This window comes from Monodelphis domestica, chromosome 4 (genome assembly GCF_027887165.1).
Source record: "Monodelphis domestica isolate mMonDom1 chromosome 4, mMonDom1.pri, whole genome shotgun sequence".
In the NCBI taxonomy this organism is placed as follows: Eukaryota; Metazoa; Chordata; class Mammalia; order Didelphimorphia; family Didelphidae; genus Monodelphis; species Monodelphis domestica.
The window spans coordinates 247227655-247345339 of record NC_077230.1 but is presented as its reverse complement, the minus strand read 5'-3'; the positions used below and the strand labels follow the sequence as shown (position 1 = coordinate 247345339).

Sequence of the window (117685 nt, the reverse complement as noted above, 5' to 3'; positions counted from 1 at the left end):
TTGTTGTTGTTTTTAACCCTTACCTTCATTCTTGGCAACGCTGAAGAGCAACAAGAACTAGGCAATGGGAGCTAAGTGACTTGCCCAGGGTTATACAGCTAGGAAGGTTCTGTGGTCATATTTGAACCCTGGACATCCTGTCTCTACGTGTGACTCTCAATCCACTGAGTAGAAGATGGAGTTTTTTAATCCATGTTTTACAGATTGAAAGATCAGCACACTATTCCCTATGCTACACATTTTTAAAATGAGATAACTAGACTAAGTAGAATGAAATATATAATGCTAGGAAGAGATAACAGGAAAGATGTGGATTAAAGTTATCAAGATAGGTCAGACTTAAAAGGAGTTTTGAATAAATCAGCTTTAAATAAGTGATTTGTCCAAGGTCCCATGTCTAATTAGTAACAGAGCTGGGTCCCATACTGTCTAACTCTTGCTTTCTATCCCAACTCTATTGCTTTCTATCCCAATTGGCACTAGTGATGATGTTCTGCTATTCTTCCCAGTTTCAGTAAATTAAGTTTCTGGAAATAAAGTCACTTCCCCTCCCCCTGCCTCTCTCTTCTCTCAGAACTGGAATTCTCACTTGGGCAGCAGCATACTCTTCCCTTGCATTTTAGAGCAGACCCTCAGAAAATTTTTTATAATAAGAGAAGGCAAAAAAATTCCAGGTTTTTCGAGGTGAAGGCCAGTCAGCCCTCACCTTTCACTAACTCAGAAATACTCACTTCATTATTGAAAATTGTATCACATGGAATATTATTGTGCTGGAAGGAATAATGAACTGGAGGAATTCCATGTGAACTGGAATGACCTCCAGGAACTGATGCAGTGAGAGGAGCAGAAGCAGGAGAACAGAGACTGATACTCTGTGGTACAATCGAATGTAATGAACTTCTCTACTAGCAGCAATGCAATAATCCAGTACTATTTGGAGGGACTTAGGAGAAAGAATGCTATCCACATCCAGAGAAAGAACTGTGGGAGCAGAAACACAGAAGAAAAACATTTCCTTGATCACATGTGTTAATAGAGTTTTTCTTAATTTCTCCCTTTTTTCTATTTAAGAGGAAAGGGAGCAATAAGTGAGTAAGAGTGAGAGCCCCCCTGCTATGCAAACTGTCAGTTAGTGACAGTTGGAAGGGTGTGGCTGAGAGTTAGTTACAGCTGGCAGTTGGAAAGGGGCTTTTTGGCTCTGGGTCCTCTGGGGAGAGGAGTGTGTGGCTCTCTCTCTCTAACTATAAGGAGACTGAGAAACGGATTTAAGACCTTAATAGCCTTATTGATTATTTATATTCTTGGATAGATAGGTAGATAGATAGTGAGTATATTATTAGATAGTCAGAGTAGAAAAGTTAGGCCAGAGCCTGGCTCTGGCAGAAGACACTGCCCTTGAAGGCAGATAGATTTAGGGGTTTCTAGAAAATTTTTAGTTAGCATTGGGATCTTAGGTATAGTTATAAGCTCACAAGATTACTCTCACTTTCTTCCTTCCTATTTCCTATCTGTACATTCCTAATAATAAACTAAGCATTTTGTGTTTAAGAAATTGCTCTCCTGACTTTTGTTCAAACTCCTATCCCAAAAATGTAACCCTTCACACATGGTGCAATGGGGATATGACTGGGGATGTAGACTCTAAATGATCACTCTATTGCAAATATTAATAATATGGAAATAAGTCTTGATCAATGATACACGTAAAACCCAGTTGAATTGCTCATTGGCTATGGGAGGGGGGAGGGAAGAAGGGAGGGAAAAATACAAATCATGTAAGAATTTTTAAAAATTATATCACAATTCTTTCTGTCTTTTTTCCCCATTCATTTTTTGTTTTCTCCAGCAGCCCAGTCAAGATTCTGTATTAAGTCCATAAGTGCTTTATAATTTTACAAAGAACTCTGGTAACTGTCAATTAAGTAAAAAGACAACATATTTAAACTACTAGAAGGGTTTTACCCTTACTTTTAAAAATGCTTTTCATCAGGCCTAGAGATGGAAGGTCCTAGGTTCAAATCTGGCCTCAGAGACTTCCCAGCTGTGTGACCCTGGGCAAGTCACTTGACTCCCATTGCCTAGCCCTTACCACTCTTCTGCCTTGGAGCCAATACACAGTATCGACTCCAAGATGGAAGGTAAGGGTTTAAAAAAAAAATTATTTTCAGGACTTTGCTGATCACCTCAGTCATTAGTGTTTCTCCTCAACCCACCTCACCCTTGAGATTATTTTATTGATATTATTTTGTTAGTCAAGATTGTTTTAACAAGATTATTTACCTGTATGTGGATTGTTGAAGTAAGGTCATTGAGAACAAAGAATATTTTGTTTTTGTCTATCTCCAGGGCCTCACTCTGGAGCTTGCACATAACAGTCACCTAATAATACTTGATTAATTTAATTCTTTCATTATTATGACAACAAACATGTATATAGCTCTTTCTTCTGAATTTTGAAACAACTCTCACTTCAGTGAAAATATTTTGGATATCTTTCTTGCTAAGGGAAATTTTCAAGTCAAAAAGGAAATTTCAAAAAAAAAATTTTAACAGCTCTCTATTTTGTACCATTCCCTTCCAAAACCCTTCAAAATACTAAGAAGGCAAGTAAAATTGATGTTAATTAAATGCTTAATTGTTGTGTTAGTTTTGGAACAAATTTATGTTACAATACAATTCCATTTTTAGTCAATACATATATACTTTCTAGTGTTTGGGGGTCTCTAGGATAATGTAGGTATTTAGGTGGCATAGTATATCGAGTGCCAGACCTAAAAAAAGATTAATCTTTCTGAGTTCAAATCTGGCCTGTTTCCTCTTTGTAAAATTAGCTGGAGAAGGAAATGGTAAACTACTTCAGTATCTTTGCCAAGAAAACCCCAGATAGGGTCCAGAAAAGTCAGGCCAGACTGAACAAGAGTATATAGAGTGCATTTATGGTCCTTTTTAAGAATTGTTGCCTCATTTTGTTATTTTAAATAATTTACAAAGCTTTACAACTGTCTTATATTTCTCTGACATTGTAATCATTTCTATGATTATGTGATCCCCAGTCTTTGGTCATGGATTAAGAGACAAAATCTTTCAGTATAATATCTCTTATGGGAAAATGCAATCCATTTTATGACTGGCTGTGCTCATTGGCTGGAATGCTCTCTTTTTTTTCCATTATACCTAATGAATTCCAAAGTACAACTCAGTATTCAATATTTCCAGGAAAACGTCTTTTTCCCATCTCCATCCCCTCATCTCTCCCCTTAGTAACAATTGCCACCCCTCCATTATTAGATTTGGAGGTCCTTGAGAAAAGGAACTGTTTTTTGCCTTTCATTGCATCCCTAACACTTAGCCCAGTGCCCGACAATTCCTAATACCTTGGCAGAGGGTGGACTCTATGCCTGACTTTATGTTTATAACTGCCTCTAGTTAACCCCAGTTTCTGTGGGAAAGCATGAAATCTCATGCACTATTGGATTGATCCAATTGACTATGAATTGACTCAACCATTCTGAAAAGCAATTTAAATTATAGATAGACAGACAGACAGACAGACAGAAAGATAGATAGATAGATAGATGATAGATAGATAGATAGTGTTTACTATGTGGCAGACACAGGGAATATACATACAAACAAAAAAGAAAGACAATGCCTTTCAAAAATGAGACTTTCGAATGGAGGAAGATAATGTGTAAAAGGGAGTTGAGGGGATAAAGGAATCTAGAGAAGAAGAAAGAAAGGAAGGAAGGAAGGAAGGAAGGAAGGAAGGAAGGAAGGAAGGAAGGAAGGAAGGAAGGAAGGAAGGAAGGAAGGAAGGAAGGAAGGAAGGAAGGAAAGAAGGAAGGAAGGAAGGAAGGAAGGAAGGAAGGAAGGAAGGAAGGAAGGAAGGAAGGAAGGAAGGAAGGAAGGAAGGAAGGAAGGAAGGAAGGAAGGAAGGAAAGAAGGAAGGAAGGAAGGAAGGAAGGAAGGAAGGAAGGAAGGAAAAAAGGAAGGAAGGAAGAAAGGAAGGAAGGAAGGAAGGAAGGAAGGAAGGAAGGAAGGAAGGAAGGAAGGAAGGAAGGAAGGAAGGAAGGAAGGAAGGGGAAGGAAGGAAGGAAGGAAGGAAGGAAGGAAGGAAGGAAGGAAGGAAGGAAGGAACAAAGAAAGGAAGGAAGAAAGGAAGGAAGGAAGGAAGGAAGGAAGGAAGGAAGGAAGGAAGGAAGGAAGGAAGGAAGGAAGGAAGGAAGGAAGGAAGGAAGGAAGGAAGGAAAGAAGGAAGGAAGGAAGGAAGGAAGGAAGGAAGGAAGGAAGGAAGGAAGGAAGGAAGGAAGGAAGGAAGGAAGGAAGGAAGGAAGGAAGGAAGGAAGGAAGGAAGGAAGGAAGGAAGGAAGGAAGGAAGGAAGGAAGGAAGGAAGGAAGGAAGGAAGGAAAGAAGGAAAGAAGGAAGGAAGGAAAGAAGGAAGGAAGGAAGGAAGGAAGGAAGGAAGGAAGGAAGGAAGGAAGGAAGGAAGGAAGGAAAGAAAAAGGAAGGAAGGAAGGAAGGAAGGAAGGAAGGAAGGAAGGAAGGAAGGAAGGAAGGAAGGAAGGAAGGAAAGAAAAAGGAAGGAAGGAAGAATGGAAGGAAGGGAGAATGGAAGAATGGAAGGAAGAATGGAAGGAAGGGAGGAAGAAAAGAAAGAAGGAAGTTAACATATACCACTAATCTCATGGTTTTATGGTATCAGAAGATAATAGATTTAATACTGGAAGGGATTTTAAAGGTCATCTTCTATAATCCTTTCATTTTATAGATGAGGAAACTAAGGGTCCTTAGAAGTTAAGAGACTCCTCAAAACACAGAAGATTTTTCTAGCCCAAAATCCTATAAAATGCAGAGGGGAAAAGATGAGAAAAGAAAGGAACATCAATGAAACATATAAAAATTCTCAGAATAATGTAGGAAGAAGTTTAAGAAAGAACACATAAAAGGAGCTTTGTCTTACAACTACCATTTTAATATAATATATATTTAATTATACATACATTTAAAATAAGCTATAGGTAATGAAATTGCATTTTCTTATACAATCCTTTTTCTATTCTTTGTATTTAGAAATGTTTATGTTTATTGGTGTTAATCGACTTCATAGTTATAAAAAATTAACCTTGAAAGATAAAGGAAATAGGCTAAATGATCCCTAGGGTCCTCAGGTCTGTTGTTATCTTATGACATGGCTAAATAAATCATGGAAAGATTAACCTATATCCAGGAGTGCTAACATTTCCTGCCCACCAGAGGGTGTACATGGACAAGCTAACATATACCACTAACCACATGGATTTATTGTATCATAAGATAATGGGTTTAGGACTGGAAGGGACTTTAAAGGTCATTTTCTATAATCCCCTCATTTTCTGGATGAGGAAACTGAGGGTTCTTAGAAGGTAAGTGACTCATCAAAGCCACACAAGTAATCCTCTGGTGCATTTCATAGGATTTAGGCCCAAAGAGTCTTTAGAAATGATTTTTAAATGAGGTAACTGAAACTCCTTCAGAGGTGAAGAAACTTGCCCAAGGTCACACAGGTATTAAGTAACAGAACTGGAAATAGAACCCACATCCTCCAACTCCAAATCCTTAGTCTATTTGTGCCACCAGTTAATAAAAATTTATTAAGTGCCTATTTTTCTGCCAGGCACTATGCTAAGGGCTAGATCATTCAGGGCTTCGTCAATCTCCACTAGATTATTTCAATAGCCTCTAAATTGATCTACTTATATCAAGTCTCTGCCCTCTCCACTTCTTCCTCCACAAGGGACCAAAATCACAGAGGTGTTTAATACACTCCATTGTTGTTGTTGTTGAGTCATGTCCAACTTTTTGCAACCCGTTTCAGGTTTTCGTGGCAGATGCTGGAGCGAGGTCTGCCATTTCCTTCTCCAGTTCATTTAACACATGAAAAAAACTGAGACAAACAGGATTAAGTGGCTTGCCCCAGGTCATACACCTAGTAAATGTACAGGACCAGATTTGAACTCAGGAAATGAGTCTTCCTGACTTTAGGTCCAACACCCATCCATCGCTCTCCTTTTCAAATAGACATCTAAATTCACAACTACCTAGACTAGACCTAGGAATATAATTTGTGTAGCCATAACCAAGCTAAGTGTAAGGATGGGAACTAACTCCATGTTGAAGATGAGGGAAGAACAAATCATGGATTTATGATGGTTCTTTCAACACCTCCATGCAAAGCATTTTTAATTGCTCTTCTATCCTGGAGTGGAGAACTGGAAGGAGTTTCAATTACCTTCTAGAGACAAGCCTATAAGAAGAAAGAAGAGAAAAGTTCTCTTTGAGAAGGGAAAGGAAATTGGAAAGAGGAGAATTCTTGTCAAATAACCTAGCATCTGAAGAAGAAAAGTATTTTCATTTCTGCTTTGGAAATGTAGACACCAAGAATTCTCAGCCATGAAAGGTGAAAATGATGGAATCCTCCTTCCACTATCACCCTCGTGAAAAGTGTCATTCTAGGAATGTACTTCTCTCCCTTTCAAAATTTGATCCTTTAGTTGGTGAAACTCATTTCTGTTTGGGGTGGGGGAGAGGGAGGATGCAAATGGTTTTGGTATATTTTTTTTGCTCCTTACAAAATTTTCTGACATTTCCAATTCATTAGTTTCTAAACCTTTCTTCTTTTAATAAATTGCCCTGGAAAAAATTTACTGTTTTCTTTACTCATTCGCAGCAAAGCATTTCTTGAGCCCTCTTTTTTCCCTCCTTTTCATTTATCCTTCTTAGATGTGAATTTACACCTCCTGATTAAATCACAAAGTTAGACCAAGCTTCCCTTCCCAACTTATGCCTTAGCAGCTGCCTCTTCAGATTGCTGGCTTCTTGAAACTACAGTAATAATACATTATGTAAAAACCATTTGATGTTCAGTGGTGACATTTCAGGACTCGATGCATTATTCATATTCAGGTAATAAAATACAATGGAAATTTTGTAGTTTTATAAATCATATGATGTAAGTATTCCCACTGCAGTAATTACAGGAGAGAAGCAATAAAAAAAAATAGCAGAAGAAAAAGCAAAGAAGCTAGCTTTAAATCTGAAATGCAAGACAAACTCTGCCAGGAAAATTTGGGGGGTCACTTACAAAACAAGATTATATATGTAAAATATTCATGCAAAAATTGTTGCATAGTCTTTAAGAAAATGGAAATCTGCTCATATTACTGAGAAATTTTTACTACAATCATATTTTCCCAGAGATCTGGACTAGAATAGAATAAGAGAGGTTGGCTGCTATCTCAGAATGCAGAAATGTATATGATCTGTAGTGGTCTCAGAGCAGATTTGAGCAGAAACAATCAAGAAGTTAGAATGAGCACTCTACTATCCACTATCATCTTTTAATGATCAGTGAAAAACATTTTAAATATGTACCTTGTATCAATTTTCAGAGCCAATTTCCTAACACAATCATTGACTATAAGACTAGAAGGGACATTGGGATCAGTCTTCCTACCATACTCATAGTATCTAGTACTATGACATATACATAATAGGTACTTAACAATTCTAGTTGAATTCTGTCAATCCTCCTCATTTACACGTACTAAACCTTAGGCCCAGAGAAAGCTCAATGACCTGTCCAACATCACATGTCCAGTAGTTAACAGGCATAATCTGGACTCTTGAGTCTCAGACTCTAGAACCAGGTTCTTTCTACATAGATGCTTATTCTTCTGGACCAAGTTATTCAGGTTATAGAAAAAGGAATTAAGAAACAAGAAGTTGGATGAAATAGAACATAGACAGAAAGAAGCCATGAGAATGTAAGTTTCCCAAAAGTAATAAAAAACTTCATCTTGGTAGTCTTTGTTTTCCTTAATTATGTGCTTTGCTCTTAATAGGCACTTACATGCTTTTGGGGGGAAAGTGTAACTGAACACTATGTAAATCATAATAGACAAATTTCATCCCAAAGAAGAGCTGAGAAAATACAACCCCTCTCCCATTCTTTGCAGAGGTGAGGGACTATAGGTGTGGAACATCTCACATGTAGTAAGACTTGGCTGATATATTAGTTCATTTTGCTTTAATTATTTTTATTCTTCTTTGTTACAAGGGATAGATTTGTGAGGTGTGAGTAATGGAATTTACTCAGAAAAGAAGGTGGGGTAAGAAGTTATGGAAAAATATTTTAGACTTTATTTATTTGAATAGAAAAAATAACCAAGAACACATCAGCAAACTACCAAACTATATGCCTACTCTCCGATATATACTTTATTTTATTGTTAAGACTTAAAAATTTTTATTTTATTTAGAATATTTTTCCATGGTTACATACTGTATCCTTGTTGATTATTTCCTTCAATGTTATCTCTCTCACACACACACACACACACACACACACACAAATATATGCTTTTTCCTCCCCACTCCCCTGAAGCTGACAAGCAGTTCTCCTGGGTTATACATGTATTACTGTTCAAAACCTATTACCATGTTATTCATATCTGCAGTAGCGCAATCCTTTAATGTCAAAACCCCAATCATATCCCCCTCACATTACATGATCTATAACATAATGTTTTAATGCATTTCTGGTTCCAAGGTTCTTTTCTAGATGTGGACAGTGTTCTTCCTCACAAGTCCCTCAGAATTGTCCTGGGTCATTGCATTGCTGCTAGTAGAGAAGTCCATTACATTCAATTGTACCACAATGTATCAGTCTCTGTGTACAATGTTTTCCTGGTTCTGCTCCTTTCGCTCTGCATCACTTCCAGTCTCCATGGAATTCCTCCACTTTATTATTCCTTTTAGCACAATAGTATTCCGTCACCATCAGATACCACAATTTGTTCAGCCATTCCCCAATTGAAGGGCATCCCCTTGTTTTCCAATTTTTTGCCACCACAAAGAGCACAGCAATAAATATTTTTGTACAAGTGTGTTTCCTTATTATCTCTTTGGGGTACAAACCTTTTTAATTTGACATAATCAAAGTCATTCATTTTACATCTTGCAATATTCTCTATCTCTTGCTTGGTTCTCCTATATATACTTAAACTCCCTGTGCCTCAGTTTTCTCACCTGTAAAATGAGAACAATAGTACCTGTCTCACAAAGTTTCGAAGAGATAATGTATAAAGTACAAACCTTAAAGGATTATATAAATGCTAGCTATTATTATTTGAAAACTTTGTGGAGGACATCTAGATGCAAATTGAGGGAATTTTCAAGGGAAAAAAACAGGTTTTTGTAAATAATACTCAACAATGACCACCTCTTAACCATCTCACAATTTACTAAGAGATGCAGAGAATATGAAATCCCATGGTGCTTATTGTTTACATAAATAAGTATTCAACTTGGTAGAACAAAACTCTGCCTTATAGACCTTTTTACAAGTATTTCCCATCAGTTTATCAAAAATCATTCAATACTCGCCAGAATATTTAACAACAAATATAACCTATGGCCCTCTGATGATCAATATTGATGATTTATAAAAAGGAAAAAAGTGTTCTCCAAAAGTATTTACCACTGTGAAAGAGGAATCCAGGGCAACATCCAAGATGAGGAGGGATTCCCTGCATATGACAAAGTCTTTGGGATGTTCCTGTTTTCAAAGGTGGTACAGTGACTAGACTGTTGGACTTGAAGTCAAGAGGACCTGAATTTGAATCCTGCCTCAGATATCTTTTAATATTATGCTTCTGGGAAAGTCATTTAAACTCTCTCAGGAGAAATTTCATCATCTATGAAATGGAAGTTTTTAATTCATGGGGTTGCTTTGAGGGTTAACATATTGTATGTAAAGAGCTTTACAAACTTTAAAGTGCTCTATCAATGATAGCGATTATTACTGTATTAAATTGTCGCTATTTTCATCAAGCCCCAAGATTTGGTTGAGACTTCTAAGAAAGGTCCGTAATTAATTGAAGGAGTTTTGCTTGTCCATCCACACAGAAAAGACCAAATGAATGAACAATGTCTTATAGCCCCAGTTTCAGCACACATCTGAATAAACAGCCGAAAAAGCTTGTCCTGTATTGTAAATATATGGCACATACCAAAATAGATGGACACTGAGCCAAGCCTAGATTTGAAAAGGAGGAAAAGAGCAGGCCAGATAGGTTCAGTGACAAAGCAGATCACAGTAAAGGCTCGATTTCTAAGTTTCATAAAATTTAAGACCCATTAAATTTAAGGATTCAGAAACCAATCATGTGAAATATTAGAAATATATCCATAAGTCTGGTCCATGAGCACTTTGCTCATTAGTCAGCTTTTAAATACATCTTTAATAACTTCATGATTCATTATACCTGAAACTCTTCATCTAGATTGCAATTAGAGAGAACTAGGAGTTGTAGAGTGTAGGAGCTTTGTCTATGGAATTTCCACTTGACTTATTCTAGCTATGGACATTCTGTTAACTTTCAAGATATGACAAAACACCATTTTCAAAAGTAATTTTTATGATTGGATTTCATTTTTAAAATATTTATTGAACAGCTATAAAAAAGAGTAGGGAAAATGCAAACCCTTAAAAAAAAAAACTTCTCACCTTCTGTCTCAGAATCAATACTTTGTATTGGTTTCAAGGCAGAAGAGTGGTAAGGGCTAGTCAGTGGAGGTTAAGTGACTTGTCCAGGGTCACATAGCTAGGAAACATCTGAGGTCACATTTGAACCCAGAACCTCCCTCTCTATGTAAAAATTTAAATTATATCTCTAATAATAAAAATATTATATTTTATGAGGTTTATTAAGGATTATTAGAATCAAGGAATAAAGAAGATACAAAACAAAAACCACGTGCCCATGGCTGATTAGACCATTTAAAATTCCTGCATTTAGCTTACACTATACTTGCTACATCATTGCAAAGGAAGAGAGGAGAGTGTGGGAGGCATTACTGCCAGTTAAATACCAATTGTGATTTTGCCAATGTGGAGACTCAGGAGAAATTATAGGGAATTCTGGGAAATATCAAGGACTTCTGGGGAATGAAGTCTAGGGTTCAAAATCTCCATTTTTATATCAAGGCTTGACTTTCAATCCATTGAGCCACTTAACTATACCTGCAAACTCTTTTGATATGCTCTTTTAAATGTTCTAATTTTATATTTAGATAAGTTAAGGATTGCTTTAGTTTACATTTGTACTCTCAGGTGAAATAATGAAAAGTACACAATAATTGTAAAAACAGGGAGAAAAAGTTCAGATGTAAAATCTATCAATTCAGAGAGATTATGAAGCTTCCTTGTAACTGACCACAGAGAAGAGTTGTAGACATACTATACTGATCTAACACTATATTTCCCCTATTTCCTAATATTTTCTTCCTTCCTTCCTTCCTTCCTTCCTTCCTTCCTTCCTTCCTTCCTTCCTTCCTTCCTTCCTTCCTTCCTTCCTTCCTTCCTTCCTTCCTTCCTTCCTTCCTTTCTTCCTTTCTTCCTTCCTTCCCTCCTTCCTTCCCTTCTTCCCTCCTTCCCTCCTTCCCTCCTTCCCTCCTTCCTTCCTTCCTTCCTTCCTTCCTTCCTTCCTTCCTTCCTTCCTTCCTTCCTTCCTTCCTTCCTTCCTCCTTCCTTCCTTCCTTCCTTTCTTTGTTCCTTCCTTCCTTCCTTCCTTCCTTCCTTCCTTTCTTTCTTTCTTTCTTTCTTTCTTTCTTTCTTTCTTTCTTTCTTTCTTAGCCTCTACCTTCTGTCTTAGTATTGCTACTGGATAACAGTTCCAAGGCAGAAAAAGCAGCACGGACTAGGAAATTGGGGTTAAATGACTTGTCCAAGGTCACACAGCTTTTATGTGTTTGAGGGCAAATTTTAACTCAGGATCTTTTGTCTCCAGGGGTGGCTCTCTGTACTGAGCATCTCCTCCCCAGTATTTTTAAGTTTACAAAGGCAGTCTGATTCTCATTCAAGGTGTAGTAGCCAAAGTAAAGATTTTATAAATTTTGGGACAGTCAACAGACTTTGAGAAATAGAGATATGCTGTATGCAAGATGCCAAGTAGAAGACAGAGAAGTATAATAACTTTTGACCAATAAGTACAAGATTCCCTCTGTGCACAATTTAAAATTATTGGAAAAGTTAATATTTTATTCCACAAAGCAAGAACAGAATACACACATCTGCATTTTTTCCTTCACTTGTAGTCAGAAACTAAGCCAATCAGAATAATTTTTTCACATATATGCAAATGTGACTTCAGGGAATATGCAATCAATACGATGTTAACTAGCACCTAGCACTTCGTCCTACTTTTCATCATCTCTCAGAAGCCCGTTGACAAGTGAATAAATATCGTTAGGCCTAGGAATTAATAATTAATTCACATTGATCAGAGGGCTCTTCTTGAGGGAAAGTTAATGTGCCAAGTTGGAAACATGTAAAAAAAAATGCAGTGTTGAATTTTTTAATCCCTTGAAGTTAGGAGACAGAAGATGAATTGTTGATATGGTGAAAGAGGTAGACTATAATATAAAAGGATCATTTTCCTGAGCTGTCACCTAATTTTTTTTGAGAGACCATGGAAATGTACCCAATAATGTTGATTTGCATATCAACTGTCACATTATCAGCTCTTCTATAAACTTCCCTGCTGAAGTAGAAAAAACATTGAACTTGGAGTTTAGAAATTTAGGTCTGATCTCACTTCCCATATCTGACTAAAGGCAGGTCACTTAATACTGCTGAGCCTTGGGTTCCTTAACTCTAAAATAGAGAAATTAATAGCATCTAACTTGCAGAGTTGTTTTGAGGATTAAAAGAGAAATTGAATGTAAAATGATCTGTAAACCTTAAAAGATATAAAGATCAATGACAATTATCATAAACTTTAAAAAAATAAAATAATAGAATTCTAGTGATGGAAGGAACTTTAAAGATTATTCAATGTAACCACTTGATTTTTCACATGGAGAAACTGAAGGCTGGGAGACTGAAATGTGCTCAAGGTTTTAAACTAATTGATTCCTATCTGGTCCTTAGAAAATGGAATCAACTTAAACCTGCCCTTCCCAAGTATCTAGGATTCAATACAATTTAGGCAGAAATCATAAAGGGAGGGAAGGATCTCAAAGAAATTATTAAATTCTTTTCTGTGATCTTTATTTTAGATTATCAGGAATTTTGCCTTTCTGGGTATGTATGTCTATAGGTAAATGTTCATGTTTTGCCTAGAAATTGAAATGAGAAATATTGGTCACAATAATGAGCATGACAACTCTTCAACATAAACATATATCAAAAGATAATATTAACTCACATGTATATAGTATTTTGAAATTTATAGGGCACTTTCCTCTCAACAACTCTGGGAGGTAAGGAAAATGGAAGTATTATTATTCCCTTTTTACAAAAGAAAAATATAGTATTGGCAAATATAGACAACAGCCATCTGTTTTTTTTTTCAAATTAGATTTTTACAGACCTGTAGAATTCATGCATTCCATTTTCCCATGTGAATTTATTATATACTTACTTTGTACTTTGCTAGGTTCTGAGACACAGAGATAAAAATGGAATAGTCTCTGCTGCTAAGAATCTTAAATTATATTAAGAGAAAACACCCTGTGCATAGAAAATAAAAAACAAAATATATTAAAAGTAATTTCTGGGGAAAGGGCATTAACAATAGAGAGTCAAGGAGGGGGTGAGTATAGGGAATAGGGGACCCTGAATTTGAACTTTGAAAAAAGCTTGAGATTTTTGGAGACAGAAGTAAGGACAGAATGCATCCTAGGGAGGGAGACATCTGGTGAAAAGTACAGAAAATGTAATACCAAATATAGGAAAAAACAAGCAGGCCAGCTTGCATGGAGCATAGAGCCTAAGAAAGAATGTGATGTGAAGCACTAAGTCTAGAAAAGAAGGTTGGATTGTAAAGGACATTCAAAGCCAAACAGAGAAGTTGATAATTGATCCTAGAAGCAATAAGGAACCAATGAAAAGTGATATGGTTAGATCTGTGCTTTAGGATGATCATTTTGGCAGCTGTGTGGAGGATAGATTGGAGAGGGGAGAAATTTGATGCAGGGAGCTCAATTAGAAGTGTATTTAGTGTAATGATCTAGGTAAAATGTGATGAAGGCCCAAATTAGACTTTATGATGACTGTGTGAATTGAACAAAAATGACAGATATAAACTATATTGTAGGGGTAGAATTAAAATTTGTAAACTGATTGGGGTGGGGGAGAAGGAAGAGTTGAAGATGACTGTGTGGCAAACTTAGAAAACAGGAATGACACAGGTGCCTTCAATAGCAATAGAGAAGTTAGTGAGGAGTGAGAGTTGAGGGCAAAGATAGGGATTTCCGTTACTGAGTTTGAGGTCCTTATGAGGCAAGGAGATTGTTGGTAATGAGTGCCTGGCATTTAGGATAGAGACTGGGCAAAGGTATGTGTATCTGAATGCAGGAGCCTCCTTCTCTAAGTCTGGCTCTCAATCCACTGAGCTTCCCCAGCTATCTTTAAAAAAAAAAATAGCAGGTGTTATAGGTAATTTTGACTCGACACATTGGGGTGCTGAACATGTGATGTTCTTTTAGCATTGCTATTGCAATTCTGACTTGTCTCTTAGTTGTTTTGCCCTCTGTTTTCACCATTTTGTGGTGCACTTCCATCATCATATATATAATGGACCCTAGTCACTGACTGTTTTAATCTAAAGAGGAGAGGTGGCCAGAGTTCAGCAAAATTATAATTGAATTTGACTTTCTTAAACTGAAATGTCTTTCAATTTCATAAAAACCTAGAAACCTGAAATAGAAAAGACCTATTGGGTCACTTAATCTGTGTCCTTGACTATCCTAAATTCTCTTCAATGATATATTTTTCTACTTCTTTGTCCTTAATCATTACTTACATTCCTGTTGAATATTCTCTTTCACACTAATGAGAAACACAAAATTTTAGCAGAGGAAAGGGATACAGATGTCATAAAGGCCAATCCTCTCATTATACAGACAAGGCCCAGAGAAATTGATTTGTTCAAGATTACACATCAACAAAGGCATGTAGACAATAATGTAAAATTTTAAATTAAATCTTAATAGTAAGATATTATATTTTAGGAGGTTTATTAAATGATCATTAGAAATCAAGGAATAAAGAGGATACAAAATAAAGACCCCATGCCCCTGGCTGATTAGCCATTTCAAAACCCCCACCTTGCCATCACCATGCTTGCTGCAAACCAAAAAAAAAAAAAAAAGGGTGGGATCCTCCTCATCTCTGCCTTATATCCCATCTACAGGAAGTATATAATGACAGGAAGTCAGTGGGTTCCCAGGAAAATTCTTTTTTAGGGTAACAGATTTTTAATTATACAATAATAAGCAAGGCCTATAAAGGGATCGGTATGGGAATAATTAAAAATAAAACGATCCTATTAGTTAGGATAAGGTCAAATAATAGAGTTCCTTACAAGGCAGGTAGAAGCATTCCAATCTGATAATACAACAAAGAGACACTGATGGATTTCGAACAGTAATTAAATAATGAATTCAATACTTTTTTAAAAATTAGCCTGAAATCTGCAAAATGTAGTACAGATGGGTAGGAAAGTGGAATCAAAAGATCAGTCATTAATTATTATTACAGTAATCCAAGCAGAAGATTACTAGTAATAGAACTTCCTTCCACCTATGCTGTATCTAATAATAAATTACATAAATTATGTATATCTTGAATATACACAGCTGGTTCATGTTTCTCTCCCAAAAGAATGTGAGCTCCTCAAGGGCAGGGATGGTATTTTTGCTTTTCTTTGAAACCCTCAAACTTTAGCGCAAACCCTGGTACAGAGTAAGCACTTAGTAAATGCTTTTTGATTGCTTAGAAAGAAGCTTGTTTGGATTAACATGAAGACAAAAAGAGAAGAGGAAGGAAACAGGTTTAGCATACAGAAATTTGGTGGAGATGATGTAACACAGGGATCAGCAGATGGAAGAGGAGATGGTTTTGTGGGAATCTAGAACTAAAGAGGACCACTGTGGACTTGATGACTTTAGGAATTCAATATGAATTAATGGTTTATGAACCAAATAGTAAGTGGGAACACTCTAATGAAATCAACATATTAGGGATAGTGAATTAGAATGAAGATACCTTTTGGAGGCATGAAGAGTTGGGAAACTGTAGTAGTAGAGTCTTGTTTCTTGATCTGCAAGGGAAATTCAGTTTACATATCAAGTACATTGAAGAGAAAGGAGAAAAGGAAAAGTCATTCCAATTCAGGATCACTTAAACAAATACACCACACTAGACTGCTATTGGAAGTTGAGTTGGAAGATGTTGAGGGATCGAATTTTTTCTGTCCTGCATGGATGTTGATGTAAGATACATATATTGGAAAATTAAAAGTTAAAAAAAAAAACTATAAGGGGCAGCTAGGTAGATCCATGGATAGAGAGCAGACCTGGAGACAAGAAGTCCTGGGTTTAAATCTTCACTCAGATGGTTTCCTAGCTGTGTGACTCTGGACAGTTCAGTGACCTGACCTAGCCTTTATTGCTCTTCTGTCTCAGAAACAGCTTATTCAGCTTTCTACAATTCTCAGATTGTTTTGCCATAACAAATAAAATATATGTGCATATAATTATAATACTTATAAATGTACATATTGAATGTATATATTATATAAACATTATAATTGTTATATAATTAATTATAGGAATTATATCATTCCTATATTATAATTATATATAAATCTAATAAGTTACATAAATATTATATATTAAATGGATATACTATATAGATGTCTCTGAATAAATAGTTTTTTTAGTGTCACTCAAAGTATCCCTCTTGCTATACGTACATACTTACAGTATTTACTCAACTAGAGACATAACTACAAAGGCTGCACCTGGGAAAGGGGAGCAATGTAGTGAACAGAGCAAAGCAAGGCTAATTAGGAATTCATCTGAGGGGAGAAAGTCTCTCCTTGACCAGTACTGACTCTCAACAGCAGTGAATACTGGCCAGTATTAGGAATGGTGGAGCTAGGATTTGGATATGTAGCTTCACTCTAAAATTCTTATTTTTTCCAATGACTACAAGCCCTGCCCCCTCCAAGGGGGGGGGGTCTATGTCCAAATTATTTTTATATCATAAATATGTGAAACAATTGAGATTTTATATATATATATATTAAAAGCTTTGGAGAAACATCACAGGAAAATTGTTTTTTCCATGGTAACAGGAAGCAGATAAAGTCCTCTAAGCAAAGCTACAACTGTAGTGAAAGTCAGATTTTCAAAGAATTAGTCAATTGAGGTTATTCTATATTACCAACCCCTATAGAAGTTTGTTCTGTCATACTCCAACAGCTTTGCATTGTTAAGGGTAAAATTAGGGGTTATTGACTAAATATATACTAGTGATCACCAGGGATTAATTCAATCCCAATAAAAGGCTCAAGCCAGTTTGGGATTTTTATGGTGGTTTAATTACAATAGAGGGAAGGAATTAAGAAGAAGAGAGAGAGAAAAGGGTATAAGTTTTTCTCCAGCCTAGCCTAAGCCAAGGGAAGTTCAGAGAACTTAACCACAAGGCCTCTTCAGAAGATTAAAACTAGCTCAGCTTCCAGTCACAAGGTCTACTCCGAGATGAGGGGCCTCCTAAGAGGATAGTGCTTTAGGAGGTAAAGGAAAGGGAGGAATCAACCTAACCACTCACCCAGGTCACTCAGGGAAGACACCTCACCTAACTTATGCTACAGAGCTTCTCCCAGTTAACCTCACTGCCAAACCTCAATTGCCAAACCGCCAAGACACCCAGCACACTGCCACTAGCCACATGAGCCAGAGAAAGCCATGTCTCCACAAGAGAGCCTGAGAGAGGAAGTGATGCAAAATATATAGACCATTCTTTACATCACTTCCTACATCTCACATGTACCAATGGTAGCTTAAGCTTGACTTAGGATAGCCCAGGGGGTCTGTCAGTTGTTTCTTATTTGTCACTTGCTAGCATATGTCTCTCATAGGCCATTCTCCTCAGCACTTAATTCTTAAGTAGGGGTGTATATATTCCTGGTTGCTAGGATTTTAAAGACTAATCAGGGAGAAGAAAATCTAAAATTCATAGCACCATGATCTCTAAGTTTAATGTGATTCTGCTTTGCAAGCTCAGATTGCCTAATATAGAGATATCAATGTAGGAGACTTCAAGACCTACTTCTGGAGAGGACATTCTGTGTTCCCCATCATGTGGGTGAAATTAGTTTCTTTCCATTTGGCCTCATCTTTAAAACAACTAGACTGGAATAGTCTCCTTTTGGCATTGTCCAAAGGGTAAAGGTTCTATTCACCCCCACCATAAGCTCTAGGAACCAAATTGGGAGAAAGGAAAGATTTTCTTGGGGTCTTCCCTTTAGACCCTGTGGATCCAAGAAACAGGCTTGGTGCCTTCTCATCTGTTTCATTTGTCTTTTTTATTTCTAGGCGCAGAAGGAAGGGTTCTCAGATCCAGTCTCAAGCCATGGAGACCTTGGAAGCAGAAAGCCAGGCTGGACATTGTTGCCAAACCATGAAACAAACTCTGAAAATTCAGTGTTCTTCGAATACTGAGCCCAAAAGGAACTTTGAACTTGGAATTTGTTGTAATTGTGTTATATAGAAACAAAATTAAGCTCTGAGATTGATCCCATTCCCTTCTCCATAGTTTGAAGCTATACATAATGAGTGATTATGTTTTATGTTCCAAGACAAAAGAGCAGTAAGAGCTAGGTCACTGAGGTTAAGTGACTTGCCCAGGATCACACAACTAGGAATTGTCTAAGGCCAGACATAAACCCAGAACCTAGCTGCCCCAATTTAGATTATTCTTTAAATTAAAAAAAAAAAAACACCTTTCTTTCTGACTTAGAATCAATACCATTTATGGGTTCTAAGGAAGAAGAATAGTAAGGGCAAGGCAATGGGGGTTAGGTGACTTGCCCAGGGTCACACAGCTAGGATGTGTATGAAGTTAGATTTGAACCCAAGACCTCCTGTCTCTAGTCCTTTTTCTCAATCCACTGAGCCGCCTAATGGCCTCTTGGGTTATTCTTAATGTAAGTTTAATTAAGCACTGGGAAGTAAACATTACACAAAAACATAAGGGACAATTTTATGTGGATTGCATGTTGGACCAGCTTTTGGATTATCTAGGGTCTCTCAGAACTTTATAATTTGAGTATCTCCCACTATATGAGAATGTAGGAGATTTTTAGGCCCTTTGTTGGAAAAGCTCTCTCTGCCATCAAATTTCTAATATATATTGATCTTCACCACCTTCCTTATGTAATAGAAGGATTGAGAAGGGGAACAGGGGGAATGGAAGAAGAGAGAGGAATGGGGAGAGAGAAAGAGAGAGAAGATTCTTTTCCCTTTTCTTTTCTGGGAGAAAGGAAGCCAAGTCTTGTCCCCCTGACAGAGGGAATATGTCTCCTCTGAGACTAGCTCTGGGAGATGGAAGACAAGACCTGGAGAGATTACTTTTAGTAAGATGAACTACTGCCTCCCCTTTGGTCCCAGCTATTGTTGAGAGAGAGGCAGGATGGATTCTTCTGCCTTTGGTCTCCTTAGGGACACCCACTGTCACTTCCCTTCAGAAACCTGGGGTCACCCCACTATCAAGGAGAGATGTTGTTCCTTGGGTTAGGCAGTTTGGATCACTGGGATCCTGAGCTAATCTTCTCTTTTTGGGGAGAGATGTGATTCTCCCCAAATATTCTGCCCCCTTTCCTAGTATCAGAAACTGCCAGACGTAATTCTAAAGTAGTAAACAATTTCACACAGGGAAGGAGAGGTAAGGGTATCAGGCAAGGAAAATGGGCAGCAGGAAACCCCAACACTTGTCCTCTCTGACAGACTTCCTCCCAGCAAGTTCTTGGGGTTCCCTCTTCTGGCTATCTCCTGGTTGATCCCTATTCCTCAGCTAACTAGCTTTTAATTCAGGAGTCTAGGAACAGGTCAGGGAGAAATATAGAAGGAGATCTTTGACAGCAGATTTCTCTGTAGATGGCTTCCTTTCAAAGTCCCTGTCCACAGTATTCACAGATGACTCTGTGCTGTTGTTGAGAATGAGGAAGAGGCGTCCAGGGGTTCACAGGGAAAGCTGTTGATCACCAGAGAGATCTGACTTCTTCCCAGCTTGAGAGGTTTGCCTCCTTCCTATGGCTCTCAAATGAAGTAGTGACCGAATGACAGTTGGAGTTCACCCATCCCCCCTCTGTTCTCTGACTGGAATCCTGAGGTTCTGCTTTTTTTCCCTCTTCTTTGCACCTCTCCCATGCTTTGGAGTACTTCCTCCCTTACACTTACTTAATTAAATTTGACATTTAAGTTTCAACTATATGAAAGGATCTGTTCTATGCAGAAGAGGATACAAAAATCAGAAACAAATTAATATCTACCCCTAATTAAGAAACATACTCTACTAGATAGATATAACCTGCACAAAAATAAAGTTTTATAAAGACTATGGAAATAATACAGGATAATTCCAATAAAAAGAAAACACCAATGATGGAACTAGGGGATCATGAAAGATCTTCTGGAGGAGGCCTCTGATTTGAAGAATCTAGAAATGCTATTTCATAAGGTGAGGAGGGAATATGTTGCAGACATAGGGAGCACCTGTATAAAAGTTTGGACACTATAGAAAGAATGTCATGAACAGAGCAGGTAGGTTTTGCCATAATGAAGGATATATAAGGGAAAAATATTAAATAAGTCCAGAAAAGGAGGTGAGACTTATATTGTAAAAAGCTATACGAGCCGGAATACATCAAATTTAAAAGGTTTTGTACAAAGAAAACCAATGTTACTAAAATCAGTAGGGAAGCAACAAATTGGTAAACAATCTTCACAAAACCCTCTGACAAAGGTTTAATTACTCAAATTTGCAAAGAGCTAAATCAATTGTACAAAAAATCAAGCCATTCTCCAATTGATAAATGGGCAAGGGATATGAACAGGCAGTTCTCAGATAAAGAAATCAAAACTATTAATAAGCACATGAAAAAGTGCTCTACATCTCTTCTAATCAGAGAGATGCAAATCAAAACAACTCTGAGGTATCACCTCACACCTAGCAGAATGGCTAACATGACAGCAAAGGAAAGTAATGAATGCTGGAGGGGATGTGGCAAAGTAGGGACATTAATTCATTGCTGGTAGAGTTGTGAATTGATCCAACCATTCTGGAGAGCAATTTGGAACTATGCCCAAAGGGCATAAAAGACTGTCTGCCCTTTGATCCAGCCATAGCACTGCTGGGTTTGTACCCCAAAGAGACAATAAGTAAAAAGACTTGTACAAGAATATTCATAGCTGCACTCTTTGTGGTGGCCAAAAATTGGAAAATGAGGGGATGCCCTTCAATTGGGGAATGGCTGAACAAATTGTGGTATATGTTGGTGATGGAATACTATTGTGCTAAAAGGAATAATAAAGTAGAGGAATTCCATGGAGACTGGAACAACCTCCAGGAAGTGATGCAGAGCAAAAGGAGCAGAACCAGGAAAACATTGTACACAGAGACTGACACATTGTGGTACAAGAGAACGTAATGGACTTCTCCATTAGTGGCAATGCAGTGTCCCTGAACAATCTGCAGGGATCTAAAAAACACTATCCACAAGCAGAGGATAAACTATGGGAGTAAAAACACCGAGGAAAAGCAACTGCTTGACTACAGGGGTGGAGGGGATAGGACTGAGGAGAGACTCTAAACAAACACTCTAATGCAAATACCAACAACATTGAAATGGGTTCGAACCAAGAATACATGTGATACCCAGTGGAATCGTGCGTCAGCTATGGGAGAGGTGGTGGGAAGGGAGTGGGGGGGGAGGAAAAGAAAATGATCTTTGTTTCCAATGAATAATGTTTGGAAATGACCAAATAAAATAATGTTTAAAGTGAAAAAAAAAAAAGCTATACAAGCCAAGGTGGGCAAGATTGTAAACCTGGCTGACTAGAAGGATACTGATGTCTCAATGAAAATGGGAAAGTTTAGGGAAGGGTCAAAATGGAGGGTAGGAAAAAGAAAGGTTTATTATGAATTCTGTTTTGGGTGTATTGAATTTGAGATGAACAAGGGACATATTTGCAAACCTCAGCTACCAATTCAATTTACTAATCAATCACCAACAATTAAAGAGCAACAGATGAGCACTTATTAACACTTACTATGTGCAGAGCATTGAACTAGAGGCTTGGAAATTTTTTTAAATAAATGTATAGATGATTTCAGAAAAAGCTGGAAAGATCTCTGGGAACTGATGCAGAATTAAATAAGCAAAATTGGGAGAACATTGCACACAATAACAAGATTGGAGGATGATCATCTGTGAAAATTTGGCTACTCTCAGCTATGCAATGATCTAGGATAATCCTGAAAGATTTATGGCAGGGAATGCTATCCACCTCCAAAGAAAGAACTGTTGGAGTGTTCTTTCACATCAGTGTATTTTTGGTTTTATTTGGGGTTTTGGGTTATGTATGGCTTTGCTCTTACAATAATTACCAATATGGAAGTGTATTTTGCATGACAATAAAAATGGGAGAAAAAAAAAGAAAATGGGATCTATGCATTTACCTTTTCATCAGGTTGTTTTGGATAAGTTATAGTAAATATTCTGAAATTTTATTTTTTAAGAAGTGAATATATTTGAGGCAGCTACATGGATAGAGAGCCAGGCCTGGAGATAGGAGGTCCTAGGTTCAAATTCTTCCTAACTATTATCCCAGGCAAGTCACTTAATCCCAATTGCCTAACCCTTGCTGCTGTTCTGCCTTGGAATTGAGAGTATCAATTCTAAGACTGAAGGTAAGGGATTTTTTTTGTTTGTTTTTTTTTAAGAATACACTTATAGTGCTACCAATCCCCAGGAATTGGAAAGGGATTGATTTTTATTTCTAAATATTACCTAATCAGGAAGTCATATTAGAAATAGTTTTGTTTTGTTAGTATAGAAATCTCTCTTGATTTTACTCCATGTTGTTACCTGAAGTGAAAATTTTACTTTCATATTCCAATTCTGCAAGTGATATCTCTCAAAGCCAGAAGTTTGAGAAGAATAATTCACCGTGATTCTAGAGGAAAAACACCCCAACTCCACCTACAAAATTATCTAACTAGGAAATACTTCTTTGCCCAGTTGCTCAATTTAACCTTGCTTGAGGAGCTCTGGGTGAGGCTTACTTCCTGCAATTAATACCTAGGATTATGTTTAGTAAGATACTCTTCTCAGCAAGGAATCATATTTATCTGACTAAGAGAGATGCCTAGAGTGTGTCATTCATGATAGAATGCTGGGAATTTAAATTAGAATATAGGAAGAAATAGTTGAATATAATGCAATAGCTTCTTCCTCTTCAGTTCCATAAGCATAGCTTTGGACCTTAATCATTCCCACATAAGTATAATTTCCTAAAAGGATCCTTCACTTAATTTTAAGAAAAATAATTTCTTGAATCCCTATATTCATGCTATAGATCACATCTTTAGTCTTTGCTTCAAAGGTCTTCACCAGGGCCATCTTACTTCCTATAGCTTCTCCTAACTCCTATAATTCCTAGTCAGTCCCTTTGCTTCTCTTGGGCAAAGGTTCTAAATGAGCCCATTGGCAGTCATCTCACTCCTGTTTCTAAGTATTCTTTCAGATTATACCAGTATCTAGAGTGCCCTTTGCAACTAACCTCCAAAAATCATTTCCCTTTCTTCATTCAAAAAAGAAATCTTCCAAGTATGTTGCCTGGCAATACTGTCCCAATCCATGCAATGACAACATGAAACACATACTTCTCACTACCCTACAAATGTGTTTGGTCTTTTACTTATCCATAATACACTGTCTATTCTTTGTATAACTATATGTCCTTTATGCTATATTGTAACCAAATTTTATGAAGAGGTAATTCTTATTGAGTAATGTTCAGAAATGTGAAGTGAAAATGTTACTATGATAGTCAAGATCCTAAAAGATCTCCACCAGTTAGAATAATAGGCCAAATCTAATGAAATGATAATAGTAATCACTCATATTCTTGGTGTTTTTCATGGCATCATGCTGCCTTTCAAGATGAAATTTAACAGACATAAAAGTAGTCTTACCTTTGACTTCAAAATCATTGCACAAGGACAAGATGTCAAAAGTATGGCATCTTTTCCTAGGGAAAAGATCTGGAAGTTTTAAGGGACTACAAGTTGTCTATGAGTCAACAATGCATCACTGCAGCCAGGAAATTTAATGAGATCTTGAGCTGGAGGCAGGGTGCCCAAAAAAGAAGAGGTAATATGTCTGCTGCCCTCTGCTCTGGTCAGACCACATCTAAACTGCTGTATTCAACTCTGGATGCTACATTTTAAGAAAGAAATTGGTGAACTAAATATTATCAGTAGTAGCTGGCCAAGGAAGTTGGTGAAGGAACTGGAGAAAATGCAATACATCCATACCTAAACTAGGATCATACTAGATTGAAAGAATTAGGGATATTTCTTCTGGAGAGAAGAAGAAATATGGTTAGTACCTAGCAGGAGCTCATAAATGTTTGTCGAGTTGAATAAAATTGCTATGATACTGTCTTCCAGTTTCTGAAAAGCTGTTACATGAAAGAAGGATTAGACTTGTTTTATTTGGCAATAAAGATGAACTGCACCATAACTAGAACAATTAGTGGAAGTTGCCAAGACACGTGTTTAAGCATGATGTAAGGTAAAATTTCCTTAATATAGTAACAATCCCAATGTGAAATGGGCTGCCTTGACAGATAGTAGAGTCCTGTTCATTGAAAGTCTTCAAGTAAAGACTGAAGCAATCAACTGGGGAGTGGTTTTGAGGGGATTCTTGTCTAGGTAGAAGATGAGCTTGATTAAATCTAAAATCTGTTTTAGCCCTGTGATTTTAGGTAGAAAAAATATTTTTGATAATCATGCTACCCAGAAAAACACCTTTGAATTAATAGTGTTGACCCACATCTTTGAGGACTTAAGGATCTCAGAATGAGAGAAAATTAGAAGTGGAAGATTTTAGTTTAGTACCCTTGTTTAATAGATGAAGCAGACACAGAGCCCAAGAATGTTGAAGTTAGTAAGTGGCAGAGCTAGACCTCTGATTACAAGTCCAAAACGTGTGGCATCTCTAGTTAATTCATATGAAATATAAAAGAGATTTATTAAAAATTAAAGAAATTTAATTAAAATTTAATTTAATTTTAAATTAAAGAGGATAGTTAAGGTACTCTTTAAAGATCAGCTCTAAAAATTATTGGTCAGTCAGCACAATATTGTGTAGCTGAAAGGGCTAATAGAAATGAAGAGACAGTTCCTTTAGAGCTGGAAAATTCTGTGTATTTAAAAGGAAAAAGAAACTAGTCAAAGTGAAAGAAATTGAGACTAATGACACAAAAGAAGAAAATTAATGTAGGTCTAATATATTTTGGATATGGAAAATTTTGCTAGAAGGGATTTACTAAAGGCCTAGATCAATTGTTCTCAAAGTGTTGATGTCTTGGAAATAGACTCTGAAGGGCTTTTAATAATTCTAAGACATTTACCTAGTTAAATACTCCTCCACTTTCCAAATACATATCCAAGAGAGGTTTGGTTTTCTTCTAATTCTTCAAACAAAACAACATATCACAATAGAATGAATTCAGAATCAGATATCAGAATTTAGCTGACTATTATTGTCTGATATTAAAGAGATTTGCAAAAATGCATAGAAACACCAGTCTTCTCACTAATTTTTTTATTTTGAAAAATATAGCTATTTTTCATCAAAATTATGTTATATATGTTATACATTGGCTATATTATTGTTGCTTTAATTATTTAATATTCAAAAAAAATTTTATGACTTTAAATTTCCAGTATGACATGTATTGATAGATATAATTCACACTAACAAAAGTTCTAAAGATGTTAAGGGGGTCCCCAAGACGGAAAACTATGAGAACTGCTGCTCTGGCTCTCTAAAGAATCAGCTCCTCTTGGACAAGAATTGATACATTTCTGCCTTTTTATCTTCAATGAACTTAGTTCAGGGAAGCTAGGTGGCACAATAGACACAGTGTCAGGTCTAGAGTCAGGAAGATTAATTGTCCTGAGTTCGAATCAGCTTCAGACACTTACTATGTGATCTTGGGCAAGTCACTTAGTTAACTCAGTTTAAATGTAACTGTTTGCCTCAGTGTCTCATCTGCTAAGTGAGTTGGAAAAAGGAATGGCAAACCATTCAAGTATCCTTGAAAGAAAACCCTACATGGAGTCATGAAGTGTTAGGGATGACTTAAAAATGACTGACCAACAACAAAACACCTACTTCAATACTTTGGATGTAATGGCTATTGAATAAACATTTGCAGAATTGTAGAGTCATTATTAGTTGTTAAGCAGAGAAGGGGCTGGTGGAGTTGGGTAGAGGTGAGAGACCTGACAGTTTAAAGTAATATATGGTGTGGGGGAAGAAATAACATTCCTGTATACTAATAATAGCTAGCATTTATATGGTTCCTACTACATGCCAGATACTGTGTTAAGTATTTCATAATATCTCATTTGATCCTCACAAAAATGCTGAGAGGTAGGTACTATTATCACCATTTTATAGTTGAAAAAATTCATATAGTTGAAGAAACAGACATTAAGTGACTTGTCCAAGGTCACACAACTACTAAATGTCTAAGGCTGAATTTGAGAGCAGATCTTCTTGCTTTCAGGTCCAATTACACCACCTAGTTACCTCAAGGGGTTAGGATAAGATAGGTCACAACAAGTTAGATCTTGAAGGGTCTCTAATAGTGCCTTCAACTCCATTAATACAAATGGAGGAAGATGTTGATCTATATATGAAGAAAATTTGACTATTAAGCAAGAAAGTAAATTAGTGGAACTAAAGGAATAGAAAGTACTGGCAAACAAATATTAAATTAATTTACTTTGGAATCGAAGGTAGAGAACAAAAGAAATAAGGAAAGGAAGAATCTTAGTGATTGGAATGAGAACTTGGAAATTTTTTTTTGATCTGTGATTTCAATGGTCAGCTGCTGAACCTGAAGTCAGGAAGACTTGTGTTCAAATATGTGATACTTACTAGTTATGTGACCCTGGGAAAGTCACTTACCCCTATTTATTTCAGTTTCCTCATCTGCAAAACAACCTGGAGAAGGAAATGGCAAACCACTCTAGTATCTTTGCCAAGAAAACCCCAAATGGGGATCACAAAGAAATGGACACAACTGAAATGACTGAACAATAACAAAATTATTTCATTAATACAGATGCTCTTATAAAGAAAGTTCCAGATTCTCCATATATTTGTATATATGTATGGATATATGGATATGTACATATAACATCAGACTTTTTAATATAGTGCTTGGTTTTACTAAGCTACTGTTCTTTCTCTTTTTAAATTCTTTATTATAAAAAATAGATCTCTGGGAAGTGGAGAAATGTAGATGATATAAGAACAAAAGATAGTAATATGCATATGCATACATATATGATATGTGTTATATGTATGCACAAAAAACAAAAATAGCAATAGATGTATATATCTATAAATAATAGGTATATTGCTATCTTCTGTTTTCACATCATCACCATTCCCCACTTTCCCAAAGATCCATCTTTTATAATAATTTAGAAAGAGAAAGAAAAATAGTTCAGCAAGACTAAGCAACAGAAGTCTGATATTATATGCAGTGGTTCCTACCCATGGATCCCTACTTCTGCAAATTAATGGAGAAAGGTATTTTCTCATATAGTTTTTTTTTTTGGCATTTTAATTTTATGACATTTAATTTTTCTTGTTTGTTGTTGTTCCTCTTCATTTACATCATTCCAGTCATTGTTTTCCTGGTTCGGTTTATTTCACTTTGCATCAATTCATATAAATCATACCTTTTAGTTCTATGAAATTTCTGCCTATGTTTTCCCATAAATCCTTCATAGATGATTTATTCCAGCACAGTAGAGACCTACTACCTCTTTTTCTTTTAATATCTCAGAGGTCACAATGTACTATTCATGTCTATCTATTTGCTAACTGTATAACAGCCCACCTCCTTTCCCAGCCATCCTAGAGATAACACAGAATAGATAAGAGAGATTCCATAGAGCCTTGCATAGTAAGAAAATGTGGTTGGAAATTAATAGGACATGATGTGTTCTACTAGTAAATTGAGAGAGGAAATAGCATCTTGTGACAATTACAGTCAAGGTGTGTCTCATTTGGTGAGTAAATGTTATGGTCCAGATTTCAGAGACATCAGAGTCCAGGAATGAAAGGAATTTTAAGAGTCTATCAATTGTAAACCTCAAAATTTCTTAGACTTATAAATGTTGGAAATTTCACCATTGGGAAATTTCATACTTGAAAAATTTCCTATTGATAGTGGGTCTTGACTATTGGAATGTGAACCCCATTGGCATGGGAGGTTCCTTCTCCTTCCTTCTTAAGATTACTTTAGGACAGAAACCATTTGCTGAACAATGGAAAGGACTTTGACCTATGCTTAAGCATAGAACAGGAATTTCTTTGAGTCATGATTGATTTTAGAATTGATACAATGGAGATACTTGGAATCAATCTCCACCCTATTCAATCCTAACAGGATTGAATAAGGGCTGCAGCCTAGATCAAAATTTAATTATTCCAATCTCTACCCTACTCAGGTTAACAGGATTTAGAAAGGGCTGTAACAAAGGAGCAAAGATTTAATTATTTGAAAATATGACCTTCAACAGACATGTGCAAAGCCTCTGGGCGGTCCTGGGTTAAGCTAGAGCCTCCATTGGCACAGGGAAATTGATGGACAGTGATTGGTAGATGTGAGAACTGAGGGGAGGCAACTTGGATGGTTTCCTTAAAGATCAGGGGGGTCTAGAGACTCGGGGGGTTGAGAAGTTGGTCGGTGTGGTTCTTGTGGGCTCTGAGAAGCTTGCTCTGAAGGAAGCTGAAAGTGGGGGCCTCTGAGACTGTTTCTCCATTTTGGTCACGTGAGTAATAGGGACTGATCTTTTTTCTTTGCCCCAGCTATCTAAGGGCTTGGGTCTTTTGGCCCAGCCTAAACAGAAGGGGTATTTAAGCCCTATTCCCTTCTCTCCCTTTTTCTCTCTCTCTATCTCTAATTCCTTTCTTACTCCTATTGTAATTAAACTCCATAAAAGATTTACTGCTGACTTGAGTTTTCATTTAGGAATTACATAGCTGAATTCCTTGGCGACCTTAAATTAATATATATCAGTCTTTTAAAGTGATTCCCTTGTAACACAATATTAGTATTGGAAGCTCTGAAAAATAAAGTTGGAAGACTGGATAGATAGAGGAAATAAATGAAATGCCTAAGTTATTTAGAAAAGTAGAGGATGATTTAAGACTTAGTAGATAATAGCAAGGCTATTAGACTAATTAAGTATAGTATTTGAGAATAAGAAGATGAAGAATAGAAGTGGTAAGATCCTAAAAGTAGAAGTGAGGAATCAAGTAATAGAGTTCCACAATAAAAATCTGTAGAATCAAGTTTCCAAAAAGATTTCCTCCCACACTGCCAGAGTAGACCCTCAAGGAAGGGAGATGACATGATTTATATTTTGACCTCTCTATCCTTTTCCCCTTCTCTTCCTTTCTCTGTGGTTATTGAAAATATAGATTCCCTGATCCAGACTTTCAACTCTGGTAGGATTTGAAGGGTCTCATCCATACTGTTATGGATATATTGCTACACATGCCACTGCTCTATTGATCCCCCAATTATTTGTAATCAAAGTAACCTTCTAGATGCCCTGTGGAGAATATAAGAGGGCCAGTCCACTGAGATCATGTTGTTATTAAGAGAAATACAGATTTTTTTATTTGATGAGGAATAAATAGGTCTTGAATAAGATGAAGGTAAGTTCATCCACAAAATCTATGAGAGAGTCAACAAGGGGAAAGAACAGGGTAAATAGGAACAGAAGGCCATATGGGTAATTTTTCCAGTTGAAGGCAGATAGCTGAGGTAAGTTGAGATGAGTATTGTTGAAAAAAAATGAGGTTGGGATGAGTGTGGTAAGAGTTCAAGATGATGGGAGGAAAGTTAGGACAGAAATGAGTTAAGGGACAGATGTGTTATTAGGTTTCTGTAAGTAGGGATATTAGAAGAGGAAATACAGTGTATTGAAACATTACTGGACTAAAAGTCAGGAGATATGGACTGCCACCAACTAGTTATGTGACCTTGGGTGAGTCATTTGTCTTCTCCAGGATCTAGGTTGGACTGGATTAGATGAGCTACAAGGTTCTCCTCTACTGTAACATTCTATATGAGTATATAGCTGGGTAAAGGAATCAATCTACAAAAACTAGTGATCAGCATTTTGGTACCCAAATTGTGAAAAAAGTATTAACTATGTCCCATAAAGAGCCTCGTTGATGTCATAGAAATACATTTTGTTGATGAATTTTGTTTTTACATTGCAGTCATTTCTGGAAATATATTCTATTCCCCTCTCCTCCTTGAATCAAAAGAGAAAAAGCTAAACAAAAATGTTGACGGCAATGACTATGTCTACAATGTATATAACATTCCACCCTCACAGTCACAGTCTTCATGATGAAAGGAGGAAGGTATGTTTTGACTATTCCCTAAAACCATTACTGGTATTTTAGTTCCTCAGATTTCAACTTCCTTGTAGCTATTTTTTCATTTATGTTGCATCTGTCCTTCATTGTGTATATTAATGTTCTTCTAACAGACTACTGCTATGTAGTTATTTCGATCTTTCCACATTAAGTGAATAAAGAAACCATAAATTCTGGAGCCATTCACAAATTTTTTTCCCTAGTCTGTAAACCCTCACAACCCATTGACCCAATGGATAAAGCAAAGAAGGGAGAGAGTGGTCTTTCTGGGGTAGGTAGAGTCACTCCCTTTTGCATCTCTTTCACCCTTAGGTTTTCATTTTACCTTCTCAGGCTATCAGGATCCTTCACTGTACTGTTACTAGGCAACCTGTATTTGTACTTGTATGGAAACAATCTCCACTCAACCTCCAGCCAAAGTTGAAGGTATGGGTAGATATTTGGGTCCATGTTACTTCTTTGGTAAGGAAGTTCATCCTGGAACCAGTATTTTTTTTCTTATTAATTACTTGGATGAGGTAATTAACATCATTCTGATTAATTTGAAGGAATGACAAAATTGTGGAAGGAAGGGTCTTGTTACTAATATTAAAAAATAGGAATAGAATTCTTAGTGCACATTTTGTGTTTGAGAAATGATTCATCAAACAAGAGATAAAATTCAAGTGAAGAGAGAAAGAAGAAAACAATATATCACATGGGTTTCAGCAAACAGCGCTACCCAAAAATACCTGTGGATCATTGTAGGGAATAAACTGAATAAATGAACAATGTAATTCTATATGTATACATATATTTCAAATGTAACATGATATTGGCATGCATTACAGACTATAGTATATAAGAATTAGAAAGCAGTTCAGTTCTGTAGGTATATCTAGCTTCATGCTTTAAAAGTGCAATAATTTTCAATCACAAGAAGAAAGAGATTTAAGTAACGATAAGATACTTCCAAGAAACTCAGAATTTCAGAGCCAAGGGGACACAGAAATAATCTAATCAATATTTTTATTTTATATATCAGGAAACTGAGGCCTAGAGAACAAATAGCTTGCCTGAAGTTGTAAATATAAAGAAAAATCTCTTCTGCCAATTAAGTGAATTAAGGAAATCAGGGACCTTCTGGTTGATAAAATCCTAAGATCAGAACAATAGCTTCTTTTGTTTTTGTAAAGCTTGTAAAGGGGTAATGAATCTTAACCTGCATAGAATGATATTCATTCAAAGGTTCCTTTCAAAGTCATCAAGCCCAACTTCCTCATCATATAGTTGAAGAAAATATTGTTGAAGGAAGTTAAGACTCTTGCTCAAAGTCTCCACATGAGAAATGGAGTTTACATTCAAATCTATCTCTGTTCCAAATCTGTCATTTGACAAGGGAGAAAACTGAGTCAGTAAGGATTCAATCACTTTTGTTGATAGTTGCCAAGGCATATATAATGTACTTGAATAAATGTGCCCAGTTAATCTGATTTGAAAAATTCAGAAAGGTTGAAAGATCCCCTCCCCACCATGCACCTCCCAATATCATTCCCACTGACCTTCCACTACAGATTTACTCTAAGGGTTGTTTTGAAGGTGAAGTGATTATTTCCTGGAGAAATATATAAAAGACTAAGCTTTTTCTCTATTTACACATTAAGGGAAAGAAGGCCTGCCAGTACTCTGACGTAGGCATATAGGTTTTTATGAGGGGTCAGCAGAAGCCAGGGAAGGCAGGCCCCAGTAAGGTACTCCCAATAATTTGTCTCTTCCTGTCCCAGGAACTAGAGGAATGGTAGAAAGAGAGCAGTAGGCAATGGGAGTGGTTCAGAGTTTTACTCAGGGTGGTTCTGATGGTTTCCGGATAATTTGCCAGTAGGAACTCAATTGATTCTAGGATTCTACAGAATCCCACCAAGGGAGGGCCCCAAAGTCAGTCCTAACCTAACCATGGAGTACCATAACACCCACCTATTTCTTGGGGAGGTGTGGGAGACGGTAAGGGAGGGAGACAAATCAAGACTGGACTGAGCAGCAGTCCTCTCTTCCCATTGTCTTGACCCTTGGCAGACTATCATCGCTGGGTTGCCCCTGACACAGTCTCCCTCACTCCCTATTTGGAGTATCCTGTACCCTCCGTGACTCTACCCCCCTCAGACTGGGCATGCTCAGTAGCTGGGCAGGCTCGGATCGCCCAGTGGGAAGCCTTTGCACGCCTCGTGCCTCTGTCGGCTCCCTCCCCGCCAGGAGCCACCCAGGTTGCAGCCCAGCGCGGCTCTCCTCTGCCTGACCCAGATTCTCGCCCCCGCCCAGCTAGTCTGGATCCAGTGCGGTATCTGAGGCGGCTGCTCTTCCCGTGCCTCAGGCGCCCGGTGACAGAGTTGTTCTTTGCTGCTGCCACCGCGGAGACAAGCCAGCTGCTTATAGAAGGCAGCGGGCGGGTGTGAAGGCTCAAGAGGTTGGGGAAAGAGGGATGGAGACAGGGCTGCCACTCTATGGGACTAGTTTAACCAGCAGCCACCTCCAGAACACAGGTGAGTGGCGGAGCTCTGGGGCCCAGAATCGAGGGATGCGGGAAGCAGGCAAGGGCAAGGGAGCTAATGCCCGAGGAAAGAAGGCGGGGGTGCGGGGGTGCGGGGGGGGGGGGTGAAGGGAGGGAGAAAGAAAGAAAGAGCTGCATTAGAACTGGGGCGCAGCACAAATTGCAAAAGGGGTTCGGAAGCAGAAGGTATAATAGGGAGAGAGAGAGAGAGAGAACTCGGTTCTGAATGGGGCGGGTGGGGTAATAATACATTGGATTTGTTTGCTCCGCAGCTTGCCCTCGCCGCCTGTGGCGGGCACCCTGAGGCTCTAGAGAAACACTCACTCAGCTCCCCCAACGCTGTCTGCAGGTTGGGGTACCAGGTTGTTTCCAGTTCAGCCAGAGCTCAGGTCGCCTAGCGACAGGACACTAAAGGATCCTGAAGGGAAAGGCGGGGTGTGGAGACCAGAAGAGATACCGGGGAGAAAGGAAAGCAAGGGGGCGTGGCCGGACCCTGGCCCCTCAGCACCCCCTTCCCCCATTAGACGTTTCCTAGGTTGCTGAGTCGGCGGGCAGTAGGTGTAGGAGGAGGATAGGGCAAGCTGGTTGGCTTCTGGCCCTCAAGCTTGTGGTTTCTGAGGTTATCTGCTTAATGAGTTTCAAGGCTGAAACTGCCTGCTGGGAAAACCCCTGGCTGGGGATGGCATCTCTTCTTTCCTAGGGCAGGTAGAAAAGGAGGAGGCTTGTGACTAGGGCCGGATGACTGGTCTTTAAAGTAGGGGTGTATGGTTTGATAGGGGTTGCGTTTTATTGTTGGGCGTACTTGTTTTTAAGGTGTAGGTATCGTCCTTGCATACAGGAACTGCTAATCCTCTTTGTGGTGTGCCCTGGAAGACACCGTATAAATACTGCAAGAAAGCCCTCTGGTTCTCTGGCTTTGAAAGAGTTTCGTCAATAGATTTATGCTCATCTTTATGGACTGTATAGTCAGAGTCAACTTCTCCTAGGCTTTCACCTCTTCGAATTTCGAAAAAAAAAAATCCCAGAATAAGAAAAGGGAGCTACTGCTTACTAGTGATCCCCTCCTCCCAACCCCATCCTGGTAGACAAATTAAGAGGCAAGTTCTGGGCTGATCTCCAGGCGCTGCTCCGCAGCTCCGCAGTGTGTGCGTGTTTGTGTTGCTAGCTTGACAACCATCCTTAACAGGAGCTGCCAATATGGTGGAAAGCAGGTACTATGTGGTTGGTGTTGCTGACCAGATCAACACCTTTGTCATGCATGTTTTTCTTCTGACATCATATGGTTCCAATGTGACTAAGTCATACTCAGCTCAGAAGTTGCTCCACAGTCAGCCAGGTGGGGAACCTTGAGATGGTTCTTCCATCCAATCTCTTCTACTTCAGTTAAGGAGTCTAAAGGTATTTGGACAGGAATGAGAAATGCCATCATTCTCAGTAATTGCATGGATTGTGTTGTCTAAATAGTACAAGAAGGGCTACTTACTGCCAAGGGACCTTCATGTTAGAAACAAAGGGAGGTAGGGCATGTTGATTTTTTTTTCTTCTGTTTGCCTTAATTTCCGTTGCACCATTGCTATGAATTAATTAGCAAACAGGCAAATGCCTATGCTTCTTTTTTCTTAATGGTGACCTTACCATGAAAGGACTTGGTTTTTCTTTTCGTAAGGGTAGGTTCACAACCTCCCAGATGACCTGTGCAAAATTTTTCTGTTGTGTTTGATGTTGTTAAGTATGATAATAAAGCAATAGCTCAGTTTGACTGTCAGCCCATGAATAGTTCAACTGAAATGCTTCAGTTTACAGATATCCTTGTTCAGAGACCCATCTCCCAACAAAGACTACTATAAATAAATTATGTGATGTTTCCTTGCCTGCTTCCCACTTCCCCCAACCTGTCAGTAATGAATAACATAGATCATCAATTTTAATAAATGAAGATATCCTACATAGATCCTATTGGGAAGATACAATTGCTGAAATAATTTTCTATGAGGAAAATGATGTAGTTTTATTTAGAGTGAATTTTAAAATAAGAACATTCCAAATTATTAATAAATGTTAAATAATGTAACTTTGATGAATGGGCTGCCATCTAAATGTAGAATAACCAGAAAAGAGACTATGCATTTTAATTATCTCATAAAACATTTGGTTTTCAAAATAATGTTGAGAAAAATCTTAGTCCTGTTTCTACTTCGTCAACTAGGAGGGCATTATTAATTTTGAATTTTATGGAAGTAGCAATATGTGTATGAAAGCTCAACATACTAAATAGTGTTAGCTAAAGAGCTTTTTCTTCATGTATTTTCCAAACAACCTTGTTAAGTAGATACAGTATTATCATCCCTATTTTTTAGATGAGGAAACAAACTCAGAGAGGGAAAGTGTCTTGCCAGGATCACATAGGTAGTAAATATTAGACCTGGTCATTGAACCCAGGTCACTGATTTCAGAGTCTAGTACTTTTATCACTGAGCCACAGCCTCTATAAAGAAGTTAAGAATAAAACAATTCAATTAGTAATTCAACCAACAGCTCAAATATTTTGTCCAGCTTACTTGAAGTCTTTGTGATTATAGCCTCATCAACTCCTTACTTGTATTACACATGGCACTCCAATTTGGTCTTATTTCAGAAGACTGAGCTTCAAGAACTCTTGCTATCTAATCATGTAGTTCTCCTCTCTTGGGCTGCCATTTCTTGGGCTGAGAGGTTATACTACTTCTTTTCCAAAACCAGGGCTAGGAATTTGAGGTCTAGAACTCTTCTTGGTTCTTGTATCATTCAGCTCCCATGTGCCTAAGTCCCAAGGCAGTCATCAATGATTCTTAAGTGGAGAACAACTAACTCTAATAACCACCAATCTGAGAACTCCAGTCCATTTGCTGTTTCCCTTACAAAAGGAGAAAAATTTCCAAGTTTATGGCTTAAAATTCCTCTTGTATAGGCCAGTACAAAAGAAAGAGCTTCTTCCATAACATTCTCTCCTATGAGAATCTGAGACACAAAATTCATCCATAGTCCCATCACAGCAATATCCAACAAAAGTCATATGTGTAAGATGATTAAACTGATCAGAGAACTACTAGAACTATCTCTCCTAATAACCCTCTATAACCCTTGCAACAAAGGTAACAATGGGTGTGTCCATTGATCTCAAAATCCTAAAGTCTCCTTAAGCTCTAGCTCATCAAGGTGAACAAGGACCTCCTCTTATAAACTCCCTGTCTGTGTACCACTAGTAATCATCTGTTTGAAGACACTGCAATACAAGCTACCAGGTATCCCAACATTCTTACACCAGATTCCACTTAAGTCTTTACCAAGTCACCAAAAATTTCCTTTGTCCTTTGAAGGTCATGGACATGTTATGGGGACTTGATTGGAGCAGAAATCACTGCTGATCTAGAATTAATTTAGGCAGATTCCATTCTGGTTTAAATCATTAAAATACCTTGTGTTTGAATGAATTCATTTCAGTCCTTAAAAATAAGCTATTTAAATATTGATTAATATTAGATGTCCTGTTTCTTCAGGAAAATAGTTTTCATAATATAAATAAGATTAATAAGTACATTATTAAATATCACACAATACCTTATAAAATTCATTTTGATCTTCAATTTGAAAAAAAGCCAATTAAATGTAAGTAATACTATAGCTATTTGATCAGAATGATTGCATCTGACATGAAGCCCAGAGAGAAGATGAGCTGGCACACTTCATAAGTTCAAATGGTGATGATAACAAACATTTATATATTGCCTGCTATGTGCTTAGGCACTATGCTAAGTACTTTAAAAATATTATCCCATTTGATCCTCACTAAAACCCTGGGAGGCAGGTACTATTATTAGCCCCATTTTACAATTGAGTAAATTGAGGCAAAAGGAGTTAGGTGAGTTGCCCAGAATCACAGTTAGTAAGTCCATGAGGTGGGATTTGAACTCAGATCTTCCTGACCTCAGAGTTATATCCACTGCATAACTTAAATGTTCCCAAATGAATAAAAATCTATTAAGTGCTTATATTGTGTTCAAGATACTGAGGCAAATCCTGAGTGGATGGAAGGAATGACACAATTCTTGCCTTCAAAAATCTTACAATTTAATTAAAGTGGATAAGATATATACACAAAAAGCATGATGTAAGGTAGAATTTGGTGAGTACAACGGAGGTCCAAACAAAGCAATTTAAAAAATTTCTTAGAAGAGTAATTTTTAGATTTCACTTTTAACTGTTGCATTAAAGAAGTCTTCATGACACTATGAAACCAGTGCTATTCCTTGATGGAAAAAAAGGATTTCAACAGGAAGATACTGATGGTGGGAAAGGGGAAGCAAAATAGGTTTTGCAGAAATAGTGGCTTGCGAAAATGAGCATATGCTTATAGTACCAGAGAGTACCCACTCAGAATGTATAAACACAATTAGTTCTAAAAAAAATAGCATGTTGTCCTTAGAAACTATAGCAGTCTTGGTCACTATGTTGATAAGAGAAGGAAAGTTTCCAACAAAGCTAAATTTCAGTGACTGTCCAGGCAGGAAAGAACAATTAGCAAATTTGTCAGCCGTCTGCTTACATTTCTATAATGAACTCTAATACGTGGATCTCAGCTTTTACGACTTTCAACACTTTTGACTTCATTAATGCCCCTCAGTAAATTATAACGTGTTTGTTTTTCAACAAATTATGAATTTCACAACATGTACTCCAGCTCACTCGGTATTATAAGTATCACATGCTGATACATTCAAAGGAATCTTAAACTAAGACATATCTTAAAACAACAAATTAAAGGGAGGGTCTTAAATTAACAAATAATTTTCTTTTGAAATAAAAGAAGAACCTTAATTCATGATTGTGGCAGTTGTCCTTCCCATGTGGCAATTGGCATTTCCTCACTGGGATTAGACAATTCAAGAAATTTTTTCATGCCTGATGATTTGACTGGGTCAAAAATCCAATTATTTATGAGTGATAAAGAGAAGCAACCAAGACTTAACTTACCACTTTGTTCAATTTGTTGATTATATTAAGAGATAGTGAGGTGAAGAAATTATTTTGAAACAAATTTGTGATCTAGATTTTATAAAAAATGAAATTTAATAGTGATATCTAAGATGAACTTAAATAGACTAACTCAGTCTGATGAAGCTTATCATCTTTTTTGAAAGAATATAGAAAGTAAGTCCATACAAACAAAACTTAAAGTAAAAAGTCTTTAAATATTTGTTTAGCTAAATTAAATAACACTAAAAATGCTCTTGCATTTTCCTTCCTATCTCACATTTGGGAATCAGAAAATTAATGAGATCTAGATTTTCTGTGTGACCTCAGCAGGAGGGGAAGGAGGAGGACAGGGGAGGATTTATTTTTAGATCCACTTTTTTTTCTTCATTCATAAAATGGAAGGCAAACTTTTTCCCCCAAAACACTCATTTTCCATGCACGTCTATCCCTATAAAATAAACAGCAACACAGTTTTGTGATATGACTAACATCATCCTTAATAGGATTGGATTAAGTTTGAATGACATCTCTCTGCCTCAGAACCCTTCAGATAAAACATGTTCATATAATTTCATGGTATTTTGTTACATGCTTGCTTTTTTGTTGAAGTAGTTGTTTGCTTAAGTACTTTTATTCCTTTATTTTTAAAAAATGCCACAATTTCAGCAAAACTATGTGCCAGAATAGTAAGGTCATTTAATCATAACCTTTAAGATAATTTGAAAATAATTTCCATTAGTACTATTCCTAGTATGGTTGTTGGTTAATTAGAATGCTTGATATAGGAATTTATCCCAATTAAGTTACCCTTATGGAAGCTATCTTTTTTCCACATATGTTGTTTGGTTTTTACAAATATTTTAAATGATATTACTCTCTGTTCCAAAATCCACCCACCTTATTTTAGCATCTGATTATCACAATAACATTTAAAAATCAATTAAGTCTCTAGAATTAATTTAATATGTAAGTACCTTATCTTTTCAGTTGAAAAAGAAAACTTCAGAATTTAGGAACCAAGTTTCTAAGATTTTATTTTTCAAAAGAAAACTCAATATCAAATCTTTTTTAGTCTTAGAATAAATATAAATTGGTAGAATATATCGGTTAATTTTTCTGAAAGAGAAAGTTTTAAATGACAATTTAAAAGAAATGAATAGTATAAAGTACTTTGGGAAGAAATGTATATTATCTATAATCATTCATAATTGGAAAGTGTTCATTAGCAATTTCACTTAATATTCATTTAAATTTTTACTTCAAGATTTTGACTCTGATACCATATGCTTCAATGTCTACTTCATGTATTTATACTCAGTATAGAACACTGTAGAGCTTAATAAATGAGATATGTAATAATTCAAAACCTAAAACACATCAAACTAATCACAAAGGAAATCCCAAATGGATGAAGAATGGCTATTGTTGAAATGCACCGATATGCCCTTGTGTGAAGCAGCTTAAACATCCACTCTGGATGAAGAGTGAACTGAATTTAAAATTGAACAAGGAGAGCAGGGTGGATTTCCTTAGAGTAATATAGTGAAGTACTTTTTATGACCCAAACTTCCTCCTAAAACAAAGACCAATTTTTAAAAATATTCATATCCTTTTGGTAATGCTCTATGACTAGCTGCAAGTAATCCAATATCATAATACCCAAAGAATTAAAATCATGTCAACTAAATGACAATAGAGAAAGCTCACAACAGAGATGAATAAATAAATACAGCATCTTATTAACAAAGAATTAGGCAGGAGAAGTGTCATAAAGGATATAATCACAGAGAAGTGTATCTTGTGTTGGCCTTCCAGATTGGTTCTTAAATGCCCTCAGGAAGATTTTGCAGAGTTGAGTATCTTAAGTTTTCATTAAGCTTGTTTCACCTTTAGTGTTTCTCACTTTTATGAGATGATATATATCTATTTTTACAAATGAATTTATATTACATGTTTGTGTTATTCGTGATAAAGAGGTTGTATTTCACTCCTTGAGGATAAGAATTATGTTTTTTTTACCCTTACCAACTTTTGGGGGGAGTTGGAGGGAGTGTAATTCTCAATGCTAAATTTAGTGCTAGGCATAGATTAAGGATTTAAATACTTGTTGACTTATTAGATGAGGTATTTTATAGGCTCTTTTTGGTCTTATGGCAGCAGCAGTTCTATATCAGTTAGACTTCTTTAGGAAATGGTTATAATTTATTTCTCTGGTTCTCCATTTATTACCGCCAACTCCCCCCCCCCCCCCCCCCCCGTTTTTAACATTACTTTGTTTTGGTTGGAGTTGTCATTGTTCACAATATCTTTTTTCATCTAATTTTGTGATGTTTGTTTTTAATCTGCTGATGGCATGACTACACAGATAGCTGATTTAAGCATGTTGACCTTATCAGTAATGAATACTTTCCTCTCTGTCAAAATGTAATCTCTCATTTTTAATTTGGTGTTCATCTCATCCAGTCCCTTCCAGCTCCTTTCTTGAAGAATGTATTCATGATATATATTTATTAGGTTTTAGCATTTCTTACATCTGAGCCATATTTTCCATAATATTTCCTCTTCCCTCCTCCATGCCTACCTTTGCATTCAAATTATTAGGTATCAAAGTACATGTTTTTATTTGAAGGATTTTTATCAAGTTCTTCATATAGCTTTACTGTATTCTCATCTTCTGTGACAAAAGTTGTCACTTAAGCTGCAATTATCTTTATGGTGATATGTTTACAAAAGTTTATCCTATATACTGAACCATTCTTTGGGTCTTCTAGTGTTTTTCTTTGTTTCATGGATTGACCAGTATACACTCCATTGTCATATTTTTTGAAAACCCAGGACCTGTTTAATGTTATAATAAGGAGTCAGAGTAGAACTTATGTCCATATGCTATCTATACTAAAGAAACAAAGAAGTGTGTCTGGTAAATTTGAGAAGTAGTTCCATCAAAAAAAACTGAAATAAAATCATTTTAGGTCATAAAGGATATAATTCCTATCTTACTGTTGCTGGAAATTATCTGTCAACATAATGTATATGCAAAATATTTTTGATATTGCAAAATAAGAGAGATGTGGTTCTGGAAAACTATCTTCTTGGAGTTTACTAGAGAAGCGTTATTAAAGATAAATGGGTAAGTCTGGTTGACTGAGCTAGGAAAGTCATGCACCCTAGAATCTTTAGAACTTCTAAGTTATCAGTGGTCTTCAAACTTGCTGAGTTGGGTGTCTACAAAGTTTATATTTCCTATTTTAAAAAAATGTTCTTTGTTTTGAAAAAGGAAGAGATGATTTTATGCTAGGAGTTGGAGGGAATATGCAGGCTTTTGCAACTAATTAGATAAATGGGATGAGGGAGAAGAAGAAATCAAAGAAGACTCTATGGTTTTGAGCCTAAATAAGTAGGAAAATGATGCATCCATCAAAAAAAGTCTAAAAATTATGAGAAGAAACAGAGAATCAGTACAGTTTTGAACATGCTGAGTTTGAAACGCTGGCAAGTATATTTGTGGACATCAGACCAACAGGTATTTGGTAAAATTCCAACCTTGTCCCAAATGAACTAAGGTAAATATATATATACACATACTTGTCCAGGAAAGCCAAGGAAAAGGGAGAGTTGAGGAGGGACAGGTCTGGGTATGGTAGTTTCAGAGACTATCTTAGCCCAAAACCCTGGAAAAAGCAGGTGAAACTGAGGGGGTGAAAACTAAGGATATCTATGCTCCTTTCCTACCTTGATGTTTTCTCTCACCAAGGATTACTTCATATATCTAAAAAACTCAACTTTTGCTGAACATGTCACTTATTAGTAATGTTTATAAACATGTATTTGTCAGCATCAAGCCTTGAAATTTACTTTCTTGTTTGCAATGTGGTGTGGTAGAAAGAATACTGCTCAAAGGAACAGAGTTCAAATCTGGGCTCTGCCATTTACTACCTGTGTGACCTTAGGCAAGTCACTTAACTTGTCTTTCCTAGTTTCCTCAATTATAAAACGAAGGAGCTGGTCTAGGTAACATCAAAGCTCCCTTTCATTTTAAAGTTTCTTTGACTTTCAAAGTGGAAATAAGAATTAGTCAAGGGAGATTTCAGTGAATCGTGGAGGATCTTCTATTCTTCGAGACTCCAAATATTCTTAATTTCATGAATGTGTGTACTTCTAAGTACACTTATGTGTCATTACTGCATATTGATACAGATAGGAACTCTCCTCTTTACACCTTAAGTATAGGTCATGTAGTCCAGATTCCTTATTTTACAGACAGGCTCAGAATGATAAAGCATCCAAAGTAGCAAGTATCTGGGCTGGGTTTTGAACCTTAGACATCACTCTAAATTTATCATTTTTCTACCATTTCTTCATTTTAATATGCGAGGCTAGGAAATACTAGAAGCAATATAACCTAGAACCCAAAGGTCAGTAGACATGAGAGCCACTGTAACCTGAACCAGCATGACCCAAAGGAGATAACCTTTATCTATTGGAGCGGAACCCAGTGAAAGATCTTGGGAAGTAATTCTATCCTATTCCGACTCTAAAGGGACCAGCAGCCATTGCTATGTGATGAAGGTAGTTTCTAGCTCCCTAAAAAGAGTGAAGATTTTCCTTTAAAATATACTAAAGTTTTTCATTCACCTGCATACACTCCAACAATAGGGAAATGAATTACGTATAGTTCCTATTTCCTGCTTACTGTGTTTATTAAGACAGCCATGCACATGTAAAACCCAGTGGAATTGCCCATTGACTATGGGAGGGGGGTGGGAGGAAGGGAGGGAAAGAATATGAATTATGTAACCACAGAAAAATTTTCTTAATTTATCAGTAAAATTAAATTAAAAAAAACTGTCATGATTTCATTGCTTCCCTCCACAACTCTTTCTCCTGGATTCCCAGAATTCCTTCAAGATTCAACTTAAATCACACATCTGCTAGTGCCTTCCCTCTGCTATTATCTCCAGATGTATAGCCTGCATGCATATAGTTATTTGCATGTTGTGCCCCCCATTAGGGTGTGACCTCCTCAAAGACAAGTACCATGTTTTACTTTTCTATGTGCCCTTAATATATGGCACAGTGCCTGGCACATAGTAAACATTTTATAAATGCTTGTTAACTAACTGTCATGGTGGACAAAGGACTGGACTCAGAACCTGGAAGACCTAGGTTCAAATACCATCTCTGACATCTCTTGTGTGGCTTTGAGCACATCATTGGAACTCTCAAAATCTGTAAAATGGAGCTAATAATACCTACCTAGCAAAGTTTTGGGAAGTTTGAATAAACCAGTGGATATGAGCATTTTGCAAACTCAAAAGTCTTTGGTAAATGTCAGCAATATGGTTTTTATTCCTCTTTTTTACTTAAGGCAAAGCATGCTGTGTATTCCAAAGCAAGCCCTTACTTTGGGATGTCAGATGGGGAAATAGCCATTTTTTATAGTTTCTTCCTTCCTCCCAAATTTCCCCAGGGTCCCTATCCCTATAGGCAGCCTTAGGGCACAATATAGCACATTTTTCCCAAGCCCTACATTTCAAGGCCTCCTCCTAGTGGAGAGAAACCAGGCACCTGGAGGTGCTCAGGCAAGTGTCCAATGGGTGAAAATGAGGTGGCTCCCTTGGAGCCAAGATAGACCTGAGGCTCACAGGACATGAATAAATGCATAATGTGTTTGCTCTATCCTGATTTCACCCATATACAAATACTGAGGACCTACCTGGGAATTTGCCCTGGCCTCTCCATGTCTAACCATTTTTTCCTACTCCCTTAACCCAAGATGGTCCTACATTTGTGTAGACCACCCAGGATAAAATATAAAACCAGGCAGACTTTAGACTGAGTAGGTTAAAATGGTACTCTTTCAACAAATATTTATTGAGAACTAATTGTGTGCACAATGCTTGCCCTAGTGTGAGCTTTTTTGTTGTTGTTTTTCACTAATATCTATATCAAAGGCCTGATAAAAATAACTGACATTTATATATTGCTTTGAAATGTACACAATATTTTATATATGTTATCCCATTTGAGCCTTAGTAACCATGTGAAGTAGGTAATTATTGGTATTATTATTTCTGTTTTACAGATGAGAAAACTGAGGCTCAGGCAAAGTGAAATCCCCTGGTCACACTGGTAGTAAATGTCAGAGGCAAGATTTGAATCTAGGTCTTCTTGATGCCAAATTCATTATCTTAATGTTTATCCATTACACTCTATTGCCTAAATCTTAATGACCTGAAATTCTTTATCATCAAAACCAGACACATTCTTGTTATTCACTGATGGGTGGTCGGATTGACACCTATTTTAGGAATAATATTCCCCATTCAGACTCACTTCTTGTTCCTGGACATCATGACAGTTTCTTTGAACTTTCCCTGTCAATTGTTTTTATGGAAGAAATCATAGACATAGACATCATGATGTTTTGTCAAAAAAAAAAGATTGATTAAACTTTTTTATTTTAAACAAAATTAAAATTTTGTCCATGACCAAATAGACTGTTGCAATTTTTCTGTCAAAAAAATACATCCCTTAAGATTAAGTTCAAAACACTAAACTATAACTATGAACACACTTTGTATGCACAGCAATCTGTTTTAATGCCAGTAAAGACAATCTTTCCTTAATTCTCTTCTTGCCAGGTGAGCTATTTTTAGCTTTGCTTCTGAGAGATAATTTACTCCTCTCTTCTTTCTCCCATGAGAATAAGATAGAAGATGGAGGAGGAAAGCCTCCATAAAACCCAGAAAGCCAAAGTAAGGTTATTGTAGATCAGAACTAGGTTTCCAACTCATTTCCTGAGCTCTGCTGCTGGCACCAACTTTAATTCCCAAAGTTGCTAATGCTATACATTTTAAAACAGATCCTAGGCTGGTATTTTATAACTAGAGTGGGAAAAGAGATTTTATTTGTCCTTTCAGTCAGTGTCAGAAGAATGTCTTTCTTGAGGCTAAACACTAAAGGAGGAAAAGAGAGTGTCAGAATTTAGCCCTGGGGACTTCTTTATGAATGAATATGTGTATTATAGAGTTGATTGGATAATAGATGCTGAATTTGCAAAGTTTATTCATTATTTAAAAGGGCATTCATTATCTAAGATTTTACAAATATTCCTTGCTTTCAATCTTACATAAAACCAGAACCTTTACATATAGTGAAGTTCAACAATAAGCTAGGTGGCACAGTGGAATCAGAACTGGACTGGAATTCAGAAAGATTTTAATTCAAATTCTGCCTTACACATACCCTGAACAAGTCATTTAACCTTTATCTCTTTCAGTTTCCCTCATCTGTAAAGTGGAGGTAATAATAGCATCTCCCTCCCAAAATTGTTATATAGAAAAAATGAGAATACATTTGCAAAGCACCTTTCAAATTTTAAAATGATATAAATGCTATTGTTATAATTACAAATATAAATCCTGGCCTTGTGAAGTCTGGTCAATATAGGTCCTTGGTTTCTTATCCAATAATACTGCATACATATGATAGAATTGGACCAGAAATTTTCAGATTCTAAGAATTTGTGACTGCCTTAGTCATAGAGTTACTAAGTATATGAGATGAGATTAGAACTAAGGTATCCTGAACTAAAGCACTCTTTCCATTAGGTCAAGCTACCTGACTTGTTCTTAGCTTTGTGGATCCTTTGTTTCCCCTTCTAGAAAAGCATTATATCAGTGAAGATCACTGGTAGATCTTAAGAGGTATGAGACATACCTAAAGCATGATAAGACAGCACCTGAATTCTCTTCATTCAGAATCACTCAATGAATGGAAACTACCTTTTTGAAATGGATGCTTTCTTTGCCAACCTGAATTTTATGGTCAATAAACCATTTCATTCCTATCCAGATCTACTCTATTTAAGCAGGCTTTTTACTGCTTCTCTAGTCTTGCCTGTTGCAGCTAGACATAGTAGCTTAGAAAGAAAAAAAAAAGTCCCTGTGTGTGTGTGTGTGTGTGTGTGTGTGTGTGTGTGTGTGTGTATCTGATTTTCCTATTGTAACATGTCTCTTTTGGAGACATTCTCCATACAACTACCACAGTGATTTTCCTCAAGCTTATATACAGTATATAACTGGTCCAACCTTTTCACCCCCATCCCCAACTTAATAAACTCCAGTGATTCTCTATTGCCTCAGATACCAAGTGCAAAATCCTTTGCTTGGCATTCAAGCTCTATGCAACTTAATTTCTTCCCTCCTTCCTAATCTTGTCTATGTTAGTTTTATTTGAACAAAACCTTTTTAATTTAATATACTCAAAATTACCTATTTTATAACTTATAGTGCTTTATATCACTTGTATAATCATAAATTATTCTCCTATTCATAATCTGATAGATAAGATGTTACCCGTTTTCATTTGCTTATATCTCCCTTTAATATTTATGTCATTATCCACTTTGATCTTTTCTTGGTAAATGGTGTAAGATATTGGTCTTTATCTAGTTTCTGCCAGACTGATTTCCAGTTTTCCCAATAATTTTTGCCAAATAGTGAATTCTTATCCCTAAAACTTGGATCTTTACTTTTGTCAAACACAAGATAACTATAATCTTTTACAACTGTTTGTTTTATGTTTGTTCTGTTCCACTGGTCTACTTTTCTATTCCTTAGCCAGTACCAAATAGTTTTGATAACTACTGCTTAAATATCCTCCCTTTACATTTTTCATAAATTCTTTCTTTTGCCCCCTTTTTGCATTTATTTTATTTTCCCCCAATTACATGTAAAAACAAATTTTTACATTTTAAAAGGTTTTGAGTTTCAAGTTCTCTCTCTCCTTTTTACTCTCCCTACCTTTTTTCTTTTTCTCTGATCATCTTGGAAATAAACCCAATAGTGTCATCTCTGAGTCAAAAAGAATATATGCTTTTATAATTCTTTGAGCATAATTCCAGATTGCTCTTTAAAATGATTGGACAGTTCCATCAACAGTGTATAAATGTCCCTATTTTTCCACATCACCTCCAATATTTACCATTTTTCCCTTTTATCATTTTAGCTTCCCCCTTCTCCATCCTGATGGTAAACAATGGTAAGAAAAACATTTTAAATGATTGTACACACATGTATATGTACAATCATTTAAACATTTTTCCATATTAGTCATTTTATGGAAGAGATCTCAAATAAAAAGAAATAGATAGTGAAATATAGATATGTTTCTGTTTGTTTTCAGATTCCATCAGTTCTTTCTCTGAAGGCAGATGGCATTCTTTATCATGAGTCTCTAGGATTGTCTTGGATCACTGCATTGATGTTGTTAACTAGATCATTCACAGTTATTCATCATAAAATATTGCTGTCACTGTGTACAATTGCTCTTCTGGTACTGCTCACTTAACTTTGCATCAGTTCATGTAAGCCTTTTCATATTTTTCCAAAATCATCCAGCCTGCCATTTCTTATAACATGATAGTATTCAATCACAATTATTACAACCTTTTGTTTTTCCAAATTAATTTTTATTTTATTTTTTTTAACCCTTACCTTCTGTCTTGGAGTCAATACTATGTATTGGCTCCAAGGCAGAAGAGTGGTAAGGGCTAGGCAATGGGGGTCAAGTGACTTGCCCAGGGTCACACAGCTGGGAAGTCTCTGAGGCCAGATTTGAACCCAAGACCTCCCGTCTCTAGGACTGGCTCTCAATCCACTGAGCTACCCAGTTGCCCTCCCAAATTAATTTTTAATTATTTTTCTAGTTCAACAAAATTTCCTTTAGTAATTGGGGTGATATTGAAAGAGTAGATTAGTTTAGGTAAATTTTTCATTCTAATTATATTACTTCTGCCAAAACTTGAACAATTACTATTTCTCCAATTATTAAAATCTGACTTTATTTGTATAACAAGTGTTTTTATCATTATGTTCATGTAGTTTCTGGGTTTCTTTTGGCAAATATATTTCTAAATATTTTATTGTATTTATGGTTATTTTAACTGGGTTATCTCTTACTATCTCATCTTAGAGGACATTTTTAGTGAAATATAGAAATGCTGATGATTTATATGGGATTATCTTAATATTTCACTAAAATTATTGATATCAACTAATTTTTAGTTGAATCTTTAGGATTTTCTATAAATATTATTATATTGTCTGCAAAGAGAATTTTATTTCCTCTCTTCTCATTCTGATTCCTTCAGTTTCTTTTTCTCTCTTATTACTATTTCTAGCATTTTAAATATAACATTAAATAATATTGGTGATAATGGGCTTCTTTGTTTCACTCCTGATCTTATTGAGGCCTCTAACTTATCCCTGTTACAGATGATGTTTGCTGGTGGTTTTAAATATATACTTCTAATTATTCTAAGGAAAAATCCATTTATACCTATGCTTTTAAATGTTTTTAATAGAAATGAATGTTATATTTTGTCCAAAACTTTTTCTGCATCTATTGATATAATCATATGATTTTGTTACATTTTTGTTAATTTAGTCAATTATATAAATAGTTTTCCTTATAATGAAACCATCCTTGCATTCCTGATATAAATCCTATTTGGTCATAATGTATAATCTTTGTGACATATTATTGTGGTCTCCTGGCTAATATTTTATTTAGGATTTTTGCATCTATATTCATTGATGAAAATGGCATATAATTTTCTTACTCTGTTTTAGCTCTTTCTGGTTTATATATCAGCACCATATTTGTTTCATAAAGGGAGTTTGACAAGATCCCTTTTTTACCAATTGTTCTAAATAAATTTTTTAATATTGGAATAAGATGATCTTTAAATTTTTGGTAAAATTCACTTGTAAATCCATCTGGTCCTGTTGTGAACATTTACCCTGACTGTCTCATGCCCAGAATACTTTACCTCTTCTTCTCTACCTAGAAGCTTCCCTGACTTCTTTTAAGTACTGTCTTTACAGGAAGCCTTTCCCAACCCCTCTCAATCCTAGTGCCTTCTCCCTCTTAATTGCTTCCTTTGGTACCTATTTGTTTGCTTGTTGTCTTCTACTCCATTAAATTAGGAACTCCTTTAGGGCAGGATTTTTGCCTCTTTTGGTACCCCAGGATGTAGCACAGTGCCTGGAACATAGAAAATGCTCAATATGTATTTATGGATTGACTAAAGTCGCAGGCTTTTTTGTTGAAACTGTCAGCATCCAGCACCTTGAAAATCCCTGTAACTTTCCTCTGTACTGTGGTAATATCCTGTGGGGCCAAGCAGAATAAGTCTAATCCTTCTTCCACATGACAACATTTCAGCTATTTGAAGGGCCTTTTGAGGCCATTTATTTCCAAGATAATTTGTCTCTTCTTCCACTTTGTGCTTTAAAGGAATAGAACTATAGCAAAGACAAATTAAGTGATACTTGTCACTATTTCCTTCAGGTTCCTACATCCCTTCCTCATAGAAATACATATCTATATATCATTATATTCAGTTTTACCATATCTCAAAAGAGAAAGATTTTATATGACATATCAGAATGCTAATAACACTATATATAATTTATAGGAACTAATAATATTATTAAACTGTCATCACTAGGTATCATGACAAAATATTAAGACATTGTTTCATAAACTGAAGATCACATATTTGACCCTAGTTGTGCCTGACATGGACAACTTCCCTGGCTAGAGAAACCAATGTACTTTTGCTACAGATCATAAATGTTTCCAGCCCGGCCCTGAGACCCCCAGTAGGCACCAAACTAAATACCCAAAGGCTCTGAAGCTATAAATTGCAAATATAGATTGTGGGCTAATATTTTATGCCTAAAGTGGGGGAAAGGATTTTCATTTGTGTTTTTAGTCAGTGTCAGCAAAGTGAACACTTGCCTAGCACCATACCTTGTATAGAATATCTTCATCATCATCATCATCATCATCATCGTCGTCATTAGCATTTATTTAGCACTTTAAGGTTTGCTAGCCATTTTACATAGGGTATCTTATTTGAGCCTTGCACTAGTGCTGTGAAATAAATATTATTATTATATTCACTTTCCATGAGTAGCTTCAAATGAACATTTTAGGAGGCCTTTTTTCTAAAATGTATTTATTATTGATGCAGTTATGTTGCTTCAGTAATATGCCTATAAGAATCCACTCAAATGTGAGAAATATTCCCTGTGACCATGCAAAAGGAAACCATAAAACTCATAGTCTTTAGTTTCATCAGGCCTAGGAACTTCCCAAGATGCTCTGCACCAAATGTTAACCCATTTACTCTAGTGAAAGGAAGAGGTTTATTTCCATTGGCTTAAAAGATATTAATCCTTAGCTCCTGCCACAAACTTCCAGGTATATACTGGTATGTACATAATACTCAAGTTCACTTTTTAAAGTTTGCTTCCAATGATCTCTGCTACTTTATTTCTCATGGAATATTATCTTGCACAAATTCTCCAGGATTATTCTAATTGCTTGTCTGCAAATTCAATTACTTATTTTAGTAGTTCCCAGTTGTGGTTTCTGATCTAAGTGTGGAACAGTCTCTAGAGTATATGGGATGTCTTAAATTACAAAAAAAATAATTTAAAACCAGAAACATTAATATTAGTTTAAAATCAATAGATGCTATATAGTATCTGTTTTAAAGGTTGGAGTGTTGTAACATTTAGCAAATGGGAGTTCAAGTGAGAATCACTCACTGAGGATTTATGGTTTGTAATCAGTTTTTATTTTTATGTGCAAATGTTTCAGCTATGATTAGATTGTGCCATGGCAAAGAAGACAGTAACAATAATCAGTCACAGAATCTTAGAGGATCCAAAAATCTCAGAACTGGGAGGAGTCAAGCCTGTACCTCAGCATGAATAATGTCTATGACATACCCGACAAGTTATTATCTGCCCATTAATTATAGACAAAGTTTCCCTCCAAAGTTCCTATCAAAGAAACCCATTCAACATCCGGAGAGCTCTAATTATTCGGTAATTTTCCAGTACATCAAGCCCAAATTGTCTTTTTAGCAACTTCCTAAATTTGTGTTATCTTCCAGTTAAATAAGTATGCTGTCTTGGCCTCCTCCCAAGGCCTAAATTCAAAAGAAAAAAAAAAGTTCAGCAGCAAAGGATCAAGCACAGGTTCCTGGGACAGTCTCCCAGAGAGGTCCTTCTAGCTGCTATTGAATCATTAATGACTACTCTTTGGGCGAACCATTCATCCAGTTTCATATCCATGTAGTGGCATTATCTAGTCCGCTAGTGTCAAACTGAAATAGAAATGGAGCTACTCAGTCATACAGAAGGAGCCCTGTGGGCCACATATTGACTTAGAAAACCACATCTTAATATATTTCTTTTTACATAAATAGATCCATACATTAAAATAAGATAGGAACTACATTTTCATCTGTTTGGGGCAGCAATTGAAAATGATGTCAGCCATGTGTGTTGTGCAGTCCAGCGTGTTTGACTTCTTTGATCTAGGTCAGATCAATCCAGCTTTTTCATAAGAATCCCATCAAGAAACATTTAAGCACCTATTATGTGTTAAGCATTATACCAGGGTTATAAATGCAATAAATAAAACAATCCCTTCTCAGAAGAAACACATTCTAAAGGGTGAGACAAAATCATATGAAAATATAATAAATAAATATAAATATAAAAATATAAACAAATAAAATAAGTATACTTATATAACATAGTAAATAAAAAGTAGTTCAATACAAGACAATAAATATAAATAAATGTCATGAGACACTGTCAAAACCTTTGCTAAAATGTAGATAATAATATAATACAATAAAAATAATAACTAGTGCTTATTTGGCACTTTAAGCTTTGCAAAGTCTATTACACATCTTACCTCACTTTATCCTCATAACAACCCTAGGAGGTAGGTGCTAATATTATCCATATTTTACAGATGAGGAAACTGAGACTGAGAGAAGTTAAATGATTTGCCTGAGGTCATACAATTGAGTAAGGGTCTGAAGTAAAAATTTGAATTCAAGACTTTCTGATTCCAGGGTCAGCATTCTAAACTACATCTATAATATCTCATTCTTCCAATATACCAGACTATTAATCTTGTTTAAAAAAAAAGAATTGACATGGCCTGTTCTTAATAAAACTTTGCTAATTCTCTGGGATTATGAATTCCTTTGCTACTCAGACATTCTAGGAGCAATAAGTGGGGAAAAAAAGCATTTTTAGTTTAAAATTCAAATTAGAAAGGTATTTATTCTTCCTGATCTAACATTTATTCCTTGGTGTGTAAAGTAACCAAGGAGATGCATTCATTAATTCTCTCAAGACACAGAATTCCAATGTAATATATTACCAAAGGTTGGAGAATTTTGAATGCCACAAGATCAAATTCCCATGTTGCTAGGTCACTGGACAATTTCCTGAAGTGATTCCCCACTAAATGTTGGTCCTCCTCACCACCACCACCAACAACTGAAAAAATAGATATTGGGTGACAGAGGACTAGGTAGCACCAAGGATAGAGAGTCAGGCCTGGAAATGAGAGGTTTGAGGTTCAAATATGGCCTCAAACACTTCCTAGCTCTGTGACCCTGGGCAAGCTATTTAAACCTCATTGCCTAGCCCTTACCAATCTTCTGTCCTAGAACTAATACAAAGTATTGATTGACAGAAGATATGACATGACAAAAGATGAGGGAGAAAGAGGGGGGGAGGGAGGGAGGAAAAAAAAGAAAGGAAGGAAGGAAGAAAGGAAGGAAGGAAGGAAGGAAGGAAGGAAAGAGGGAGGGAGGAAGAAGTTCGAGGGTACAAGTAATTTAGATAAGTGTTTTCATTGATAAGAAATTCGATATATCATCTCATCACTGATTTCCAATAGTAATTGTACCCCCTGTCCTTTTAAAATGTGGCCCCAAGGCTTCAGCATCCCTACTAGGTTTTACCTTTTTGTTTTATCTTACTAACTTTGGACACTATATCACAGCTATTTATAAAAAATCATATTCTCTGTGCCTTTTTAGTATGGTTAAGCTAAAATACTTTTTATCTGAGCTCAAATTTTTTCATAGACTTTTAGCTTCCTTATGAAGCCCTCATCAAGAAAGAAACCAGCATTACAGAGTGAAATGTATAATAAACACATTACCCAAGGTCACCAAGTTCATAGGATCTGCAAGCTGCAAGTGACCCTTAAATACACAGCAATGCCTGAGGTGTTTAGCCAGAGCACTGGGCTAATGAGGCCAAGGTCAAGAGTTTGACTCCTTATGGAACAATCAAATCATCCGCTATGTGATCTCAGATTGTACTCCTGGGCGTGTCTAGACATCTCATAAATGTTGTCATCAATCATGATAGGGACCAATGAGAGAAAAATGTACTTGACTCAAAATATCCAGGATCACTGGAATAGACAACTCAAAGTTCAGTTCTTATTAAAGCTGTATCAGAAAGACCAACTTAAAGATCCTGAAATTTGTTAAAAGGTCCTAGAGTTTACAGGAATTGTCAAAAAACAGCAAAAAGCTATTATCCACTTTGGATATTCTGAAAGAGGACCTGGAGTCATAAAAAGAGGTCTGGTTTTGGAATAAGGGAAACGTGGTTAGAGACTTTTTCTCTAACAAATGTGAGCTGCATGCACATAGATATGTGGCTTAAACTCCCATGGCTCAAGACCACTCTATGAAATGATAAATTACAGATGAGGTTTGGGAAAATTTCAATGCCTGTGAGTTCCTCATACATGGTGCAACTTTAACTGATGGTCATGTAAAGCCCTTCACAAACTCAATGCAACCTAATCTGTCTTTGAAGATAGAGTTCAAGCTACACTCCTTCACACAATCTTTTCCAGCTGTTCTCTAGCACAGGCTCCATCTCCTTCCTACATGGCTTCGCCCAGGCTGTTTGCCACACCTGGAATGTTTTCCTTCCTCATATCCATTTCTTAGACTACATTGTGCTATTCAAGATTTCACCCAAGTGCTCATTCCTACAGACCTCTTTTCCTGATCCCCAGGTTCTCACTGTTGCCAATTACTTAATATTTGTTTTGTATGTATTTTTAATATCTTTTGTTGTGTTCCACCCCTCACCTCATCCTCACCCTCCACTCCCAGTAGAATGTGAGTTCCCTGAAGACAAAAAGTATTTCTTTTTTTATTTTTTGTGTTCCCAGAAGCAAAGTGACTGGCATGTTGTACACACTTAATAAATTGAATTGGAATGAGGAGTGGGGGGAGGAGGGGAGGCATTTATCGTAAACATCTTAAAGATTTTTTACTTTATAATAATGTTCTTTATTGAAGAATTCACCAAATATTCTTTTAAAATGATGAGCTTCTTCTATCACTTAAAATACTGTGTAGACAGTGCTAAGAATAGGGTCTCAAATATTTTTGTCTTTGTTGATTGACAAAAGTTCTCTTTACAAGAGAATAATTAGCATGATGGATTAGAAAGAATTCCAGATGTGGAAATAGAAGATCTGGTTTAAATCCCAGTCCTAGACTTGTTGTTCCCCATTTAAATCTGTCTCCTATAAAATGGGGAAAGTTGTATTCTCAGGGTCCCTCAAGCTTTAAATCTCATGAATCCTCTGATTACTGAAGAAGTCCAGTGGGGTTTGATTTGTCTAGCACAGAGATGACAAGCATTGCAACCTCCTTCAGTCTACAGCACTCTGGAGTGCAGCCTTAAATCAGATTAAAATGTAATTGGGGAATCCTTAGCAAAAAAATAATAAAATAAAACACAGATAATATTAATATAAGGTTTTCTATGTTAATATGTGAACCAATAAAATACTTTCATATTCTTTGTTTCTATTTGCTTGACAAGACTGGTCTAGCATAATTGAGAAATTAACTATGTGCTAGGGTTCGAAATCAGGAAACCAAGATTTCAGTTTGAACTCTGTAGCTAATTTATCCAAAAAATGATGAAATTTCATTAAGTGCCTACTATGTGCTAAGTACCAACTATGTGACTTTGGACAAGTCATTCAACCTCCCTGGGCTTCTACTCATCCATAAGATGAGAAGATTGAAATAATGATGATGTATACCCTTCTGGATCTTAAAAGAAAAAAGCCAAGATAATTTCCAGGATAGGATTAGGATAGGGGCTGGACCTGTGACTTTATTTCCAGAAAACTACGTTAACCCTTTATATTTCAAAAGTTGTTTTTAGTCATTCCAAAAGGAAAACTTTAAAAATATATTACATGCTTCCCTACTTCAATAAATGCAGAACATCAAATAAAATTTATCTTTTGATAGCTCAGAATCATTATAAACATCAGCCAGCTATTGTACTATGCAGAAGTGGTCATTCAAAGTCTAAAGAAGTCTATTGAGGGCATAATATTGACTTTTAGCTGAAATTCTTGAAATCACTGAAACAGCTGATTTTGCCATTTTTCCCCTTAGGAATTTTTCTTCAGAGGAACTCACTTTTTGTGCCTATTCTAAAGAGCCCCAGATTTTTTTATTGAACATTATCTTTTCTTTCATGAGTGCTTCTACTCTCAATTGCCATATTATTATATGGGTACTTCTGTCAAAGAGTACTTTTCTGCTGGTCTCTATTTATTACATCTCAGTTGTTCATCTCCTTTTTTGATGGTAATTGACAGTAGAGCTTAAAAGATTTTCCCCTGACCAGTAATAAAACATTATGTATAAAATTAAGTTAGATATCTTCTTGAGAAGATGAGCTTGAAAAGATTGGGTTAATAGCTCTATGTCTCCCATACTGACTAAATTGCTGGGCTTTATAAGAATATATTTTGTTGGGGGCAGCTGGGTAGCTCAGTGGATTGAGAGCCAGGCCTAGAGATGGGAGGTCCTAGGTTCAAATCTGGCCTCAGACACTTCCCAGCTGTGTGACCCTGAGCAAGTCACTTGGCCCCCATTGCCTAGCCCTTACCACTCTTCTGCCTTGGAGCCAATACACAGTATTGATTCCAAGATGGAAGGTAAGGGTTTATAAAAAAATTTTTTTTAAAAGAATATATTTTGTTGGTCTTAGATGCTTTCTTGTTTGCTTCCAGATTGCCTTTCATTTAATTTGGAAAGTTAAGGTTGAGACATGCCTATAGATGGGAGGTCTTGGGTTCAAATTTGACCTCAGACACTTCCTAGCTGTGTGACTCTGGGCAAGTCACTTAACCCCCATTGCCTAGCCTTGGAACCCATACACAGTACTGATTCTAAGAAGGAAGGTAAGGATGTTTAGTTGACACTACTGAGGGCTCAGACAGGCTGAGCAATTTGGCTAGAGTCATTAAGCTAGCTAATAAATGCCAAAGCCATGGCTTAAACTCAAATATTCTGACTCTGAATCTAGTACCTCAGATACTTTGCTTAATATATAGAATCACTGAATCTTAGAATTAGGAAGCTTTAGAGAGTATCTTGTTCATTCCATTTTTTTACAAAAGAAATAACTGATTCTAAGGTTTCAATAGCATTCTACTTTTGTGTTTTCTTTGTCTTGCTTTTCTTGCTCATAAGGTTGTAGTGAAGACACTCCAAATATAGCAATAGTATGGCCCTAAGAGGATAGCAGTAAAATTCCATGAACATGCACACAAAGTCACTTAGTAAAGAAAATGGGGGGGGGGGGGACCTGAAGGCTTTTAGCACATTGAGTTGCCCTAGTATTTGGATTTCATGATTAGTATGATCTACTCTGTGTGTGTGTGTGTGTGTGTGTGTGTGTGTGTGTGTATGTGTGTGTGTGTGTATTGAGACCTCCCTTAGGTGTTTTTTTCCCTCATTACTAAACTTATCTAATTTATTTTCACAGCTTAAATAAGCTTTTGCCCAAAAGAATTGGCAAGTGATTATTTGAAGAAGATTCTGTACAGCATCTGGAAAGTCACTAACGCCAAAATGAAGCACTTCCTGAGGTAGGTATCCTGTATGTGCCTCTGAAATTTATTTTTTCCCAACAACATGGCATGCACTGTTGTACATCAATTACTATTATCCTGCCTCCAACTCACTCGATACTTAAGTTAAATGGGATTGTATTTTTTTATCATTGTTGTATACTATGGCACCTTAATTCCATTTGAACTCTTATTTGGAGTCTTCAAAGACGGATAGAGAACAAGAAGCAACAGAAACCAGAAATACAAAGAAGCAAGAGAGGAGAGCCTCTGCCTTATGTATCTGCCTCCTATTTCATAGAAGATGGCACTCTGGGAATTAGTAGTAGAAAGATTTTGCTTTGTTAACCCAATGAAGTTTTATATTGAATGCTTTTCCTGAATCAAACTATTTTAAATATCACAAATTTAGGTTGTGTACTTACTAGATAGCTCCCTTTAGAATTCCATTCTTTTTTAGTTATAAGATCTTCTTTGTCTCTTCTTAATCCACAGCTACTTCTGTTCACTTCTGCAAAAATGTGCTAATCGACCAACATTTATGGAAGACTTTTTGTGTATAGAGCAAAGTACTGGGCACTAGAGGAAAAGTAGTAAGCTAGATGTGTTTGGCAAGATTCAGAGATCAATAAGTCAGTTGATACTTTGAAGGAACTTATACAATAGTAGAATAATAACACATAAATAACTATTCTAAAACAGCATAAATACATAAGAGAGATATAAACAAAACTCTTTCTGGGGCTTGAGGAAGAAATTATTTCCTAATGGAAGAACTCAAGAAGCCTTTATGGAGGAGGCAGCATTTGAAGTGGGCTTTGGAAGACAAATAGTATTCAACAGCAAAAGCTTGGAGTACAAGGGCAGGAGGAATGAGATAAGGCATGGCATTCCAGGTGAAAGGAACCCCATGACTTCTTTAGAAACTGAATTACTAAAATATTATTCATAGTAGAAATACCTCTTTTCACATAGTAGGTCATTGATAAGAATATATTGGTTGACTGATTCACCTTGCTTTCAGAAAATCTATATAGGACCTCTGTATGAAAGCATTTGATTCATTGATTCTGCCTTCCACTTCCTCATTCCTAAATCTTTTAGAAGAATTTCCTACCATAACCCAAATTATTAACCATATTGATTTAGACATAGAATTAAAAGATGAAATAAAACCAAAAGAAGTCAGAATCCTGTCTCCTAAGTCTCCTGAACACAATGTACACTTCTACTTTCTTGCCCTGGTTAGGTTTCTCTAGGAAATATTATTTCAATTGCTTCTGTTTTAGTACTCTTTTCCCTATTTTCCACAATTCTGTCACATTTGTTTCTTGATGTTATGCCTCTTTGGAATGTTCAGCATTCATTGATTTATGGTGTAAAGGTGTCTCTGATATATTTTCAGAATCTTATAATTACGGAAACCATTATAATGACATTTATTCAAAAGGTTTTTTGTTTTGGCATTCTTTTTATTATATGGAGCATACTTCAATCTGATTATCTCAGCTATGGAAAAAAAGATATATTTTTTAAATGATCATGAGAATATTTGACAAGAGAGTACATGGCCTGACGTGCTCTTGTGTTGCTATGGTAATTCCTCCAGATGGTTTTTATATTATTGAAAAATGGGTAGTTTGGAATTCTTTCTAACTTTGAGCCTATTGCCTTTCTATGGCAATATCAGGGTAATAGGAAGCTTTAATGTTTAAAGTTGAAGCTCAGGAATAAATTCAGGATCTTTAATAGAATACAGGATAAACCTTTTCTTTATTATTTTTATGGAGTTGCTTGGTTTTTATTTGTCTCTTAAAACCAACCTACTTGTGAACACAAGTCATAAAATGGTTTCTTGCATTATCACTGTTCTGTGTGCCAGAGAAAATTTAATAAAACCAAAAGGCCAGAACTGTGTACAACATGATTCATTCAATAAATGAAGAAACATTTATTAAGTACCTATTGTGTGCCAGGGATTGTGCCATACTAAGTCCTGGAAATAATATTCAACTTTCTTTTTTCTTCATACAATCTTGTTCTTTTGCATCTCCATTTGTAGATACCTTACTTCAAATTTTCTCTCTACCCCATCATATTTCATATTTGTAAAGCATTTCATACATTATCATAAGCAATTCTCATCATATTTCTGTGAGGCAGATACCATTTAAAGATGAGGAAATAGTCTGTGAGAGGTAAAGGCATTTTCTCTAGGCCATAAAGTTAACATCTTAAGTGAAATCTGAGCCCAGGTCTTCCTGACTTAATCCAGTGTTTTCTCCACTAAGCCATATTATGTTTAATATCATACTATCATCAGTTCTTATGTAGATCACTCCCTCTTTATTTCCTTTGTAAATTTAATCAACTTTGACCTGGGCATGATTACATATGCCTATAATCCCTGCTATTGGGAAAGGATGTATTTGATGAATCATTTAAGCATGGGAATGCTGATTCCACAATAAGGCTAAGCCAAACAGGTGTCTGCAGAAAGCCTGGCACTGATGTGGGGAGCTTCACTCTCTAGAAGAGAAGGATAACACGTTGCCTAAAAAGTGGTGAACTCACCCAGGTTGGAGCAGGTTCAAGTTGATCACTAGTGGGATTGAACCCATGAGTAGCCCTATTAATATTACCAGCCTGTGCAAGACAGGGGAACCCAAGCTTGAAAATAATTAAATCAACATTGAATATAACACATTTTTACCTTAAAAGAATTTAATGTCAGTCATGAGGTCAAAATGATTACTATTTTGGTAGGGGAGTGTTGGAACAATTTGACCTCTGAATGCAGTACTTTCCAACTCCTAATTTCTATTACTGAACTGGAAAGATTCACTGTTGTTCCTTAGCAGGAGACCACAGTATATTTAAACCAATTAGAATACAGTGATTTAATCTTGGCACAGGGAATGACCATCCATCATTGTAATACTCCATGTTGCAGTAGGAAGAATGATGAGCTCATTATATCCTTAGCCATTTCTATTCCTTTTATCTTGGTATTAGTTATTTGTTTAGAAACACATGAGAGGAAAAACAAGTTAGCACAATAAGCAGATATTTTGGCATTTGCATTGAGAATGGATATTAAAATGATAAAAGGATGTATATTTAGACATTGCTATTGGTCGCCAAGCTAATAGTACATTTATTGTATTCAACATTAGACCTTTGGTACTTGCAGAGAGGCAACATTGCATACTGGAAAGTATACTGAATTTGGAACTCAGGGACAACTGGGTTCAACTCCCATCTTTTGCCGTAAATAGATGAGTGACCATTTTGTCCTGAGTCTGTTTCCTATCCTGCAAAATGTTAATGATATCCAAATGTATTTGCCTGGTTGGAGTTTTTTGGTTCTCAAATGAAGTACTTACAAAGCACTTTGAAAACCTCAAAATGCCACATAAATGCCAATTATTATTATGGATATTGATTTATTGGCCTGGGAAGATATATGAATATGTTCATGTGTATACATATGTAGGATAGCCAGAGGGAAAGGGATTGTACCTATGACTTCAGTCCAGGTCAGCATCTTCTCTGCAACTTATAAACTCAAAATTGCCTAAAACATTTCAAGTTTAAATGACTTCCCTAGTACAAAACTAGTATTTTTACCAGTTGGGCTTAAATCTATTTCTTTCTAATTCCATGGCCAGATCTCTATCCACTACCCCAAACTATCTCTCACATATGCATCAATAAATATGTACAGGTACATGCTATTGTTTTTAAAATTCTAAAAAAACTCAGAAACAAGAATTAGTAGTATAGCATTGGTCTTTCAGATTCTGTGCAATAATTTAGGTTGACCACTTATACAGTATCTTACCACAAATATTAAACAATTTTGGAATTTATATATATATATATATATATATATATATATGTATATATATATATATAAACCAAGTGTTCATTTCTGTGCTCCACAGGCTCATTGTGAAAGATTAGTCACAGGTTTCCATCTAAAAGAATTGCAACATTATCTAAAGAGCCTAATGATTTCAGGGCCTCTAAGATGCTTTTAGATCTGGGAGAAATTCACAGCTCCTGAGCTATCAAAGCTAAATTACAAAGAAATCAGGCTTGTATGAAATTTAAAATGTAAACCACAGCATTAATACACCATAATTAATCAACATATGATAATTAATTATTAATAATAATCTCTTTAGTACGATTAACTTTCATTGCCATAGTAGACTCATAGACTCTTGGAGTTGGAAGAGATCTTTGAAGATCATCTAATTCAATCTTCAAGCCAATGTATGTCTCCACCTTTAAGATATCCTGGGCAAATGGTTATCCCACTTCATTTTAAATACCTTCAAGAACAAGGATCTACTAACACGAGTCACTTCACCGCAATTTTGGACTCTTCTAAATTGCTAGAAAGTTCTTTCTTACACTGAATTGAAATTTAGCTCAGCCTATTTTGTATTGTTTGTGGCACTTCTTCCTTCTGGAAAACACAAGAAAAGCTCCTTCCATGTGACAGCTTTTTAAGCATTAAAAATAATTCTGATGTATACCCAAAGCCCATATTTTTCCAAGAGGAGCATCCCTACTTCCTTCAAATAACCTTTATGATTATTTTTTCACCATCCTGGCCACCCTTCTTTGGTGAATCCAGGGATGTAGTAGTTATGGCTTGTCAATGTCTTCTCTAAAATATGATGCTTACAACTGAACATAATACTCAAGATATGATCTAAACAGAATAGAGTCCAGTACTCTATACTTTTGTAAAGGCAGCCCAACATTGGATCAGTGCTAGAGAGATTATTATTATTAATAATTAATTGTCATATGTTGATTAATTATAGTGTATTAATTCTGTAATAATAACTAAGCAATTGGTGTTAAGTAACTTGCCTAGGATCACCAGACATTAGCTTTTTTGACAATAAACCAATATTGTTGATTCATAGGAAGCTTGTAGTCAATCATCCAACAAACAGCATTTTTTAAACACTTACTATGTCCTAGGCACTATGCTAAGTACTGGAAGTACAAAGAAAAAACAAAAATACTCCCTGTTCTCAAGGAGCTTATCTTCTAATGGGAGAGACTATATGTATACATAATATTATATGTAACACATATTTATTATATAGATATGTAAGGTAAATGTAGGGTAGATGGAAGATAACCTTAGAAGGGATGCCACTAGCAGATGGAGGAACTAGAAAAGGCCTCCTTGATGAGATAGCACTTGAGCTGAATCCTAAAGGAAGCCAGGAATTCTAAGAGCTAGAAATCAGGAGGGGGAACAGGCACAACAAATGAAAACCTCAAGTACTTATGGATTTCTGTCTCTTTTATCTTCTGCTTGTACAGTTGATTATTTTTAAAATTAGATGCAGGGTTCTGTGTTTCATTCTGATTAGATCTAATCTTGCTATATTTGACACACCATTCTAGTCTATTTATCTTGCTAGAACCTGATTTCATCACACAAAATGTTAGCTCTCCCTTCAAGTTTTGTGTCACTTGGAAATTTGATAAGGATGACTGACTCCTAAGTTTTCATCTAAGACATTGATAAAAATATCTGGGCAGAATTGTGGCATGTCTCTAGAAATATACCATGAAGCTGACATCAATCCATTAATGAATGGTCTTTGGGGTCCATCATTTAGAATTTTGAATTCATCTAACTCTTCTATAACGCAACCCACATTTTTCCCTTAAGGGATTCTAAAACTCTGTCATATGCTTTGCTGAAGTCCCAATATGCCATAGATAAAATGTTCTCCTGATTTTCTAAAACCTTGCCAAAAAAAAAAGGAAATGAGGTTCATCTCACTTGACTTCTTAGAAAAGCCATTCTGACTCCTAATAATCAATCCTTTCTAAGTGTTTGGAAGTAATCTATTTAACAAACCAATGTAGAATTACTCCATATATGAATGTCAAACTCACTGGCCTGTGATTTATGGAATCTATCTTCTTACCTCAGATGTATTTTTGCTACATCAATGGGAAATATAAGAAAGGTTAGTGAATTTTCATATTTTTATGACCTCTATCAAGCTACTTTAAAAAAATCTTGTATTGACTATAAAGCTCATGACAAAGATGACATATAGTCTCTTTGCATTATCGAATACAAAATTAGTTTTGACTAATCCTTCATACATTCCTCAGCATTGTAGTAATAAAACTTCTGAGGGAAAACGATGGGTCTCATAAACTATAGGCCAGTAACCTCTAGAAACCTTGAAATTTACATCTCACAAAATATCTCCCATAGTACCAACTATAAGGACAGACAGGCAAGGTATTCCCAGGGGGGGAAAATGTTCTTTCTTTTCCTAAGGGAACAGAAAAGGTATCACATTAAATTTATATGTATTGAATGAATTTATTGGAATTGAACTCATTACTTTAATATATTCTGACTTAGCACAAACAGAAGAATGTTAACTTTTCAAATTGCCACAATAGGGAACACATTTGGTAAGTATATTTTGATCATCCAAGCTAACATCTATCTTGGTGCCATAGTTTGGCAATAAGGCAGAAAAGGGGAAGAAATAAGCTAGGGGACAGAACATGTGGATTTAGAAAAGGACACGTTTCTGACCTTCACGAGAGTCTGGCTCTTTCATCTTTGGATTTTGACAATCTTAGAATGAGCTTATAGGAACTACAAGAGTATGTGATGTATCACTTTGCATCAATCCCAGAGCTTTAAAACTATTAGACAAAAACTCCTTAATAGGTCGTTCATCCTAAAACAATAAGACAGTTTCATATTTTCCTTAGATGAACAATTCTGGAATACCTGACCAAACCTTCCCCAAGATTTTAATCTAAATTCCTCCTATTGTCTTTAGAACTCGTTCCTGATACTTCTTCCACTTGGTAAGTGACCTGCCCTGTTTAACAGATTATTAATGTCTGAGCTGGAACAATCTGAACTTCTGATTTTTCCATTCTGCTACTCTGGTTTCAAAATTTTAACTGAACATTTCTTTCTACACTTAAAAGTTCAGTGAAACAGGTTCCTCTTCCCTGTTCTTGTGAGAAGAGATAGCCCTTTGCCAGGAGACACTGCTGAGGGCTATGTTTAGAGATTCCATGCATAGTCTTCCCCCCAGCATCTTTCCTCACAATGAAACCTCATTAAAGTCAGTGGATGAGGTTTTGGAGAAGGGATGCATGCTGAGTTGCCAGCATCATTTAATGAAGAGTTTAAATGGAAGATAGCCTCCCTGCAACTAAAATAACATGGTGGTTTCAGAACACTGTATGAAACAATAAAGGCCTTGGAAAGCACGATTTTTCCTATTGTCCCGCCCTCCCCCCCCCCCCACACACAGAGTGATTTCATGGTGGAAACTCTAAGTGGTTACGGAAACAAAGTCAAAATCCCTCCTTGCCATCTGCATTTTACCTTATCTGCTTGTTGTTTCTACAGTTAACCATTTTCTTCAATAGTTTACTTTTTATTTATTACAGGATTTCTTCAAGCAAGAGATAATTTCCATTTAACGCATTTACTGAAACTGTTCACAATAAGCCATTTTTCTTTTGATGTTGCAAAAGGCGATGTCATTCGCCCACACATAAGGTGGAGGCGTAGTACTCCATTACAGGTACCAGCACCTCCCCTATTCCCCCTCCACTTGCTATTAGCCCTAGCTTTTGCATTCTTCTCTTTTTCAACAGACTCATTCCTGCAGAATGTGTTATCTTACCTAAGTGCCTCACAGAAGATTAGCTTGTCTTTTATTTTGTAGCAGCTTTGTGATCCACTTTGAATAATTTACTTTGGGTAGCTATTCTAGGTACAAATTGGAGGATGAATGTTAAATAATAAAAATGAATATAATGATGACCATAGAACCCTGCTGGGAACTCCTGATAGAGCCATGTCATCTTCTTTACTGAGTTGCAAGATCTGAGAATATACAGCAGGAATAAAGTATGCCAATAGATGGTTTGTCCTGGATTTTAAAAAAAATGCATCGAATCAGACTCTGCTAATGCATAATTAAGGTCAACCCCAGAGGGATCCACAGTAGTTCTTTTTTTTAATAACACTCTTCCAGCATTTGGAGCAGTGATTTTTAGAATTATTTTGTTTATATGTAAGCAGTTTGGCAAAGTGGATCTCTAGAGACCCAGCTTTGGGTTCAAGATGGCCTGGGTTCAAGTCCATCTCTGATACTGGTTGTGTGACTTTGGAAAAGTCATTTGTCTCATTGTCTCAGACAGCTCTCTTATGCCTCTCAGTGAAGTTGCTCATCTTTACAGCAAGTGGGAGTTTCTTCACCAGCAGTGAATCACAAGTCCAGACCTTAATATGTATAAAGTATGGCATATTATAGAGCGTACTGTGCTTGGAGCCAAGAAGCCTAGGATGTAAATCAAGCCTCAGATATATGGTATAAAACAGGAGCAAGGCACTTCATCTCTATATAGCTCAGACAATTCACTGGAACTTACATACTAAATTGAAGGTGGGATGTACAGAATCAAAAATTGTGGATCTCTCTTATATTTGACATATTTACCCTGACATATGCAGAATGCTTTGGATTTATAACACATTTTGTATTCACTGCTTGTGAATGAAACAACTCTAGGAGTGCAGGTGCTTTTATCCCCATTTTTCAGATGAGAAAGCCAAGGTCTGAAAAGTTTAAGTAGCTTTCCCAAAGTCACACAACTAGAAAAGAGCACAGTTGGGATTCAGTCTCAGACCTTCGCTTTCAGAAGAATCACTGCTCTTTCTGCTCTATCACAACAACCTTCCCCTACATGTGTTTTTATATTGGGATATAAGATAGCGAAAGGGCAGCTAGGTGGCACAATGGATGGAGTACCAAGCCTGAAGTCAGGAAGACTTATCTTCCTGAATTCAGATTTGGCCTCTTTGGACAAGTCACTTAACCCTGTTTGCCTCAGTTTCTTCATCTGTAAAAATGAATTGGAGAAGGAAATGGCAAACCATTCTGCATTCTTTGCCAAGAGAACTCCAAATGGGGTCCCAAAAAGGCAGATATGATTTAAGAACTGAACAGCATAAGGTAGCAAAGCATTTTCTCCCTGGATATTGAGCACTTATTTATGATCCTGGGAGAGTATTTTAGTGAGATAAGAGAGGATCTTTACATAGAACTAAGAATATAAGCCTAGGATTGAGAGATGGAAGACAAGTAAACCCCCAAATGATACACATATGTGTATATATGTAATATATATTTGTATATACATGTATATATGTGTATATACATTAATATATACATATAAAGCCTGACTGACTAGAAGTGGTTACCAGGACATGGAGGAAGAGAAGACAATAAGGATTTATATAGTACCTACTATGTGCCAGGCACAGTATGCTAGATACTTTTAAAAGATATCTCAACTAATCCTCACAACAACTCTAGAAAGTAGATACTGTTATTATCTTTATTTTGTAGTTGAGAAAACTGAGGCAAATTGAAGATAAATGACTTGGCCAGAGTCAAATAGCTAGTAAGTGTCTAAGCCTGGATTTGAATTCAGATCTTCCTGACTCCAGGACCAATGTTCTATTCATTGTGCCACCCACAAGGGACAGCCATCTATCTCATATGTCTGCTTAGAATGTGGAATCATTGTGAGCGTAGAAGAAGAAGAAGAAAAGTGTGGACAGGTGAATGGTTAAAATCAACATTTATTAAGAACCTCTTTCTACATGTTCAAGTATATACATGTGCCCTAAAGAATCCAAATAGAAATGCATGAGTGCAATTTTTTAAGAGTTCTTTTAATTCTAATGACATTAGGAGAGTCCACTAATGTGCTCTGCCCAAGGTAAATGACTTTGCCAAGCTTAAGCGATCAATTCAAATGAAATGAGCATCATTACACCTCTACTATTAAGTACCAAGCAAAACCTTGTGCCACGTTCTGGGAGAGAGAGACAGAAATGAAATGGTTCTGCCTATGGGAAGCCCATATTCTGCTGGTGGAATATAACACAGAAACAGAATATAGCACACAGAAGAAAATTTCAGGAGAAACTGAGCACTAATGGAAGGGAATCAGGAAAGACTTTAAGTAAGAGAGACAACCTGAAGCTGAGCTTTAAAAGAAGCAAGGAATTCTATGGGACAGAAAAGAGGAGGATGTATATTCTATACATGGGGAAAAGGCTGTGAAAAAGCATGAAAGTAAGAGATGAAATGATAAGTCTGAGGCCTTATGCAGTGGGTCATTTTGACAGGAGCAATAAAGTGCACTTTTAAAATAAACTTTATTGATATCTTTTGGGTTTGTGTCATTTGGATTTCTACATGTATCTTTCTCATTACCATCTTCCAGAAAGCTATCCTCAAAAAAGAATAATTTGAAACAAGTCCGGAAAGGTAGGTGAAAGGAAAAATGTGACAGACTTTAAATATAAGGCAGAAGTTTGCATTTTTTCTTAGATAACACCAGAAATTTTTTGGACAAGGAAGTGACTTTATCAGATCTTAGAAATATTAGTTTGCAGCCCTGTTCAAGATAGATTGGAAAGGGGAAGGAATAATTGAAAGTTGTGAAGCTTATTTAAGAAGCTAATGAAATAAACCCAAGTGAAAAGTTGTAAAGACTTTAAATAGAGAAGTAGCCATATATGAGATATTTGTGTAGGTTGTATGAGGCTCAACAAGTTGTGAGATGATAGATATGGAGATAAGAGAGGAAAGAATTGAGAATGACTCCATCTTTTCAAAATGAAGTATCTGAAAAAATGGTGGTGCTCTAGACAGAAATGGAAATGTTTAGAGGATAGGAAGGGTTTGAGGGAAAATAAGAGTTCTAATTTGGTTATATATAGCATATCCATATGTTAATAGCTAACAGGCAGTTGGTAGTACATTAATAGGTTTCAAGAGAGATTAGGATTGGTTAAGTAGATGTGAGTCTTTTGAATAAAGATGACAATTAAATAAATACATAGAAACTGAGGAGCTTACCAAGACAAGAGTGAGGTGCAGGAAATAAAGAGTAGATAGAGCCTTAGAGGACATCCTTCATAATGAGCAGACAACCTATCAGAGAAGACCTTAGAATGATCAGGCCAATAGGAAGAGAACCAAACAGGAGAAAAATCATAGAAACTAAGGGAGAAAATAATATCCCAGAAGAGAGATTAATCAACACTGCTAAAAGCAATTGAAAAATCAAGAAGAATGAAGACTTTAAAAAGTCCAAATTTTGCAGTTATGGAATTATTGATGAACTTGAGAAGAGATGCTTCTTTGGAGTGTTGAGATTAGAACATAGAAGTTAATTGGAGACAAGAAAATGTAAGCTGATATAGATGCAAATGACTCTAGTAGTTTAACTGTGAGAAAAAGGAAAACTGAGGAAATGGAAAGGTTAAATGAAAATGTCTTTTATTGGTTTGCTTTTATGGATGAAGGAGAATTAGGCTTGTTTGTAGCAAATTTGTATGTAAGGAAGAAGACAGTGGACTAAGGACAGGTTGAAGATGAAAGGGAAGGAGTTACGGAGAGGGGAAGTTTCCAGGAAAGATACGATTAAGAATACAAGTAGAAGTTGGTCTGGGAAAAGACAAGGATCATTTCTTCTTCATAGATGAGAGGAAAGGAGAAGAGAATGGTAGATAATGCAATGGAGTTTTGAAATCTGGATTAGTCATGACAAATGACATTAGACATGACAAATGACACCTATATTCTCAGTAAAGAAGGTTCATTTCTAGGACGGATAAGAGTGGAATAGATAATGTAAGGAGAGAAGAGGTCTGGAATACCCATTGTAGAAAGTGTGATAGTCATCAAAGGATATGTGTAACCATGCAGCGATGAGGGACCAAATAGAATTCAGTAGGATAAATTTATAGTGAACCCAGTTAACATGATTTTGTGACTTATTCTAGCAGTACGTGTGGGATAAAAAAGGAGATGAAGGTTAGCAAATTGTGACTAGTAGAAGGACAAAGAGGAAAGAGTTGTCAGCTCTTGTCATTAGCTCTGCACATTTTCACAGGTTATTTTTTGATAATTCTTTTGTTAAATGCCTCCCTCATCTCCAAGGAATGATCTCCCAGAATCTCATCTTCACAATTTTGCCATTTCCCATCTGGTAAGAATAAAGACATTAATAGTATTGTCACAATCCCAAAAGAGATCAGTGACCAATCCTGGAGGGGTACAGGAACAAATCATACTGATCTGTAACAAAAAAGTGAAATTAGCTTCAGTGAATCTCAAAGGCGATTGAGGAGCTTGTTGAAATAAAAAAGCATTGTCTCACTCCTTTGTCTTAGTAAATGTAGAATGTGAGCTCTTTGAGGGTAAAGACTGTTGCCCTGCCTTCTAGTAAAAAATTTGCACATAGTGTTTCATCACCATTTGCTGAAATGATTTCATGATGGGAGGTTCTTATGAGCTATACATATATATTAAGAGGTAAGAAGACCAGATTTTTTTTTAAAACCCTTACTTTCCGTCTTGGAGTCAATACTGTGTATTGGCTCCAAGGCAGAAGAGTGGTAAGGGCTAGGCAATGGGGGCCAAGTGACTTACCCAGGGTCACACAGCTAGGAAGTGTCTGAGGCCAGATTTGAACCTAGGACCTCCCATCTCTAAGCCTGGCTCTCAATCCACTGAGCTACCCAGCTGCCCCCGACCAGATTTTTTTAAGCAGTAGAAACTTACAAAACCACTACTTTCTTCTTCCTCACTAGCTGCCTTCTTCAGTAACTGCTCTGTCCCTACCATCATATAAGACCTCCCGTAAGAATCAGAATCTGCTGTACTTTATCCTAATTTACCATTCCCTAAAGCCAGTAACATATTCAAAAGATTCATTACCTAATTTAAACCAGTAGATTTAAGCATTTTCCCTCAAAACCAAATTTTGTCAATAAAAATAAATTGTTGTTCACATTTGAAGAGGTGAATTAGTTGCAGTCTTTCAAGCTAGTTTGTCAGTTTTTTCTTTGACATCTTATACCATAGAGTATTATTATAACAGGATTAATCACTGTATTGTAACACACACATGGAACCTTGCTGTCGGATTGAATTTGCTATAATTTGAACCCTTACTCGACCTTTCCCCATCTTTTAGAAAAGAAGGTAGTTTTGTAGATTCCCAGTAACCCAGTCCAAACAGGAGCAACTGGATGATTCCTAAAGAACATTGTGGTATGATGGATATAGGTGGCCTTGGAGCCAGAAAACTTGGAATCTGATTATTTCCTTCAATAAATAAGTTATTCCTCCCATCTGAACAGTCATCTGAGTATATTCTCATTTAGACCACATTTCTCCATATTTTTCATAAGCATACTATGACACACTTCTAAAGAAAGGCCTTGATGAATTTAGTTAATCTTTCTTATAGAATTCCCTGGGCCAACAGTCAAGGTGCAATCTTGTATCTACCATTTTCTACTTGTGAAAACTTCATTAAGAAATGTCTCCCTTCTCAGCCTTCCATATTTATAAAATAGGAGGTTGGACAAACTAATCTCTAAGGCATCTTTTAGCTCTAAATCATTAAACATCTGACCCTGCATAAAAAGAAAGAAGGAGGAAAATCTGGAACAATTTACCCTTGAGGAACCCATGTTGATTAACAGAGATCAACTGCTTCTTTTTCTAAGATTCCCATTCTTTTAATAGGTTCTAGAATTCTTTGGAAATAAGAAATCAAACTTACATAACACTTTAAAGTTTAGAAAACATTTTATATTCATCATGTCATTTAATTTTCACAAAAACTCTGTTGCATAGAGGCTACCTATTATTCACATTTTTGGTAAGGAAACTGAGATTCTAAGAGATTAAATGCCTCAAAAGACACTTTAACCTTAAATGTTGAGGTATTTATTGTATGAGAAGGCAAGTTTGCAGCTGAACCTCAAGGGACAGGAACCCCAAATCCCCAAATGAGTGATATTTTTCAAGAGCTGAAGTCAGAAAACTTAACACCCCCAGAAAGACTTATGTTTCACTTTAAGGAAATATCCAAAATAATGGAAATGTATATAGGATCATTTGAAGAAATTGTGAACATTAGTTTAGAGAAGAGAAGATGGGGTAAATGGGAACATGTTATCAGTTTTCTGTTACTTGGCAGAACTGGATTTGTTCTGCTTGGCAAAATTGGGCAGAATTATAATAAAAAATGCAAGGCATGTTGGAAAAAGAAACGTCATAATAATTAGATATATTCAAAAGCGTGTTGAGCTTCTTCCATTTTGTGCATTGCCTATTGCAGTTGAGTTGAAGCTGACAACTTGTAGATGAGATTCTTTCAGAGCTAAGGAGTAGGCTAGATCACTTCTGAGATCCTTTCTCCCTTTGAAACTTTATGATTCTGTTTCTTTGACATGCTTAGGAAACCTAATGTCTCATGTTTGACCTTCCTAGTAGTAGTGGCTTATTTTCCTGTTGGTGGTGGTGCTTTTCCATATGAATTATTATGGTGCCCCTGTTTCATTCAAAACTGGTTTTTTCCTCCCTCTTTCTAGGATGTTGATCCAAATTTGCGTGTATTTTTACTGCAAGTGCCTGTGGCGCTGTATGAAATTCGTGGTGAGGAAACTAACAGGACGGTGTGAGCTACAAAGAATCTGTTACAATAACAAGCCAGGAGCCGGCAGAACCATGAAAATAGGTAAGCTGAAAAAAAAATTTAATGACACAATAGACAAAGTGCACTAGAGATGGAGAGAGTGGGAGGAATTGTACTGGGTCATGTTCAAGTACGATAATTTTACAGCTAAAGATTATAAAATAGAACATCTCAGAAAAGGAATTATTGAATCATGTTTTCATTTATTGCTTTAACAGAATCATCACTGAGGGATTCAAAAAGTAAGGTGAGTCAAGTTTAACATCTCTTCATGGAAGCTTTTCACTTGATGGTTCATTTCTATATTCAATATGTGACATGCCTAAGAAACACTCAAAGTTGTGCTATGAGTGACTACCAGGACTCACCAAGGATATTTTTCTGCTTCAGACCACAGTTTTATGTCCAATAGCAGATCCTCTGCATTTTTTCCCTAGAAATACACAAAATGTTTGGCACAACCAAGTAGAGAAGCTTATATTCATAATTGTCATTTCTCTACATTGGCAAAGTGAATGCCTTGTTTAAATTTTCTCTTACTGATCTTTCAAACTACAAAATTAAAATTAATGGAAAACATTTTTGTAATGCTTTCTTTACAACTGAAAATAAGGAGTGATGGTAAAATTCCTTTATATCCTCCTTCACAGAGAGGTGGTAGGCAGTAGGAAGGAAATGAGACATACACTGGCAGAAATATTAAATGTGTTGGTTTACTTTGTTTAACTATGCTTCATTGCTACAGGAGAGGGTTCTATAGACAGTGGAAAGATTCATTGGGAAATAACAACAATAGTTTAAAAAAAGCATTTTAATGAGTTATTTTTATGAAGCAAATGAAGAGAAAATGGGAAATACAGTTGGCATTGTTTTTTTCTTTTCTCTAGAGTTTCCTTTACATCCAGATCCATTCACTACATAGTCAGAATTTCCCAGTAACAAAAATCACTCCTATGAACAAGCAACTAGCTTTTAATATAAAAAGTTTAGAATACCCTATGAAGCAAAAAATCAATGATTGCTTTTTAAAAGGTGACTTCTGAGTCTTATCTGTTTTTTTCTGCTTGTGAATCTTGATTTTTTTAATCTCATTCTCTAATTTAATCATCTATTAAATCAGCTTTTCCATATACCTCTTTTTAAACATTAAATATTATAATTCTATTAGAAGCCATTTGTGTTTAGAAGATGAATCATTAGTTTTGAAAACTTTGATTGTGTATATAGGATCTATAGGAATTAAAGCTAGAAAGAGCATTAGAAGAAATCTAGCACAACCCTCTCATTCTACAGATGAGGTAAACAGATGAGGAGAAAAGGAGTGATTTGCACATGATTACAAGTGTTCAGTAAGCAGTGCTTGGATTAAAACCCAATTCCTGTGTTTCCAAACTGAGAGCCCTTTCCATAGTACTATATTGCCTCTTACTAATTAGAGAAAATAATTTATTAACAAAAAGATCTATTTATTGAAACGAAAAATCAATCCTGTCAGAATTCATAAAAGCCTTTTCTACCATTTACATCATTAACACTACCTAAATTTTATGTATATTTTAGATAAATTTTCTCCAGAGAAAACATCATTGTCTCTTTCTTCCTGAGCATTTATATGGATTATTTGTAGTTATTTTTGTTTTTGCTAATCAACTTTCACACGCAAAAGGACCCCTAGACACCTCAGCCACCAGGATGGTATGGTGGACAGGACACTGGCTTTAGAATTGGAGGACGCAGATGCAAATCTTGTCTTTTCTATGACCTTGGGATGTCATTTCACTTCTTGCCATCACAGTTTCTTCATCTGTAAATTGAGGGGGTTGGACTCAGTCCCTCATTCCTATCTTCTAGCTCCAATTCCTGTACAAATGGAAATTGTTTAAATGATCATTGTTGAAGGTCTTAAAGGAAAGTGACTGACCAAAGAAAGTAACTGGTTTCAACATGCTTTCCAGCTGTTGCAGACTTCAGTAAGTGTTCACCCTGATGCTATTGAAAAGACTGTCGATGATATCATGGAACTGAAAAAAATCAACCCTGACATAAATCCACAGTAAGCATTTGTTGTATCAGAAATGTAAAGGGTGGTTACTGTATTCATATGCATAAGCTATGTCAGCAAACAAGGTCTTAAGAAATGCTTTTTAATTTGTTCATTCATTTCATTCATGCTCATAATAATCACTCACACATGTGTGGCACCTTTAGGTTTGCAAACTGTAGGAGATATCACAACTAGTGTTTATATAGTGCTTTAAAGTTCCCCACTGCTTTACAAATATTATCTCATTTGAGTCTCACAACCATCCTGGGAGGTAGGTGCTGCCATTACCCCCATTTTACAGATGTTGGGTACATGTTATGCCTTCGTCTTGGGTATGATGGGCTGAGGAACAGAGTGTTCTGCCATGCAGGTGTTAGTGGGTCTTTTTGTCCTGAGATCTGTCACCAGCAAGAAGTACTTCAGGTCCTTTTTGAACTCTCTGTGGTTCAGACATTTTTCCACCAAGCCTCACAACAACTCTGTGACATGGTTGCTGCAGCTTTTATCATCTTCATTTTACAGATGAGGAAACTGAGGCTCGGGAGACAAAGTGACTTGTAATAATAATAGTAAGCTATTGTCATAGACAGGATTAAAACCCAGGTCTTTCTTGTTGTATATACACTACTTTATCCATTATAGGAGAGGTGTCAAACACTTGGCCCCATAATCACATTCACTCTGGAGTACTGTCAGAATCAGATTAAAATGTAATCGGGAGATAGTTAACAAAGCAAACAAAAATATAATAGAATGCAGATGAAGGTAGCATGCATTTTTTTCTAAGTCAATATGCACCCACAGGGATCCTTATGTCATTTCTATTTGAGTCTGAGACCATTGCATAACATTATATTGCCTCTCTAGATAAAAAATTGACCTATTCACTTTCCATTTCTCTCTAAGGCTGTGATGATGAACCACAGTGCTTTGCCTGTCAAACAGTCCCAACAGTCTGCTGAAAATTAATACATTTTACTGATGTGGATTTATAAATGGTAGTGGGGCAATAGTGGATTAAGTCAGCAAAACCTGGTTTTGAGTCTTGCTTTCAACCCATGCTGTCTATATGAGTATTGATAAGTCATTTAAAATCCTTGTGCTCTGGGGAGACTCTAAGTTTTGAGACAGGTCAGTGGTTTCATGCTTGTGCCCTCTGGGGTAAGCACTAGTACTTCTGACACTGAAAGGGACCTTTATTCACAGCCAGGGGGCAAGGGAAGCATGCCTACACCTCTTCTTTATCCATACTTCACAAAGAACGCTCCCCCTGCCAATGCACTGGATTGTCCCAGCCTAGGCTCTGTCAAAGAGTGAGACTTTCATTGAGGAGAAATTGATAACCTGGTGAACAGCTCCTCACCCAAGAGCACTTGGGACACTATTATGCCCAGAGAGATGCTGATTCTCAGCTATGATTACTTCACATTAACCTTTCCTTTTCCATGACTTTTTTTTTTTAATCCCAACTTTCTGTCCTGGTAACAGCTCTAAGACAAAAGTACCAGGACTAGGCAAATGGGGGTGAAGTGACTTGCCCAGGGTCACACAGCTAGGACATGTCTGAAGCCATATTGAACCTAAGTCCTCTCAACTCCAACCCTTAGACTTTATACAGTGTGTCCCCCCTCCCATCTTCCATGGTTTTTAAGTCAGATTTTGGCAAGAACATATGGGAAAAGGAGTTTCATTAGCAGAAAAAGTTGAGCTGGAGAACATCTCGTTCCTTTCTGATGTACAGACAGTATCACATTAAGTACTTGCAAGTGGGGAAAATGGAACGCACCAGCACCCAAGGGATGCACCCAAAGGTGATTTGAAAGGGGCTGAGTTTGGTATCCCTGACCTGGAGCTTTTTTGTTTTTAAACAGAATTCTAATTCTGCCTTGTCTTGATTACATTCCATCCTTTCAGTTCATTTCCTTTTCTTTTTCCTCCCCTTTTCTGGTCCAAATCTATCATTCCATCTAGATGGAGAACTCCTTGGGTGGAAATTCCTCCTACTGATGTAGACAGCGCATCTGCAATTTGTAGTCTTAGAGTGGGAAGTTAAATGCTTTTGGTCACACAGCTACTATGTGTGAGACACAGAACTTGAACTCAGGCCTTTTTGATTCCAGCTTCCTATATATACCACCATATCCTGCCTTTCTTCCTTTTCCTTGCATACATATAAATAGTGATTTAATGTCATAGTAGGGAGAATACTGGACCTACAGTCAGGAAGACTTGAGTTAAAATCTGGCCTCAAAAACTTTTACTAGCTGTGTGAGCCAGGATAAGTCATTGAACCTGTTTGCCTCAGTTTCCTCAATTATAAAAGAGGATAATAATATGCCCAAGTTCATTCTGAGAATTTAAATGAGATGATATTTGTAAAACATTTGGGACAGTGTCTGGTACAATAGATATTTGTTATTGGTTATTGTTTTATTATTAATATATATTTGTTTCCATCATTATTATAATGTAGTGCATGCCACATTTAAAACAGGTGGCAGGGCAAATAGGTGGCATGGTGGATAGAGCGCCAGGCCTGAAGTTGGGAGAACCTGGTTTCAAATTTGGCCTCTGACACATCAATTCTTACAAAAAGATTACATTCTAATGGAAGACAAGTGCAGATGTTATTGTCATTCAATCATTGTCAGCTGTGTCTGACTCTTCATGACCCCATTTGAGGGTTTTTTGGCAAAGATACTGGAATAGTTTGCCATTTCCTTCTCCAATGTGTCCCCATCTTACAGATGAGGAACTGAGGCAAATAGGCATTAATATCATAGGAAAGAGAGAATACTGGGCCTAGAAATAGGAATGCTTGAGTTAAAATCTGACCCCAGGCCCTAATTATGTGACTCAGCTGTTTGCCTCAGTTTCCTGAACTATAAAATGAGGATAATAATACCTATCATATTATCTATAGTAAAATGCCTAACTCACAGGTTTAATTGTATGGTTGATCGTGAGACCCAAATAAGATATTTTAGAGCACAGCATTCCAAAGTTAATATTCCTACATAAATGTCTGATATTGGGAGCAGCTGGGTAGCTCAATAGATTGGGAGCCAGGTCCAGAGACGGGAGGTCTTGCGTTCAAATATGCCCTCAGCCACTTCCTAGCTGTGTGACCCTGGGCAAGTCACTTAACTCCCATTGCCTAGCCCTTACCATTCTTCTGCCTTGGAACCAATACACAGTATTGATTCCAAGATGGAAAGTAAGGGTTTGAAAAAAAAAGTCTGATATTAACAGCAATAATTCAAATGACATGATGATTTAAAGAATTTCAGGATTAAAGTCTTTGAGGATTGTACAGGATTGCTCAGTGATATTGACATTTATCTTCTTTTTTTTATATTAATTCATTTAATATTCATAAGCACACCATCTGAGTAAACAAGCAAATTGCAGAATGGTAAGGGACCTTAAATGTCATGTAGTCATACAGGATATCTGATATCCTCAGTCTGCATCCATAATATAACTCAAAAATGGTCACCTAGAAGCCACTTAAGTTTCTTAAGTGATAGTTAATGCATGTTTTCTCCAGGAAACTTGTTCTCCTTTTGAAAAGCTCTGATTATTTGAAAGTTATTTTTGTATCAAGCTGAAACCTAATTCCATGTAATTTGTGTTCACTAAAGTCTTCAGATTGTTGAAAGTGACAACTCTGTCACCTCTAAATCTTATCTTCTCCAAGCTAAATATCCCAAATTTCTTCAACAGATTTTTGTAGAACATGGCATTTCAGGTCTCTTCAACATTTGACAGCTCAGTTTCCTTTGGCTATATTCCAACTTGTCAGTGTCGTTCATCAGCTACCATCCTGGGACTCAGCAAAGCATTTCAGATGTCATCTGGTCATTGCAGAATTCAGCAAAGCCATTATCATCCTTGCTATTGACATACTTCAATTAATGCGGGAGAAGAGAAAAACGTTTAAAATGACCTTTCACACAGTTGGCTCACTTGAGACTTGCAGTCCACTAAAACCTCTGTGTGTTTTCTTGTGAACGGCTGGATAGCCACATTTTTCTCATTCTGTTTGAGTCGAGTTGGATTTTGAGCCTAAGTGCTAGACTTAACATTTATTTCTATTCAATTTCATCTTATTAGTGGTAGAATATTAAACCTGTGTCATCCATGAATGGCTCTGTGTTATCCTGAATGAAGATTTCTAGTGCAGTGCCATAGAGTTCTGTCCTCTGCCCTGTCATGTTCAACAACTTAATCAGTAATTGGGTAGAGGGCAAAAATGGCATGCTTTCCATCTCTGTGGGCCCCACAAAGCTGGAAGGGGCAGCCAGAATTATGGATAAACAGACCAATGTATCTCAATAGACTAGAACATGAGCTTGAACCCAAAATGGTAAAATTAAAAATGAATATTAAGTTCTGTGCTTAGATTTAAAAAAAAATTTCTAAAGTGATACACAGTTCAGTAAATGGAACAAGGAAACCATGACTGCAACAAAGTAAATGGAAAGATGACCATGAAAAAATCTAAAATGAATATTATGAAAAAGAAGAGATATAAGAGAAAACAAAGAGACAACATAGTTAATTAAAAAGCTTTCAAAATTTTGGCCTGAATTAATAAAAGTATAAGAAAAAAATAAAATAAAAGTCTCAGGAAGCAATAGTTTTGCTTTACTCTAAGCTTGTCATATCTTGAGGCTTGTATTTAATTTTGAAAGTCACATTTCCAATGAGAAATTGACAAGTAGAGTACATGAGGGAACTGAGTAGGAAAATGAGGAGATGCAAAATCATGAAATACAAGGAATGGTTAAAGAAACTGAGCATGTTTAATCCAAAGAAGAGAAAACTAAGGGGAGACATGATTATCTGCCCCCTAGTATTTAAAGAGCTGTCATAAAGAATATGGCAATATCTCAGCTGCTCCAGAAAGCAGAAGTATAGTACAACCAATTAGTGGGAATTATTAAAAAAGCCAATTTTCACTTAACATAAAAACTTTTCTTTTAAATACAGTTGTCCACCAGTATAATAAACTGTCTGCTTAGGCAGTGCTCCCCATTCTTAAAGCTATTCACACACAAAACTGGATAAATGTCTGTTATGTTTGCTGTACCAAAAAAAAAAAAGATTTGGCATTATAAAAACTGTAAATAAAATGAGTTATATAAAACAGAAAGAGGAAAACTGACCAATACTCATTCAAAACTGTTCACATACTTTTGATAGATGTAATCAAAATTATCTTCAGTGATGAAGTAAAGCTCAAATGTGAACTTCCCTTGAGGGCCAGGCACAAGGATGCTAAAGAGACTCTTATTATAAAAAATAAAATATTTATTGAAATATATAAGGATAACAAGGATTTCTAATTCTAAGGGATTCTAAATCCACCCAAATAAATTCCCTGGTTCCTCAAGGAACAACTTCTCCTATGTTTCACAGGATACACTAATCCTCCCTGATCTGACTAACCCAAATTTATACTATCTAAAAACTACCACTATTATCCTTATAATTCTTAACTTCACCTTCAAATTATAAAATAGTAAAGACTAGCTGGTTGAGTCTCAACAAGAATTAAGTTAGGACTGAGCTTTAATAGACTCAGAGTCCAAACCAAAGACCAAGTTTTTCTTTGGACTTCTCAGAGTTAAATCAATCTATAAAAACTGTAATATAGTCAATAGTGTTTCCCAAGTTGGGAAAGGAAAACACTGAGCTCCTTCACATCTTTCCCTCAGACAGAGAGAGAGGCAAAGATGTTATCTCCTCCAGCCTTTGAGAGAGAGTTTCTGAATGTGTCTCTGCCAACTTCCAGAGACCAACTCCCAATTGCCAGAGAGGGTAATTGACACAGAAAAATGATTATAACTGTCAACATCTGAAATCAATATACTCTCTCAGCTCTGCTTCAAATTTCACATCTTTCTCAAGCCAGCACTCTACTTTTTATCCCCAAACTAATAAAACAATATTTTCTAATATTATCCTTACAGCATAAGGGTAGATGGTTGGACTAGATAGCCACTACAGGATTTTCTACCTCTAAGATTTTTTTATGCCATTATTAATGTAACATCTCCCAAACATTGGTAGAATGGACCAACAAATGCAGCAACAGCATTTTTCAAGCTGCCTTTTTTCCCCTATAAGATCAATCATTTGAGACAGTGTGGTTTAAGTGAAAGCCAAATTAGATGTATTTTTAAGTCAGTTTTCATATGTGCTAAAGTAGTTACAATAAGAAATACCAAACTATGAAAAATTCCGCTGAAAGCTTTTTTTTATGAAAATGATACAACTGAAGATGAATTTAATTAACAGATGTCACCAAGATACCAACCTCTCTTGTTCTTTATTGTTCTCTTTCTATTTGTAAATGCTTTAGGTTGGGGATCTCTCTCCAGGCTTGTCTTCTGCAAATTGTAGGATATCGAAACCTCATTGCAGAGGTTGAAAAGCTGCGCAGAGAACCATATGATTCAGATAATCCCCAACATGAAGAAATGCTTTTGAAGGTTGGTACTTGGACAGCATTTGTAACCAGTTTCAATAAATCTCTTATGATTTCCAGTCATTTTTGTGCCGACTTACTGTTAGAAAAATAATTTATATTTATTTCCCAATTTTCTTTTCCTGTGCACTTTTTCAAGGATAAGGTCCAGATTTAAATGGCTAAACCTACTAAGAAAACAGTCGAGATCATTTCTATGAGTCTTGGACACTTGGCAGAGAGCTCAGGCTGGTTAAAATGTTTTAAATGCTAATGCTGTTTGCCAAGTAGTGACCTGGGATTTTCATTTATCACTCTTGATACACATCAGAGAAGATGAAGTTGGTTTCTGCCTTAAGCAATAGCTCCCCTGGGAAATTACTAAAGATTTTAATGGTGATTATTTATTCATGCAACTAGAAAAATATTAAAAGAGGAAGTCACAATTTGTATGTGGTGTGTTTGAACTGTTGGAGAAAGACCACAGAGTACCAAATGACATTGGACAGTGTTTGAGTAGTGTATGATTTGAGAATATAATGTGAAATAATAAAATGATGATTTCAAATATTAAATTTTGTATTATAAAACATTGATTTACTAGAAGATAAAATATAACTTCTGAAAACTGCTTATCTGTAATATGTTGATTATTTCATGCAGTATTTGGGCTGCTAATTGCCTATTCTAGAATAAATGGTGCAAAGAATAGGGTAGAAGACATTTGTTTACAGACCCTAAATTTGTCTAATTAAAAAAAAAGGAGTCTCAACTTTAAAAACATTTATCTTTTTTGCAATTTTCTTTGTAGAATTCTTTGAGAATGTAGACATATACAGCTGACTTTGCTATCCCTAGTAATATATAATGATTTTGATATAGATTATTTTTTAATCAAAGATATTTTATTTTTGCAATTACATGTGATAATAATAATTTTAAATGTACATTTTCCAAAATTATAAGACCAAATCATTTCCCTCCCTTTCTTACCTCCCCACACTCAGAGATGGTAAGCAATTTGATCTGAGCCATACATGTATTGCTATGACGTAGATTATTAAACACTATTCAAGGAACTGGTGTTCAGGAACCCCACTCTTACTCTGCCATGAGAGAGTATAACAATCTCCATGTTCTCTGTTCTAGAAAACCCATTGATGCCTTTTAAGTGGGAAAACAAGGTTATTTGCATTCACAGATTTTCCTCCCTTGGAAGTAGGTCTATTCTAAGTTCTGATTTCTGCTACTAGTTCATGTTTGGCTGCAGTAGAATCCCCTAGAAGAAGGCTGTCTCTGCATCTGACACTCTTTATATGCCCAGGACAAAAGAGTGACTCTATCTCCCAAGAATGTGAGAGCCCAGTTGTCCATCCCTAAATGATCTATAATACCCCAGGCCAATCAGTATACCCCAGATTACTGAACATCCTCCATGAGGTATAAATGGTTTCACAAGTGCCATTGGGCTACTTTTAGGCAGATAAATCAAAGATTTACCTATTTTTAAGCTAAAAACCTTTCTTTTTTTTTTTCAATACATTTTTGGCTCTTATTCTGTGTCTCCATTAATTTTATTAATAAGATACAAAGGATTAATAGGATACAAAGAAAATATATAAGACATGGTTCTTGCACTCAGCAAGCTTGCAGTCTAGTTGAAGCAATAACTTGGGACTTTATACTTGTAATAAGAAGGACAGTAGAAGTTGAGGAAAGAGATAGACAAGTTTAGATTGGGGGGTTCATATAATGGACACTTTAATGGTGTGCCCTTATGAACAGTACCATTATCAAGTAAAAATGGTACTTGCCTGCAAAATTTAAGACAGCCCACAAAAGGTTAGGCTCTTGAGCCACATTTTGGCAACAGGGCATGTTTAGGATTAGGGTGAGGAATGGAATGAGCAAGGGCATAGAGATGGGAATATGGAGGAAACAGTGAAAAAACTGACTTGATAGGAAGAATTAAAAGTCAGCTCAAGGAAAGTTTTTGAAAACCTGACAAGTGGAGTTGAATCTGATATGTGGGTCAGCAGTCATCTGGATTCTTGGCTGTTTGGACTTGATAGGAGAAAAAAAAATCAATGAAAGTAATGAGTTGGGAAAAATTAATCTAAGTAAAGCAATTTACAATAATCTATCATAGTAACCTGGGCAGTAGGAAGGAGCAAAATTAATAGGGATTTTGAAGGAAGGATAGGATTTTGATCCCAAGTAGATCTAGGGAATAAAGGAGAAGGAAAAATCAAAGATGATTACAAGATTTCTAACCTATGAGACCTGCCAGTATGCTGTCATGAACAGTTTCATTGTAAAGCACAAATGGTGCTTCCCTTCAGAATTTAGGACAGCTTATAATAGACCAGACTCTCTAGTCATAAAAGCTGTCAATGGAAAATTTCAAAAGAAGAATGGCACGTATATATCATGCTTCACGTGTGATAAAATCTTCATTTAATATAATAGCTGAAATAAAAAAGGCATAGATTTAAAGCTAATAAAGATCTTGAAGGTCATTTAACCCAATCCCTCATTCTATAGTTGGGTAAATTGAGACTCAGAGAGTCTTGAACTTGACTGAGTTCATAGAGGAGGTAAGTGGCACAGCTAGCATTCAAACCCAAGTCTTCGAATTCCAAATCTAGCATTCTTTCTACAGCACATTGGATTTGTAATGGCAGGTTCAAATTCCAGAGGTTCAGATTCCAAATCACTACTATTTACCTGTGTGATCTTACATGTGTTAAGTCTCTTTGGGCTTCAACTTCCTTATTTGTAAAAAAGAATGTGGGATTTTTAAAATCCCTTTCAGTCATAAATTCTTTATTCCCCTATAATCTAACCTACATGATTTCCTTAGAGTATAAATGTCTGCACATAAACTACATAGAAAAGAAAATCTTGTATTTGGCACACTGATTCATTGGGAAAACATCATCTTAAGGTTGGTTAGGCTATTAGCACACTTAATACAATTAAGACGACAAGTTTTTTTATTAACTTCACTCCTGTTTTACTTTGCTCTCCCAATGTGGATAGTCAATTAGTTAGTTCTCTTAGTTTCTTATAGAGGAGAAATTGAGCTTACTTTTACTCGAGCATAAGTAGCTGACTATTCAGTAATTATCCACTCTGAGGATTCTTCTGAACTAAGGTTTAGTTTCTGTTTTGATGAGTGTGGAAAACTGGTGAATTGTGGAGATTATAATTAAGTGACTGAGGTCCAAAGGTATTTTCTTATACCAGCACATGAACGTTTGCCTTGAGCATGATAAAACTATTTCATTTCAAATGCTATGTAGTTCTGCCAATATGCCAGAATAATAAAATATCATATTATATGGATTTTTTGGATTATATCCTGGAATAACAGGGACAATTTGCAACTTTTTTGTTTGAATTTTCATTAGTTGAATGCCACATTTTAATTTACATAAATGTCATGTATGAGATTTTGTAGTACTTCACTAAATCAAGATACTTGTAGTAGTGTTACTTGTTTCTGTCATGTAAAGTCCATCTTTTATGTCCTCTTGAGACAAAGACTTGTGCCCTTAAAGACTACACTAGTGGAACACAAGGTCTGGATTCTCACAAATCCAGTAATGAACCAGACATCTTGTCCCTTTGTTGTCTGTCAGTCTGGTAAAAAGTAAATCTAGCTAATTTCAGAGAGGCTTCTCACCAAATTGGTTTCAGGGGGATGAATAGATCTCCATAACAAAGAACTCTCAAGGAAATCATAGAGGGTGAAGGGAGTACACATACAGATCCTTGAAGTATTCAAACTTAGTTTCTGTTTGAAATTGTACTTTAACATGAAAATGGATAATTATTTCCAAAGAGGAGGTAAGGTAGTCAGGCAGAGGGGGAGATTTGTGAAGCAGAGAAAATATTTCTTCAATCAATCAATAAATGTGTATTAAACCTGTTGTTATTCATGAGGTACTTGGATATCCAAAGGCCAAAGCAAGACAACTCCTGTTCACAAGGAGTTTATATTCCAACTGGAAAGACCACAAGGACATATTAAGTTTATACTGAATATATGAAGAGGATAACTACAAATAATACAAAATCATTAAATGGTTTGAAAGTGAGCACATTAGCACTTCAGAGATCAGAAAAGGCACTATGAAGTTTGTCTTGAAAGAATAGTCTTTGAATTAGAGGTGGGGAGGGAATGCATCCCAGCCTAGAAAACCGTTGCAAAGAAAGAGAGCTGATTTGGTTGGATCATGGAGTAAAGGAGGGAAAGAAATATCCATTGAGGTTGAGGCCAGGTTGAGAAGACCTTTAAAAGTCAAAATGAGGATTTAATCCTCTAGGCAATGGGAAATACGTGGAGTGTATTTAGTAAGGGAGAGGCTTGATAAGATATACATTTAAAGTAAACCACCTTAGGAGCAATGTATAGGATGGAATAAAGTGGGAAAAAATGAGTCAGGGAGTCAGATTAAGAAGCCATTGCAACAATCTAGTTGATAAGTGATGATGGCCTGAACTGAAATTGTAGCTCAAGTTAGAAAAAGAGGTTGGAAGTGAGAGAAGTTATATAGATAAAAATGACAAGATTTGAAAACTGATTAGATCTGGACACTTGATAAGTATTGATTGATGGATATGTAAGGTGGAGAATAATGAGACCAGGATAACACCAAGGTTATGGACCTGAAAAACTATAGAAATGGCAATGCCTTCTACAAAAATAATGAAGTTTGGAAAAGGAAAGATTTCAGGGGGAAAGCTAATGAGTTTGAGTTTGAGATAAATCCAAGACATTCAGTTTGAATTGTCCAATAAGTAACTGGTAATGCTGGCTGAATCTCAGAAGAGACCTGAGACCAGATACATAGATCAGAGAATTGTGGCCAGAGAAATAGGTAACTTCATAGGAGATGATGAGATAGTGGAGTTCTAGGTCAATGAAAGACAGCATAAAGGGCAGAATAGGGGGCCACGGATGGAACCTCAAAGAACAGCCATATTAAGGTGTGATCTAGGTGATTCATCTGCAAAGAGAAAGAGGGGGAAAGAGAGGTAAAAAAAAAAGTTGAAGAACAAGGATAGAGTAATGCTTTGAAAAGCCTCCAGTCATGTTAGTGCACAAATTTTGAAATATTAGGTAACTAAATGTGTCTGGGTCTATTGCCTTGTGAACTAATCAGATGTTAAGCATATTATATGTTGCTTGATTTCCTTGATTGGCAAATATGATTAAGATTACCAAGACCCTCAAAATAATGATAATTAATTTTTTCCATTTTTCCTTTTGAACTTTTGTGCAGTAAGTTGTAATTATTTCATTGTAGATGTGATAACATATCTTTAAATGTAAATGAAAGTGAAAAACAAATAGAAAATTAGGGACTATTTCATAAAATTATGAAGAGAAGTGTACTTAAAATGCTAGCTCCTCTTGGAGTTTTATTTTTATTAATGTAAAAAATAAGTAATTATTGTTTCCCTCTCTAAACCTTGACTATATGAGGAAGCAAGAATATCATTTGAGCATTACATTATCCTTACCTCTCTTCCCTTTATTCTTTAGTTCTCTGAACTTTCCCAAATCTCTAACAATTCTGTCAGAGAAATAAGATTCAAATCAGGTCTTTTCATTTTATTAACAACTATGCTAACAGATTTATTGTGAAAGGTTTTAGCTACTGACTAAAGAGAGATCTGAAGATTATCTGTAGGTATCAATTATCCATACTGATAAATCCCATTCCCTATTCTGCTTTCTCAGTACCATAAATAACTAAAAGTTATTCTTGTAAAGAATATAATCAACTACATACAACTCCTAGAATGTCATTTTTTTTTAAATGTCAGTAAGGAAGGTTTAAGACTGTTTTAAAAAAATCTTCTCAAAGTGTGTGTTAGATACGCTTTTCAACAAGTTATGTTGATCTCTCATCTCCAGTTATGGAAATCCTTGAAGCCTGATACTCCTCTGGAAGCTCGGATTTCTAAGCAGTGGTGTGAAATTGGTTTCCAAGGTGATGATCCTAAAACAGATTTTCGAGGGATGGGACTTCTGGGACTGTATAATTTGGAGTAAGTATCTGGATGGTCACCAATATTTAAAAGTAAAATGATGGCCCCTCTATTTTTTGAAATGTTTACTTGAGTAAATGTGAGTGGTTCAAGTGCTCAGTACAATTTTAGGTTGTTGGTTTTTTTGGAGAACACACGGGAAAACATCTAGACTTTGTTTTAATCAAACAACTGGTCATAACTTTCTTACCTTTATTCTTACGTATCCTATATATAGTTAGTTATATAATTATATATAGTTTATATATATTATAATTCATTTATACATAATGTTATATATATATGTATATTATTATATAATTCATCAGTTATATAATTCATCATAGACTCACTGAATGCTAGTGGAAGAAGAGGTCTTAGAGGTTATCTGGCCCAACTTTTTCATTTCATAGAAAAATAAAACCAGTTAGAGGTTAAATGATCTACCCAGATTCCCATAGTTAGTATTGGCAAAACTGATACTAGAACCTAAGGCTCTTGATTTCCAGACCAGAGTTCAAGTTACTCTGTAGACATGTGAGAGACTCAACCCCCAAATGTGTTTCTGAATTTTAAAATGGACTTGCCTCTCTCTCTCTTATTTTTAATGGCATCTTTTTTATCCTAAACTTTTCCCATATTGTAAGTTTGAGGGGTTTTCAATTATGGATCATATTGTAAGTTTTTTTAGTGAGAGATTAGAATATTATATTTAAAAAAACATTAAACAGAGGAGAACATAAGTGACATGAAAATATATCCTATCTTGTAATTGCCCCTTTTTTCTAGCCTTTTCAGATTCAAAAAGAAAAGTATAAACCAAACAGCATCTGAACCTTAGCATCATCTGTAAATCACACTCAGGCTGTGCTTGCACATCTGAAGCTCCATCAGACTAAACTAAAAATAATCATTTCTACTTATTAAGGTTAATTTTCCCAGAAAAAAAAATTGGAAACCTAGACATAACAACATCATTATTCATTTGGTCTTGAAATCCCTACTAAATGAGACTAGTTTCATTTTTAGCTATAGGGCTATTTCTATTCAAGCCCTTTTATAACTAGTTATGTGACCTAATCAAATTGTTTCACATCTCTGAGGCTTACCTTCTCTGTTTTACCAACTATAGAATTCATGTAATAGGGTATAAAGAGAGGTTGTGGGAATCTAATGTGAGATAATAGATCTAAAGCACAATAAAACATCAATTTCTATTGTTTGTTATTATGATTATATAGAACTAACATTAATTGCTGGGGCGCAGGAGACATCTGGCCCAAGGGACAAGGGTGGAGCCTTGGCAGACACCTAAAATTGAGATGAAAGAATTCTCTTACCCATTTTCTCATCCCACCAGGAGTCTTACCTCTGTCCCCAGACTTCACTCTATGAAAAACAAAAAAAGAACAACAACATAGATATGTAGACTGTGATCCCTTTAGAATTCAGCCATCAAGCTTCCAGGAACCTAATGAAATGAAATATGTGACATATGGGACCTCTTCTCCTCCTACATGTAAACATCAGTTGCTAAGAGACAGAAAGGTTGTTGACGTTCTATACAGCACCCCCTGGTGTTCAGATCCATCACTGCAACTCTCCCTAAGCACAAGTCAAAAAAAGCCTTCTGGTCTACTGGCCAGAGGTGGGAGAAGGGAGAAAAGGGGAAGATCTAATGCCACCTAAATGACTATTTTTTTTAGCCTGGTTCTGAGTTATAACCAGTTTTCTTTCATAATCTGACACTAATCCTTTTCTTTCATTACCTAGAAGGAAAACAATATAGTATCTGACTATAAAAAAAATTTTTTTAAGCAGGAATAGCTTTCTTTTATTTTTAAACCCTTATCTTTCATCTTAGAATCAATACTATATATTGGTTCTAAGGCAGAAGAGCAGTAAGGTCTAGGCAATGAGGGTCAAGTGACTTGCCCAGGGTCACACAGCTGGGAAGTATCTGAGGTCAGATTTGAATCCTGGACCTCCCATCTTAAAAAATTTTTTTTAATTCACTATAATTTTATTTTCAGTTTCAAATTCTCTCCCTCCTTATGCCCCCACTCCCACTGAGAAGGCAAGAAAAATAAAACCCATTACAAATATATTGAGAGAGAGAGAGAGAGAGAGAGAGAGAGAGAGAGAGAGAGAGAGAGAGAGAGTGAGAGAGAGAGAGAGAGTGAGAGAGAGAGAGAGAGTGAGAGAGAGAGAGTTGTGGAAAACAAATTCCCTCATTGTGGCTATATCTTTGAATCATGACCTCAGAACTCTGATACACTTACCTCACTCAGCAGAGGGGATTGAAATCTTTTCCAACTGGTAGAAAATGTAAAAGGTATTTTTTGCCTTTTCATTCAGCTAAATATGCATTTGAGTCATATTTCAAATAGATGCATCTCTATACAAAAGAAGTATGATATAGATCTCTGTAGTGAGAGCTATACATCTATATGTAAAATATAAAAAATTTCATTTGCTTTTCTTCTCCAATTACATAAATGTATAGCCTATAGAGCACACAAAATCAAATGTTATATGCTTTATTTTAAAAATCTATTAGGGACAGCTAGGTGGCTCAATGAATAGAGAGACATACCTAGAGACAAGAGGTTGTAGGTTCAGTCTGATCTCAGAATTTCCTACCTGTGTTACCCTGGACAAGTCACTTAATTTCAATTGCCTAGTCCTTACTTTTTTTCTGCTTTGGAACTGATACTTAGTATTGATTCTAAGACAGAAGGTAAGAGTTTAAAAAAATGTATTTATGAAAAAATTATTTTGCATATTTGAAAGTATTTTACATGTCTTTATTATTTAAATAGTGAAGTTTCAATATGTTACTTCCATCACAAAGTGTATATTTTTTAATGATTCTAGCTCTTTTCTATTTTTGTTACAAAACTTAAATATCAATATTCTATAAGAAATGTTCTCAGGATTGCTCAAAAATAAGGCTCAAAAAGAAGTTACTCAAAGCACTTCAGTCACAGCACAAAATTTGAATGTCAAATATGGATCACATGAAACCCAACCTAGTTCCCCTACCCTTGCTGTCATCTGTAAACCCAAATACAATGACTCCCCCTTTGTCTCTAATGAATAACAAATTTTATGTAACATTTTTTCAATATATTAAAGAAATTCTTAAATCTAAATGGCCTGAATAACATACTTATTTTAATACTGTGTTTAAAGTAAAATATCTTCGTCTTCCTGAAAAGCTATTCTTTAAGGAAGCTAAAGTGGGTAAAACTCTTGTGCCAACATCAGTCACTAAAATTAAAATGTTCTTAAAATGTGTGAAATACATTCACTCAACTTTTTTTTAACAACAGGTATTTTGCTGAATGGGATGTCGTAACAGCTCAACAGGTCCTCTCTGATTCCCTTCATCCAAAATACAGGTGATTCTTGAGGTCAATGATACCTGGACTTGAAGCCATTGTTTTCTCTTGAACTTTGGTCATAACTATGTTCTTGTATGGCTTATATCTTTAATTGAAGTAGTTAAGAAATGTCTCTCAAATTGAAATTGAAAATTTATCTAGAGCTGGAGAATAGTGGTGTGTGTAGGTGCCTGTGATTCCTCTACCTCCACAGAAACCACAGAAACAGCTGCAATCATGGGTGGGCTTGGGATGGGACTAAAATGAGGCAAAAATAGCATTTAAGGCATTTTCAGGTAGAGTATGGAAGTATAGATACTCTTGTAGTTTTCTGGAGCTCCTACAGTGCCTTCTGAAGGAGGGGAAGCAAATAAAATGCTCATAGTGTCCTAGTTATCATGAAAGATAGCCCAGAAGTGGACAAGGACAGTAGCAATGAGTCTGAGAAAGAGTGAATTTGTCTAAACCAAAGACCAAAGACCAAAGAGAGTAGAATGTCTGGGAGAATAGAGGGTCAATGAGTGTTGAGTTTGCTTGCTTTCTTTTTATTCAGTATTTTGATTTTCAGTTCATTTGTATTTTTTAATTTACCTTCTAAAAATTTTTCTTTTCTTGTACACATAAAGGGAGGTCACAAAAGAAGAAATAAGGTATTTTGCTTTGCATTTTTAAGTTATGTTTATCTAATTTCTAGAAATTTTATCCTCAAGACTTTTTAAGTTGTCCAATTAAAAATCTTAACAAAAAAGTAAGCAGTTCCAAACTGCTTGTTTAATTTATAATTTTCTTGAGCTTCATCTTAGCATACTTGGCAAGCTTGCTTAGGATGAAATTCAAGGGTCTGGCAGAAAGTATGTCAAAGATATTTTACACAATCTTAATTAAAAATGAAAGATAACATTTAAAATATCTCCCCCTTGAAGACTGAATATTCTACCATTCATGATCCAACTGAAAAGAATAAATTATTTCTGAGATGCATGGGAAGAAGGGGTGAAGGAGGGTGAAGAAATGGGGAATCACTCGATGGAACCCTTTACATGTATCTGCCCATTCATGGGAATTCTCTTATTCAAACCCTAGTCAAACTGAATCTGTCTTTTATTCATCAAAGGAAATACCAGTAATGTTAATGTGTCAGTAATCTTTATAAATACTATGGTGGTTATAGATACTGGTCACTGCATTTGAAAGAAGTTCTGTTGTTTTATGACCATAAAACTGCCCATTTTTTCTTGCTCCATCTCTTAAAGGAGTTGACAATTTGTGTTTGTTAAACAAAGCCAAATTACACCATAACATTTTCTCCTAAGTGCATGGATGGAGTACTTTTATTTCCTCAGTATAATACTCATTTTCATTTGAATCTGACTAATGGATCTAACTGGCCAAGGTTCGTTAAATTATATTGCATTTCACAAATAGAAAATGCCAAAGAGAATTATTTTCCTCCTCTTTTGCTCACTTTAGGAAAAACACTATAAAAATGTAGCTTTCTCCTAATCTCATGTGACCAAGATCTTGCCACATCTATAGAATTGTTTTCTAAATTGCATGTTATTGGAATATAAGAATTCTAAATCACTCAATGATAAAAACTAATTAGGGATGCGCTCTATGAGCATATGGGTGGCATTGCCAAAGGGAGTATATGACATAGAATGAAGGACTTCTTATAGATATTGGGGGGGGGGCAATACTGGAAAATCCATTATACATATTTTTTTAAACAGCCATCTTTGGGCTTTATTGTTTTGTATGTAAGCCTTTCAAAAAACAAGGCATCCTAAATCATGTCATCTAAGGCTGCTATCAGCTGTTGTATACATATATTCTGGTTAAAATCCCTTTCCTCTGACCTTCAAGTTTTAGTGAAATTTTGCAGGAGAAAGGAATGTATGGATTGTGGCAGACTGGTTGCTGGATATGACCAAAGACAAAACAGAATTCAGGTAGAACCTTATTTTAAGAGTCACTACTCTTTGCCAACAATGGGAGTAAACATATCCCATGCTGTTAACTCAACTAGTATCAGGTTCCAAACGGTAATGATTTTGAACCGGGCAACAAAAGTCTGCCCATGAAAAAACATTGCTTTGAAGGCATATGCTGCTTAATAAGAAGGCATTGTGCAAGTCTGCTATGGTGTGCTTCCGTCTCTCAGATTCTACTGTAACCTGAGGAACAGGAGTAATAGACTTATGTCCTTGAAGGTGAAATTCTCCTTCTAGCCATTGTTTGGTTTGTATCTAAATAGAATTAGAGAAATCAAAAGATATTCCTCCTGATTGGCCATCATGTTTAGCTTGCGGCATCCTTTTTTTTCTTTTTAAACCCTTAACTTCCATCTTAGAATCAATACTGTGTTCTGAGTCCAAGGCACAAGAGCAGTAAGGGCCAGGCAATGGGGATAAAGTGTCTTGTCTAGAGTCAAACAGCTAGGAAGTATCTGAGGCCAGATTTGAACTCAAGGACCCCCATGTCTCTGGTCCTATGGCTTATGGCATCTTAGAATTTTATGATGAATTTCTCAGCTTGGTAACTGATCCTTCCTTGTTTTTCTAGTGTTAACAGAACTTTAATTTGATGAGTGTGACAAGAACCACATTACTTATTTAAATCATTTTGCCACAGAGGATGTGAACCACATATAAAGATCTACATTACAAGATACTTCTCTAAATTTCAGCCAAAATGTATCTTATTTTTTATTTTACTTAGAAGAGCTTACTTTGCCCATTCTCTGTTTACGATGTAGGTACTTCTGCTCTGAAAAGGTATAGCATGTTTTGACACACATTATAAATTTATTTTAAATTGTAGTTAGCAATTCGCTCACAGGAATAGAAAGTGGATACATTAAGGTAGAATGACAAAACATTGCTTTACTCACCACTTGAAAGTGTGGTGCTGCTGGTTTGTGTTTGTAATATTTAATGCGTGGGGGGGAGCTATATTTTGTTTTATGTGTGTATTCTAAAATGCAGAATGTTGAAGAGACTCTGCTAACATTTTCCTCTGATGCCTCGTTGTGACAGAGGTGACCCCGGGTTCTCAGAGCCAGAAGAATGCAGACTGAAGCTGTTCTTACCAGAAAGGCTTTGTGATGAAGGGAAAGAGGGCTAGTTTTGGAGTAAACACACCTGGCATCAAATGCCAGCCTTGGATTTAATAACTTTACAGCTTTTGAACAAGTCCCTTTAGCCTCTCTAGGTCTATAAAACTATGGGTTTGTATTAGATGACTTCTAATGCTCCTTTCCAACTCTAATCAATGATTCTATTATTCCTGAGAGTATATCCCTAACCACTGGCTATATACATACCGTCCAAAGACCAGTCTAGTTGTGTCCAAAAAGATATCTCCAGAAGGAAAGCTAATAGGTAATGCATTATTTTGGCCAAAGCAACTCATGAAAACATGTATTAAGGCATAAAGGAGAGTTGGTTGAAGGAATAACCACAACAGTGAAATAAGAGATGTGTTGAAATACTGAATTATTTTAGGGAACAGTGCCAGCTCGTCCCTTCTCAATGTTAAGCAAAAGTTGGTCATGTTGTTTCATTCAACTACAATTCAATTCAAGTCACCAAACATTTGTCAAGGACCTACTATGTGCCTCTCATGATATTAAATGCTATGGAACAAGTTTTCATCTTCTAAGAGAATAATTTAATAGATAGAAATCAGGATTATGTTTTTATCCCATACTAGCTGTGAAATGTATCTCACTGCTGATTTCCACAGAAATTAATCATGAGCTTTAAATTGCATTCAATTCCAAATGGAAAATTAAAGATTTCATAGTTGGATTGCAGACATGACTAGAGTACTCTGGTTAATATTTTAATGTGAAGACATTGGAAAAGGTCATATGTCAATTAGAGGCAATTTAATTTTTCAGCAAATTCAGCAAAGCAGAATGGGAAAAGAAAAGGTTGGATAAAGCAATTGGGTAAGTCTGTAATTTTGTACAAAAGTTGTCAATTTATGGAATTAGAAATCAAGTGATTGTTTCTTGAGAACTTAATAATAGTTAAAAGTAGTTGAGAACAATACAGTATAAGCCATTATACTAGAGCATATAAAAGTTAAAAAGACATTCAAAACCAGGTCCTGACCCTTAGAAATTAAAAGAATTACAAAAGTCCATTTAAAGGTTTTGAAAACATTTTCAGTAGCATATTATGCTTTTCTTTTGCCTACAAAGAAATATAGAGAAAATTAATTATTTTCAAAAATCACTTTTTGAATCTGCAGAATTAAATATTAGACTGATTGTAAAAGTCATTTCAAGAGATTGTTGGGCTATTAAGACTTTCATTACAATGAATCTGGAATGGTCCTTAACTCTAAAACTATTCCTGAAGGAGAAATTCTTAGTGTTGGATAAGACTGATATAGCCCTAAGACATTTGAGGACCTTAAAGTTAGTTCCCTTTTAGTTTCAATGGACAGAGGCCAAGGAGCAAAAACACATCTTCAGTAGATATGTTGGAACAAAATCTGTTTTTTAAATACATGGTATTTGCAAAAGGAAGGATCTACCCATCTGAGAAATGTTTAAGCATTTTGCCTTTGGCGGGGGTGGGGGGGACACGGTATCCTTTTATAACGGGTTAGGCTCTAATATTTAATTTAGTAAGTAGAGTGGTTGGCTTTTTATAGGTACTCTTTTGCCATTGTGGGTATCAATATCACTGACCTGGCCTATAACCTGCTGATTAGTGGCGCTCTGAAAACCCATTTCTACAATGTTGCACCAGAAGCCCCAACTTTGTCTCACTTCCAGCAAACGTTCTGTAAGTTGACCTTTTATGCTATTTACAAATGTTGGTTGCTACTTTGTTTGAGCCTATTGCTAGAAACCGTTTGTCAGAAAAGTTAGAGTAGTTTAGGAAAACATAGGACACTAGTGCGCTATTGATGGAGTTGTGAAATGATCCAACTATTGTGGAGAGCAATTTGGAACTATATCCAATGGGCTATAAAACTGTGAATGCCCTTTGCCCCACCAATACCACTAGTAGGTCTATATCCCAACGAGATTTTTTGTTTAAAAGGAAGAGAACCAATATGTACAAAAATATTTATAGCAGCTCTTTTTGTGGTGGCAAAGAATTGGAAATTGAAGGCATGTCCATCAATAGGGGAATGACTGAACGAGTTGTGGTATATGATTGTGATGGAATACTATTGTGCTATAAGAAATGATGAGCAGGATGCTTTCAGAAAAGCCTGAAAAGATTTACATTAACTGTTGCAAAGTGAATGAGCAAAACCAAGAGAACTTTGCCCTTTATTAAAGACATTTGGAAATAAGAGTAAAAAATAGCATATTGTACAATGATAAACTGTGAATGACAGCCATTCTCAGTGATCCAAAGATCCAAGACAATTCCTAAGGACTTGGGATTTAAAAAAAAAATGTTATACTACTCTAGAGAAAGAGCTAATGGAGGCTGAATGCAAGTTAAAGCATACTATTTTTTACTTGCAGGGCAGGGGAGATGTTTTCTTTCACAACATGACTAATATGAAAACATGTTTTACATCACTACATATGTTTAACATATCAAATTGCTTGCTTTCTCAGAGAGGGAGTAAAGAGAAGAAAGGAAGGAGAGAATTTGAAACTCAAAATTTTAACAAATGAATATTAAAAATTGTTTTTACATATAATTTATTTAAAATTTTTTTTAAATAAAGCCATTTGTCAGGGGTCAGCCTCCAAATTAGGCAGTAGGCAAAAGCTATTGAATATTATGGGCCAAGGGCAAATAGCTCCCAAAGGGATTGAAATAGGAATATGAGATTTTTTTTTCCAGTTGCCTGTGGTCTTCAAACATCTTTTCTCATTCTTAAACAGGAGTTCTTAATCTATTTTCTTAACCTTGGGCCCCTTTGGGAGTCTGGTTAAAACTATGAATCCCTTCTCAGAATAATGTTTTTAAAGTAATAAATTAAAATAGGATTGCAAATAAAAGTAATTATGCTGAAATACATTAAAATGTTTTTTTTTAATAATCCAAAGGTTCTAGTTTGAGAACTTCTGTTCTAAAACACTTTTTAAAAAATATATTAGCTCCAGTTTCTGTGTTCGTACTTACCCCCTCATTCTTGGTGGGGAAAAAAATCCATCTGAATGCATCAGATCACAGAAAGCTCATGGGGTTCCATCTACTAGGCATTAGTAATCTGTCTACACTCTTTGATTTATCTGGACAAGATATCTGTGTGGTCACAGCATAACAGAATCTTAAAGTTAGAAAGGACTTCAGAAGACTCTGACTTCACCCCATATCTCAATAAAAATCTCCTTTACAAATCATTCCTAAGAAGTGACTATCTAGACTTTATTTGAAGACCTCTAGTGAGGGAAAATCGATTTCCTCTCTTAAATACCCCATTCCAATTTTAGACAATTCTAATCTAGAAGGTTAGTCTTTATTTCATCCCTAGTCTACCTTTCTGCAACTTCCACCCAGTGCTCATAATTCTGTCCATACAGGACAAGCAAAACAAGAAATCATTCTTTAGTATAACATCCTTACAAATACTTGAAGACAGGTATCATGTTCTCTGAAATTCTTTCAATTGAGACTCATATTGCATGACCTTAAAAGCATTCGCTATCCTGATTGCCTTCCTGAATGTTCTCCAATTTATCAAACTCCTTACTAAAATCTAGCATTCACACACAGCCAGAGACATGCTGGTAAATATAAAAGATTTGGTTCAAGGGTTGGGGAAGAATATGTGCATTGGAAACTTTTTTAAAAATTCATATTTTCTCTCTTAGAATCAATGCTGTGTATCAGTTCTGAGGCAGAAGAGTGGTGAGGGCTAGGCAATTGGGATTAAGTGATTTGCCCAGGATCACACAACTAGGAAGTGTCTGAACCCAGGACCTCCCATCTCCAAGCCTGGAGCTCTATCTACTGAGCTACCTACCTGCTCCAATGTGGCACATTTTAAAATTTAATGTATTATTGCAATTTTCTCCTTCACTTTCTTAACTCTAGACAACCACTAAAACAATAAATCCAACCCTAATTTGTAGCATTTGCTAATTTCCACAGAGTAAACACACACTGAAAATTTAACAGTTGGCACAAGCTGTCTCAAGTGCATCCCAGAGGTCATGGTTGAACAGAGTATAATATATGATCTGACAAAGGAAAGGACCATCTTCTCCCTGATCCAAGACTATGAACTTCTTTTAATGAAGTCCACTATTGTATGAGTTTTAGCTGACTACTGACTGACTCAATTGAGTTTTTAGTTCAGAAAAACTTCTAATCAGTCCTGCCTCCTCAGTCTTCTACTTGGGCAGCTTATTTTCTTCAACTCAAGTGACCAGGTGTAAGCCTGTAATGATCTTTGTTGAATTTCATTTGACTAGACTGTTCCAATGCTCTCAACTGTCAAACTCCTTTAGATCCTAATTCTTTCCTTCTATATGTGAGTCCTCCTTCCTAATCCCAACATCTACACCTTAATTAAACACATCATCTATGCCTTTATCAAAACCTTTGGATTTTTTTTAAGAAAAAAGTTTCACATTTACATGGCAAGAGTTTAGAGACTTTATATAATTCAATAACTATCTTAGTAAAATTAGTTTCTTTATTCAAAGATTTTTCTCTCTTGCCCAACTAATATATAAGTGGGTAATTTCATTTTTATTCATGTGTTCCATAGATATATTTTACTTGCCTCTTACCAACAAATCCTCAATTGTTATACAGCAAAGTCTTTTTTCAATCATCTCAAATTTCTGTTCTTTAGAGATTATGATATCCTTGATTCACAGCCTTATACAATTACTGGAAGACTACTGTATTAAAAAATTCCTCAGTTAATATTAATCATCAGAAGATCTTTGGGGGACAGCTAAGAGCCTCAGTGGATTGAAATCCAGGTCCAGAGTCAGGAGATCCTGGGTTCAATTCTGGCCTCAGATACTTCCTAGTTGTGTGACCCTGGGCAAGTCACTTAACCCCCATTGCCTAGCCCTTACTGCTCTTCTGCCTTAGAACCAATACACTGTATTAATTTTAAGAGAGAAAGTCTTTTTTTTAAAGATTTGTGCAACTAATTCTCATAAAGATTTCACATTGATACAAAAATAGGCAAATAGGTCAGTTCTTAGTTATGCCCTCAATCTTTTTGGTGGGCAGATGATATTAGTGCCATCTATGAACTTTCTCTAATTATTTCTTATCTTGCCCCTTTCAGATATATTAAAAATAAAACCCTCATTTCTTTCAAAGTTGTTTCACCACCAACATGGAATTCTTCTGTCTCTATTTGGTGTAGTCCAGTTATTTTTTCCATCTTCAGCTTCTTCAGTGACATTTCTACATGCTTCTTCATTTAGCACATCAGAGATTGGGATATTATTGATTGTTATTGGATTGAGATCCAATATGGTTGTTGTCAGTAATGAAAATAATTTGTTATAGCCAAGCTTATTGAACTGTTCAATTTTTCACCTGTTGTCATCCAACTTCATCTATAAATGCTCATTTGATGGTTGGTCTTAATTGGATCTCACAGTAATTTTTCTGCAGATTTGTCTTCTTCTCCTATACTCCATGTCTATAATGTTTTGAAAATGGTTGCTAAGTTGTCTAAAATCCCATTAGCCTATTGCATTTCTTAGTGCTGATGTGTTTTTCTGAAACTTTTTCTTATTGTCTTCCTTACTAAAGTGAGAAAGCTACAAGGCACAGTGGGCCTGAAATCAGAATGACCTGAATTTAAATCCAGCCCCAGAGACTTCCTAGTTGTGTGAAATTGGGCAAGTCATTAAAGTGCTGTTTGCCTCAGTTTCCTCAAATATAAAATGAGGGTAATAATAGCACCTACCTCCCAGGCTTGAGGATCAACTAAGATAATATTGATTTTTAAAACTTTGCACATTGCCTGACATATAACTGTAATATAACAGGGAAAGGGGAGAATGGGAATGGAGCCTCTGCCTTAAAGTTAGGTAGCTCAGGTATCATAACCTGAACCCCTGAGGGGTTCAGAGTAGAGAAACCCTGGTTTCTTGGCTGGCACAGCAAGTGTCCCCAAGTTCAAGGTTCAATGGGAGTCATAGAGATCTTCTTTGTGGACTGCTTGTCTCTCAAAGTCCGTGTCCACTGGCTGGGGTTTGGGAGGATCTGGGATCAGCAATTCAGGGAGAGAAAGATCACTGATTTTGAGATTCAGTCAGAGTCCAAAAAGATCTTCTGCCCAGGTACTCTCCACCAGGAGTCTGTTTCAACTGCCTGGATCAGCTTTTTCTTTTCCTCTAATGTTATAAGTTCCTTTTTGCCCATCCCGCCTTTGCTGCTTGCAGGATTCTTGCAGCTCTTCCAGGATTATTCCCAAAGTTTCCAGATTTCTCTCTCTTATAGCACTATATAAATGCTGGCTTTATTCTTTGTCTTAAAGCCTCTAAATATCAATGAATACATTGTCTTAGTTTATAGGGTCCTTTCTTTATAGAACTTCTCCACTTCTTTATCCTCAACAGATGTTGGTGCATGAACTGTAATGAGTTCATAGTGGACACCTTTTTTTGAGCTCATCTTGTATTCCAAGCATCCTGTGAAACGATGTGTGGTACAATGGAAAGAGCTATGAGTTTTGAGTCATAAGACTTGAGTTCAGATGACAACTACCCCATAAACTGCCTTTGTCTACCTATAATCCTGTCCCTGACCACCCATGTGTCTTTGGGCAAGTCACTTAATTTCCACAGAACTCAGTTGTCTTCTCCATAAAATGAGTAGATAAGATGAGGTAACCTCTAAGGCCCACCTAGATCTATGTTCCCATGATTATATATGACCTTGGACCAGTCACTTAGTCTCTTAATTTCCTCATCAATAAGATGGAAGTGATCGATCATATTTGATGGACTTTTGTTAGTACCACTACCTGCAAATCCATAGTCCTATGCTTTTGTCAGGAGACTGAATGGCACAATGCCTAGAGGTCTAACCTCAATGCCAAGAAAACCTGGGTTCAGATCCTACCTCCAACACATACTGGCTTGATCAATCACTTGACATCTCAGTGCTTTAGGCAGCTCTCTAAGACTACAACCCATTGAGTGGGTTATATTGATAGATGATATCTATATTTTCACTACATTGATTTAATCAAAGGCTCAGATTGGGGGGGGTCTTCAAAAATTTTAAGAATATAAAGAGATCCTAAAACCAAAAATTTAGGAACCACTCAAATAAAGGAAGGTGTCTTGTGGACCATTTGTGGAAGGACATAGACAAGATGGATATATAGGATAAAAAGATCTAGATGAACTGGAGTCTTCAACTTTGGAAGAACTAGCCATATGCATGAGTTTACAGCTCCATTTTCATCATAACACTGTACTTGGTGCTCCATGAATTTTTTTTAATGAAAGACCTTCAGTAAATGTGGTAATGTTTCTTTAGAGGACTTCCAGGGAACCCAGTGAATAAAACTCGTATAAATTAGATCAGCATGGAGGAATTGTTATCAGTAATGGTAGAAAGTGTGTACCCATACTGATGAATTCATGGATCTATCATATGTCATTCCAAAGCTCTCTTCTTGGTATTTTCTGTTCCAATATATGAATAAGTTCTATTCTATGAATAAAATATGTCATTGTGGTTTTATCCCCCTTCTCTGACAGCCATAACTTTGAATTTGAGGTTAATAAAGGCTGTTTTCCTGTATTCTTAACATTGTTTTCTCTCTCCCAGGCTATTTGATGCATGAATTTCATAAATTTTGGATTGAGGAGGATCCCATGGATATTATGGAGTTTAATCGTGTGCGGGAAAAATTCCGCAAGAGGATCTTAAAACAGCTGCAGAATCCAGACATGGCACTATGCCCCCACTTTGCTGCCTCAGAAGGTTTAATCAATATGTAGTCATTCACTATTACTCTACTGGAAAATACTGGAACACTGCCTCACTATTGTGTTAGCGCTCTGCTTCCGTCACAACTCTCATACTGAATGAACATGGCAATTGTATGCATGCTTTTTGGTGCAGTATTTTTTATCTATTTTGGTTATTATATGTATCAGATCACCAGATGCTATTTCTGGGGGATCTGCCATCAAGTTTGTGCTCATATTGTGGCAATTTGCAGTGTTACATCTTGACATCCAGGAATGAAGAGAGTTTTTTCTATTTTTTTAGATTATTTCCCCCCCCCCTCATAATTCAGCATTGAAGAATTGTATTTCTCTATATAGCTGTGTTTTGTATATGTGAATAATTAGCTAAATCTTGTACTGTGAACGCCTTTTAACTTATTGATTTTATTTTTGACTGCTGCTATTGGCATTTCAAGCCAAGTCCATGCTTGGGCCTCATCCCAGTGAAGTATATCACTTTAATGTAATGCAGGTAGACACATGATAAGCCAAACTCTTTTCCTTGCAAGCTTAGTTGTGCTTCATGAAAAATGTAATGAGGCTTACCAGATGCAAGCTTTTGTATAGGCTACTTGTTCAAAAGAAGGCTGAACTCCATTGTGACTTCTCCTAGTCATGATCCATGTCAAAGCCATCTAAATATCAAATTATCTTACTCCCATTACTTCATTGGCTGAGAGTCCTAAATCCATCTGTGATGCCTGAACACTAACAAAAGATGTCCCTTCCAAAGGATTTTTCCATTGCCTGACTCCTGTTGACACTTGGGCTAAGTCTACAGCCTGGTTCTGATCCATCTGGGGAACTGAGTGCTGAGTGGGATGGCTTACTGTGTGTTTCAGGAGAGAACACACACAAATATCATGTGTGGAAATTGGTGGCAAAGGAGAAACCTAAAAGATTCTCTTTTTCCAGTTTTTGCTTTAAAAGTTTGATCCTCTTTCATGGAATGTTCCTTAGAACTGAGGAAAAAAGGTTACCAGACTGGTAACAATGAAAGGAGAACAAAAGTAAAATCATTTGAAAAAACAAAACAAAACCACCAACCCCTTCCCATTTAGTTTGGAATGATGACTGTTTAATCTGTCAACTAGTGTTTACCATGGCATTTCATACCCATGGTATTTTATACCTTCTATCAATTTTAGTATTAGAAGTTTGTGTAATCACTGGCATATTAAAAATGACTTTTGAGTACTGACCAAGTAGTTGTCAGTTATGTGAATAAATGACATGTCATTCTAAAAGACAGCTTAGTGGATTTGTGTTTTGTACATTTGTTCACACACAGGATTTCTGGATATACACATGGGCCAAATGGGCGAGGGTTTGAAAGGAAGAAAACTTGGAGCCGACAATAAATCACACAGCAATTCTCAGAAATAAAATGCCTTTGTTTCAGAGACAGTTCTTTGTTCCAACCACAACTGAGGCCATGGAGTGTTTTAATGAAGGAATGGCATTCAGTCTGTTTTCCTTTCTACCTGCTACAATTATTTCACATAGGGGAGAGGGTGAACAAAGAAATAGCTTTCCCCCACAGCTATGCTGGGCACGGCCACAGCCCTTCACAAGTGGGTCTCTTGGGTCCTTTTCTCAGTATCCTTCAGACACTGGGTAGCTTTCTTTTTCATCACATCTGTTACTTCCCATCACCTTCTGAGACTGGACAAGGGAAGTAGGCAGTGATGCGCCCCAATCCTTGAAGCACCTGGCACAGAAAGAGGTTGTGGGATGACTAGGAAAAGACGACAAACAATCCATCTTGGGAGCTCGTTTCCTCACTCTCTAGTTCCCAAAACCTCCCCGCAAGAACCAAGGTGTTCCTTCATATATCCATTTGTCTCTTGACAGTCTCATGTGTCTGATGTCCTTTCCAATTTCTTGCTGGCCTGTTTCAGTGTGAAATGATTCTTATCTTGTTTGTCACGTTAGCAAGTTCTTGTCTTTCTCTATTCAGATTTCTGTAGCTCATGACATAAAAGACTCAAGTCCGTCCCCATTCTTTGACTCTGGCTCCTTAAGTAGGGCCTTTCTATTGTTCCATAACAAGGCTGTCCAGATTTTGAGATGAGCAGAGATTGATTCCTGGCGTATAATTACAGTTATTAGAATTCTCATTCACACCTCTTTGGGGAACATGCATTTTCACCAACACTAAGGGAGGAGGGGGTAGGAGGAAATATGAAAGGTGAAAACCACTGAAAATGTGTAACTTTATTCCTTCCCAACAGAAAGGAAAGATTTTAAGACCAAGCAAGAGCTAGAAAAAATTACAAAATATAAAATAAATACTTTTGATTACATTAAATTAAAACGGTTTTGTACAAATAAAACCAATGCAATTAAAATTAGAAGGGAAGTAACAAATTGGGGGAAAATTTTTATGACAAAAGCCTCTGACAAAGATCTAATTACTAAAATTTATAAAGAGCTAAATCAATTGTACAAAAAAGCAAGCCATTCCCCAATTGATAAATGGGCAAGGGACGTGAATAGGCAATTTTGAGATAAAGAAATCAAAACTATCAATAAGTACATGAAAAAGTGTTCTAAATCTCTTATCATTAGAGAAATGCAAATCAAAGCAACTCTGAGGTACCACCTCACACCTAGCAGATTAGCTAACATGACAGCACAGGAAAGTATTCCTTCCCAACATCCTGGATGGCTTGCTCTATTTCCATGGGCACAATCTGACCTCAGACATTTCCTAGCTGTGTGACCCTGGGCAAATCACTTAACCCCCATTGCCTAGCCCTGACTGCTCTTCTGCCTTGGACCCAATACACAGTGTTGATTCTAAGAGGAAAGGTAAGGGTTTAAAAAGAAATTACATTTGCCCCTTTTGACTTTCTTGCCTCTGTTCTTCCCATTTTCCAACACTTCCTTCATACAACTGCAGACAGCCTTCCTATAGTGTTGCTGCTGCTAATTCACACCATAGCTAGAGTAGCAGTCCAGAAGGGAAGAAAACGTGTATTCATGTATTCAAATCTAGCCTTAGACATTAGCTGTGTAACCCTGGACAAGTCACTTAACCTTTGTTTCAATTACCTCACCTGTACAATTGAGGTAATAATTGTACCTATTTCCCAGATTTGTTGTGAGTATAAAATGAGAACATGTTTGTAAAAGTTTAGCATAGTACTTGGCACACAATGGTTGCTTAATAAATGTTTGTTTCATTCCTGAACATATCATTCCTCTGCTCAAACATCTTCAATAACTCCCTACTGTTTATAGAATAAAATACAAACTTCATAGTCCTCCACAATTTCATTCCTATCAACCTTTCTAGCCTTATGTTAGCCCTCTTTCCTTCACAATACCTCATTCCTTAGAAGGGTCTTTCCTAAAAATAACAAACAGTATCTATCTAAAACCATCAGCCAACATCATCTGCAATGGGGATAAACTAGATGCATTCCCAATAAGATCAGGAGTGAAAAAAGAATGCCCATTATCACCTCTACTATTTGACATTGTACTAGTAACACTAGCAGTAGCAATTAGAGAAGAAAAAGAAATTGGAGGTATTAAAATTGGCAATGAAGAGACCAAGCTATCACTCTTTGTGGATGATATGATGGTCTACTTAAAGGATCCTAGAGATTCAACCTAAAAGCTAGTCGAAATAATCAACTTTAGCAAAGTTGCAGGATACAAAATAAACCCACATAAGTCACCAGCATTTCTATATATCTCCAACATATCTCAGCAGCAGGAATTAGAAAAAAACATTCCATTCAAAATCACCTTAGACAATATAAAATGCTTGGGAATCTATCTACTGAGACAAACACAGGAACTATATGAACACAACTACAAAACACTTTCCACACAACTAAAACTAGATCTGAGCAATTGGAAAAACATTAACTACTCATGGATAGGACAAGCTAACGTAATAAAAATGACCATCCTACCCAAACTTCTCTATTTATTTGGTGCCATACCCATCGAACTTCCAAAAAACTTTTTTATGGAATTAAAAAAACCATAACAAAGTTCATTTGGAAGAACAAAAGATCAAGGATATCTGGGGAAATAATGAAAAAAATGCAAAGGAAGTTGGCCTTGCAGTGCCAGACCTGAACTATAAAGCAATGGTCATCAAAACAATATGGTACTGGCTAAGAGACAGAAAGGAGAATCAGTGGAATAGACTTGGGGTAAGGGACCTCAGCAAGACAGTCTATGACAAACCCAAAGACCCCAGCTTCTGGGACAAAAACCCACTATTTGATAAAAAACTGCTGGGAAAATTGGAAGACAGTGTGGGAGAGATTAGGTTTGGATCAACACCTCACACCCTACACCAACACCAAGATAAACTCAGAATGGGAGAATGACTTGAACATAAAGAAGGAAACTATAAGTAAATTAGGTGAACACAGAATAGTATACATGTCAGACCTGTGGGAAGGGAAAGACTTTAAAACCAAGCAAGACATAGAAAGAGTCACAAAATATAAAATAAATAATTTTGACAACATCAAATCAAAAAGGTTTTGTACAAACAAAACCAATCTAACAAAAATTGGAAGGGAAATAACAAACTGGGAAACAATCTTCATAACAAAAACCTCTGACAAAGGTCTAATTACTCAAATTTACAAAGAGCTAAATCAATTGTACAAAAAAACAAGCCATTCCCCAGTTGATAAATGAGTAAGGGACATGAATAGGTAATTTTCAGTCAAATAAATCAAAACCATTAATAAGCACATGAAAAAGTGTCCTACATCTCTTATAATCAGAGAGATCCAATCAAAACAAGTCTGAGGTATCACCTCACACCTAGCAGATTGGCTAACATGACAGCTATGGAAAGTAATGAATGCTGGAGGGGATGTGGCAAAGTCAGGACATTAATGCATTGCTGGTGGAGTTGTGAATTGATCCAACCATTCTGGAGGGCAATTTGGAACTATGCCCAAAGGGCGATAAAACTATCCTTTGATCCAGCTATAGCACTGCTGGGTTTGTACCCCAAAGAGATAATAAGGAAAAAGACTTGTACAAAATATTCATAGCTGCGCTCTTTATGGTGGCAAAAAATTGGAAAATGAGGGGATGCCCATCAATTGGAGAATGGCTGAACAAATTGTGATATATGTTGGTGATGGAATACTATTGTACTCAAAGGAATAATAAAGTGGAGGAATTCCATGGAAACTGGAACAACCTCCAGGAAGTGATGCAGAGTGAGAAGAGCAGAACCAGGAGAACATTGTACACAGAGACTGATACACTGTGGTACAATTGAATGTAATGGACTTCTCCATTAGTGGCAATGCAGTGATCCTGAATAACTTGGAGGGACCTACGAGAAAAAACACTATCCACATTCAGAGGAAAAACTGTGGGAGTAAAAACACCAAAAAAAAAAACAATTGCTTGATTATGTGGGTCAAGGGGGGTATGATTGGGGATATAGACTCTAAATGATCATCCTAGTGCAAATATCAACAACATGGAAATGGGTTCTGATCAAGGACACAAGTAATACCCAGTGGAATTGTGCATCGGCTATGGGAGGGGTGGGGGGAAGGGAGGGAGGAAAAGAAAATGATTTTTGTAACCAAGGAATAATGTTTGAAATTGACCAAATAAAAAAATAATGTTAAAAAAAACAACAATACTTCATTCCTGGTAGTGATAGGACTGCCTCCTTCGTGCATGGCAGCCATCGAAGGCTATACTCTGAGAACATAAAAAGCAGCAACGACATTCCTGTTTCCCCTCTTTTTTGGAATCTAGATTGTACCCTGAGCACTTAGAGGGGACTAATAAAGCATCCTGTCTTTCTAACTGTTCCAGGAAACCTTGACCCATTACTGAGTCTGAAGACCCCCAATAAAAGCTCTCCTAAATTCACCTGCAAAGAACTAGACCCTCCCTGGGACTGGTTCACTTTTGTGATAATAAAGCTTCCCTGTGAGCTCAAAAAGAGCCTCCAAGAATATTTCATATTCACTCTTGTTCAGGCTTTTTCTGTCCCTTCCCATCTCTCCTGTATTCAATTTGTGGCATTATTTTAAGATTGGTTGAAGAGGATTTTCGTGATGACTTTAAAATGTAAATTTCACTGAAGTGGGCAGGTAGGTGGTTCAGTGGACTGAGAGCCAGGTCTAGAGATGGAGGTCCTTAGTTCAAATGTAGCCTCAGACACTTTCTTGCTAAATGTGCCTGGGCAGGTCACTTTATTTCCATTGCCTAGCCCTTAATGCTCTTCAGTTTGGAACCAATATACAATATTGACTCTAAGAGGGAAGGGAAGGATTTTTTTTTAATTCAGTTAGGTTTTCTGGACTATGACTATGGAATTTCCTGGGTATTTACTTCTAATCAATTTGAATAAAAATACCCTCTCATATTTGTATAGTCCTTTACAGTGTAATGGTATTGTACAAATTAACTCTGTTGTGGTCTTCATAACAATGCTTTAAAGTAGGTAACATAGGAATTATTAGCCCCAATTTACAGATGAGGAATAGAAGCTGAGAAACAAGTAGCAAACAGAACTTGAGTCCTCATCTTTTAAATCAAAATTTGGGATCCCATGTCACGAACACCATCAAAATTACCTTCTCCAAGAATCATCTTCAACACAAATTGGCTTGTCTGAACTGAGCTGCAGAAAGTGAGGGGCTGAGATTTCCTGGGTTCTTCTGACTCTGATGGGGAGAGCTCTCTTCCCATTTTTTATCACTGTATGTTAAAAGTTGCACCTTTAATTACTCCACTATACAGGGTTGCAGTCTCACTCCATCTAGTCCTTTGTCAACTTTGATCAAGAAAGGGATGCCATTGGCAAGGATCCAGGACAATTCTGAGGGACTTATGAGAAAGAACTCTATCCACATCCAGAGAAAGAACTGTGGGAGCAGAAACCCAGAAGAAAAAAACAACTGCTTGATCACGTGGTTCGGTGGGATATGGTTGAGGATGTAGACTCTGATCACCCTAGTGCAAATAATATAGAAATAGGTCTTGATCAATGACACATGTAAAACCCAGTGGAATTGCATGTTGGCTATGGGAGGGGGTAGAGAGAGGGAAGGGAAAGAACATGAATCTTGTAAACATGTTAAAATATTCTAAATTAATTAATTAATTAAAGAAACTTAATTAAAAAAAAGAGATGTCATTGGATGGCTTGTCACAAACCACCCATCATCTGTAATGTGTTACAAATAGTAGGAATTCAATAAATATTATAGGAATTAATTACTTATTTTTTTTTCATTCTGACAACATTGACTGAAGCCTCAAGACTGAATGGTGACCTTTCCCACAGAATCCCTGCTTAAAATCTGGAGATCTCTCTAAAGAGCCGGCATCTAAGGTTTGGTATTGATAGTCTTCTGATCCCAGACTCATCTTCTAAACCAAGTATATTTTCCTTGGAAGCCCAATCATAGTTTCTGCTTCTGTTTTAAGGGAATAATTAATTAATCAATTTGGAGACTAAAGCAGAGCCCATCATTAAGTCAACAGAAGAATTAGCTGATCAAAAGGCAACAACCAGCTGAAGTGAATTTATTTTAAGTTATCTAATACAAAGACATTGAATTCAAGTCAGTTTGGAGAACTGGGGTCAATGATAAGTAAAGCTACAAAAATATACTTACACAGCCATAAAGCTTTAGCATGCATGTGTCTTCATAATTGTAAAATCAAGCCTGAGAGCTAGTTTCCTAGCATAATTAAGATCTCCTTTAGACCAACAGTGGATGGACTGCTAGCCTTAAAGTACCAGGGTTCAAATTCCACCTCAAACTTTTAATGAGTTATGCTTGACAGGACTTGACCTCTCCCGTACAGTCTCAGTTTTCTCATCTTTCAAAAGAGGATAATGCCTGTAGCCATTACCCAGTGAGGATCTTGTGAGGATCAAAGGAAGTAATACTTTAAAAGTACTTTGCAAAATTTAAAGCACTATATAAATGTCAACTATTATTATCTTATTCTCATCTTTTCCAGTGAGATTCATATAGAAACAGTAGTGTAAACTATCTTAATATTATTTTGCTTATCCACCTTTGGCATCCACCTCTCACCCAACACCCAAGGAGCTATAGCAGACACAGTGGCCACACTCCAATAAAACAGACTAAGCCAGGTTGAAGGTAACCAATAGACCTTGAACCTTGAAGCCTGTCAGTGAGTTAGTGGGATGGCTGCTCCAAGCCCATGAAGACTTGCCCTGACAGAATGGGTGGATGAGAACATATTGTTCCAATGGCCACAAAGGGAGCTGAAGCAGATGTTTGGAGAGCTTAGAGCTGCGTCAGACATCAAAGACTCCAAGGTCATCCATTGGACCCCAAACTATTGCCAGCCATCCTGACTTTCATCTTGCCACTGGACTTATGTGACTCTGGGAATTTGAGACTGATGACTTTGTATAGTTCTGCCTCACTTATATCCAGTTCACATCAGAGTCAAGATATCACCCTGGGATGTTACTAGTCCTCTTTGAAATGAAGGATAAACAACAACATATGGGGAAGAAGTATGTTCTCTCTACCAAATCAGAAGGATATCTTATCTGCAATTTATTGTCTTAGTTGCCAAGGGCACTGGCATGTTAAATGATTTGCCTAAATCTCTACAAATGAGACCCCAGTGTCCTCAGAGGTACAATGGGGTAACTAGCATTTACAAAGCACGTTAAAGTTGGCAAAGCTCTTTGCAAATATTATCTCATTTTATCTTAGCAACAACCCTAGGAGAAGACAGAAGTCTTCTTGAGTCCAGGCCTAGTATTTAATCCATTGCTCTTCTCAGCTGCCATATCATTCTGTTGTTCAGTTGTTTCAGTCATGTTTGACATCTCAGGACTCCATTTGGGGTTTTCTTGGCAAATATATTGGAGTGGGTGGGCTTGCCATTTCCTTCTCCAGTTCTTTTCAGAGATGAGGAAACAAACAGGGTTAAGTGGCTTGCCCAGGGCCACACAGATAGTAAGTGTCTGAGGTGGGATTTAAATTCCTGAAGATGAGTTTTTCTAATTCCAAGCCCAGGGTCCAATCCACTGTGCCCCTTAGGTACTCCTTGCTATATCATTTATACAAAACCTAAATTAGATTGAAACAACCTCTCTAGTAGAAATGGCAGTAAAAATTTTATTTTGATTCCATAATTTGAAAATGAGAGGCATGAAGAGAAGGGGTGTTGGCTATCATTCTGAAGCAAGAGTGAGGCCCATTAAATGTAGAGAACCATACAAGGTACTCACCGATCAGGACTGAGATTTGGCAAGGGAAAGAATTCCAAAGTTGAAAGTGCTAAAGTAAATTGATATTCATTCATTCCCAAAGTATTTCTGAAGGTTTCTTAAACTGTTTATCATGTGCTCTAAGGAGTTCTATCAATCATTTTCTTCCTTTCCCTGGCATGAAAGTGGTTTTCTTTTCATAGCTTCCCCAAGGAGATGAGTCCTATATTGTATTTCTATTATGTGGATTTTTGTTGAAATACTTTCTTACTATTGTGTGGGTCATTTTATTGCTCTGAAGTTGTATAGTAATCCTAATATTGTAGGGGTGTTAATAGCTTTGAACCTGCTCTTTCCATTCATCTTTAGGCATCATCTTTATCCAGTTGGTTCAATCTGACCTCAAGGTGGATTCAAGCTTAAAGCCTTCAATCTCCATCCTTCCTTGGCATACATTAAATGCTTTTTAGAGTCCAAATGATTTTTTAATATATTTGAAGAATATTCTACAAGATGAAGTTCTTTAATTTGTTTTTCAGTGGAAACATATAGCTTCATTCCATATATATTCATCAACTATTTAATGATATCAGGATAATAGATTTATATCTATGAGATATTGGAGGTCATTTAATTTAATCTTCTCATTTTACAGATGAGGAAACTGAAGCATAGAGAGTTTAAATGATTTGCTCAGAATCACATGGCCAATAAGTGGTTTATTTTTTTTTAAACCCTAACCTTCCATCTTGGAATCAATAATGTGTATTGGTTTCAAGGCAGAGGGTGGTAAGGGCTAGGCAATGGGGGTGAAGTAACTTGTCCAGAGGGTAAACAGAAGTATCTGATACCAGATTTGAACCCAGGACCTCCCATCTCTGGGCCTGGTCCTCAACCCACTGAGCCATATACCTGCCCCCCCCCCCAGTGTTTTAAGTGGGATTTGGACCTAGGTTTTCTGAATTTCTGGGCCAGTATACTACATACTACACAATTTTGACTCTACAACTTTGTATTTAGAAGGGAGATGGTCATAGATGTAAAAAGCTAGTCCTTGACATTATTATAGAAGGATCCATTGGTTTCATTGGAAAAGAAAATGGCAAACCACTCCTTACTGAGAAAACCCCATAAGTAGCTATGGTCTATGGGGTCATGAAGAGATGGCCACAACTGAATCACTGAACAACAACAACAAACAAAAATTATTAAATTGGTAGCATGTTTTATATAGGGAATACTTTTGCATGCGAACATCAAATGAATACTCTTAGTATTCTATAACTGAGCTTATTGTATATATTTGCAGTGTATTATTAAACAATGAGATTGAACTAGGTCAAAGGCATTTGTTATAAATCAACAAAAGTGTCATAAGGTTTGGGAACAGCTTGTTCATTAATTACAGAATTGACAATAGGATTCTCTTTAAACCTCAGAGATTTTTTGGCATACACTTTTTGTTCTTCACCCAATATATTGTTTTCTTGTAAGATTTCATAGTTTTTGTCATTATACAGGCCATAAATTCTTCATATAAAGTGCATAAATATATAATTGGTTCCTATTTGGGGGCTTGTTGATTTTCTCATCCTTTGTCCATAATTATGTAATGTCTTCTTTAAAGAAAGGAACACTCTGGCTCATGTCTGAATGGAGGCTGGTAGTGTTCTTATGACCTCTGTTCTTGGCTTACTCTTATGACTCGTATTTATCTAATGCTTTAAGGTTTACAGAGCACTTTAAATGTCACAAATCAATTGAACCTCATAAAATCCTTGGGAAAGGGAAATGAGGTGGCACAATAGATAGAAAGCCAGGCCTGGAGTTGGGAAAAACTGGGTTCAAATATGGCCTCTGACACTTCCTAGCTGTAGGACCCTGGACAAGACATTTAACCCCATTTGCCTAGACCTTGCCCTTCTGTCTTAGAGTTGTTACTAAGACAGAAAGTAAAGGTTTAAAAAAAAGTCTTGTGAAGTAAGTGTTATTATTCTCCTCACTTTGCAGATGAGGAAACAGAGACACAGAGAGGTTAAGTGATTTGTCCAGGTTCACACAGATAGTTGCTTTCTGAGGCAGGACTAGAATTCAGATTATCCAGATTCCAAAGTCCACTATGCCACTTAGCAAAACTGGCCAAATTTGACCTATTGTGGGGGATCAGAAGGAGGTGAAATTTGACTAAGAATCTGGAATCTAGACTATAGGCATGTTCCTTGACAGAAGTGAGAAAATTGATTTAAAATAACCAGACTCAGTCATGAAGAAAGTCAGAGAAAGCCTAAGGATACTCCTGGTGAGTCATGCCTTTGTAGGTCATATTAACACAATATGGGCAGCCACCCAAACATGTTTGATGAGTAGTTCTCTCCTTTCAACCAGTCATTCACTGAGAAAACACAAAGAATTGGAGTTTTCCTCATAATCTGTCATGCTTTTGAGATACAACTAGGTTTTTCTGACACTATTACCAACAAAAATAGACGGCAAAGTTCTTTGATACATTGATAGAACACTGGGCTTGGAATCAGGAAGACTCATCTTCAGAATCCAATCTTGGAGACTTTCTAGCTGTGTGACCCTGGGCAAATCACTTATTTTTGCCTTAGTTTCCTCACCTATAAAATGAGCTGGGGAAGGAAATGGCAAAAACTACTCTGAATCTTTTCCAGAATGTCCCTCAATTGGGAAATGGCTGGGGAAGGGGAAATACTAGGAATGGTAAATTGCTTAATTTCTATAAGAACTAGAAAGACCTCCATGAATTAATGCAGAGTGCAATAAGCAGAACCAAGAGAACATTATCCACAGTAACTGAAACATTGTGGAACAATCAAATGTAATGGACTCTGCTACTAAAAGCAATGCAATGATCTAGGACAACACTGAGGGATTTATGAGAACCAAAACTATCCACATCAAGAGAAAGAACTGTGGGAGTAGAAATCTAGAAGAAAACATAAGATTTATCAATTATTTATATGGGTATATGATTTGGGGTTTTGGTTTTAAAAGGTAACTCTATTACAGAAATGAATAATATGGGACATAGTATTTGAATGATAATATACGTATAATGTGGAATTGCTTGTCAATTCTGGGAGTAGGGAGGAGAGAGGGGAGAGAAACAAAAAGAATCATGTAACCATGAAAAAAATTAAAAAAATAAAAAACAAAGAAAAAATCACAAATTTCACAACCCTCAAATAATTAATAATATGCAATGATGATGGCTAATAATGAAATAAACATCCAAAGTAAGGAATGAATAAAAAAAAATCTTTGCCATGAAAACCCCAAATGGGGTAACAAAGAGTCAGATGTGATTGAAAATGACTCAGTAGCAACAAGAAGAACAAAAAAAGACCTGAGTTTAAATCCAGCCTATGACACTTACTAGCTTTGTAATCTTGAGCAAATCTCTTCACCTCAGTCTGTGTCACAGTTTCTTCATCTATAAAATGAGAATATTAATAGAATCTACTTCCCAGGGTTGTTGAGAGGGTCAGTGAGATAGAATTTGTAAAGTGCTTAGGAAACTTTAAAGTGCTTCAGCATTTCTCTATATTGTCAATAAAGTCCAATAGCAAGAGATAAAAAAGAGGAGTCTCATTTAAAATAATTGTAGACAACATAAAATACCTGGAAGTCTACCTTCCAAGATAAACCCAGGAACTCTATAAACACAACTACAAAATAGTTTTCACACAAATAGAGTCAAATCTAAATAATTGGAAAAAACATTAGTTGTTCAAATAAAATAAAAATAATGTTTCCATCTAAGTTAGTCTACTTTTCAGTGCCAAGTCAAAAACTATTTCATAGAGCTAGAAAAAATAATAAAACTTATCCAGAAGAATAAAATTTAAATTATTATATAATTTCTTTTTTTTTTAACAACCCTTACCTTCCATCTTAGAACCAATGCTGTGTATTGGTTCCAAGGCAGAAGAGTAGTAAGGGCTAGGCAATGGGAGTTAAGTAACTTGCCCAGGGTCACACAGCTAGGAAGTATCTAAGGCCAGATCTGAACCCAGGATGTCCTGTCTTTAGACTGTCTCTCAATTCTCTGACCCACCTAGCTTCCCCCTATATAAATTCTGAACTTGGAATCAGACAATTTGTTGATTTATTTAGTACCTGGGGGAAATTGGATAATCATTTAAATTCTCTGAGCCTTAATTTCCCCATCTGTAAAATAAGATGACCTTTAAGGTTTTTTTAGCTCTAAATCTAGGATTTTATGAAGAATGGCACATGAATATTTATTGCTTTCCCTGTTCCAGTACATGACTCTATTCATGTCTTTCTTACTGCTCAATTCTGTCATTTCCCTATTCATATCAGTCAGGGTTCAGTTATCTAAGAATATTATTTTTATCCCTTTTTAAAGACTTTAGAACTGGAAGAAACCTTAAAGATAATTTTATCTAACCCCCTTGCTTTACAGATGAGGAAACAGGAATGGCCCAGAAAAGTGAAATGACTTGACTGAGGGGTCCCAGGGAGTAATCATCAAAAGCAGGATTTGAAACCATGGCTCATTGGCTCTAACTCTATCTCTCCTTCCTCTACACTATTAGGCTTTTTCCAATTCCTATGGCCTCTAGGACTTAGAAAAGAATGGCACAATATAGAGAGCTATGAGCCTAGAATCAGGAAGACCTAAGTTCAAATCCAACCACAAACACTAACTGTGACTTTCTCACTTAACTTCTGTTTACTTCTGTGTCCTCAACTGTTAAATGGAAATAATAACAGCACTTATTTCACGGGGTTGTTGTAAGGATCAAATGAAATAGTATCTGTAAAGTTCTTAGCACAGTGCCACAACATAGTAGTTCCTATATAAATGCTTATTTCCTTCCTTCCTTCATGGCTCACTACAGCCATTCAGAAGATAGAAAAATGCCCCTGTGAGAAGCATTCAAGGTTAGGATAATAACAATAATAATAATAATTGCTATTTATACAGTACTTTGAAGTTTTATAAAGCCCTTCTTCATATGTATTATTTCATTTAATCTTCACAATAACTCTGTCAAGTAGCTTGTTACTATTTTTATTTTATAGCTGAGAGATTTGTAATTTAGAGTTATCATATAACTTGCCCAACATCTCATAGCTGGTCAGAATTAGAGACAGGTTTCCAACTCATTTTCCTAAATACATGTCTGGCACTCTATCAACTATAAAAAATATTCCCAAATGTGATTCATAATAATAACTGCTAATAGGACCCAGGACCCTTGTACAGACAGTGGTCCATTACTGGATGTTCCTGTTGTCAGAGGGATTGTTGCCATGGGAAAAGTACAGGGACCATGTGTTCAATCATATCACAGTGACATTTGCAAGCAGCAATTTAAAAAAATTGAGGTTGAAAATGAGAATAAGAAATCACAACTTGAGAGAAGTAGAGAGAGCAAATATGGGGAGTCTAGAGTACATTGTACAGGTACCAGACCTACATCAAAGCTATGATCCATCCCTAAGCTATTATCATCATCATCATCATCCATACATGTTAGATAGGTTTTTGTGGGTGTCCCTGAATAACCCTATATGTAAATGTAGAGGAAAAGAATTTTTACAAATATGTCAACCAATGAGCAATCATCAGATAGTACTTCATATAAAGGATTACTAGGGAAAAAGAATAAACCTATCTCCCTTTAGAGTCACTACTATGATTTCTATTTTTGAAAATTTTGCTTTAATTATTCTTGATCACCCAAAGTTGGGTGGGACCTTTTTCCATTTGAAGATCTTTATTACAACACTTATTAACCATATCCTAGGTCCCAGAGCCCTACTTGATGCTCAAAGCCCTAGTTGCAGTGTCTGACTTCCATTATAGTACCCTTAAACCAAAGACCTCTATATAATGGAACTTCTCTGCATTGCGCCTCATATATCAGGAAGACTAAAAATAGGTCAACCCTCTGTCATGTGCAATCACATTTAAATGGGTTCATTTAACATATTACCCAAGAGAACACTTGAGCACAGCCCAAGATTATGTACTTACAGAGGGAGGACACGTGGAGGATGGGAGAAGCATCATTATCAGACATTATAAACAATGGAGGAGCAAAACAAAAAGGTCTAAAATTGGGAATTGGGAAAGATGCTACGAGAAAGGAGTTAGAACTCTAAATTTTTTAAAATTAATGAAGTATGAGTCAAAATCTCCAAATTAGAAGGAACTGCTGAAGTCATATAGTCCTGCCTTTCTTTTTATAAACAGAAATTTGCTCTACATATCAGCTGGACAGCCTCCTCCTGATCTCTAAAAATGTGAAACCCATTATTTTTAGAAGTAACCTATTCCACTTTCAATGAATTAACCAACCAATATTCATTTAGCAGATATTAGGTGTTCAATGCTTGACAGGAGGGATAGGAAGAAATGTCTGAGAGAAAAGGAAGATATAAAAGAATGGTAAGGCAGAGTTCTTGCCCTCAGAAAACTTACGATCCCAACAAAGAAAATAATCAGAAGATGTATGGGAGCAGCTAGATCACTCAGTGAACAGAGAGCCAGACCTGGCAGCAAGAGGTCCTGGGTTCAGATTTGGCCTCTAACGCTTCCTAGCTCTGGTCAAGCCACTTACCCCAACTTGCTCTTCTGCCTTGGAACTAATACTTAGTATTGATTCTAAAATATAAAGTAAGTGGTTTTTTTTTAAGACACATGAAACAATTAGAGACAAATGAAGTTCACAGTAGTACTGTACAGATAAGAGCAATGGAAATGCCACCAAAAAAAGAGCTCTAGACTTGGAATCAGGAGGCCTGGGTTCTACTCTCTACTCTGCTACTAACTCAGTGTGTGTCCTTGACAAGTTATCTCACTTCTGTGGGTCTCACTGATTTTAGTAAAATAGGACATTTAAACTGAGATACTTCACTAACTTTAGTTTCAGCACTGTGGCCAGCTCTCTAGATGATGGAAGAATTGGTAAGCAATTACCATTACAGAGTTGAAGAACAGAGGAATCCACGTTGGATTTTAAATGTCATAAAAAGAACGATCTTTGAACTATTAGCTCTTTCAGGAGACTTTTCACATTGGCTAATAAGAACAATGAGGAAAATTTCAAATTTCAAATTTTTACCAAAGTAAAAATGATCAAACAATTCTTTCCCCTTTCTTCATGAAAGAAAGACAAAGGAGTACTTGGACATCTACCAACTTGAGATCCTGGCCCTATTTGATTGGACTCCTGATGTGAGACTAGGATATTGGGAAGCTAATGTTTAGCTTATTAATATAGTTTAATTAGTTATAGATATTAGCTTTTAAATTAAGCATAAATTTAGTCCTAAACCCTTATTCCTTCCTACCCTTCCCAAACAATAAATCAGAATTTATTTATATGTTTCCCTCTTGTTCTTTCCTCATCCCAAATCCTACCATAACAGGTTGTTTTTGAAAATTCAAGGAGATAATAAACTTTGAATATTTTGGAAACTTTAAAATGCTTGAATAATCCATATAAATCATATAGTCATATATATGTGTATATATATATATGTGTGGTCTGTTATGACATAACAGAATGAACACTGCTTGGAAATGAAAGATCAGGACTCTAGTCCTATCTCTACTGTTTCCTTGCTAATTGTACCACTGTGCTCAAGTCACTAGGTCACTTCACCTCTCTGAACCCCAGAGTCTCATCTGTAAAACTGGAATAATCATTCCAGCATTGCCTATATCACAAAGTTTTTATTTTTTGTTGTTGTTGTTTTTTGCAAGATGGTATAGAAAGAAAAGAGGAAGAGGTCTAGGACAGAACCCTCTGTTAAAGGACATGATATAATTGAGGATATAGCAAAAGAGATAAAGAAGCAGTCAGATAGATAGGAGAAAAACCAGGAGAAAGTGGTGCCCCAAAAACCTAGAGAGAAAAGAATACCAAACCAAGAAGGAGAGAGTGATTAGCAGTGTTTAAGGCTGCAAAAAGTTAGAGAGTAATAATTAAGAAAATGCCATTTGAC

General features: G+C 36.2%; 1 protein-coding gene across 8 annotated transcripts; it reads left to right on the top strand.

Moving 5' to 3' along the window:
- The first annotated feature begins 32373 nt into the window (after positions 1-32373).
- Positions 32374-101695, top strand: ELMOD1 (ELMO domain containing 1). Of its 8 annotated transcripts, none has more exons than XM_007494887.3 (13): positions 47158-47185; positions 47330-47510; positions 56866-56968; positions 71460-71605; positions 71782-71810; positions 73519-73616; positions 79978-80107; positions 86012-86145; positions 89460-89528; positions 90137-90160; positions 93415-93465; positions 94179-94312; positions 100262-101695. In XM_007494887.3, exons 3-13 carry the CDS (start codon positions 56952-56954, stop codon positions 100432-100434), a joined length of 1005 nt encoding a protein of 334 aa, XP_007494949.2. In that variant the 5' UTR covers positions 47158-47185; positions 47330-47510; positions 56866-56951; the 3' UTR covers positions 100435-101695. The 8 variants fall into 8 exon arrangements, with proteins under 8 accessions (XP_007494948.2, XP_007494952.2, XP_007494953.2 ...); XM_007494889.2 differs by lacking the exons at positions 47158-47185; positions 47330-47510 and adding exons at positions 63808-63835; positions 64433-64569 and having other exon boundaries at positions 56865-56968; XM_007494886.3 differs by lacking the exons at positions 47158-47185; positions 47330-47510 and adding an exon at positions 32374-33119.
- The last annotated feature ends 15990 nt before the right edge of the window (positions 101696-117685 follow it).

Bases quoted from the DNA above. Each gene is read 5' to 3' on its own strand.
- ELMOD1 (XM_007494886.3), top strand. The intron at 80,108-86,011 runs GTTGGTACTTGG...TCTCATCTCCAG, and splicing joins ATGAAGAAATGCTTTTGAAG to TTATGGAAATCCTTGAAGCC. The intron at 90,161-93,414 runs GTATTTTGCTTT...TTAATTTTTCAG, and splicing joins GTCACAAAAGAAGAAATAAG to CAAATTCAGCAAAGCAGAAT.